This window comes from Gopherus evgoodei, chromosome 9, assembly GCF_007399415.2.
Source record: "Gopherus evgoodei ecotype Sinaloan lineage chromosome 9, rGopEvg1_v1.p, whole genome shotgun sequence".
NCBI classification, from domain to species: domain Eukaryota; kingdom Metazoa; phylum Chordata; order Testudines; family Testudinidae; genus Gopherus; species Gopherus evgoodei.
This window is the reverse complement of record NC_044330.1, coordinates 66,358,481-66,502,659: the sequence shown is the minus strand read 5'-3', so window position 1 is coordinate 66,502,659 and position 144,179 is coordinate 66,358,481. Positions and strand designations below refer to the sequence as shown.

The following is a 144,179-nucleotide window of genomic DNA, read 5'->3' as shown; positions in this document are numbered from 1 at the left end:
TTGGAGTCTTGCAGATTCATCATCCACAAAGCCACTAGTACTTCGATATACGGGTGTGGATCAGAGAAACCTGGCTGCCATGGATTCCACTGCCAGGGCTCATGGGACAAAACATGCATGCACAAACCGGAAACTCAGGACTTGTTCCAGCTCCCCTTGAGTCAAAGGGAACTTTCCAGTAGGCATTGGGTGTGTGTGGGGGCAATATGTCCTTCCACACAGGCAGGGCCCATTCGAGACACACCCAGGAATGTCTGCGTCTCTATAATGGAGAGTGAGTGTTGGGGAGAGTTTGGTAAAAGAGGGTGTGACGCTAGCAGACCAGGTGCCAGCCCCTGCCAAAGCTTTAGGCCTCAGCCGAGCACTGACAAATTCATTACTGGAAACCAGTCTGTGTCACCTGTGTGCTAGTGTGACTAAAATGGGTATTGGACTTATAACAACATGTTTACCATTTAGACTTTATGAATTGCTTGTAAGATGCTGCCTGCATTAATCTCCCTTATCATTTCTTTATCCCCTGCTATAAGGTAATATTTAAGAGGCTACATGCAAAAGTAGCTTGAATTCTCTAACAAGGAAATAGAAATAGCTGACAAGAAATTTTCTCATCTCTTTTGCTGTTTGGATTCTCACCGGGCCAGAGCTACGAAACAGAATCAGAGATCCCCAGGGTCAACCTGGCTTAGGCCTAAAGACATTCAGAGCTGACAGATTACTACAACTCTGTCACTTTTTAAAACCATACATAGACTGTAACTCATTTATGTACATATGTTTGCTTGCTTTAACCTTGTAATAACGCTCTCATTTCTTTTTCCTAGTTAATAAATCCTTAGCTAGTTTACTGCAGGATTGGCTACAAATGTTTTCTTTGGCGTGAGATCTAAGGTACAAATTGATCTGGGGTAAGTGACTGGTCCCTTGGGACTGGGAGCAACCTGAATATTTTGTGATCATTGGTATAAAGCAATCAACTCTCACTAAGTCCAGCTTGCCTGGATGGCAAAATAGACTGGCATGCCCAAGGGGACGGTCTGGGAGTCCATGGTAAGGCTGTTATAGTGCTTTAGGAGTTCACATTGTTAGTGGGTTGGTAAAATCTAATTATAGAACATACAGGCATTTGGGGGTCTCTGCCCTGCTTTGTGACAGTCTGCCCTGAGGTTGGCACTCATGGTCGTGAGTTGCTCTAAGACAGCATGACAAGGGTATTCTTCACTTCCCGTACAACTTTTCTGTGCAGTGTTGCTACGTTCCTTTCCTGAAGTGGCTGCATTTTAGAGATGGGCAAACTGATTCCTGTGTTCTGGGATCCTTCTGTTCAGAATGCATATGGGGAAAGGCAGGATGCAGTCTGAGGAAAAAGAGCATCCCCTGCTGGCACAGGGGCATTTCCTCCTTAGGAAGGGAACTGTACTGCAGCTCTCTCTGCTGTGAAAAAAATGCACAGCTGCTGGCATGGAGGAAGGAACTGAGTAAATGGGGAAAAAAATCCCATTTGACCATTTAAATCCACTGACAATCCGTCACAGAAGTATCATCAGGCACAGCCCCACAATGTAATTATCCCATGCCAGTAGATAACCCCATGCAACCCTCATCCCACTCTCTCCCTAAATGCCTGAGGGGAAAAGTAAAGTGAGCCTTGCCATGCATCTGGAAGGCTAACAAATCAAAAGTCTGGCAATCTAACAGGGAAAGTGCATTCCAGTGGCCAGGGGTCTTCCAGAGAGCAGCCTGTCAGCTGTGTGAAACCCACGTACTACACTGGAGATGCAGCCTGGGGCACGGGTCACTTGCAGGTTTAAACTAGTGTAAAGGGTGTTTTATTTGTAAACTGAAGACTTTAAATCATGATTTGAGGACTTCAGTAACTCAGCCAGAGGTTATGAGCCTATTACAGGAGTGGGTGGGTGAGGTTCTGTGGCCTGCGATGCACAGGAGATCAAACTAGATGATCATGATGGTCCCTTCTGGTCATAGGGCTTGGCTACACTGGAGAGTTGCAGCGCTGGTGGTGGCTTTACAGCGCTGCAACTTACTCACCGTCCACACTTGCAAGGCACATACAGCTCTGCATTTCCGTGGCTGCAGCGCTGGTTGTACTCCTGCTCTTTCTCAGGTATAAGGATTGCAGCGCTGGTGATGCAGTGCTGCTTTGCAAGTGTGGCCATCAAAAGTGCTCTAATTGGCCTCCGAGGTATTCGGAGGTATCCCAGAATGCCTGTTCAGCCACTCTGCTCATCAGTTCGCACTCTACTGCCCTGGCCTCAGGTGACTCGCCCTTTAAATGCCCCAGGAATTTTAAAAATCCCCTTCCTGTTTGCTCAGCCAGGTGTGGAGTGCAATCAATCTTTCCAGGTGACCATGCCTCCACGCGCCAAATGAGCCCCAGCATGGAGCAATGGCGAGTTGCTGGACCTCATCAGTGTTTGGGAGGAGGAAGCTGTGCAGTCCCAGCTGCGCTCCAGCCATAGGAATTACGATACCTATGGCCAGATCTCAAGGGCCATGCTGGAAAGGGGCCATGACCGGGACGTGGTGCAGTGCAGGGTTAAAGTGAAGGAGCTGCGGAGTGCCTATTGCAAAGCCCATGAGGGAAACCGCCACTCAGGTGCTGCCCCCATGACCTGCCATTTTTACAAGGAGCTGGACACGATACTTGGGGGTGATCCCACTGCCAATCCGATGACCACGATGGACACTTCAGAGCGGGGGGGAGGGAAAGGGAGGAGGAAACCAAGAGTGAGGGTACTGGGACACCCCGGAGTCCCAGGAGGCATGCAGTCAGGAGCTCTCCTCAAGCCAGGAGGAAGGTAGCCAGTCGCAGCAGTTGGAACTTGTTGGTAAAGGAGAAGAAGAGGAGCGGGTTCCCGGTAAGCAGCTTTTATTTTCAGGATGGAAATGTTTCGGGAGAGGAGGGGGGCGTTATGGCTGCATGCATGCATGCCTAGATGTGGAATAGCCCATTGATGTGGTCAATCATGTCGCGATAATCGGCCTGGTTAATCTCTTCAAAAGTTTCTGCCAGAGCGTTGGGCAATGCGCTTGCATAAGTTTATAGGGAGAGCCACTGTCGTCCTTGTCCTAGTCAGGCTAAAGCATCCGTGCCACTGTGCCGCGAGGGGTGGGGGGACCATTGCTGCACACAGGCAAGCTGCATAGGAGCCAGGGCAGAATCCGCATTGCTGTAGAAGACCCTCCCGCTCTTCCCAGGTGACCCACAGCAGCGAGATATCTTCCAGGATTAAGTCCTGTGGAAAATGTTGGGAGACTGTTCAGTGTTGGTGCCCCCTGCAGCATTTTGCTTTCCCCAATGCACAGAACCCCCTGCAGTGCCCTGAATAAATCATTCCCCCTTCCCAGGTGACCCGCAGCAGCGAGATATCTTCCAGGATTAATTAACTCCTGCAATCATTCCCCTTCACTCACCATTTCTTTGCTGCTGTGGGTTCTCTGTGCTCTGTTTGGTATGTGGAAAGTATGTTAAAGTGAGACCGTAAACTCCTTCACTGTGATTATACAAAATGCTGCCTCTGTTAAACGTTTCAATTTTTGTCTTTCTAATAACAGTGTCCTTGAATACTCGACTGGTCGTATCAGCGACTGCTCAGAGGTTACAAAACCTGAGGAAGAAGCCGCGAAAAAGCAAAGAAGACATGGTGAAAGCAGTTATGAATCAGTCTGCCAGAGAGAGTAAAAAACTGCAGGACTGGAGGGAAAAAATGCAGGACTGGAGGGAAAGAGAAAGCAGGAGAAAGGCAGAGGCTAAGAAGAAAAGCACAAAGCAGCTGATAAGCATCCTGGCACGCCAAACAGACTGTATCCAGTCACTCATAGCCATGCAGGCAGAGCACTACCGTGCCGCGCCCCCCCCCCCAGTCCCAAAGCTCTTTCCCTTGTGCCCCAATGTCAGCTTGTCATAACCTTAGTCCCAGATTTGGACCTTAGCGTCCAAAATATGGGGGTTAGCATGAAAACCTCCAAGCTTAGTTACCAGCTTGGACCTGGTACTTGCTGCCACCACCCAAAAAATTAGAGTGTTTTGGGGCACTCTGGTCCCCCTGAAAAACCTTCTCTGGGGACCCCAAGACCCAAATCCCTTGAGTCTCACAACAAAGGGAAATAATCCTTTTTCCCTTCCCCCCTCCAGGTGCTCCTGGAGAGATACACAGACACAAGCTCTGTGAATCCAAACAGAGTGACTCCACCTCTCCGTTCCCAGTCCTGGAAACCAAAAGCACTTTCCTATTCCCCCAGAGGGAATGCAAAATCAGGCTAGCAAATCCAACACACACACAGATCTCCCCCTGATTTCTTCCTCCCACCAATTCCCTGGTGAGTACAGACTCAATTTCCCTGAAGTAAAGAAAAACTCCAACAGGTCTGAAAAGAAAGCTTTATATAAAAAGAAAGAAAAAATACATACAAATGGTCTCTCTGTATTAAGGTGACAAAATACAGAGTCGCTGCTTAAAAGAATATTGAATAAACAGCCTTATTCAAAAAGAATACAAATCAAAGCCCTCCAGCACTTATATTCATGCAAATACCAAAGAAAAGAAACCATATAACTTACTATCTGATCTCTTTGTCCTTACACTTAGAAACAGAAGACTAGAAAGCAGAACTACTTCTCCAAAGCTCAGAGAAAGCAGGCAGACAGACAACAAAGACTCAGACACAAACTTCCCTCCACCCAAAGTTGAAAAAATCCGGTTTCCTGATTGGTCCTCTGGTCAGGTGCTTCAGGTGAAAGAGACATTAACCCTTAGCTATCTGTTTATGACACAGCTCAAAACCCCCTTCTCCACCATCCAGGTTCTTACCACCACCAGCTGCCCCCAACACCTGTATGTTCACCTACTAGCCCTGAGAACTACGACCCTTACCCTCTGCACTCAATCCCCATCACCATGCAGCATTTTCGTCCTGAAGTGCAGCAGTCATTGCACAGCACTCCAGACAGGACATATTCAAACCTCTGACTGTACAGTTCACCAACCCACCGCCCTGCCCTTTTAGGTTCCCAAAATGTTGTGTGTCTGTCAAGAAAGTTATTTTCTTTTCAATAAATGAATTCTTGGCTTTTAAAACAGTTTTTATTATTGCAGAAAGTGAAAGATACCATAGCCCAGGAAAAAAACAGGCACTGCAAATCATTGTAACCACTGCACTTCACTCCCGTGCAAGACGCCAAACATTACTGTTGGCTTTCAGCCTCAAATTCCTCCCTCAAGGCATCCCTAATCCTTGTAGTCCTGTGCTGGGCATCTCTAGTAGCCCTACTCTCTGGCTGTGCAAATTCAGCCTCCAGTCGTTGAACCTGACTGAATGTTTCACCCTTCCCTTCACAAATATTATGGAGGGTACAGCACATGGATATAACCGCAGGGATGCTGCTTTCCTCCAAGTCTAGATTCCCGTACAGAGATCTCCAGTGCCCCTTTAAACGGCCAAAAGCACACTCCACAGTCATTCGGCACCAGCTCAGCCTGTAGTTGAACCGGTCCTTGCTCCTGTCAAGCTTCCCTGTATACGGTTTCATGAGCCAAGGCATTAATGGGTAAGCAGGGTCTCCAAGGATCACAATGGGCATTTCAACATCCCCTACTGTGATCTTCCAGTCTGGGAAAAAAGTTCCGGCCTGCAGCTTCCTGAACAGGCCAGTGTTCCGAAAGATGCATGCATCATGCACCTTTCCAGGCCAGCCTGTGTAAATGTCAATGAAAAGCCCACGGTGATCCACAAGTGCCTGGAGAACCATAGAGAAATACCTCTTCCGATTAACATACTCGGATGCTAGGTGGGGTGCTGCCAGAACAGGAATATGTGTCCCATCTATCGCCCCTACACAGTTAGGGAAACCCATTTGTGCAAAGCCATCCACAATGCCCTGCACGTTCCCCAGAGTCACGGTTCTTCTTAGCAGGATGCGCTTAATGGCCCTGCAAACTTGCATCAACACGATTCCAACGGTCGACTTTCCCACTCCAAACTGGTTCGTGACCGATCGGTAGCCGTCTGGAGTTGCCAGCTTCCAGATTGCAATAACCACCCGCTTCTCCACTGGCAGGGCAGCTCTCAATCTTGTGTCCTTGCGCCACAGGGTGGGGGCGAACTCCTCACACAGTCCCATGAAAGTGCCTTTTCTCATCGGAAAGTTCTGCAGCCACCGCTTGTCATCCCAGACTTCCATGACGATGTGATCCCACCACTCAGTGCTTGTTTCCCAAGCTCAAAAGTGGCGTTCCATGGTGCTCAGCATTTCCGCTAATGCCAAAACCACTTTAGTGTCATACGCGTCAGGCAACTCGATCTCATCGTCGGACTCCTCACTGTCACTTTGGAGCTGAAGGAATAGCTCCACTGCCAAACGTAATGTGCTGGCAACACTCATCAGCAAAGTCCTCAGCAGCTCGGGCTCCATTTCCCACAGAAATCGCGCTGCACAGAAACCGTTGGAAGACACAATGGCGCCAAAAGTGGATGGAAAAACAGTGACTGCTGGGATCTGAAGTGATGCATCACGGGGCGTTGGGACAGGAAGCGGAATGACCCGCACCCTTCCGTCCCCTTCCCACAACCCACGGTGCCAAAATGGGACGAGGTGCTCTGAGGGATAGCTGCCCACAATGCACCATTCCCAACAGCACTGCAAATGCTGCAAATGTGGCCACACTGCAGCGCTGGTTGCTGTCAGTGTGGCCACACTGCAGTGCTTTCCCTATACAGCTGTACGAAGACAGCTGTAACTCCCAGCACTGCACAGCTGCAAGTGTAGCCATACCCTTAATGTCTGTGTGGTACCTGAGCAGAGCTGTGAGGGCGGCTCAGGACTGGAAGAACAAGAGGTGCTGCCCATTAGAACTGGGATGCATTGGCAGAGCTGTGTGGGAAGCCCAGGAATAGCTGGGGTGCTGCAAGTGGGGACTGAGGTGCATCAGCAGAGCACTATGGGAGACCAAGACTGGAAGGGCACGGGGCAGGGCCAGCGCTTCCATTTAGGCGACCTAGGCGGTCACCTAGGGCACCAGGATTTGGGAGGGAGGCATTTTGCCGCCCTCGGCAGCAATTCGGCTGCGGGGGGTCCTTCCGCGCTCTGGGTCGTTGGTGGCAATTCTGTGGCGGGTACTCCACTCGCTCTGGGACCCGCCGTCAAAGTGCCCCAAAGACCGGGAGCACGGAAGGACCCCCCCCGCCGCCGCAGAATTGCCGCCAACGACCGGGAGCACGGAAGGACCCTGTCTAGGGTGCCAAAAACCCTGGCGCCGCTCCTGGCAGTGGGTGCTATAGGACAGGACTGAGGTGCACTGGCAGAGTGGGTAGGGGTTGAGGACTGGAATAGCAGGGCAGGGAGGGAGGCAGGGGGCAGACCTGCAGGTCAGGCCTGAGATGCATCAGCAGACCCGGGGGGAACTTTTACTCTGCCCCAGCCTGCTTTATTCTTGTGGCTCAAGCCAGTGTTATTCAAAAACTGACGCTCATTGTTGTTGCACCAAGCATGTCAACCTCTGTTGCCAGGCTGCTGTTGCATCTCTATCAGCTCATGAACGATAAAACCCAGCCCCCATCTCCCCGGACCAGGGCTAAAGATGAATAATAGAATGCACTTTCATCTCCCATCGGTTGTCAGCTGAATTAGCCTCATTCTGTCCCCGAGAGCCTGTCTGCCTTAATCTTACTGAAAGTTCTTCCCTTTAAAATTCTTAGGCCAAACTCTGCTCCCAACTACAGTGGTGTAAACATGGAGAAACTCTATTAGCTTTGGGTGCAAACGAGAGTACAATATGCCACTCTGACCCCAATCATAATCATCAGCATCGTTACTAAATTTTGAACTGGGGAAATATGTCAATGACCCACAGTGAAAACCTCCATCCCAGGACTGGGCTTTCTCTATGCAACAAAAATATAATCTCCTGGGAGGAGGAAAATGATGGCGACCTGTGAGAAAGCAAAAAGGGATCTGGAGCCTCAGAAAAGGCAGCCCAGGAGTTAAGCAACTATAGAATAACCCAAATAAGCCACTTCCAGAATTGTATGTACTAAGAACACAATTGTATGTACTAAGAACACATCATCAGCCACAAACAGAGGGAAAGTCACCAGAGCCCCAAGAGAAGGACAGAATGGACCTTTTGGGGGATGTTTTGGGGGCAATGGTTTAAAAACAAATCCACTCTGTTCCATGACAATGTGGTCTACTGGTTGGCTGCAAAGAATCAGCATAGCTCCTTGAATTCTATTTCCAACTCTGTCTTGGGACAAGTGTGACACTCTGTACCTCAGGGGAATACCCTGCACCCCCATGTTCATCCTTATAATATGAGTGTGTGGTATCCAGCACAAAGTTTGTCATGTTGGGTGTCTTCAGAAGGCTCATGATGCACTGAACATTGTTGTTATAGGTTGTAATTTCATGTATATAGGTATGAAGCTGAAAATGTGTCCTCATGGCTTAAAACAAGCCCAGGCAAATCTCTCCAGGAAGAGAGGGGCAGTTCACACCTCATCAGGGCAGGTATGGGACAAACCCAGCCCAGCCTCACATGAACAAAAGAGACTAGCCTCGGCAACAACAAAGGATCTGTTGGACTCTTGAGTGAGTCACCCCACTTCCCTGGCCAGTCTGGGACTATGATGAGGTATTGTTCACCTGACCCTGAAGGAGGGGGCGCAAAGCCAAGAGGGAAGAAAGAACATGATAAAAGGGAGAGATGTTTGCCATGCTCCTCTCTCTTCCACCTCCACCTGCAGACATCACCACCAAGCGACTGAAGCACTGATCAAAGGGGAGAGCCTGGCTGAAGGGCAACCAGCCAGCCTGTGGTGAGAAGCATCTAAGTTTGTAAGGACACTGAAAGTGTTAAAATCAGCTTAGAAAGAGTTTTGCTTTTACTTCATTTGACCAAATCTGACTTCTTGTGCTTTGACTTATAATCACTTAAAATATATCTTTTGTGTTACTAAGTTTGTTTGTTTATTGTATCTGAAGCAGGCATTTGGTTTGAAGCATGTCAGATACTCTTCTTGGGATAACAAGCCTGGTACATATCAATTTCTTTGTTAAATTGACAAACTCATATAAGCTTGCAGCATCCTGCAGGTATAACTGAACACTGCAAGACAGAGGTTCCTAGGGTTGTGTCTGGGACCGAAGATATTGGCTAGTGTCTTTCGGTTGCACAATCCAAGAAGCTTACATGCCAGAGGCTATGCATGAACAGCCCAGGAGTGGGGATTCTCACAGCAGAGCAGGGTAAGGCTGGCTCCCAGAGTCAAGGATTGTAGTGATCTAGCAGATCACTACTCCAGATAACACCAGGGGAACATCACAACAAGCCACTTAGCCTCTCTCTGCCTCCTTCTCCCCATCTGTAAAATGGGAATAACAATGCTGACCGGCCATGCGGGAGAAGAGATACTTAGCAGTAAATATGTATATTCTGGTAGCACACAATAGCCTCATGTATTCCTATTATGATTTTCTGTAGTACCCATCACTGTGGTATCTGAGCACTACAGAGACCAGGCCCTTTGAGATCTTCAGGGAAGGTTAAAACTGTTCCACTCCTTTAAAAAAAAAAGGGGGGTTGAGTAAATGAAATACTTCCACAGAAAGGGTCTATTTCCTCGAGTTTTCCTTAATTTATCATTTGAAAACCTAAAACTATTTTTTCCCCAGTTTTTCAGCTGATTTTTTTTTGGGGGAGGGTTGCTAAAAACTGGGAGAAAAATGTTTTTTGGCCAAAAAGTTTAAATTTTCAGTGGAATATTCTTTCCCAGCCTTTTCTATTAATGAAGCAATTCTAACTTGTATTTTGGTGCCTTACCCTCTCCTACGTAGTGGCATTCCTTGTATAGTAGATGATATGCTATGTCACCATGGCTTCCAACTGACAATACGATCCAGTCAGCTTGTTCAAGAACCTAATGCAAAGTGGTATTAAATCCTCCTTGATCAGTGGGTGATCATTGCGACATTGTGACATATTGTGTTGCAATGACAGTCAAAGAGATAAATGTGACAACATTTTCTATCTGTAAGCTATCACCATTTAGTGTGATGCTCTGTCTTCCTCTAGCAGTCACTCGACCACACAGAGGGTGAAGAGCTTGATACAGCTGTGGCTAAAAGAACGGGATATTTTAACTCAGGCCTGGTCTACATTAAGAGTTTAAATCGATTTTAGCAGCGTTAAACCGAATTAACGCCACACTCGTCCACACTATGAGGCCCTTTATATCGATATAAAGGGTTCTTTACATTGGTTTCTGTACTCCTCCCCGACGAGAGGAGTAGCGCTAAAATCGGTATTACCATATCGGATTAGAGTTAGTGTGGCCGCAAATCGACGGTATTGGCCTCCGGGCAGTATCCCACAGTGCACCATTGTGACCGCTCTGGACAGCAATCTGAACTCGAATGCACTGGCCAGGTAGACAGGAAAAGCCCCGCGAACTTTTGAATTTCATTTCCTGTTTGGCCAGCATGGAGCTCTGATCAACACAGGTGACCATGCAGAGCTCATCAGCACAGGTAGCAATGCAGTCTCCTGAGAATAGAAAAAGAGCTCCAGCATGGACCGCACGGGAGGTACTGGATCTGATCGCTATATGGGGAGAGGATTCAGTGCTAACAGAACTCCGTTCCAAATGACGAAATGAAAAAATATTTGAAAACATTTCCAAGGCTATGATGGAAAAGGGCCACACCAGGGACTCAGTGCAGTGCAGAGTGAAAGTTAAGGAGCTCAGACAAGCCTACCAGAAAACCAAAGAAGCAAACAGAAGGTCTGAGTCAGGGCCGAAAACATGTCACTTCTACGCTGAGCTGCATGCAATTTTAGGGGGCCGCGCCACCACTACCCCACCCCTGATGGGGTGATCAGCAGTGATCTTCCATGATACCAGCCATGTGGTGGGGGAAGGGTAAAGCGATCATCCCACAGAATTGGGGGTGGGGTGGCTTCTGCTGCTGCATGTTAACAGGAAAGAAGCATCACTGAACGGGATTTGCTTGATTTTTGGGAAAGGAGGGCACTGTGTATATGAAGGCTGCAGAAGCCGAAAGACAATGGCTTACCATGGCCGCATGCAAGCTGAATTCTGATGCCCAGGCCTGCGTCTGTGAGATCTATAACACCAGAGCCGCAGGCACTCAATATTAAGATGCAAAATGAGACCTTGTAGTGAAATCACATGTGCTATGTAAGGTTAATAGTGTTGTTCACTGTGAAAGAGTATAACCATTGTTCTGTAAAATGTATCTTTTTAAATGCTTCTCTCCCTTTTTTTCCTCCCTCATGCAGCTGCACATTTTTCAAGTCTCCCTACTCCATCCCGAAGGCTATCTCAGATAAGGCGGAGGAAAAAGAAGTCGCGAGATGAAATGTTCTCGGAAATCAGGGAAGTGACCCTGAATGAAAGAGCTCATCTGAATGAGTGGAAGGACGTGGTATCAAGTTACACAAAAGATGCCAGTGAACGTGAGGACAGGAGGGACGCTCGAGATGAGAGGTGGCACCAGGAAGATCAGAGGTGTAGGCAGGAAGATATGCGGTGGCAGGATGCAACGCTGGGGCTGCTGCGTGATCAAACTGATATCCTCTGACGTATGGTGGAGCTTCAGGAAGAGCAGCGGGGTCACAGAGTGCCGCTGCAGCCCCTGTGCAACCACCCTCACCACTCACCATGTTCCATATCTTCCTCACCCAGACGTGTAAGAACGCGTGGGGGAAGGCTTCGTGCATCCGCCCACTCCACCCCCGTGGATAGCCCAACCAAAAGGCTGTCATTACATTGAAATGTTTTTAGTAGCCTTTTCCTTCCCTCCTATCCTCCTCCCACACCACACCACACCCAGGATACCTTGTCATTTCTCTCCTTCTTTTTATAATGACTTTTTAATAAAGAATACATGATTTTTAAACGATAGTGACTTTATTTCCTTAAGCAAGCTGTAATCGAAGGGGGAGGGTGGGTTGCTTACAGGGAATGAGTCAACCAAGGGGGGGGTTCCTCAAGGGAAAACAAACACAACAGTTACACCGTACCCTGGCCAGTGATGAAACTCGTTTTCGAAGCTTCTCTGATGCGCACTGCTTCCTGGTGTGCTCTTTTAATCACCCTGGTGTCTGGCTGCGCGTAATCAGCAGCCAGGTGATTTACCTCAACCTCCCACCCCGCCATAAAGGTCTTCCCCTTACTCTCACACAGATTGTGGAGCACACAGCAAGCAGCAATAACAAAGGGAATATTGGTTTGGCTGAGGTCTGAGCGAGTCAGTAATGTGCTCCAGCGAGCCTTTAAACGGCCAATGCACATTCTACCACCATCCTGCACTTGCTCAGCCTGTAGCTGAACAGCTCCTGACCACTGTCCAGGCTGCCTGTGTATGGTTTCATGAGCCATGGCATCAAGGGGTAGGCTGGGTCACCCAGGATAACTACAGGCATTTCAACATCCCCAACTGTTATTTTCTGATCTGGGAAGTAATTCCCTTGCTGCAGCCATTTAAACAGACTAGTGTTCCTGAAGACACGAGCGTCATAAACCCTTCCTGGCCATCCCACGTGGATGTTGGTGAAACATCCCTTGTGATCCACCAGTGCTTGCAGCACCATTGAAAAGTACCCCTTGCGGTTTATGTACTGGGTGCCCTGGTGCTCCAGTGCCAAGATAGGAATATGAGTTCCATCTATCGCCCCCCTACAGTTAGGGAATCCCATTGCAGCAAAGCCATCCACTATGACCTGCATGTTTCCCAGAGTCACAACCTTTCGTAGCAGCAGCTTAATGATTGCTTTGGCTACTTGCATCACAGCAGCCCCCACAGTAGATTTTCCCACTCCAAATTGATTCCCAACTGACCGGTAGCTGTCTGGCACTGTAAGCTTCCAGAGGGCTATTGCCACTCGCTTCTCCACTGTGAGGGCTGATCTCATCTTGGTATTATGGCATTTTAGGGCAGGGGAAAGCAAGTCACAAAGTTCCATGAAAGTGCCCTTACGCATGCGAAAGTTTCGCAGCCACTGGGAATTGTCCCACACCTGCAAAACTATACGGTCCCACCAGTCTGTGCTTGTTTCCCGGGCCCAAAATCGGCGTTCAATAGCTAGAACCTGTCCCATTACCAGCAGGATCTCCAAAGCGCAGGGGCCCGCGGTTTGAGATAATTCTGTGTCCATGTCCTCATCACTCTCGTCGCCGCGCTGCCGTAGCCGCCGCCTCCTCCTCACCTGGCTTTGCAGGTCCCGGTTCAGCATAGACTGCACGAGAAAGTGCAAGGTGTTTACAACGTCCACGATTGCAGTATTGATCTGAGCAGGGTCCATGCTTGCCATGGTATGGCATCTGCACAGTTCATCCAGGAAAAAAGGCACAAAATGGTTGTCTGTTGTTTTCTGGGAGGGAGGGGTGAGGTTGGACCCAGAACCACCCGTGACAATGATTTTTGCCCCATCAGGCACTGGGCTTTCAACCCAGAATTCCAAGGGGCGGGGGAGACTGCGGGAACTATGGGATAGCTACAGGATAGCTACCCACAGGGCAACGCTCCAGAAATCGACGCTAGCCTCGGACCATGGACACACACCGCTGAATTAATGTGCCTAGTGTGGCCGTGTGCACTCGACTTTATACAATCTGTTTTACAAAACCGGTTTGTTAAAATCGGAATAATCCCGTAGTGTAGACGTACCCTCAGGCAGTCGAGCTGCATGCATTAAGATCCAGATGTTGAAAGTCCTGCTGCTGATTTCTAACCCTGGAGGCATTGACATTAAATAGACATAAGAAGTAGCAATGTGTTGTGTGGAATATTTATATAAGGAAGTAACTGATGGTCCAATGGCAGTCTAGACCAGAGTGTCAAACGCATTTCATGGAGAGGTTAAAATTCCATTTTTAATTATAATTCATGGGCTGGGTGTCAATATAGGACTCTACTCCCCCTTAATCTACAGTACAGTTACAGTTGCTCACGGACAAGCTTTGGATGAAGATTGAAGATGGAATTTGGCCTTTACGTTGTAACCATTTAGTTATTAGCAATATTTGTTAAGTATCTTATTGTATCCAGCATGACTCAAAGGGGAAATCTGCTCCCCTTTAGGACTTCTGTTTCTCTTTCTCCCTCTCCTCACTTCACTGTCCTCCTTTCTTGCCTTTGCATGTCTTTCCTTCCAGCATCTCCCAGTCACCAGCTTTTCTCCCACTGTCCTCAGTATGATTAGCAATGAAGTAGTTAACGTTGACATTTAAAGTCCCATCATTACATTTCAGAGTTAACATTTCATTGAGATTACTGTGGGATGGGGGAGTTCTCACCTCTCAAAATTGCTATTAGACAGCCTGCAGACTCTGGATGACAATATCATAGTGAACGTATTGCTTGGTTATAGGCACTTGGGGGTCAAAATCCACTGCTGTCAATGACAACACCCTCCCCTCCCCACAACTGACTTCAATGAAGCCAGGCTTTCAATCTCATTCTCTGACATTGCACCTCCCAATGTACCCAGATAGGTAATATCCTGTAGCCCCACCTGTTGCTGGGTAGTGTCACATGCACAGACATTGCGGATGTGAAGTTATATAAAAGAAAGAAGTGTGTGTATTCAGTTTGTCTTTTGACTGGTAACATCTGCCTGCTCTTCTTCCATCCTTTTAAAGACATACTGTGGTCAAATGAGCAGCGTGGAACATTCAGCTTTTGTAAAAATGTAATTAACGCCTGGCAGCGTGGCTAGGAAGGTAGCTTTCCAGTCTATGGAAGCAGAAGGATGTTACCAGCCACATGCATTTGACCCAAGCCTGTGAGATCCCATTCTCTATCTTGCAGGCCTGGCACACTTTGTATAAATCTAGATGCTACCCAACGGCATGAAGCAATGGGTGTGCAGTTCAATTATTTATTTATATATTTAATCTTTCCCATTTTTAACATGCCTGCCAGTTATTCTGCCAGGTACTCAAACAGGTTAGAGCTATACAATCCTTACTACTACCCAAATATCCATTCTAGGACCTGGGTGATTTTGGACATTGAATCAGAAAAGGCTGCATCTAGTATATATTTTCCCAGCTTGTCACTCTGAAAGCTCAACTCTAACTTCATCAAACTGTGTCTGGAAAACAGCAACAGGCCGTAGCCACAAACTGAGTTCCAGATTTCAAATTCCTCTCTTCTATGTGCCCAGAGTTGGGAGGTTCTCCAGGCTATAGATTTTGCGTCAGTATCATCGCTAGAGTATTTCTGAAAGCCTTGCTCATTTTGCACCCATTCCAGTTTATTGAAACAGACATCATTAGTGACACCAGTGATTCTGGAAACCTTGCGTCACAGACCGAACATCAGTATCCATTGTGCGTCAATACTGGTTAACAGTAACAAGAACATGTGCAACTGCTGATCTCATGTCACCAGATGGTGTCGGGAACTGGATGGCCACTTTCTAAGTATTCTTTCCCTCTGGCAACATTATTGTATGACTTGTCTCTGATGTTCTCTTGATGCTGTGTCATCCCACTAGAACCTTGTGATGTGGGAACACAATGCTACTGTACCATGGCACCAAATGGCGTCACAACACAACCTGAGGGTGCAGCCATGTGGTATCACACTTGGAGATATTTCAGGGTGTGTTTAGTGTTCTCAGTCTGGTGCAGTGTTCAAGAGACAGCTGTGGCCTGGTCAAAATGGGAACAACTTGTGACAAACAACACAGTGGCAAGACAACACTAGCTTAAGGAGGTGGAATGCTACTGACGATTCATTCTCTTTCCTGTCTATCACCACCTTTGGTGAACAGCTGCACCTTACTGAAAACTCAAGCCCAAGTTTGGCCCATGGTAACACCTATGCAAAGCCCCAGACTTCAGAGCAGGTTGCATGGGTACAACTGTGGACAGACTTTAGTTCTCAGGTTGTAGCCATTGTCTCCTGGCTTACTGCAGTGTTCATCTCATTTTGGGAATCAATTGGCTCTGTAAAAACAAACACTCTGCCCAGGACATACTCCACAGTGAACTGGAAACAGACTGGGCCATAAAGTTACCTCTATTGCTTATATCTTCATACAGAGAGGATATCTGTAGAAGATGTAACACCACATCCATAGTTACGGCATGGAATAGGAAGACAATATAAAAATAAAAGACACTAAATATAAACACATGTCGAGAATAACCCTGGTTTTAATGAGAACCTCAATGAGCTGAAATCCAGATATACTCTGTCTCCTGGCACTGGGCCATCTGTTAAAGGCCATCTGGCTTGGCAAAACAGCCAGTTTGCCGAGTAATGGTTCCCATGCAAAGTGGATTAGAATTGTCAAGCCCAGTGAATGGCTTCTTTAAAGCTGACTGTTCTACAAAGCAGACTGGTACATTTTCCACCATGTTCCAGCCTTGGGGACTCTGGGTGGGGCATCTTCGCATGCCAGCCCCTCCATCATATGAGTCTTTACTAAAGGTTTGAGAGATCCCCCCCAAGGGACTATACAGTTCTTAATCTCTCTGATTTGAGATTCTCTACAGAAGCTCATGTGACATATCAAGAGAGTGAGGAGTGAGAAGGGTGGTGGAGTTCCCAGACAGAGACAGCTTCATACTGCAAGTAAAAGGCAACCAATCAAGGAGAGGAAATACCATGTGACTTAGGTGACCAATCACATGCCACAATAGCAAGACTTGATGCATCAGTTAGGGAGAGGCGTTCAGGGTTTCAACCAAAATTGGAGGGAAAAATCCTAATCCCCGCCCGCCCCCCCCATGACAAAGAATCATTTCTCTGTTACAACCAACTCTGCTAAACAGCAAAGTTTATTCTCTGACAATTCACAAACCAAGGAGCTGAATTCATGCAGGGCTTCAATTTCCAGTGCTCAATATCCACAAGCAAAGCCAGGTTTTCAAGAAACCTCAGTTCGATTTAGACACCTATACAAGAGCCTCATTTTCAAGACTTTCTAGTACAGAGCAGCTCCCATTGACTAATATCCAGAGGGGATGTCAGTATTCAGTGTGAACCCAGCCTGCTGAACTCTAGGAGTTCTGACTACTTGTAGATAAGATGATCACAATGGTCCTTTCTAACATACTATGATCACAATGGTCCCTTGTCTGTATATAAGAGCTGTGTTAGTGTAGTTAAAGGTGTGCTGCCCACTGCTGCAGATGCAATTGCACTGGGTATAGAGGAATGACTCACCGACCTCTACCCCTCATGGCTGGGCATGGCTTGCACTCTTCCCCTGGAGTCCCCTGCTGACAGAGACTGTGATCCAGTGGTGGTCTCATGACCCATCCCCTCTGGTAACAGAGACTCTCACAGAACAATAGTCCAGTGACCTTACAGCAGGTCTTCAGCCCAGCTCTGAGCTCAATGATCCTTGCATTGCTCATCTCAGGGGATTTCACCCCCACTTTCCTTCATGGCTTCAGGGGGAACCCAGACCTTCCCTCTACTCTAGGTTCCGGCCCAGGGACCCTGAAGCAAACAGCTAAGATCTGCTCCCTCAGACTGTTAATTGCCTCCCTTGACTACCTTGGCTAGGATCTAGGCCCTTTTCCCCTTTCCTGAGCTCACCTTTCTACAGGCTCTTCAACCCTTCCGAAGCCTTGCAGAGTTCTTTCCTGCTCTCATACCGATCAATGCTTCCCAGCGCTTTCTCCCTAGAGGTCAAGCTCTTGTCTGTCTCTTCCAGATTCTGTCTCTGTGTCTATGTCTCTTTCCTACAGAAACCCAACCCCTGATCCTACCTCCCTGGGCCTTGCCCTTTCATGCAGGTTCACCCCAGGAGTTTGCTCCACCCTTATGACTTCCCAGTGTCTCTCCTGGCCCATTGCTGGAGCTCTTTTCTCCAGAGAGGATCCCAATGCATACTAGCCTCCCACTTCCCCTCTACAGCCCTGAACTCCTTCCTTTATTAGTCACCACCGCCTGCTCTTCACAGCTAGACTTATTCTTAATTCAGATACCCCGCTCCTCCCCAGCTGAGCCTCATCCTCAGTTGGAGCTGGGCCACCTCCCAGGTGCATTCAGGTGCACTAATTGCTCTCAGGCTCTAATTATCTCTGCATCTGCCTGTGTGAGATATAGACCCCATCACGTATAACAACAATAGCTAGCTCTCATACAATACTTCTTATGCACAGAGCTCAAAGCACTTTACCAAGGGAGTCAGTATCATTACCTCTATTTGACAGTTAGGGAAACTGAGGCACAGAGAAGTGAAGCAACTTGCCCATGGTCACCTGAGGCCAGTGTCATAGAACCCTGTTTCCCAGTCCAATGCTCTAGCCACTAGGCTACACTGCTTTACAGCAATATAGCTGAAGGGGAATAAACGATACCAGTATAACGCACCGTTGTCCCAGTTTGACTGCATCTACATTGGGGATTATACCAGTACAACTATGTCAGTAAACAACAAATCACATCCCTAACAGGCATAGTTATAATGGTACAAAAACGGTGTGTGCTAAAAGCTCTGCTTCAGGTGCCACAGAAGGGATAGGGAATTACTGGATGGGGCTCTCTGGCCTGTGTTATGCAGGAAGTCAGATAAGATGAGCAAAATGGCCCCTTCTGACTGTGACCTCTATGACTTTAGGTGCCTAGGTAGGAGCTGACCCCTTTGGAGAATCTCGTCCCCTTCTGAAAATTCCAGCCTTAATAAATTATTTGCCTCAACTCTAACCCAAGCACTCAGTCCATCTGTACCAGAGAGAGCAAAGTCCCACCCTCTAAACAATCTGATCACTGGGTATGAATGCTCAGCAGCCTCCTACCCAGGGAATGTACCTTCAGAATCTTCTCCATGGGCCTGATCCTGCTACTCCTATTCAAGTCAATGGTAAAGCTCATTAACTTCAGTGGAGCAGGATCAAGTCCTGTGATTTGCTGCAGCTTACATTGTTAATTGCCAGCTGCAACGTATTACAATGCACTGTTTACATACACCTGGGCTCTGAAACCTTTGTGTGAATTCCAGCCCACCTCCTGGCGTTAAGGAAACTCAGCCATGTAATGTATATAACTCAGGGGGAGGGGGAAGGAGGGTGTCTTACCTACTCAAAAATATTATCAGGCCCTTTCAGGTTCCTGTTGTTTTGTCAGATCTCACTCATGTGCAGGGAGACCCCCTCACTGGGGATGCATATTAAGGGCTGTGTTTAAAGCCCTCCCCTTCTGATGAGGAAGGATTTCTGCAGTGTGTGCATTTCATTCAGACATTTGCAGTCTCCACCATACACATATTAATCTCACTTACTCCAGATGTCACAGGCAGAGCCCCTGTTGTGGTTTCCATGGGTCTCTCGGGCAATAGTTCATGATGGACTCATTCCGATTTCCATTCTGCTGCCATTGTCGCTTTACACTACGGCATGCAACGGTAGTGGAAATAGGGGAATATCCAGCACAACTCTCAAGTGAGGGACTCGCTCTCTTTCACTCTCACTCTAGTGATCTAATCTCTCTCAAATTAATTCTCAAATCTGATTGTTTATCTATCTAGCTAACTGATAGATTGGAGGGATAGGACCGAATAACAAGCTGTATGTATTAGATTGATAGATGATGATTATGATTCATTATTTAGATTACACTAGTGTCTACAGGTCCAAGTCCCACTGTTCTAGGCACTGTACAAAATACAGCAAAAAGAAAATTCTTGCCTCAAAGAGTTTTCAGGCAAGATTAGAGCTATTTGTCTTTCTACCGGACAGGGCTCCAATTACCTTAACCTGTCAGTGTGAAACCAAAATGAAACTAAACATGCAATTATTTGAAGTGGAGTCTATTCTCCATACCTAGGGGTTGGCCACTGTAGGATATAGGAATAGGGTAAAACCTGGTGAGCTTCTGCCAGTGCCCACTGTGTTCTGTGTCTAAGGTCTAGCCTGCACCTAAAACTTCAGTTGATATATGTCATTCAGGGGTGTGAAAAATGTAGACATAGTTAAGCCAACCTAAGCCCTAGTTTAGACGCCACTAGATTGATGGAAGAATTCTCGGGGGGCAGGGGGGAAATGTGGATTTACTGCAGCAAGGAAAAAACTCCTGTCACAGTAGCAAGTGTCTACACTATAGTAGCATAGCTGTAGCCCTTGCAGTGTAGATATAGCCTTAGAAGTAGGCAGAAACCATTCTGAGCAGCAGTGTGCATGTAGGTTGGCCTCGCACGTTTAATACACAAAGCTATGACTCTTTGCGGATAAGTCTGTGTCAAGTTAGGAATTTCATATCGTTTTCTGAAAACCCCATTTATGATTGTGACCTTTATTGTGGATTAGAGTAGCCATTCTGAGGCAGGGATGTTACACCTAATGTAAAGATTATGTCCAGGAAGCTGTGATAGAGCAATCGATGGCCAACAACATTGACTGTTTCTACTCTAAGGAACAAGAGGTTTGCAGCTGGTAGGGGCCATTGATTTGAACAACTTTCTACTCAGAACCCTGGGGAGGGGCTGGCACCTGGCAATTCCACAGTGAAAGCACATTGGCAAGAAAGAGGACAAGAGACTTTTTTAAAAGGAGGCTGCCTCTCTAAGCAAGAGGCCATCCCATGACTAGCAGCAAGATGGCCAGGCCAAGAAGGCCAGAAGGGTTGTCTGGTCGAAGGACTCAAGCCAAATTCAGAACTCATTGGGGTGGTGAGATCAGACCAGAGGATGCATTCAGGACTGTTCATTGTTTTCCATAGATCTCTATATCTCTTGTGCTGTTTAAGAGTAATGGGTTTGTGGTTAAGAAATCCCTTTGTTCGGTCTGTTTCCTTGCTTTCCTGTCATGTTGTCCCGGAAAGGTATAACTAGGAACCCAGAGCTCTCACAGCCAGGTGATCTTGGGGAGGAATGTGTCTAAGGAGGGCTAAGGCATTGATTTCAGGATTTAGGTGGCAGCACTACAGGGTCCCACTGCCCAAGAAGGAAGTGAAACACATGTCTCATCTGGAAGTGCACTTGAGAGACCCAACATTAGGGACAGTGACCAGTCTCCACCAGGACCCACAGGGCTTAACAGCATATGGGATTCAGCAGCTGGATCCTATCACAACAGACATTGTAAAAGAGTTTGTAGCATTGAACCTGAAGTGCTGAAATCAAGCTTCGGAATTAAAAAAAAAATCTATCGGACACAGATTTTAAACTGAATAAACATTGCCCACTCCAAACCCTGCAATTGTTTGGGCAGAAAATGAGGTTTGCAATCTCATTTGAAATACATTTTTAAATTATTTTTTGCAACTCCAAATTGAAAATGTTCAGCCCAAAACATCCAAAACCTAAACTTTTATTGTTTTGTTGTTATTGTTTGTTTTTGTTTTGTTTTCAGACAAAAACATTTTGGTTTAGGGGTTCCTTTTCTCTGATAAAAAACAAAGATCTTCAAGGAATGCAGGCACTTTCCACAAAAATGTTCATTTGGTCAAAAAACCTAATTTTTCATTGAAAAAGAAATTTTGATAGAAAATATTTGATCAGCCCTAGTGAACCAGGGTTGGAAAGTGAAATTGATTAGAAAATGGCTAGCTTATTTCCTTTATGCAAGCTGAGAGAAATACAAGGAGAATGAAAGGTCAATAGTAAAATTAGGATTTATATTTTTAATACTGTGGAGTTTGCAGAGATGAGGGCATTTGTTAGTCACAAATATGATGATGAGACATATCCTCAGCCAGCGTAAATCAGCACGACTCCATCTGAAGTCAATTTATAGCAGCTGACAATCTGGATCCATATTTTTAATATACTTAATGTTGTCTTTTTATGTCGCTCTCCCACGTCACAGCGCAAGTTAGAGTCAAGGCAAAAACAGGATCCCCAACTCCCATCTCCCACATTTTAGCTACTAGGCAGTGTGCACTCGGGCAGTCTATTGTGTTCAATTTCAGCACAGAAGATATAAACACACTTGTAGCACAGTAACAAATTCCAGTCTCCCCCATAGCCTGCCACAATGGTAACCTATTTATAGAACATCATTAAGGTCAACCCAAAGGACAAACTTAATGCTACATTTAAAACATAAATCCATCATAGTACAATTAGCCTAGTGCTGTGTGTATGAGGAGATTATGATATCAAGATCATGGCCAACTTCCAACAAGACTTGTTCCCAAAAGCAGCAAAGAATCCTGTGGCACCTTATAGACTAACAAATTTTGGAGCATGAGCTTTCATGGGTGAATACTCACTTCGTCGGATGCATGTAGTGGAAATTTCCAGGGGCAGGTATATATATGCAGGCAAGCTAGAGATAATGAGGTAGTTCAATCAAGGAGGATGAGGCCTTGTTCTAGCAGTTGAGGTGTGAAAACCAAGGGAGGAGAAACTGGTTTTGTAGTTGCCAACCATTCACAGTCTTTGTTTAATCCTGAGCTGATGGTGTCAAATTTGCAGATGAACTGAAGCTCAGCAGTTTCTCTTTGAAGTCTGGTCTTGAAGTTTTTTTGCTGCAGGATGGCCACCTTAAGGTCTGCTATAGTGTGGCCAGGGAGGTTGAAGTGTTCTCCTACAGGTTTTTGTATATTGCCATTCCTAGTATCTGATTTGTGTCCATTTATCCTTTTCCGTAGCAACTGTCCAGTTTGGCCAATGTACATAGCAGAGGGGCATTGCTGGCATATGATGGCATATATTATATTGGTGGATGTGCAGGTGAATGAACCGGTGATGGTGATGATGATGATTCCTGAAAATCTTACTTCATCATATAAGATCTGGTTAGGTCCTGTGGTGATGTCGCTGGTGTAGATATGTGGGCAGAGTTGGCATCGAGGTTTGTGGCATGGATTGGTTCCTGAGCTAGAGTTACTATGGTGCGGTGTGCAGTTACTGGTGAGAATATGTTTTAAGTTGGCAGGTTGTCTGTGGGTGAGGACTGGCCTGCCACCCAAGGCCTGTGAAAGTAGCACTCAGAGGTTTGCTATGTGAAAGGGGTCACCAGTATAAAAGTTTGAGAACCACTGAATTAACTCCTCTGGAACCTCAGGGAATGCAGGGGAGGGGGGTCTTCCTTGGTAGGGTTGGGAAGGATAGTGCTCTTCTCATGTGATCCCTCCCCCAATGGCTAATTTTAAATGAAGCTACCCTCCCCTGACATGAATCTCCCTATGGCACTGAAATTAAATATAGACTATAATTCGGCATTTGAGAAGTGAAAGGGATGGTAGCCTTAATGGAAAAGCTAACAGCCTGGCTCTTCTGCAAGCCTCAAACTGCTGAATGAGCTTTAGGGTAGGGAAGGCTGTGCAGCCTGGTCCTGTCCCCTATCCGACCCCCACCTACTTCCTGCTCCCCGACTGCCTGCCCCCCCTCAGAATCCCAGACCCATCCTGCTCCTTGTCTCCTCATCGTCCCTCAGAGACCCCCCCCACCCCTGCTCCCTGTGCCCTGACTGCCCCGACCCCTATCCACCCCCCCGCTGAATCTGACAGACCCCCCAGAATGCCCACAATCCAACCCCCCCCCCATTCCTTGTCCTCTGATTGCATCCCCAACCTCTGCCCCCTCCCTGTCCCCTGACTGTCCCTGGGACTTCCTGCCCTTTAGCCAACCCTGGCCCCGGCCCTAGCCCCTTTCATCAAACATCAGTTCCCACCTTCTCCTTGCTATGGGCCAGATTCTGCCATGCTTCCTAACACCAAGACAAACCCTGCTCTGTAATTGCATCCAACTGCTCATGGGAGTAAGGTACGAGTGAGTGCAAGTAACACTGGCAGAATCTGTCCCAGTGTTTCTAATGGAGTTGAAACTGACCTGACTCTTTCCACTTGCCTTTGTTGACCATCCATCAGCTTCCACCAAGCTTGGGGAAAATGTTTCTTCTGCTGCAGAACAAGCACGGGAGACTCACACTTTGGGTTTTTATAGGGGTCCTGCAAACATGGGTAGATGTTGAGAATGTAGAAAAAATTACTTCAGAGCCTACACATCCCCATAATAGCCTCAGCCACTTAATATGGACCCCTCATCATTTTATACAGCAGTCTACTGGTTTCCGCAAGGAGGGAATAAACTTCTTGGTACACACAGTGCTACAGGCTGCAGTTTTGCTTGAGCATACCTACTAAGCCAGGAGGTGCATGTACAGCCCGTGGGTGGCTGTGAACCCAGTCCCTGGTTCCCCATAACCTGGTTTATTATTCACAGTTGTTTGATAAAGCTTTTGTGGAGCCATAAAATATGAAGAGTGAGATTTGTTCTGCTATCAGCAGCATTCCAGGGAAGAGGTGCAGAGCTTCCTGCGATGGAGATCAATCAGGAGTGAATGGATGACAGAGAAAGCTTGGAAGGGATTGGAACCAAAGATTATTAAAGACATTGCAGATGGAGCCTGCTGGGATTTCCAAAGAAAGTTGTCCAGCACCCTCTAGTGGAAGCAGAGGGCTCAGTAGTTGTGCTTAGCATCTCTGAAGCAGAATAACTATTTAAGGCTAGATACTGCCCCCCTTATTCATGCTAATTAGTATCTTACTGTATGAGCCATCTCGCTGAAATCTGTATCAATTCACTTTGTAAAGTACTGGCCCTTAAGCAATAAGAACCTGGCACAGTCAGATGAGTGGTAAGGTGCTGAGCAGCAAGGAAGCACAGCTCAGTGGGCAGGCTGCTTGCTTGGGTGGTAAAAGAGCCAAGCTTTTCAACGGACTCCCCACGTGACCTCAAGCAAGTATTGTGGTTCCTGATTTTCAAAACAGGGATAACAGCCTCCTGAGGTGTTGTGAAGGTGAATGCAGTAATGATTGTGAGATGCCTCAGGTATTACAGTAACAGGTACCATAGGGCACTAGTTGCCTGAAGCAAAGCTGACTGCTTCTAACATCCACCTCCACTGCAGCAACCAACCTAGATTGTTACCTTTCACGCTGTTAATAGCGAACCATTTAATTAAGCCATTAACACTGGGTGATGAAGAGCCAGAGAAGTGACATTCCAGCAGGTTATATTTTTTTCCCCACCATCACTCACTTTAGATTCCATTTTTGCTCTGCTGGCAAGTCAAAAATGAGACTTTTCAAGCTTTGAGCTGCAGCCGGTAAGTGAGCCTCCAGCTGTGTGCTTGCTGCTTTGAAACATATATCATCCCCAACAACAAGGCACAGACCTGAGCCAGCACTAACATTCCAGGAGAGATAAAGGGAGTGCTCTGAGTGGCTGATGAGTGAACTGAGTGTCTGTGGTGGAAGTCATCACAGTCACTCTAAGCCTGATCCTCAGCTGATGTAAAGAGGATGGGCTTCACTGCCTTCTGGCTGGAAGCTAATGAGCCTTATACCATGGACCTGCACTTGTGGGTGGTTAAAGGCCGTTGGTGTTTGAGCCTCACATTTCACAACACACCTACAGCTGAGCAGGCATCCAGTATAACTGGGCCGCCTGCTTGTTGCTGGCATCTCCCGCTGAAACTTTAGCAACAAACAGGAGCACACATTGTCTCTTTCCTCAGCTTGGTTACTTTGTTTTGTCAGTACCCAGTGGCTCAATAAATTGAAAGAGTTTGGAGTGGGGGGGAGAGGAGAAGATAAGTGGTGCCCCAAAGAAGCACAAATGTTTTCTGAAAGGTACCAGAGCAAAGACAGGACAAATTTCTGCTCCCCACAGAGGGTGGGTCTCAGCCTTAATAGTCCGCTCTTGTTCTGTCTGTGGAATGCCCCCATGCAGGGATAGCCAGATACCAGACTAAAGACCCACCTGGGGGAACAGGGTTATGTCCTCAGAGCAGATGCCTGAGAAAGAAGTAGGAGCTCACTGGAGACAGTAGGGTGGGCTGGCTGAGCTCTAGAACGTACCAAACAGGAAATGGGCATAAGACAACAAGTTTGAATCCAGATTTGAATTTTCCCTGGAGATCAGGGGTGCTTAGGTCCCAGATTTAGGTTCCAATCAGCATAGAGATAAGATCCAACCATCACATTTGGATCTGAATCTCAACTTTCTCTAAATTTGGGAGTGTTCAGGGCTGGAGGTTTTGTTCACTATACAAAACACTTCAAGAAACTTCCAAATCACATCAAGCAATTGCAGATCCCCATGCATTTCTGCAGAAGTACAGAGAATACGGTAGATAAGGTGTAAATATCAGAGGAACATGAAGGACAGGTTCCAAAGACATCAAATGTGGCACTAAAAATGCAATCTCTTTGTGCTTCAATGCCCCACCTGTAAAACTGGGATAGCAATATTGCCTTTCTCCAACCTTCTGTCCGTCTTGTCTATTTAGATTGCAAGCTCTTTGGAGCATGGACTCTCTTTCATTAGGTGCATGTGCAGTGCCTAGTACAATGGGGCCTTGATCTCAGCTGAGGCCTCTAGATCCTACTATACTGCAAATATCATCTATATCTATCATCTGCTTATATTGCCCCCTCTCGTAGTGTGTAGAAACTCTGGGCTCAGATGCAAGGGATGGAGGGTTGACATATTACGACCATTCCTGTCTGAAGATTCTGTAGTAAAATCATTTAGCTCAAGCAATTCTATAAAGTAAAATGTTATGAAGGGTCTTGGACAAAAATACACAGCATAAGAATTTCCACTGCAGAACAGAGCACTGGTCCATTTAGCTCAGTTTCCCTTCTTCACCACTCTTTCCCAGAATGCCCAGATTTGGCAAGGCTGGAGCACTGTTTACACAGAAGAGGTACTGCAGAGTGGATGCTGTTCGTTAAGAGCCAGCCCCAGCTGTGAGGTGCTTACGGGCTAAGGCCCTGATCCTGCACTGAATGACTCGCATGCTTAACTTCAGACACTGTAAGTAATTCCACTGAGTTCAGTAAGTCCGGACACAGTGCACAGAGCTAAACACATGCACAAGTCTTTTCAGGATTTGGAAATGATTCCTTTACTGCTATATTATTCTTATAAATTCCTATACCTACTTTTGAAAGTTACTGAGCCATCTGTCCCAATAATAGTCTTAGGCAATGAGTTCCACAGGATAATTATATGATGTCTAAAACTAAGTTTTGTTTTCTGACTTCTAAATATTTTGCCTGTTCATTTAATTGAGTGCCCTTTTGTTCTTGTACAGCAGTTATGAGCACCACTGAAATGCCTATAAAGAAATAAGTTATAGAGACTTTATGTGATATATGGCAGCCTGAACGGCCTCCTCTAAGCCATTCTTTGTTTCATAAATCTCTGTGATATCTCTACTGCCATTCCTCCTTTCCAGCTAAGTAAAAACTGCCCTAAATTCAACTGAACAGCTCTCCTCTTTTAACCTCTTCTCCTGTGGAATTATGCCACATGAAGAATCACCATACGAAGGCATGGCACTCCTGCAGCGGTTCATAGTGAAACAGAAGGGTCATTCTTGACTACAATCACAGCTAGTGGCTGCTTGGGGGTCTGCCATTTTGAGGAGCCTGCTGCCCATTCAAGCTCTGCTACCCACAGGCCAGCCCCATCTCCCTCTCCAGCAGTGGGACCAGAAGAGATGGAGGGAGAAATCTTCATGCCAGACTCCCACTCCCTCAGGCAGCAGGACCTGAAGGGGAGGTAGTTCATTGCCTGGTTTCCCGCTCCAGTAGACTGCAGTCCCACAATTCCTTAGTGTGCTGCTATTGTGGCTACCACTGATATGGTTATATTCATGATGTTAACTCCTGATCCAAAGCCCACTAAAGTCAATGGAAAGAGTATTCACTGGGCTTTGGACCAGGTATTAAGCTCAGAAATATACCAGCATAAATGCTAACCATTGCCAGCTGCCCACTGAAGTCAATATGAGTGTTTCTGTTGATTTCAGTGTCTATGGATCAGTGTCAATGGGCTTAGGTCAAGATTTTACCCAAGAACTTTCAGCACAGTGGTTTACTCACCAGTGCCTGAGAATGTGGAGTTGATGGGGAACACATCCTGGCCTTTTACTTCCTTTATTCAGTCTTGTCCTAGAGAATGGAGATGTCATATTCATAGATCTTTAGATACAACTTATTCCAAGCCTCACATTATGGTGGGTTGCAGCAGTATTCAGGAGTATATATATTGGTCTTGTCTCAGCACAGGAAGTAGATTTATGTCTCTGTTTGAGAAAGCAAATAGAGCTAAAGACATATGTCTCCCTGATTTACCACAGAGATTAAGAGTATGTTAGCAGAGCAAAAAGGAGTCTTTATAAAAAATGAAAGAGCAGGAAAGAGGAAGGAGCAGGGAAGAGGACATTCAATGAGTTATCTAGGGCATGTAAGAGAATCATCAGCCCAGCAAAAATGTAAGGAGAAAGCAGGGGAGGTGAAAACAACCAAGACATTCTGTTTTATTAATAGTGATATTTTACCTTTAAATAGCACTTTCCATCCTAGAGCTCAGGAAGAGATGGATGGACACACACAGTGAACGGTACTCACTCAACACACCACCAGCCATCTCTGGGGTACAGGGCAGCAGACAAGTGGCACACAGTATGGATATTGGCCCAGATCCTTAAAGGTATGTAGGCCCCTAGCTCCCAGGAGTTATCAGTGGGAGTTAGGCATCTAAATATCTTTGAGGATCTGAGTGCCTATTTTTATTTGAATTACAGTAGCACCTAGAGGCAGCAGCTGAAATCATCCCTCTTTAGTGTGTTAGGTACTGTATGTGCACAGAATCAGACACAATCCCTGTCCTCAAGAGTTTACAATCTAAGCAGACAAGGCAGACAAAGGGAGGGGAGAGGAAGTAGAGGCATTGGCAGATGAAGTGACTTGCCCATGTTCATGCAGAAAATCCCTGGCAAAACTGGGAACAGAATCCAGCTCTCTTGCCTCCCAAGCCAGACCCTATTGCCTTTCTACATCATTGTGGCCAAGGAGCCTGAAGCAAGGCCTCCTTTGACAAAAAGTGCAGTGGAATCTTTCATTCATTAGTTTTATTCCATGCAACAAAACTAAATTAGAAGAATTTACTTACGTTGCTAAGTCATGCACTGAAAAGCCAGGAGATGCCAGATTTAAGATTGTCTGTGCAACCTTAATTCAGCCCCTTGTGCATATGCATTTTAATAAGGCCTTTGATTACATGATCACATACTATTTTTAGCCCCAGTCAACTGGCCTCATACAGGGCATGGGATGGATGGTGCTCAGGGAATATTCACAGTTTCCCTCATTGTTGATTGCTTAAACATCCAATCAGCGAACATGTTTTATATAGCCAGCCTATACAGTGAGAGCTGTGGATACTTGCAGCAAACATTCATGATCAAGCCAAAGACTGAAAATTTGCTGAAGAAATTAAAAATGTATATCAAGTGATGAATATGTTGGATACTTTTATGGTCTGTTTATGGCCAATCTGTGAAACACAAAAAAAAGGGGAAGTCATCAAATACATTATTCAGTCAGCTCTAGTCTTTCACTCAGCTTTAATCTGAAAGATCCCATGCTAGTACTTCATGCTACTCAGTGGTTCTATCTTGGGATGATGAACAGCTGAGTTAATCCTATTGGACATGAGGGAATCAAAATATTCCCTACCTGATTCTTAAACTGATAAGCAAGCATGTAGAGGGGTTGGGACTCACCACCATGGTGCCTCCTGCTGGTTGCTCCAGGAATTAGCTCAGTTCTTGGTGGGACGCCCGCCACTGGTGGTGTCTTATCCATCCTCTGCTCCTTTGTTGTTGTCTGGACTTGCTTCCCACTCAACGGTGTCCACTGCTCCAGTCTCACCCCCTTCTGGGGGTCTCTGCGCCCCAATCACTGTGGTCAACCACACCCCAAAGTCTAACCCCTAGTGTCAGGGGTCTGGTGCAGTCCACTATCACCACATCCACTGGCTGGGTGTTCGTGCAAGAGGGGGGCCCAGGCCTGCCTTGTACACTGGGTCCTGACCCAGGGACCCTTTGGTGACAGCCTTCCTGCCTTCCTCTCCCCTTGTGCGCCTCTCCCACGGGCCAGTTCCCACCCATTAGGCCCTTCCCTCAGGGCCTGCAGCCTGGCAGGTAGTGGGCTGGAGTTCCCTTCCTCTCCCCAGAGCCTGCCCAGCACTGCGCTGTCCCAGGTGCTGGTCTCTTCACTCAGGAGACAGACCTTCCCCTCTGAAGGTCTAGGAGAGACTGCCTGCTCCTCTCTTAGGCGTGGTCTACACTACGATTTTAGGTCGAATTTAGCAGCGTTACCTTGATTTAAGCCTGGACCCATCCGCACAATGAAGCCCTTTTTTTCGACTTAAAGGGCTCTTTAAATCAATTTCTTTACTCCACCTCCAATGAGGGGATTAGTGCTGAAATCGGCCTTGCCGGGTGGAATTTGGGGTAGTGTGGATGCGATTTGACGGTACTGGCCTCTGCGAGCTTCTCCCAGAGCAGTAGCATAGCTAGCGGGGTTCAGTGGAAGCAGCCACTTCTCCTCAGGGTGGCAGGCACAGATGCGGTGCCTGCCGGCCAGCACTGCCAACAGCACAGCCAGAGGAGCCATGGGGCAGCAGGCACGGAAGCGGCGCCTGCCAGCTGGCTCTGGCAGCAGCACGACTGGAGGAGCCATGCGGGGGAGACAGATGCAGATGGAAGAGCAATGGGGCCGGCTTCTCGGCTCAGAGCTCGGCAGCCAAGTGCTCCCCGGCCCCCCCCCCCGCCCCTTGTTAATGCGGTGGGCAGGGGGAGGTGAAAGGGCCCCTGTGCCTTTAAGGCCGCCTGGCTGGCGAGCCCCATGTGGAGCACGCCAAGCGCTGGGAGCAGGCCAGGGACAGGCGGCGGCGCAGGAGGGAAGGTGAGCGGGGGGAGGGGGTCCAGTCAGAGGGCGTGGCTAGAGGAGCCAAGGGGATGTGGCCAGAGGAGGAACCAAGGTAGGGTGCCTTTTTTATGTTTGCTCCCCCTACACTGAAAATCTGTCTACGCCACTGTCCCAGAGTGCTCCATTGTGACCGCTCTGGACAGCACTCTCAACTCAGATGCACTGTCCAGGTAGACAGGAAAAGGCCTGCAAACTTTTGAATTTTGTTTCCTGTTTGGACAGTGTGGCGAGGTGATCAGCACAGGTGACCATGCAGAGCTCATGCAGAGCTCATCAGCATGATGTGCACATTACTGGGTCAATTTCTTGTTTTGATCTACTCCATCTATCTTTTACATCTTAGGCTGGCAGCAGACGGCACAGCATGATTGCTAGCCATCATAATCTCCTGACTGCTCACCAGAAGACGGTGCAGTACAATTGCTAGCCATCGTCATCTCCTGGATGCTTAGCAGAAGATGGGAATGACCTGGCTGAGTCACTCCCAGGTCTGCCCAGGAGCCCTGATCAACCTCACCAAGGTCGGCTACAAGAGCACCCAGGAGTATGACGACGATGGCTACCAATCGTAATGCACCATCTGCTGCCAAAAGGCAATGAGTTGCTGCTGTGTAGCACTGCAGTCCCATGTCCGTCAGCACCCAGGAGACGTATAGTGATGGTGAGCTGAGCGGGCTCCATGCTTGTTGTGGTATGGTGTCTGCTCAGGTAACCCAGGAAAAAAAGTGCAAAACTATTGTCTGCTGTTGCTTTCATGGAGGGAGGGAGGGAGAGAGAGGCTTGACAACATGTACCCAGAACCACCCATGACACTGTTTTTGCCCCATCAGGCACTGGGATCTCAACCCAGAATGCCAGTGGGCGGCAGAGACTGCGGGAACTGTGAGATAGCTACCCACAGTGCAACGGTCTGGAAGTCGATGCTAGCCTTGGTACTGTGGACGCAGTCCACCGACTTAATGCACTTAGAGCATTTTGTGTGGGGACACACACAATCGACTGTATAAAAATGATTTCTAAAAAACCGACTTCTATAAATTTCACCTAATTTCATAGTGCAGACATACCCTTAGGCAGCCTTTATATAGAGCCTAGCCTAGCTCTGACTGGCTGTCTCTAATGTCAGCCTGACTGGCTCTCAGTAAGCCCTTTTCTAATTGGCTGCCCGCCTGCACAACTGCTCTGGCCTACTCTATCCTCCTCTCACATGGGGGTAGGTCAGTCACCCCACCACAAAGCAGTTGGGGAGAAAGCAAAGGGAGGTGGGTTGGGACTGAGAAGTCATGTTGCTGATGGACTATTGAAAACAGAACCATTAACTGAGGACATGAGACTAGCAGAGAAACTGAGTAAAGTTTTCTCAAAGGTATTCCCATGGGAATGAAGTGTTTGTGGCTACTGGTAACATAACTAAGACAACAGACAGAACCTGAGCTGGTGTAAACTAATTTCAGCAAGGGGGTGGACTTCAGTGGAGCTGTGGCAATTTACACCAGCTGAGTATCTGGCCCAATCATTATTAGCTGTGGGTCTGATTCACCACTTGACTCCAGTTTTATGACATTGATTTCAGTGGTGTTACACCACGCCAAAGCTGGAGCAATTTGGTTGTGCATTGGACCCAAACTAACAATGTGTCTCTAGATAAATGTGGTCCAGGGATTAGAAGCTGCATACTAGTTTAGCAAAGGGTGTCATGTAAGGTGTCTACTGAAAGGTTTACTGATCATTATAATCCTTGTGAAATGTGTGTATGGTTACTATGTGAGACATTATGTATCTATACTGAAAATTATATTCCTAAAGTCTGTGAGTTGGGGCCATCACCAAAAGGTAATAAACTGGTTTCTTTCATGTAGGAGATGCTTATCTACCTGTCCGGCTATATGTAGATTGAGTATTGTATTCTTAAAATTATAGTAATGTAGGACTGAAAGGGCTCTTCATAGGTCATCTACTCCAGTCCCCTGCACTGATGCAGGACTAAATTTTACCTAGACCATCCCTGAAAGGTGTTTGTGTAACCTGTTCCTAAACACAACCTCTCCAGGTAATTTGTTCCAGTGCTTAACTACTCTGACAGTTAGGAAATTTTTCCTAATGTCTAATCTGAGTCTTCCTTGCTGCAACTTAAGCCCATTGCTTCTTGTCCCATCCTCCGTGATTAAGGAGAACAATTTATCACCCTCCTTTTTTTAACAACCTTTTACTTACTTGAAGACTGTTATCATGCCCCCCCACTCAGTTTTTTCTTCTCCAGACTAAACAAATCCAATTTTTTCAATCTTTCCTCATAGGTCATGTTTTCTAGCCCCTTCATCAATTTTGTTGATCTCCGCTGGACTTTCCCCAATTTGTCCACCTCTTTCCTGAATTGCATTGCTCAGAACTGGACACAATACTCAGGTTGAACTTCACAATGAATATCTATTTACAGTCTGAGCAAAACACTAATCAAGTGATCACAACATCTACAGGGAAGATTCTAGACTGAAAAACCAAGCAGTTGGGAGTTACCCTGTTTACAAGTAAAGACAATGCATGATTGGTACTATATCTAGGGGTGCAGAAGTACACCCAGTTATCCTGCACTGAGGGGACAAGTTGCCAGCTGGTTTATCTTATGAATGGAGTATAACAGCCGGTCTGGGTGTTTGATACTTGGAGAGAACCTTTTGGTGAGCTAACCTTTTTTGAGACAAGGGAGTGGCTTGTCAGTTAAGTTTAGGCTCCAGAAAGTGCATTGTGATTTTATATGTAACCATGTGTTCTCATTCGTTCTACTTGCTTCTTCTCAAATCTCTGCTCTTTGTTAAATAAACTTCTGTTTTTTTATTATATTGAAGTGCTTTGTGTTAAGCAGAACTGTGATGTAAGGTGTAACTGGTAAGCTGGGATGCACTGCTCCTTTGGGAGCAAAGGATCTGCCAATTCTGTGAAGGTCCGTGCATCAGGGGCTGGACACTCCAGAGGGATGCTCAGAGGAAAGGGGGTTGGCATGTGCCTATTGCTAATCTATACAGAGAGAGCCGGGCCTGTGGAGGTCTGGAAGACAGTGCTTGTGTTGCCAGAGGCTGGTGGTTTTAAGGAGCTGATCCACAGCAGATACAGACAAGATTCCTTTGAGCTAAGGGCAGGTAGTAGTGAGGGGCTTCACAACCCTGTCACTGTGCCTGGACAATTCATCCTAGAATTCTAAGGAAGCTGATGGAGCATTTTCTCAACACCTGCTGAACCCTCTCACCTCACATAGGCATCAGTTGAAGATGGGAGCACTAAGAACCTTACAGGATTGGGCCCTGACACTAGTGTCTGGTTTGTGTGTCCCTGACTTTATGAAGAGAAAAAGGTGTGAGTCAGACACTATAAGCCAGCTATACTAACTTCAGTGCCAGGTAATATACTGGAGCCTCTCAGGGATAGATTGATGGAGTGGAATGAAGAAACAGCAGTGTTAAGCAGGAGCTAGGACAGCTGTACCAAAAATAAATCATGCTAATCCAGTCTATCCTAATCTCCTTTTGTGAGTGAAGGGGTCAAGGAGGCAATTGACAAGGAAATCCTCATGAGGAATCTAGACACTAGATCTTAGCAAAGCCTTTGGCAAGTCATCACATAACCACATGGGGCCAGACTCTGGCCCTGGCCACTTTTGCACTGCCCTCCATACTGCAGAACTTCTGAAGAGCTGCACTGAAAGGCAAATGGGAATTCCTCCTGAGAGAGGGGCATCTTTGCATGCAGTGGAGCCAGCATAGACAGCTATAAGCCACTGAGTGCCCCCATCTCCACCTAGGGGGCAGGGGAGGGCCAAGCCAGATTCTGAAAGCACAGTGTTCTCCTTATTCCTCAGGCTGTGCAGCAGGTCCTATGGGACCTCTACTGCTTGCATAATTCACAGCAGTCTTTAGGATGTTCTAAATTCTGCAGGGGGCCCGTTTTGGCCTCCACCCAACTCATGATCAGGAGACTGGAAAGGTAAACTCAATGCAGCTGAGGACCTGGCCCTTGAGTCCTAGACCAGCTAAGAAATTAGCTGCCAGGATAGAGACGTGAGGCAGGCAGCAGGCACCGTGAGAGCAGAGGCGAGAAGAAAGGGGATGCAACTCAACCCCAAAGGTGGGGAGGTGATGATGGCGGACCGAGGGGTTTCCTGAGGAGAAACCTCCCAAAGGTGATACACAGTTCAGAAAAGACCTTCAGCACAGAGCAAGGTGACTGCTTTACCCTTCCACAAGAGCAGTGATCCCTTCCTAGAAGTAAACAGACAAAATCCTAAGGAGGAGGAAGCCAAGGTAACTCTCCCTATCTGTGCCTTGCTTGTCATAACCTGTTGCTGTTACCCTTTCCTTGAGTCACTAGGAAAATCCAACTAAGCCATTTACCACTCCACACTGGGCAAGGACAAACTGCACATGTTATAGCCCCAGCCAGCAGTGGTGGTGGTCCAAAGTCTGACTGTGATGTGACTGGACCTGATTCTTTACCACCACATGCTGTATGGGGAGTGCAGAGTAGGTGAGCAAAGCTATTGGTGGGATGAGAGAGAGGGGAATTCCAAGCAGTTAGCATACTGCACTAACTTTGCACAGCCAGGAAGACCACCACAGGGTGCAAAGCAGAGGAGAACCAGGCCTCAGAGCCCCTCTTGGCTCACTCTGGCAGTTGTGAGTCACTTCTCTTCAGGGACAAACAGCAAAGTGCATCTGAAGCAGAAACGTAGGGGTTTGATTGCTACTGATGCTCCCAAGTGGATGTCCTGAGTGCTTCAGGGCCCTGAGTTCAAATCATGGCGCAGGGCCAAAATTTGATGATCTCATGCCAGTCGTCATTTGCCAACATCCCAACCCTCTCCCTCCTTGCCAAGCACACATTTCTGCACCACTGGCAGTCTCTGTGACTGGATCTGTGATGTCATAGGTCCTGAGAGGACTTTCCTAGAAAAATGCAAGGATTCATCTTTAACCAAGCCCAGCAACCAGGGCCTGGGGGGGTTCCAGTCTGGGTGAAGGACCTGCCAAGGCAAGTGAAGGATGAAGAGAAGGACAAAGGCTGGCTCAGGGCCAACAGACTGAGAATCCCATCTGGTGAGGGCAAGCGGAGGCAACCAGAATAACTCTGGCCCTCTCCTACTGCATCTTCCTGAGAACTTTTAGTAAAAGAGGAAGAAGAACAGGATAACAGCCATGCATTCTCTTTCCAGCATAATACTCTTATGACGAGAGGCAGGATGGCCCAATGGTTAGGATGCCGGCCTGAAAATTAGGAGACCAAGCTTCAATTCTTTCCTGTGCAAGAGACTTCCTGTGTGATTTCAGGCATATCACTTTTGCTTTGCCTGATTCCCCTCCTGTAAAATGGGGATAGCATTGCCCCTACCTCACAGAGGTGATGTAATGATAAATGCATCAAGATTGAGATGCTGAGATACTAGCAGGGTGGGGAATCTGCAAGTGCCTACAATAAGATTTGCCGCCAACTATTGACTATGGATGCCTGCAGAAAAACACTACACAGTTTAAATTCTCTGCTGGGACTTGTAGCAAAAAGATCTCTACATGATCCCTTTTGGGAAGGAAGGGGCGGAAACAGCACTACCGAATACTAGTCGTGTGTTGGGTACCCAAAACCAGTAGATGCTTTTGTAACTCTTGTCTTGAACATTTAGTTTGCAAAACTACTGTTGTGTACAGTATCAATATGGACACAAATAAATAAATAAATAATAATAATTCAGGGTACCGTTAAGACCATGTCTATGTCTTCCCTTTGTTTATTTGGTCATTTGCACAAGGACAGAGAGTGAATCAAGGGGCATCTGATAAAATATGGTCCACATTATAGGCCTGAATGGCTCCACAATGCCTATGGCATCCACGATTGATTTGAGAAAATCCACCAGATTTGCCATTGGGAATATACTAATCCTAAATGAGGTTGGGTACCAGGTTTCATTAGTCTGAAAAGATACAATGTTGCAGTTGCTGGGCCAATTGAAGTGAGACTTTTGAAAAATGGTCAACATTCGATGGAGCACACAATTCTACTATAATCTGGAGGAACCAATCATGTAAGCAGGATGGCACTCATCTCCCATCCACTCTTTAATAAATCACTCACACTATGGCACCCTATTTCTGATATGCCAGGTTGATGCATCATCATGGGCAGCTTTCCGTCATTGTAGCCTACACCCCTACCAAGGAAGCTAGACACTAATAAAAAATGAAGTCTATCAGCAGCTAGCAGTGATGCAATCTGTTCTGTCACAAGACAAACTTTATTATACTTGGAGATATGAACACAGCACCAAGTTGTTCCAGAAATGGCTTTGAGGCTGTTCTTGAGCCATTCTGCTCTGGAACAACAAATGACAACTCTGAAATTTCTCTCCTTTTGTGCTTCTCATAATGTTACCATCAGTGGCAGTAGGTTCAGGCACTTTGATATTTATTAGAAACCCTGGAAATTCAATGATGGCTGGATGAGGAAGGAACTGGATCATATATTGGTCTGGAATCGGAGTTTAGGAAGGTCACAACAGATCTGCAGAGGGGCAGATGACCCAATAAATACTGACTGTCATCTCCTCGTTGCTGAAATGACAGTTACGCCCCCCCGATTTCAACAGAAGTGTGCACCTGTTGTGACACATAAGGCATACTGCATCTGTGAAAATTCAGCACTTGCTAACACATTCTCTGTCACAATGCATAAAAAAAATCGACATAGAATCAGCTTGGATAGCCATAAGCACAGTTATCTGAGAAGCTACAGATGCCATTCCTAAACTAAAATGTTACAAGCAATGCCCGGGGTTATTTGGTGAGACATTTCACATTCTGCAGTTGAAATCTGAGACTAGACTGTGCCATGATGGCACCGAATGTAAATATTTACAAGATATTTTTTGGGCAAGAGCAAAAGTGGATTGTGACACTTATATTGAGAACTTGGCAGAAGATGGAATAAGATCTAATAAATTACAAGCTGCGCTCAAAGCTATTCAATCACTTTGATGCAAAACTAGACTTTGCATGGGGTTTATGCTGATAAACAAGGCTGATGGTAAAACATATTCAGCCTAAGAAGTCACCCTGCAAAGATGGAAAGAATATTGTGAGACTGCACTTAACCATCCTGAAGTGACTTCATGCCCAGATCTGGACACGTTAGTTGTAGTAGATGCAGTCCCTGACCCCAAAACTAGTGTAGATATACCTATGTTGGAAGAGATTCGATCTGCCATAAAGAAACTATGAAGCAGGCATGCTGCTGGACCCAACAGCATTGCACCTGAATTTCTCAGGGCTTAGATTGTTAGGAAGGTATGAATGGAGTGGAAAGAAGAGATCATCATCCTACTTTATAAGGGGAAAGGCCCATGCACTGAGTGCAGCAGCTACAGGCCAATAACTCTGTTATCTGTTCCCAGAAAAGTTTTTTCACTTGTCCTACTCGCCTGGCTTCAGCCTCTTCTCATGAAAAGCTGTCACCAAAAGCTATCAGTTTTCACTGCTGGGCAATCTAGAATGGGCACTCTACTTGATCTTCATCTTTCATCTGAGATCCATTGCAAATTCAGTCGTCCCTTGAGAGCAGCATATGTAGACCTAAAGGCAGCCTTTGATTCTGTCGATAGAGCTGCCTCTACAAGTCATTAGCGGTCCCAACATTCTCCTGAGGATAATAAGTCCGACATGTTTTACACAAGATACAGGGTGAAGCAGGGATGTGTCCTGGCCCCAACCCCATTCTCCACTCAGTGGATTGGCTCCTTGAACATATCTCCACAAATACCCGTATAACTGTTGGTTCAACCTCTTATACCAACCCGGATTATGTGGATGTTCTTGGCCTCATCAGTCAAAATGCAAACAATCTTAAAGATGCACTAGAGAGCTTCCAGCATGTGGCAGCTTCCCTTGGGCTAAGGATTTCTTGGGGGCATAAACAAAAATCCAGAGCTTTGCCACAAAAGTTGTGATACAAGACCTCTCTGCTGCCAAACAAACTGTGGACGTAGTGGATGATTTCATCTATCTAGCCTATAAATTGTCATCACATGAGCACAGCTAGCCAGATATCCTTAGGAGAATTGCTTTAGCAGCCTCAGCAATGAAGGATCTGCATAAGGTCTGGAGCCAAAAGAAGGTGAAATGATATACAAAAGTATGGATTTTCTATAACTTGTGTGCTTCTGATCCTCTTATATGAATCTGAAACACAGATTTTGCTCAAACAAGACATCAAGAGGCTGGAGGTGTTTCATATGCATTACCAGCAGTGACTACTAGGCATAGGATGGTTTGATGTTATCAGTAATAAGGATACATTATTGAGAACTGGCCTTGAGAGGACTGAAGTCATCATCCATCACCAGGTGATACTTTTTGGTCCTACAGTCTGCCTTAGAGATAAAGTCTCCACACATTGTGCCCTGAAGATCAGACTTGAGACCAGGGGGGGACATTGGCCAGCTATAGACTGGTGGTTGGCCACATGGTCATCTGCAAATAACCTAGCTGCACCAGATTAGTAATAACCCTGTGGAACTTTTAAATGCTGGAATAAAGCTGTATAACATGCCATGGGCATGCATTGCTACGGACCCTCACTGTCTAAGGTTGTTGTTGAGATACATTGGGTTGGTTTGTAACTCTCATACAGCTGTTTCCTTCCATCAGCAGACTCAGGCTGAAAAATGTGTATTGGTTATATTTGGCTGATTTTCTTCACAACAATAAGGGCTCAAATCTTACTCATGTATAAAAGACCAGCTTTGATTCTACAGAATCTACATGTGTCATGAGACCCAGATAAGTAGTCAAGGGGGGCAGATCTGGCTTTGGGTTCACGTTTGACTGCTCAGTGCTAAACAGAAGCTAGCTTTTAGCTCCTACAGAGAATGCCTGAATTAACCATAGTTGTCCATGCTGGCTACTTCTTTCTTACATTGTTCAGACTACATGTATTTTCCTTTTAATACCAGACAAGTTATAGGGCTTCAAAAAGCATCACCATCCCATTGGAGTCAGTGCTAGTGTTCTGGAATGCACCAGAGTGAGTTATCCTACCTAACTGTGTTTATACTAGGGGGGCCTATTCTCCCCTTTATGTGACTGTATATAACACTCATTCCTGTTAATGGAGTTGCAAGCAGGCAGACAGGGAAAGCAGAATGCTCTCCCTGAGACAGAAGATGTTAAGAAGCCCTGATTTACAGAAAAAAATATTAAATCATAAATAGAAGGCCCACTGTAGTATCCTTGCAATCTACCAGTAAATTACAGCATGTTAGTGGATTCTTGCACTGTGCAGCGCTAGCACGTTTTTTGCTATTATGGGTTGCCCCATCCAATTACACACCTCTGTGCTTGTCATGTCCTTTGTGCTATGAACTAAACAAGTTGTTTTTCCAAAGCACAAGGACAGCAATAATGTGGATTCTGCTTTCTCCAATCACAGACTGTATATTACCCAACAGACACTACACCAGTGGGTTAGTGCCCTGAAGCCTTGCACTCATGATCAACAGCCCACCATTCAGTTCTGATCACAGCCTAACATGGATGCAGGTGGGAAGACATGGTCTCAGCTCATGTGGCTTTTCAAGGGACCCGAGACCCTGATTCTGTTAGTATTTGGGAAATGAAATGGTTAACTAAACAGTCACCTCTTTCCAATGATCATTTATTTTCTTCCTGCCAGTTTAGATTTTCTGCGGGCGATCTGCCGAAGCCGCGGGACCAGCGGACCCTCCACAGGCAAGCCGCCAAAGACCCTCATGGCGACTGGCAGAGTGCCCCCAGTGACTTGCCATCCTAAGCACGCGCTTGGCGTGATGATGCCTGGAGCCGCCCCTGTGGATAGGCTTCTGCAGTGTATACAGAATTAGATCTGAAAGGCTCATCCGGGCTGGAATACAGTTTCCATCCTCAAAAGGCATCAGTGCATTTTCCTGTGACCTTCTGTGGGTCATCCATGGTGCAACTGCAACAGCAGGTCAGACCTTTCACAGATGAAAAAGTTACAGGCAGTAAATGTCCTGGAGCATCTATAGGCACCCTATTGCTGCTGGGTACTAGGAGCCTGCTCCTGCAGAGATCCACATGCACCTTTAACAGCTGTTGCCATCAATGGGAATTGACGGCGCTCAGTACAACTTTAGGAGGTAGCCAACACCAAAACTGTTCAAGGCTTTGTCGCAGTCGCAGCCTGGGACAGGATCTAGTGTGAAGTCTCCAGAATCCTGTTGGACTCCTCATTAAGCCTGGATGACCAGGTAGCATCAGTATCTAAAAACACCTTCTTTCACCTCCAGCTCTCAGAGACTTCCTCCCTTCCTCATGGACAAGGACCTGGCTACAGTGATCTATGCATTTGGTCACTTCCAGGATGGACTACTGTAATTTGTGGTCTCTGAAGCTAAATGTGCAGATGATTCATGGGCCCCATCTGGTACAGAACATGGCTGCCCGCCTTCTCCATGGCTTGGGTCACCACAAGAACATCAGTCTCAAGTCCCTCCACTGGCTCCCTCTCAGCGCTTGATGCCAGTTTAAGGCCTTGGTCCTAATCTCCAGGGAAATTAATGGCTCAAGCCCCAGCTACATCAAAGACCAAATTTCAATCTCTGAACCACTCTGACAGCTGCACTTCTCTGGGACAAAGCAGAGCCCAAAACACGTGAGAGCTCGTGTCATAAACAGATAGCTAAGGGTTAATGTCTCTTTCACCTGAAAAAAAAAGTAACCTGAAGCACCTGACCAGAGGACCAATCAGGAAACAGGATTTTTTCAATTCTGGGTGGAGGGAAGTTTGTGTGGGAGTCCTTTGTTCTTGGTTCTTCTGCCTGTACTTTCTTGGCTATGAGGAGTGAATTTTTCTATTTCCTTCTTTCTAATCTTCTGTTTCCAAGTTGTGAGTACAGAGATCATAAAACAGTAGGGGTTATTGTTTTTTCTTTTGTATTTACATGTCTATAGTTGCTGGAGTGCTTTGAATTGTATTCTTTTTGAATAAGGCTGTTTATTCAATATTCTTTTAAGCAATTGACCCTGTATGTGTCACCTTAATACAGAGAGACCATTTTATGTACTTTTCTTTCTTTTTATATAAAGCTTTCTTTTTAAGACCTGTTGGAGTTTTTCTGTAGTGGGGAACTCCGGGGAATTGAGTCTGTACTCACCAGGGAATTGGTGGGAGGAAGAAGTCAGGGGGAAATCTGTGTGTGTTAGATTTACTAGCCTGACTTTGCATTCCCTCTGGGTGAGGGGGGAAGAGAGATTAACTCTCGGTACTTCCGTTTTTCAAGGCTGGAAACGGGGAGGGTGGAGTCCCTCTGTTTAGATTCACGGAGTTTGCTTCTGTGTATCTCTCCAGGAACACCTGGAGGGGGGAAGGGAAAAGGTTTATTTCCCTTTGTTGTGAGACTCAAGGGATTTGGGTCCTGGGTTCCCCAGGGAAGGTTTGGGGGGACCAAAGTGCTCCAAAACACTCTAATTTTTTGGGTGGTGGCAGCTTTACCAGGTCCAAGCTGGTAACTAACCTTGGAGGTTTTCATGCTAACCCCCATATTTTGGACGCTAAGGTCCAAATCTGGGACTAGGTTACTGACAGCTGGAGCAAAGCATTCTCTGTTGAGGGGATCTTGCTGTGGAACAATCTTTCAGAAGAGATCAGGCCGATCCAGACTCTGACCAACTTTAGGAAATGCTGCAAAACCTTCCTCTTTGAAAAGGCCTTTCTGCCATGAGAAAAGTAAGGAGAAAAGCAATGTCCTGTTGGGAGCTGTTCACACCATACCTCTCTACCGTTCAGAACCTCAAACCTTTTCAGACAAAGAAAAGACAAGCCAATTTCACACCATTTTGCCTCCTGCCAGCAACTGATTTTATCTCTCTGGCTGCTTTGACACTTTGCTTATTCTAAGCCACACCTGTTTTGTGCTGCTCTCTGCTCTGGATGTTCGCATGAGCTATTTCCTGCCCCAACCTCAAGTCTGCTGCTTTCAGCACCATCACTCAGGTTCTTCAGACTTCCTGTTTTGTTCTTAAAGCTTTCATTTCACCAACATACCGTTTCCTGTTCTAAAGCTTCGTGCGAGTGAAATCCCACAATTTGTCCTCAACAAGATACTGCTGGTAAAGTCTCAATGATCTTCCTCTTTCTAATGTTTATCTTGCTGTTTGTACCCTTTCTGGATTGGTGATCTGGATTTTTGTGCAAATCCCTGGGGCGGGTTTCAACGAGATCCTTAAATATTACAGATTCTTTCTAGAAAACAAGGGGTTAAATAGCTCAGTTACAGATAGCTTTTTGGTTACATTCAGAGAAGATGTTGTGCTTTCTGTAACAAGTTAGAGAGGAGATGGTGGTCCCTATATTAGCTTGATTTTCAATCATTTCCCTTAAGGGGAAATGCTTAGGTCCTATTACAGATGTATTAATGAGTTCAAAATAGCAGGTGTATATGGTCTCGTCTCAAGGCTGCCATCAAGTGTCTCTTTGTAGGTGAATATCATTAGTGAGGCCTGAAATGGAGAGGATTGAAAAGCCCTCGAGAATGGGGAGGCAAAGAAAACCTAGTTAGAGGATTGCATTCAAAGAGATTCCACAGCAGCAGAATGATTGTAAAGATAAATCTCTTTCTTGCAGTCTGTGTAAATAAGCAGTTGAGCTGAAAGGTTAATCATGGTCTAAGTAAGATGTACATGAAGGGTTTAATTTATTTGATTTAGCTGCACAATCTCTATTTATATTAAGAAATTGCTGATGTCTTGTGGGAAACTTTAAAAATCATTATTTTAAAATCAATGCTGTTCCTTCAAAATAGTTTTGTTTTTACACTTTTTCTTTTCTGGTTCTTAATTACTAACACATTTGTATCAAACACAATCTCTGCTTCCTGGGTTCCTTGCAGTTTATTCCCAACTTGAAATTGATAGACTCTGTTTACAAAGTCACAATCGGCTGTTTCCGAAATGATGATAAAGTCACTGACTGGCATCCCCTCCCTTTTAATGTCAAACACTATTTATATTAGAAATACAGGACCAGGAACCTGTGGTTAGAGAGTACAGCTGGCTCAGGAATTTTCCAACAAAATATATTTTCAATAGAAAATGCAGTTTACCCATAAGTGCAATTTTCCAAGAGAGAATTTCATTTTTTTCCTGAAATTTTTCAATGTTCCATCAGGGAAATCTAAACAAAATATTTCCTTTCAAGTTGGGTCAACTCACATCAAAACATTCCAGTTTGTCAACCTGAATCAAAATGTTTGTTTCTGAATCAGTTTGATGTTAATCTGTGTCTGCCTGTGCTGCTGCCACGCCACTGTAGTCAGGTACCTCATGCACCCGTCTTCATCTGTGGGCTGGGCTAAGGTGATCAGATAGCCAGTGTGAAAAATCAGGACAGGGGCTGGGGGTTAATAGAAACCTATACAAGAAAAATCCCCAAATATCGGGATTGTCCCTACTCCCTATAAAATTGGGACATCTAGTCATCCTAGGCTGGCTAGCTGTCTGGACTACATCTGCCAGGACACACCACCTCCCGCATGATAGGAATTGTGATTTTCAACCAGCTCAATATCCTCAGTTAATACTAGGCATTCAAGTTCAAGGGATAATGATCCTGACATCCTTTGTAAAATACTTTGAGATCTAGTGATGGAAACAGCTATATAAGAGCTAAGTATTTTTTATTTTGAGACTTGATCACACATCATGTTCCACATTTAGGCCTTTGTGTGCTGAGAAGTATGTTCAGGTGCATAATCAACAATAGCTGATGAAAAATACAAATTTCTCTCTTTCAGCTAGACTAGTACAACTGAGGAAGTCAAAGGGGCATATAGCAATGTAATTGGGAGGAGAATTTAACCACCCCTACCCCTACCCTGTTTTCCTAATTACAAAGATCAAAGGAGGAGAAATACAGAAACAGGGAGGAATACTCATGATTCCATAGTTAAAGCTTCTACTTTTACTTGATTTTCTATTCCCTTGTTTTTACCCTTTCTAATTTCTGACTGGAGCAGCTGATTTGTTTGCATATTGGGATACTTAAAATAGTATCAGAGAAGAGATTTCTCACCCAGTTTGGAAAGTGCCCAGTTACAAGTGTTTATTTGCTAATCAATCAAAAATTGTGTGCATGTTAAACTCTCCTACCAGTGTCTCATGATTTTCAGCCCACTCAAACTCAGTGGCAGCCATTTTTCAGAGTCCCAGTGTACCCACCCAGGCTGGGTGCCTCACAGTTTCTGCACAGGGCATTGACTGTGTAAGATTCCCCCTAGAGGAGAGGGTCCTTCTGAACCCTTCCTCCAGTGGATTGGAGCCATACAGTGCTGGGAGGGAGACTAGAGAAGCCCATTCCCCTCTCTTGGCAAGTGCCCTGCCTGTTCTCTATGATTCTGGAAGACCTGAGATGTCTCCCAGGCTCAGATCATGAGGGAGAGTAATCCATTAATCCAGGGGTGGTGGTGACAGTGGTGGGGGGAACTGGAGGAAAGGAGCTGTTGTGGTGGCTGAGACTCTGTTGCTTCCTGCTCCTGCCAGCCAATCCCCTTCACCCAAACACCGACCCAGTGGAGCCTGTGGAGGGTGCTGAAGGGGAGAGCAGCCAGCAAGTGAGGGAAGGAGAAGTAGCCTCCGGCCCGCAGCAACAGGAGCTGCTGAGCAAGGAGCACTGCCCAGCTTGTGTGCAAGGGGCCTGGAGGGGTTATGGGTGGGGGGTGCAAACTGAGGGAAGGAGGGTTGGGAGGGCACTGGGGAGTGCTAGACTTCAGGGAGGGATAGCATTAATGGGGCGGAGCATTAGCACAGGGGAGAATGTGGCCTGTGGGGGAGACTGCTGTGTCTGGGGGACTGGGGGAGTATTTAACTGTGGGCACCTGCTCTGAGACTTCAGAATCGCTACATAATACCAATTGGATGCAGCTCTTTCAGAGGTGTTTTGCTAAGCCAGTGTAGGGTGGCTCTGGACAGAGCCAGTGTAGACAGGCCTAGGTGGGAGTGTTCAGGGCCGGTGCTTCCATTTAGGCGGCCTAGGCAATCGCCTAGGGCGCCAGGATTATTGGGAGGTGGCATTTTGCTGGTGGGGGGCGGCAGGCGGCTCTGGTGGACCTGCCACAGTCATGCCTGTGGAGGGTCCCCTGATCCTGTGGCTCCAGTGGAGCTGCCACAGGCATTCCTGCGGACGGTCCACGGGGCGGCGAAATGGCCGTGCACCTAGGGTGCTAAAAGCACTAGCGCCGGTCCTGGGAGTATTAGCTCCATTCCCCCACCCCTAAGGGCCTTGGAGGCCCAGCCAGTCCTCAGGAGCCTAGTTAGGCCCACTGAGGTAAAGCAGTCAGGTGGACAGCACAGGGAGGACCCCCAGAAGCCTGTAAAGCCTGGAGTAAGAGGAAAGCAGGGCCCTTCAGCTGTCCAAGTAGCCTCCACTGCCCAGTATGTGTTCCCTGTGCCCCTCTGTGCCTAATCAGTGTCCAGCCTGGAGACTCACTTTTTAGCTCAAACTGTAGAATCTCAAGGTCTTAGCTCTGGTGATCCCAGGGTCACTTCCTGGTAATGACCAAGATGACCAAGTCTTCACATTGCCCCATTGCTCCTCAGGGCCGTCCAGATGGGGGGCAAGTGGGGCAATTTGCCCCTGGCCTGGGGCCCCATAGTGCCCCACGAGCCACTCCGGGTTTTCGGCAGCACTTCGGCAGCAGGCCCTTCACTCGCTCCGGGTCTTCAGCAGCGGGTCCTTCAGTGCAGTACAAGACTCGGAGCAAGCGAAGGACCCACCGCTGAAGAGCTGCCAAAGCCTCGAAGTGCCGACTGGTGAGTACAAGCACCGCTAGCAGCATGCAACCCCCACCCAAAAAACAAACAAAAAAGCCGCGATCACCGGCACTTAGGTTGCTCTGCCGCCAGCACTTCATTCTTCAGCTGCATTTGGCAGCGGGTCCTTCCCTCCGAGAGGGACCAGCCGCTGAATTGCCGCCAAAGACCCGGCCCTCCCCCAGGCCGCCTGAATCCTCTGGACAGCCCTGTTGCTCCGAAGGCCTCCCAATATCTAGGACAACCCAGAGGCATGCTATCAGTCTACATCTCCCCCTGTACTCGGCCTCTGCTCACCCTCAGTACTCCTCTTCTTTCATTACGCTGCCACACCCTTTCCTAAGCATTTATTTACTACTTAAAAACACGTCCAGAGTATGCATGTGTGCAGATTCACAGTGCATTAAGGTTGAATTTGGGAATTCTACAGTTAACCTTAGCTGGTGATGTCCACAGTTGTTAATGTTTAAATGATGTGTGTAATGGTAAAAGTTCTTTATTACACCATTCATGAAAACTAATATTTTGTATTATGGTCACATATAAGAGTCCCAATCATGAACGAGGCTCTCTACAAAACAGACCAAATATTTTTGACTAAATATATATTTTTTTAATTAACATTTGGGCTTTTATTAAACTTTGGAAAATAATTTTTTACCAAGTCACTTTAATTTAAAAAACAAACAAAACAAACAAACAACCCTATCTTTTGGAAGGAAACTTGCCATGGAAAAAAAAAGTAGCCTGTTGGTTGTTCTGGGTCTTTGCATTTTGATTTTTCAAGGGTTCCCTCCCCCATACCGCTAGTTTTGATTGGCGAGCTAAGTCACATGTTGGGAATTTTCAAACTCAAAAAGTTTGTACCCTGAGTCCCCAAGCCTCTTGGTACAATGCCTGGGTTGGTGCAATTTATGCATCATCCCTTGCTTAGGGCTGTATTTAAGGACACTTTCTAGTCCTATATGACTTTATACACACTGGTGCTTGATTGTCATCACTGTTATGCAAGTTTTAAACTTATGTAACTCCACTGACATTGATGGATTTAATCCTGATTTATACCAGCAGGAGGGGAGACATGCTCACAGTTGAAGCAGTTTGATATTCCTGGGAACTGAAATTCCTGTATTAATATGAGATAGTCATTACAATGTTGTGTTAGTGAATCTGTTACTCCTTGCTCTGTATTTGAAATATATTGAGAACTGGGAAATATTTAAGATTCTTCTCAAATACTAGGCCTGACTCTCCAGTGCTTTGAATTTTTGGGTGTTATTTACACCAGGTCACAGTGAGTATGAAACATTAAGGGTTGCACTACACTGAAAACGTACATCAGCATCGCTACAGCTCTCAGGAATGTGATAACCCCTGAGACTTGTAGCTATGCCAACCTAACCCCTGCTGCAGACAGTGCTAGATCGGGGAGGTGGATTAACTACAGTGATGGGAGAACCCTCCCATGCTGGAGTGCATGTGTACACTGAACTGCTACATCGCTGCAGCTCTGCCATTTAAGTGTAGCCATAGCCTAACACTCTGATCTGGACGTCTCTCGAAAAGACAATCAGGAGTTATGGGCTGATACAGGAATCACTGTGTTGTGCAGGAGGTCTGACTACATGACCATAATTGTCCCTGTTGGCTCTAAAAAAATCTATGACAACCTACTCTGCGCTCACTTTGAACACAAGGTACAAGGCACTGAAGACTCAGAGCCATAGAATTACAGTGTCTGCGTAATAATGCATATTTATCAAAGTGCATCAAACAGACAGGCACTTCTCTATTTCCATACCCTGGGAGTGGAGGGCCAAGGGGACCGTCACCCAGGTTCTGATGACAGACAAGTGTAAGGGGAAAGAGCACAATAATTGTTGCTTGCTGTCTCTTGCACAGCTCGCCATGGCCTCTCCCTGGATCTTACTGGAGAAGGATGTGTTTAACCCCCAGAATGAGAGACTGCTGGAAATCATCCATGTCTGGAAAACAGGAAAGAAGAGGAAGAACTCCATCCTCTGTGTAGTTGGTGAGTGCCCTGGTAGTACAGGGAGGATAGTTGGTTAGTGCCCTGGTGGAACAGAGAAAATGGCATGGAAAAGGCTGCTGTGGTGTGGTAAGGTATTTTGGAAGCACTGTTGATTTCATCTCTGATGGGTAATTTCCTGGCTTTGGAGAAGGTACTTGTCATTTTTACATGATACTTTTAATATTAAAATCAAAAGGTACCTGGATCTTAGTGTGGGAAATTGTGTTTATCACAACATTTCACATCATAGCATGTTGAGAGCTAGAGATGAAGGAGGCAGGGGTTTGCTTTGGCTGCATAAAGATCTCCAACAGCCTATAGAAAGGCTAATAATTTACAGGGCTGCTCCCTACATTAGGAATTATTATTCCCATTAATGTCTCGTGACTCTTTGGGGTTCAGCCCAGATCAGTCAGGGGTTGTGTCATCACCTGCCTTGCAACCCTGGAAGCCTTAAATGCTGGGCTACTGGCCTGACTATGCCTGCCAACATACAAGCATGCAGGCCACACCCTGGCTTCCACGGCCCAGTTACTCGTTTCAGGGTGACCCCAACTCCCTCCCAGTCCCAAATTTCCCCCAAACCATCTGCCAATATGACAATCAGCTGAGGTTCCCAGAATTGTGAGTTACTATGTTACCCCTCTCAGCCTCAGCAAATGAGAATTTTGCTACTCCTAGGCTGTGTGACAACTCCCTGACACACCAACTTGTCTGCCATGCCAGCCAACTCTTCAGAATTCTGTCTGATCAAATCTTGCCTAGCAGGTAGCAAACAGTGAATCCCAACTCCCGAGTTCCTCAGATACATCTCTCTGCAGCAGCCAAACTCTCTGCTGGAATACTCTTAAAAGTTAAGTTCATTGCTCCTTTAAAGAGACCACAGCAGCTTTTTAATTTAACTGGGGTTTGACAAGCTCTTACTTCAATCACCGCACTGAACTGGTTCATAGTAAAAGACAGACAAGTTTATTAAACAACATCACAGGTTTAAGTGACACCAAGAACAAGGAGTAAAGACAGAAATGGTGACGAACAGAAGTAAGAATACTCTAATACTTAATTTCAACAAGTTACAATCTTTGCCTAAGCAGGTTCTCACCTATATTCAATTCCCAGAGACTTCAATCTTCTTGGTTGATGGCCCCAACATTCTGAGATTTCAAGAGCGCTGGCCCAGTGATGGATACCAAAATGGCTTTCTGTTTTGGCTTCCATTGTTTGGCTTCCATAATGCTTAATTTACATTCAAGATGGATAGATTGTGGCCTTCCTGTAAGTCAGTGTTTCCCAAACTTGGGACACCACTTGTGTAGGGAAAGCCCCTGGTGGGCTAGACTGCTTTGATTAACTGCCCCATCTGCAGGTCTGGCTGATCGCGGCTCCCACTGGCCGTGGTTCGCTGCTCCAGGCCAATGGGAGCTGCAGAAAGCAGCGCGGACCAAGGGATGTACTGACCGCCACTTCCAGCAGCTCCCATTGGCCTGGAGCAGCGAACTACAGCCAGTGGGAGGCACGATCGGCTGAGCCTACAGACGCGGCAGGTAAACAAACCGGCCTGGCCCACCAGGGGCTTTCCATACACAAACGGCGTCCCAAGTTTGGGAAACACTGTTGTAAGGGAAAAAACCTGTTTCTGCCCGTGCTTGGTCAGACTGTAAAGTATAATACATAATTCCTCATGTAGTATTAATATAGATATTTCACAGTTATATTGATCACTAATGTGCCAAAGACTTACATAAAAGACATTACCCAATACCCATTTATAATACAGTAACATTATATACATTCGGTTGCTTATCATTTGAGGTTCAAACCCTCTCTCCCCCTACTCATCAGTTTGCTAGCTTTATTTACCTTTTATGTAAATATACCTTCATTGTCTCTGCCAGATGACCAGGAGGATCAGACAAGCAAATACACATTTCTATATCTAGGGTAGACTGGGCTTATGCATTACTTGCCAAACATACTGTATATACTCGCAAGATGGATAAGTAAATATGGAAAAATTTTATGACCTGTTCTTAAGCCAACCCTATAATTCAGGGGATCAGCAAATGTTGGTTCCCAAGCCATCAGGATAAGCCGCTGGTGAGCCGAGATGATTTGTTTACCTTGAGCATCCGCAGGCACGGAGGTAAACCTAAGTAAACAAAGTGTCCCGGTGTACCAGCTGCTTACCCTGACGGGCTGGGACAGCAACTGGTGGGGAATTTTTTGGGGGGGGAGAAGCTGGGAGTTAGGGGAGTAACCCCTGTGACCACCTCCCACGTGACCCCACCCATAGCCCGGGACCCCCGCACTCTCCCCAGCCCATCCCTTCCCACCTTATCTGGGGAGGGCCAGAGAGGATGTCTCTGATCTGGCTGGAGCTGCTCCAGCAGGCTGGGCAGCATGGCCGCAGCCTGCTCCCCGGCATGCCAGACTGGGCAGCACAGCTGCAGCATTTCCAGCGGGCTGGGCTGGGTGGCACAGCTGCAATGTGCTCCGGCAGGCCGGGCGGCGTGGCCACAGCCTGCTCTGCGGGGTGGGGCCGGGCAGCACGGCTCCAGCCTGCCAGCCCTGGAGCTGCAGCTGCTTTGGAGGCTGGGGGGAGAGCAGCATGGCCAGAAGTGGAGAGACTCTGGCCCGACCTCTTCCCTTGTGGCTGTGCTGCCACTCCTTGCTCCCTCTGTTGGGGGGAGGGGCTGTGTCCACCTCTCCCTCTCTATACCCATTCATAAGTCAACCCCCTTCTTTGGTGCTTCCCTTTTTTTACTAAAAAAATTCGGCTTATGAACGAGAATATATGGTACATAATTCTTGCACATATTTAACTCTTTGTACACATCCTGTACATACATAACTCAATATTAATGATCAGTGAGTTATTAGTTTTCCAGAGGTATTTTACATGCCACCTTTTTGGTAAAGATCATGACAACATGTAACTTAATTTAAAGATCCGTCTGGAGCAAACAACTTATAACAGGTGCAGTATCAAAGAACAACATAATTCTGTCTATTACTCGACAGAGAGTTTCAGCAGCATCTAATTGATTTAGGAGCTTCAGTCAGATTGAGTTTCCATAAGATTTGGTCTCCTGGGTGACTCATTACTGACCATTTTAGGCTGGTCAGCAAACAAGAATTCCATTTTGTGAAAAACAGGCATAGAACACTATACCTTTCGAAAAATCGGTGTGAAGAAACATAAGAGAGAGACCCGACTCTCACACATCCCCCAGAATAGCCAATAGCCCAGTGGCTGGGGGACTGATATGGGAGATGTGAGTTCAAGTCCCTGTTATGGAGCAGGGACTTGAACCTGGGTTTCATACATCTGAAGAGAGTGCCCTAACTGCCAGTCTAGGGAGCCTCCATGGCCTAATGAATATTTAATTATTTATACAAAAATTGAACAGCACCAACACGAGTTGTTGCAAGAACCTAACCAATTCAACAGCCTGATGGTTAGTCACTCACCTAGAGTGGGGGAAACCTAGGTTCTGAATCAGGAAATTCATTCATGTAGTTCTAAGAGAGCAAATCCCATGTGGTAGCATTCACTGAAAAGCAATGTCAATGCAGTGTTTGTAACCCTACATATCAGCCAGTCAGATACATACTTGTGCACTTTGAATGTGTGTCTCAGGCCAGCAGTAACATCAGTTTTTTCCTCCTCCTCCCATCCAGTGGCTGCTTGTAGGCCAATGCAGTTGTTCCTAGAGAAGGTAAAGAAGGCAGATCGAGGTGATCAGTACAAGATGACTGACAGGTGGCCCTTAAAGGATCTGAAGCTGGTAGATGGGAAGAATATCAATCAGGTACTGTTAACCCCTGCTTCCTATCAGGGTAAAGGGCATGAGAGAATATGTGATGGTGAACAGAAAGAGGAATGGATGGGCAGAGGATGTGAAGCCAGAGGTACTTAGCCCTGGTCCTAGTTTTCAGTAAGAAGCATGTATGTATAGGCAGTGGATGAGGATGAGAGAATGGACCCAAATTGCTTTTAATCCACAATGAAACAAGGTGGAACAACCTTGAGCTCAATAAAATCTTGTGAGAAGAAAATCACTGCAGGAAACATGCCAGTCTTTTCCTTTCCTTGGGCAGGTTTTGCCCCGGGTTTGCCCATTCCTGGAGAATGCACCAACCCTACCGGAGTGCTTTGGACTTTTCTTTTCTCATTTCTCTTTTGGGCTGGGGGTAGGGCTGTTTAGGAGGTGCGGGGGGGTAGCGAGCAGGGAAATGCTCCTCCTTCATTGACACAAAGAAGTAGTGGGACGAGAGCAGCACTGATAGGTTGAATAGAACTCAGAGTGGGTTGAGCAATGAGAGAATGTTGCATTGGCATAGCCTGGTCCAGCTCCCACCGGAGCCAAAAGGAGCATCCAATGATTTAAATGGGAGTTGAATCAGGTTCTGTCGGTGCAACAGTCACTCATTATAGTCATACATAGTCTGCACCCTCCTGACAAATGAGAGCCTCCAAGCACTTTTTCTTGTGGTCCTCATACAGACTTTGGAGATGGACTGTGTCCTCAACTCTGTAAAGCTCTCCACTTGAGAGATCACCCACTGTTTGCAGAACCCATCGCAAGACCCGTTTGCCCACGTTGATACGGGTTATTTACAGGCATCTGTCTCAGCTATTTAATACTTAAGCAGAGGGTATTTATTGAAGGGATGTTTCTTGGAAAGTGGGGGTGCTGAACTGCTGTCAGTTTGTACTTCAGCGGTGACATTATGGCAGTTGGCAGTGAGCTTTTGGAAAGAAGTATTTTATTTCTGCTGCCTGTTGCTGGCAGCACGTTAAATTTGTTATAATTAGTTTTTTATTAATGGGACTGTGCCAGGGGCCTTGGCAATGAGCCCATATTTGTACAAACATAGAAATAAATGAAAGGAAGTCATCTAAATAGTTTTCCATTCTGTCTCAGACATGCCTGTAGGCACCAAAAAGGTGAGAAACAGCCTGCTCATTAGGACTTGCTTAGAAAATAATACTTCCAACTTTGCAGGGAGGTTTTGATCAAAGGTTGTAAGCTGAACTGGTATTTCATTTTGTTATGTTTTGCCGTGCACAGACAGCACACAGATACTTTCCACCAGCCTGATCTTTAATTTAGATGACAGCCCAGATTCTACTCCCCATTAAATCAGTGGGAGTCTTTCCAGGCCCAGTCAGGTCTTAAGAGAACACAAAACAAAAATAAACAAAAAGTAGAGGCTCCACAAGCATGTAGTGTTTCTCCTTTGTAACTGTCTGCACTGACCTGGACAAAAAAGTGGCTGCCTATCTTGGCAGACAGCCCAGTGTTTGGAGATTTAAGAGGGACAGTACACAGAAAACAAAGGCATAATAGTTTCATACTAGTAGCAAACTAGACCATGCTTTTCTGTGATGACAGTCTTAAGGAAAGAGTCAAAATAGAAATTTAAAACATTTTGCGCCATAGCAGCAGATGTTGTGGCAAATGGGCAACAGAGTACCACATGTTGCATCCCAGAAACGTAGACATTGCCTATCATTTGAATTTATTATGCAGGGTGTAATAATCTCACGAGAAGGCTGCACTGGTGTGCTGGGATATGTCTACATCATGATGTTACCTCAGCTAGAGACAAACTTTCATCCTTATGAATGCACCATGCTAACGTCACTGTACAAAGTCACACCACCACCAGGCTGCAGTTCCCATAGATGCGCCCCCTCTTGGCTGGGTGATATAGTGGGCTCTCCTCACCTCGCACCCTATGCCAACAGCTGCTTCAGCCCTGTTGATCTGCCTCTTCTCATTATTCAGCCCTCCAGCCAGGTCACTTTAAAGTCTCTCCCCTCAAGGGGTAATAAAGGCCAACAAACAGGAGTATGTATCCATCCATCTCGGCTTCAGCTCTCAACTCTACGCCCAGAGTCCCTATTCCCCTTTGCTCAAGGCTCGCAGTTGTCGTCTTCTTGTCAGGGCACGCCCATCTTCTTCCCTGGGACATGCATCACCTTTCCCAGGCCCTTGTACCAGCAACCAAGGTCAGCTCTATTAGACTCCTCACTGCTGCATCCTGGACTTCTTCCTACTAAAGACTTTTTGCTGGTCTTCTCATAGCCTTGCTAGGTTCACCCTTCTCTCAGGGCCAGAACTTACAGGACTCTCCCCTGGAATCCCCACCCATAAAATTCTAAACCAACAGTACAAACTTAACCCACTTCTGCCCTCCTGGACCTTGTTCTTTCATGTCTCTTACATTTCCCCTGCTCAGCTGAACATCTCCCAGAGCTCTCTCCTTGGAAGTCCAGATCCTGCTCTACTTTACAAAACCATCACCAGAGCCTGCTCCACATCTCTCTTGGCCTCTCACTAGACCTCACCACTCAGGAGAAATTCCAAGGACCAGCTTTCCCCCAGAGCCTCTTCCCTGACCATGTCAATATCCTTTAGTATCCTTTAGTACCCACAGACAAACTGCAGAGTTCCTTCCCTTTCTCCCTGCAGCCTCCTTGTGCACCACACTTCCTCTCTTCATAGCACAAACCAGCTCCTCCCCAGCTGGGTTTCATGTATAACTAAGCTTGGCCCAACCTCAACGTGCAACCAGGTGGGTTAATTGGCCTCTCACACCTACACTAACCCTTTCATCACCTCTGCAGGGTAGACACCCCATCATAAGTCCATTCAGGACACTTGACTTGTCCCATGAGGGCAGCTTGTAGGATGCAGAGACAGGCTTGTGAGAATCAGAATGGATGACCTCTCTGCTTATATGGGCTGGGTACTGCACCTTCAGCTCTACCAGTCAAAGTTTTGTTATCAGGTCTGCTGATAGGCCAACCTTCCAGAAAGAAAATACTGCAAGTCCACCCCCTCATGTCCCTAGGAAGGACACTCTATTTCCCAGGAGGCTGCAATTCCACCCTTCCCTGGAGAAAAGCCCAAGTCCCCAAAAATGATCCCTCCATCACCTGTTGTGAATCAACCACTAGAAACACAGAGACCATCCCCTCCACTTCAGAACAAACTCAGAGAGCCACCTCCCCCACTCCACCACCACCACCTACAAAAATTGGCAAGAGTCCAGCAGAGGGCAACAAAAATGATTAGGGGACTGGAGCACAGGATATATGAGGAGAGGCTGAGGGAATTGGGATTATTTAGTCTGCAGAAGAGAAGAATGAGGGGGAATTTGATAGCGGCTTTCAACTACCTGAAAGGAGGTTCCGAAGAGGATGGATCTAGACTGTTCTCAGTGATAGCAGATGACAGAACAAGAAGTAATGGTCTCAAGTTGCAGTGGGGGAGTTTTAGGTTGGATATTAGGAAAAAGGTTTTCACTAAGAGGGTGGCGAAGCACTGGAATGGGTTACCTCGGGAGGTGGTAGTTCTCCATTCTTAGAGGTTTTTAAGGTCAGGCTTGACAAAGTTGATTTAGTTGGTTTTGGCCCTGATTTGAGCAGGGAATTGGACTAGATGACCTCCTGAGGTCCCTTCCAACCCTGATATTCTATGATTCTATGATACATACACACAACTTGTGGAAACCACTGAGAATGAATTACTGAGCATGAGCAACACTGGGACATTTTAACTAATGCAACTCTGGGAAAACCTCCCTTTGCTTCAAAATGAAAGTGAATGGTCAAAACCAGGCAGGCTGCAAGTACTTTTCACAGTTTATGCTTCATCCAACGAGCCCCTGCATCTCACAGCCTGCTCCTGTATACCGAGCTTGTGTTTCATGAGGAACCTGCCCTTCCCTGGTGCTGTCAGAGCCCTGACATTGCAGATTCTTCTGCGCCTTAAGTTATAGCTCCCTTGACAAAAACTGTATTAATATTTATGGAACGATTCCTGGATAGCCCCCTGCTTTAATAGCACCTTATAAGGCGTGCTATAAACCAGGCCGGCTGTAAATTCCCTGCAGACGGCACTGCTACAAGCTGTTCCAGAGACTGCTAGTGAGCCTATAAAGCAGTGTGGGAGTGTGATGTATCACTTTCAGGTGTTTAGAAAAAACCCTGGAAAGTGTCATAAGACTAAATAAATCATCATAAAGTCTGCGCCTATTATTATTATTATTAGGATCAATAATAATAAATGCTGCCTCCAAACTTCCCAGAAGCTGGGACAGCACAGTGCTAATGAGCTGGCAGAGGAAGACGCCGGGCTGAGTGGAATATTCCATGCTGATCACTCTGTATCCCCTTACACCATTATGCCCCAGAAGCAGTCAGCCTTGGGCCCTATAATGGAGCTGGCCAAGTCCAGGCCTGGGACTTCAGGAGACCCCAGATGGTGACAGTAGGTAGCACAGGCTGTGTTAGCCTGGGAGCTAGAAATAACCATAGGGTCTGTCAGTGTGCAACAGCCTCAGTGAAGCATCCCTTTCATGTTGATTACAGAGCAGTCCTGTTGCATCTATACCACAAGGAGGGCTTCAGTCATAGTCAGGGACAGGAGCCAGAGGTACCCCGGTCTTGGCAGTTCCTCTGCTCTTCTTTTTAATTGTCATTGAAAGGCTAAAAAGGGGTGTAACAGGGCTGGGCACCACCCAAGCACCTCCTTGTGTCCTCTGCTTTCCCCTTCTTCAGGGCTCCTCAAACGCACTCAACAGGAAATTAAAACATTTCCGTACCTGGGGTCCACTTTAATGTCCTCAGATATATACTGGGCTTCCAGGCTCCAACCTCAGTTCAGTGTCCCATTAGTTTGGGGGTTTCTAGCCCTCCTTCAGTAATCAGGTTTGGCTAGCCCCAGGCCCTCCAGACATTAAGGGGCAAGCCACCCCATTACAAGGGGGAACTGACATATTTTTCTCTGGTACCCAGGGCTTCCCCTTTTCAGCTTGCTAACCAGTGAAGCTGGGGTAAACTGCAGAGTTTGTTTTTTAAAAACTGCCTTTGGAGCTTTCCCCTGCTTTGGACTAGAGGAAGGGGACAGTATATACAAGAATCAGAGCAAATAAAGATCATATTGCACTATTTGCTTCTCTTTCAGTACTATGGCACAAGTTCAAGCCAAATTAAATGCCCATAATGGAGATGCTGGCTTGCTCCTCACCCTTTCAGGGAATGTCAGGAATGTTCCAGGATGCTCCACAGAATTGTACATGCTGCAGCATCATGACAGAGAGAGTTAAGCACAGGGATGGGGCAAACCATTTTTGGAACTTTTTGCCAATGATCTGAACTGCTGGGGAAATAAAGGGTTCAGATTTCAGGCCTGGGTCAGGACCAATAAGGGTATTTCCTCAGTGGATAGGGACATTCTGTGTTCACTCTGAGGGCTTTGCCCCAAGTCTAGTTTTAAAATCACAACTCTCCAAAAATATCCCCGTATCTGCCACACTCTCACCCTCTGCATGTTGCTTATAATTATTCACAAAGCCGTGTGGCTCTGCCTGTTAGATCCCATCTAGTGCCCTCTGATGGGAAATTAAGTTCTATAAAAGGGGGAACTCTCCCAACAAAAGGGTTCCTCAAGGAAAAATTGCATCAGTGACTACCATCCAGAAACTGTATGAACACATGACAAGAGCTGGCTTGAGTCTCTCAAGGAGCATGAAATATACCAGAGGGCTGATCTGCCAGCAAGATATTAAGACTCTGGCTAACTTCGTCCCACAGATATGCCTCTGCAGCTCCATCAATGCTCATAGAACATTGACAACACATCAAGTAGTGGGTAACAAACAGTAGGGGAGGTAGCAAGATGAATATGAAAATCTGGTTCCTAATAATGCTTAGCTCTTCTCATCTGTAGAGCTTAAAACACTTTATGTTATCCCCATTTTACAGATGGGGAAAATTAGATACAAAGAACTGAATTGACTTGCCCACGATCACTCACTGTCTGGGGATTGGTCCTGCTTTGAGCAGGGGATTGGACTAGATGACATCCTGAGGTCCCTTCCAACCCTAATATTCTATGACTCAATACCCAAGCAGGGAACAGAACGCAGCTCCTTCAAGTCCTAAGCTACAGGACTATCTACTAGGCTGCACTACCACTCCACAAACTATCAGGATCTTGGCTTCAATGGGCAGCACCTGCCCTACCTGCAAGCTGAATCACCAAGACCTACAGCAGCATCTGAATTTTCCTTAGAGAGCACTCCTCTATTTGTTAGCCATGCCCAACACATCTTGGATTATGAGAGCAGACACAATCAGCGCCCAAGGTGGCATGGATGCAGACATGATTCATTGCTATTGAACTGTTAAAATCAAGTCACTCTCTGTATCAGTGAACTCAATTCAGATTAACTCCATGTCAGACTCTTCATTTGCAATATGACCTTGTGGTAGCATTAAAAATCCTAATCTCAGAGCTACAGCCCTCCAAAATTGCTCATCCCATGCTCCGTTAGCTTAGCAATTAATTTGACACTGGAGCCTGTTGCATTAGCTACATAGGATGTCTTCTCTCATACAGTGTTCAGCACATTTGTTAAATTGTATCACATAGCATACAGTAAATGCCTTATAGCCAGCAATGGAATTAATTGCAGCTCTTGTAATTGGTGTCTAGGAATGTCTGGAGTTTGAGTTGCAGTTTGATAAGGTTTACAAGTGGACAGCTGTCAGTGCTGATGAGAAGAATGCCTTTATCAGATGCTTGTGGAAGCTGAACCGCAGATACCTCTCCAGCAGCATTGCATTTGTTAGCATCCCCTCCTGCATGCTGGAAGGTAATTATGGCTTCTTGTCACACACGTGCGGAGTGGCTTTCTCTGCCTTGATCCCTGTAAGCTTCAGTCCCTTATTCCTGTCATGCTTTGTGGGACGCTAGCATTTTTTGTGCCCCTCCTGACTGGAGTCAGTATTGGGGGTTGGGAGGGAAGGAGGGGATTTTTTAACCGATTGCCTCAACTATGCTCCAGAACAGGTACTATTTTTTCCCATGCATCCGACGAAGTGGGTATTCACCCACGAAAGCTCATGCTCCAAAACGTCTGTTAGTCTATAAGGTGCCACAGGATTCTTTGCTGCTTTTACAGATCCAGACTAACACGGCTCCCCTCTGATACATTTTTTCCCAGATTGTCAAAAGGCTGCCTTTCCTTGAAGGGCATACCCAATGACTTCACCTTAAAGCAATCTAAGGTATGCATGGTGTAATGAAAAGATCAGAGGAAGTGTAAGGGTCCAGAAAGGGCAGTCACAAGCTGCATCAAACCTGAGGCTTAGAGTAGCAGAGGAGTTTGTAGTCAATTTCCAGGCCAGGGTTGATGCCAAGGATCTGGATCAACCTCCGAGTCACATTTTAGACAAGGTCTGAATCAAGCCAAGGTCAAAGACAGGAGTTCAAGGGCAGGAATAGAAAAGGTAGCTACAGGAGAGTCACACTGCTGCCTGGATACTTCCTGGAATGCCCCATGGGTTTATACAGGGTGGGGAGGCAATCAGGAGCTATTAGGCTGCTGCCTACCAGGCTGCTGCTTCAGTTGAGACTTCCTGAGGTCTATGTTGGCAGCAGGTTGTAGGCAGTGGAGTACAAGTTAGTTTCAGCTCCTACTGGACAGTAGCAAAGCGGTGTTTGCTATCTGCCAGTTCTGCTGTCCTGGGTTCACAAGCCGACAGGCCTTACCCAGAGAAATCAGATTCAGACCACAGAAACAGTCTGTGTAACAGAGCTAGTCTTGGCCAGCAAGAGTGAAGCTAAGCAGGACCTTTAGTTACAATAATTTGACCATGTGCTCTCTTCTTTCCTCCCCTCTGACTCTTGCACAGCAGCCCTGGCTGCCAGAGACACACATCTCCTTTATGGCTGTCTTTAAGTTAATGAGGGTTGTTGGTTGGTCAGAGGTCAGATAAATGTGCCTCTACTGGATATACTGTGGCTGCTAAGCCACTGCTTTGCAATTGTATAGGTGTGGATAGTTAGTGGGACCTCCTTCTTCCCCTCGGTGTCACCTTGTTAGTTTGGTGGAAAGGTCAGATTGGGACAAAGCTCATTTTATTCCCAGTGACAGCAGGGAAGAGGGGCCCTATGCAGGGAGAGGGAAGGGGAGGCTGAGGGCCTGCTGCATGAAATGTGAGAGACAGTCACAGACAGAGAGAGAAGGAATCACTCATCTAGGGAGTTCAGGCTTAAGAGAGTATTTACAGAGCAGGCTAATTTCTTCCCATGACTGTTGCCAAATGGAGACAGGGCTGGGTTGGGATGAAAAATGGACAGTTTATCTTGCCTCTAATGGCTGTATCTGGGCTGGACAAAGTGTGGTGGTTGGGAAACAGCATCAACTTAAAAAAAGGCAAACACTACCAATCAGTGTGTCTATTGAGATGCATAGGGGTGAATCTTTCTCCTGGATATGTCTGTCAGTGTATCTGAGGATACTGGGATGGTGGGGACATCTCTGGGATCCTGCAGATGCCCTCTAGATACCTCATCAGCATGTGGGCTTTCCCTTGCTTCAGATGGGAGCAGGCAGAGGCACAACCAGACTCCAGTTTAGGCTTGCTCTGCCCACATGCCTTAGGCCTCACCTGCAACAGTGTCCTGCTAGCCCAGCTCTGAGCCTTTCCTCTCCAGAGACAGATGGTAGTGGGACATGCCATAATTTTCTTCCAGTATAAATAAATATCACCTGGGAAGTAGGCTAAGAGTGTTGTACATATGTCACTTGTGAGTGATTGGAACTGATTCGACTCTGCAGAAAGGAAAGGTATATACAATGAAGTAACTAGAATTCTGTGGTCATCCATGCATCTCCCCCATGAACACAGGGAAACAGAGTCTACAAGAGGTTGGAAACGCCAGCGCAGAGGCTGGGGACCAGGCGGAGCACAGTGCCTACCAGGAGATGACACCAAAGGAAACGGCTGACATGCTGAAGCTAATGGAGGAGTATGAGCCAATAGTGAATAATTCCATGGCCTTTGCAGAGAAGTTGAGCAAAGACCTCCAGGTGCTGGATGAGGTGAGGGACAAGATGGCTGAGGCTTTCTGATATTCATCTTGGGTATTTGCTTAAGCCCTGGGACAACTCCACCTAAGTCAAGGAAAAGAATCTCATTGACTTAACTGGAAATTGGATGAGGCCCATTGAGAGTTCTGGCTTTTTTATCTGAGCTAAGAAGCCAATTATTAGGACACACAGCAATTTAGGGCCAAAAGCTTGTCCCACTGAAGTCAGTGGGAATGTTGCCCCTGCCTTTAATTGAACAGTGCTTTGCACTGCACCAAGGCTCTCTTTCACTGGGTGGGAGAACAGGTAAATAGCCCCCGTTGGAAGCTGCCCTCAAAGTAATAGAGTATGTCTATACTGCAAAAAAAAAAAGTGTGCTCTTAACTCAGATCAGCTAACCTGTGCTTGCTAACTTGGGTTAAAATAGCAGTGAAGATAGGGCAACTCAGAGTTCACATATAGGCTTGAACTCAAGCGGCTAACCTGAGTTGAAAGCTGAGTTGCTGTGTTTGCACTGCTACCCCAGCACAAGTTAACTAACCTGAACTAAGAACACCTTTTTTCTGCAGTGTTGACACACCCTTAGTCTGCAGCAGAGATCAGCTGTCAGAGGGTGTTGCTGCAGTAAATACCTCTCCCCTTCCTCTAAAGTGTTCAAAGACATTGATTCTCCAGCACATGACGGAGCTGCCAGGAGAATGGGTTGTATTTCCAGGTAACAGTTAAATGATTTGGGACAAGTTATAAAGGGTTAATACATGGCAGGGATCAGCACCCACCAGCTTGTTACATTCATCACCATGATGTCTTATGAAAACCATGGCTATTTCCCAGGCCCATAAAGACAGCTCATGTATACAGGTCCTTTGGTTTGTTTGGAGTACCTGGAAGAGAGGCAACCAGACTTCCGCCAGTGGTGCTAGGGTTGCTCCTGAAAGCAAGGTCTCCCTGTCCATTGGGCTCCCAGTGCCATGAGGGAGGAGAGCGAAGTGGAAGAGCTCGCATGGCTGCAGGTAGATAGCACAAGGAGGACAGAAAGACAAGGGACCCACTCCGCACACTCAAGGGCATCAGCAGCCCCTATGCAGGGGGGATGAGGCAAAGGAAGAGGAGGAAATAGGCATTCAACAGCAGCAGCCCAGCAAATGGAGAAGGGAGGAGAGAAACTATGAGAGTGGGGTTACAATGTCAGAGGGGGAGAGGAGATGGGTAAAACTGAAGAGTGGAGCATAGGAGAGCCGGAGTTCTTTGGGACAAGAGAGGGAAGGAGGTGGGGACTCCAAGGGCTTGTTTTCACTGCTCAAAAAGGTGTCTTTTACACCTTGGGGTGCTAGCATGTGTGAACATTCCTGAGATAAGAACCCAGTGAGGACAAGGCCTGAGAGACATGGAGAGTGGGAAGGCTGGGAGGAGAGGACCAGGAAAGAATGGAATTGGGGGGAGGTGAGGGGATGAGGTAGCATGTGAAAGAGCAAGGGAATGATTGACAGGTGAGAGGCTCATAATAGGAGACACTGCATGTGGAAAAGAAAAAGCTAGTGTGTTTTAGTCCATTTATTTATGTTCCTGTATTTCCCTGGAAGACATCCTATGTCCCTAAGTACTGGAGGGAACGTGATGAGATGCCTGTTTAGAGCACTTACACTACAACAATATTTCTGGCTCCACTGGATTTTATAGTTAAATAACTTTAAAAAAAACAATAGAAGAAATAATGTCAAATTTATCAGAATCCACAAAATCCTAAATCCATTTTGCTTTGTGTTCCTTTATGTTTGCTCTATTCTGCACTTTTGTTTCTATGTCACTTCATACCAGCGTGTCTTCTTTGTGCTTTAGTGTGTAGTCCTTAGGTCTGAGAAGCAGAACTCCTGAGGTCTGTTTCTAACAGCAACAAACATCATTGTGCTCCTGGGCAAGTCACATAACTGCTCTGTGCCTCAATATCCCCATCAGTAAATTAGGGACAGCAATACTTATCTTCCAAGGATACATAATAAATATTGGTTAAGTTCTTGGAAATGAAAGGTGCTGCAGAGTGCATTATTTTAAAGGACCATTAATTGATAAATAAATTATTAACACTTATTCTTTTGATAAATATAAATATGGCATTTATCTGTAATTAATAATATTATTGTGTACAACGGAGTCATGCATATGCTCATATACTTACTAAAGCATAACAACAATAAACACTTTATTCTTCTAGAGCACCTTTCCTCTAGGGATCTCAAAGCACTTTGCAAACATTAACAAAATGTTGCTAAAATTTTGTGGTGAGTGAGATGGTGGCCATTGTATTTGTGAGGCCTGGAGCTCCAGTTCATACCTTGATACCCTAGTTCACTTGCTGATTTCCAGGGCATTCTTAAATCCACATGTGTTTCTGAAACTCTGAGACGTCTCATGCAGTAGAGTTATTATCATTACCTGAGCAATATTTCTCCAGAGAGCTGTCCCTTCCAGCCAGTTTGATTGGTGCCGTTTTGCTAAAGGCAAAGCCCCAAGGCTCTGAAAAGCCCTAATAAGAAAATCAGAAGGGACAGCAGTGACAGGCTTGCTGGAGGTTTATGGCTATAATTTAGTAGCACTTAATAAAAAACAAAATGTCAGTTGGAACCTTGTAGAGCATAGCCTGGAGCCACTGCAGTGAAGCTGGAAATCTGAGACTCAAAGGCAGCTGAGCAGCAATGGGGAAATTACACTGGTTTGTTACCTGGCAATTTCCAAGAAATTTCAGAGTGGGAGGAAAAGTTGCCTGCCTTAGTTTTTGTGGGTCTTTGAGATAAGAACCAGCATGGAGCCACACACAAAGCCCCAAATGCTACTCAGTTCCTTCCCAGTGTTGGAGGGTGAGGGGGTGTTGAGCAAGCAGAAGCTCAGTGGTTTCTGTCATCACTCCCATCAGGTGCCTGGGGAAAAGCTTGCCCTCTTTTCTCTTCATACATGGCTTTATTAGAGTTCAAGGAGTGAGTGGCAGGCTATTTGCCCACATTTCATGTCTTTGTTTTCTTTAGGGCTGCACTGAATCTTCCCTGTTCCATTGTGGGTCTTTTTGTCTATGGCTGAGACCAAGCCCACTAGCTTCAAGCCATGCCTCTCCTTAAATGGCACCATGTGTGGGACAGACAGGTATGCCCAGTGCCTCTATGGAAGTGGTGGGCAACCTGCAGCCCATCAGGGTAATCTGAAGGTATCATAACCTAGTCCCAGATTTGGACCTTAGCGTCCAAAATATGGGGGTTAGCATGAAAACCTCCAAGCTTAGTTACCAGCATGGACCTGGTAAAGCTGCCACCACCCAAAAAATTAGAGTGTTTTGGGGCACTCTGGTCCCCCCAAAAACCTTCCCTGGGGACCCCAAGACCCAAATCCCTTGAGTCTCACAACAAAGGGAATTAAACCTTTTCCCTTCCCCCCTCCAGGTGTTCCTGGAGAGATACACAGAAGCAAACTCCATGAATCTAAACAGAGGGAGTCCACCCTCTCTATTTCCAGTCCTGGAAACACAAGCACTTCCCTCTTCACCCAGAGGGAATGCAAAGTCAGACTAGTAAATCTAACACACACAGATTTCCCCCTGACTTCTTCCTCCCACCAATTCCCTGGTGAGTACAGACTCAATTCCCTGGAGTTCCCCCCTAAAGAAAAACTCCAACAGGTCTTAAAAAGAAAGCTTTATATAAAAAGAAAGAAAAATACATAAAAATGGTCTCTCTGTATTAAGGTGACAAATACAGGGTCATTTGCTTAAAAGAATATTGAATAAACAGCCTTATTCAAAAAGAATACAATTCAAAGCACTCCAGCAACTATAGACATGTAAATACAAAAGAAAAAAAACAATAACCCTTATTGTTTTTATGAACTCTGTACTCACAACTTGGAAATAGAAGATTAGAAAGCAGGAAATAGAAATCCTCTCATAGCTGAGAGAGCATACAGGCAGAAGACCAAGAACAAAGGACTCACACACAAATTTCCCTCCACCCAGATTTGAAAAAATCCTGTTTCCTGATTGGTCCTCTGGTCAGGTGCTTCAGATACTTCTTTCCAGGTGAAAGAGACGTTAACCCTTAGCTATCTGTTTATGACACGCCCCCCAAATTGCAGACATTGGGGAAGCTCACTGGCGGCGATTTCCTCCTAGAACTTTAAAATAAACAGATTAATACAACACATGCACCTTTACATATACCACTAAGTATATAACTAACAGACTTTTACATTTTAAGAACACTTTTTAACTACTGGATTCTGGGAAACTCTCACGGCAGAGTGCATCCGCTACTTTGTTAGAAGCTCCTGAGATGTGCTGAATTTCAAAATCAAAATCTTGGAGAGCTAAACTCCAATGAAGAAGTTTCTTCTTGTTCCCCTTGGCAGTATGAAGCCACTTTAGCGCAGCATGGTCAGTTTGTAGTTGGAACCGCCGTCCCCAAACATATGGGCGTAGCTTTTCCAGGGCGTACACAATGGCGTAGCATTCCTTTTCACTGACTGACCAGTGACTTTCCCTCTCAGACAGTTTCTTGCTGAGAAACACGACAGGATGGAAGTTGTGATCCGTTGCTTCCTGCATGAGAACTGCTCCTATACCACGCTCAGATGCATCCGTGGTTACTAGGAATGGCTTGTCAAAATCCGGGGCCCTGAGCACAGGGTCAGACATGAGCGTTGCCTTAAGTTGGGTAAAGGCCTTTTGACACTCATCAGTCCACTTAACTGCATTTGGCTGGGTCTTTTTGGTCAGGTCTGTCAGTGGGGCAGCGATTTGGCTGTAGTGTGGTACAAATTGCCTGTAGTACCCGGCAAAGCCTAAGAAGGATTGGACCTGTTTCTTTGACCTTGGGACAGGCCACTTTTGGATAGCATCCACCTTGGCCTGTAGGGGGTTTATGGTTCCTCGACCCACCTGGTGCCCCAGGTAAGTCACTCTGTTTTGGCCTATTTGACACTTTTTGGCCTTAACAGTTAGTCCTGCCTGCCTGATGCGCTCAAAGACCTTTTCCAGGTGTAGTAGGTGTTCGGGCCAGGAGTCTGAAAAAATGGCCACATCATCGAGGTAGGCAACTGCATATTCTCCCAGTCCTGCTAGTAGACCATCTACCAGCCTCTGGAAGGTGGCGGGTGCATTTCGAAGCCCGAAAGGAAGAACATTAAATTCATACACCCCCGCATGGGTGACGAATGCTGACCTTTCCTTGGCAGGTTCATCTAGCGGTACTTGCCAGTACTCCTTGGTTAAGTCTATTGTAGAGATGAACTGGGCACGTCCCAACTTCTCCAATAGCTCATCGGTGCGTGGCATTGGATAGTTGTCCGGACAAGTTACCGCATTTAGCTTATGGTAGTCCACACAAAAGCGTATTTCCCCATCTGGTTTGGGTACCAGAACCACTGGAGATGCCCATGCACTGGTAGATGAGCGGATTATACCCATCTGTAGCATGTTCTGGATCTCCCATTCTATAGCAGCTTGGGCATGAGGAGACACCCAGTAGGGTGGGGTTCTAATGGGGTGAGCATTACCTGTGTCAATGGAGTGGTATGCCCGTTCAGTCCATCCTGGGGTGGCTGAGAACAATGGGGCAAAGCTAGTGCACAGCTCCTTGATTTGTCGCCGCTGCAGACGTTCCAGGGTGGTTGAGAGGTTCACCTCTTCCACGCCACCGTTTTTTTTCCCGTCATAGTAGACACCTTCAGGCCAGTCAGCATCATCTCCCTGGACTGTAAACTGACAAACCTGTAAGTCTCTGGAATAGAAAGGCTTGAGAGAATTAACATGGTACACTCTGGGCTTTAATGAGGAATTGGGAAATGCTATGAGGTAGTTCACAGTTCCCAGGCGCTCTTGGACCATGAATGGCCCTTCCCATGATGCTTCCATCTTATGGGCCTGTTGCGCCTTCAAGACCATAACCTGGTCTCCTACCTTGAAGGAACGTTCTCTGGCATGTCTGTCATACCAGGCCTTTTGCTCTTCCTGAGCATCCTTTAGGTTTTCTCTAGCAAGGGCTAAAGAGTGTCGGAGGGTGCTTTGTAGGTTGCTTACAAAGTCCAGAAAGTTAGTTCCTGGAGAAGGCGTAAACCCCTCCCATTGCTGCTTCACCAACTGTAATGGTCCCTTAACCTCGTGACCATACACAAGTTCAAACGGTGAAAACCCTAAACTGGGATGTGGTACAGCCCTGTAGGCAAACAGCAACTGCTGCAACACTAGGTCCCAATTATTGGAGTATTCGTTGACGAATTTACGTATCATGGCCCCCAAAGTTCCAATAAACCTTTTCACCAGGCCATTGGTTTGATGGTGGTACGGGGTGGCAACCAAGTGATTCACCCCATGAGTTTCCCACAGTTTTTGCATGGTCCCTGCCAGGAAATTAGATCCTGAATCAGTAAGGATGTCGGAGGGCCAACAGACCCTGGCAAAAATGTCTGTTAGGGCCAGGCACACAGTGTTAGCCCAGGTGTTGCCTAGAGCAGAGCTTCCGGCCATCGGGTAGCAAAGTCCACGAAAGTCAGTACGTACTGCTTTCCTCTGGGCGTCTTTTTTGGGAAAGGACCCAGAATATCCACAGCTACTCGCTGAAATGGGACCTCAATTATGGGGAGTGGCTGGAGAGGGGCCTTGACCTTGTCTTGAGGCTTTCCCACTCTTTGGCATACCTCACAAGACAGGACATACTTGGCAACGTCCTTGCCCATCCCCTCCCAGTGGAAGGACTTCCCTAACCGGTCCTTGGTTCTGTTCACCCCAGCATGGCCACTGGGATGATCATGGGCTAAGCTTAAGAGCTTCCCTCGGTACTTAGTTGGAACCACCGACTGTTTTTGCGGCTGCCATTCTTCCCGGTGTCCACCAGAAAGAATCTCCTTGTATAAAAGTCCTTGGTCTATAACAAACCGGGATCGATTAGAAGAGCTGAGAGGCAGTGGGGTGCGGTGCCGCCGCCCAAGCTTTCTGAAGGCTGTCATCTGCTTCCTGCTCAATCTGGAACTGTTCCCTTGAGGCTGGGGTCACCAGTTCTTCCTCAGACTGTGGACTTGGGCTTGGTCCCTCTGGAAGTGATGTAGGTGATGGGGTTGTTTCCGTTGCTGGTGAACCGCTCTCCGCTGAGGGTATTTCAGGCTGAGGGTATTTCAGGCTGTAGCTGAGCCTTTCGGATATGGCTGTCTGTTGCTTCTGCCAGTTTTGGCTCACTGGCGCCCTCTGGCGTTGAGTTTGAAGATGTGGTTGCACTTGCTGGTGCTGGTTGCTGTTCCAGTTCCGGGCCTGGGACTGGAGGTGCTGTGGCTGCTTCAGTGGTTGGCATGGAATCCGGGTCCACTACCTCTGTCTGGGTCTCTGGTAACACAGACGGGACGTCTGTGGACGGCTCAGGAACAGGAATGGGTCTGGAAGCTTGCCTGGTTTGGCTACGTGTAACCATTCCCACTCGCTTGGCCCGCTTCACCTGGTTGGCCAAGTCTTCCCCCAGTAGCATGGGGATAGGATAATTGTCATAGACTGCAAAAGTCCACATTCCTGACCAGCCTTTGTACTGGACAGGCAGTTGAGCTGTAGGCAAGTCTACAGCTTGTGACATAAAGGGGTAAATTGTCGCTTGGGCCTTTGGGTTGATGAATTTGGGGTCTACGAAGGATTGGTGGATAGCTGACACCTGTGCCCCCGTGTCTCTCCACGCAGTAACCTTCTTTCCACCCACTCTCAAATTTTCCCTTCGCTCCAAGGGTATTTGAGAGGCATCTGGGCCTGGGGATCTTGTGGGTGATGGTGGTGTAATGAATTGCACTTGGATGGCGTTCTTTGGACAGTTGGCCTTGATATGTCCCAGTTCATTACACTTAAAGCATCTTCCATCTGATGGGTCACTGGGTCGAGGTGAGTTACTGGAGACTGGTGAGGTGGAAGAATAGGGCGTCTGTGGCTTGACTTGGGTTGTATGTGGAGTCTTTCGCTGTCCTCGGTTGTAGGGTTTATGGTCGGTGTGCCCCCTGGGGTATTCGTTCCCCTGGATAGTAGCTTTCTTGCTTTCTGCCACTTCCATCCATATGGCTCCAATCTCTCCCGCCTCGGTGAGATTTTTGGGTTTTCCATCTTGTATGTACCGTGTTATGTCCTCAGGAACACCATACAAGAACTGCTCCATTTGTATGAGGAGGTGCAGTTCTTCCAAGGATTTAACATTGTGTCCTGATATCCAGGCCTCATAATTTTTCCCAACGTAGTAGGCGTGTTTGGGAAATGATACATCTGGTTTCCACTTTTGGGTTCTGAAACGCTGACGGGCATGATCCGGGGTTATCCCCATTCTGTATCTGGCCTTGGTTTGAAAAAGTTTATAGTCGTTCACGTTCTCCTTAGGCATTTCAGCTGCCACCTCTTTTTGTCTTTTTTCCAGTTGTCGCCTGTGTTCAGCTTCTTTGATTTGTTCTTCAACCTCCATTTTTGTATTGGAAGGCATGGTTCCTGTTTTCTTGTGTTGGGGTGCCCTCCGGTGTTTATTGTGTGAACTGTAGGCTCTGTTGCCTCCTGGGGTCTGCCTAGAAACAGTGCCTTTTTCCCTTTATTCCTCTAGCTAATGTTTTCAATGTAAAGTAAACCAGAAAAACCACTTTATTTGCATGTATATAGTGCTGGTATTTGACTCCTAATGGGAGTGCTATTGTGTGACAAAAGACTCGTAACAGCTCCTTAATGGTTTCTTGCTTAATATGCAAGCCACAACTGCCAGACAGAGCAGAAAAAAATTTCTCTCTGGTTCCCTTTTAAAGCCAAACTGTTTCTCTCTGCTAAAAAGCCCCTAGCAGAGAAAAGAAAAATATAATATTCCTACTGGCTTCTGGATTGTATCTTTCCCACAACGCTGCACACCATATCATAAACCTAGTCCCAGATTTGAACCTTAGCGTCCAAAATATGGGGGTTAGCATGAAAACCTCCAAGCTTAGTTACCCGCTTGGACCTGGTAAAGCTGCCACCACCCAAAAAATTAGAGTGTTTTGGGGCATTCTGGTCCCCCTGAAAAACCTTCCCTGGGGACCCCAAGACCCAAATCCCTTGAGTCTCACAACAAAGGGAATTAAACCTTTTCCCTTCCCCCCTCCAGGTGTTCCTGGAGAGATACACAGAAGCAAACTCCGTGAATCTAAACAGAGGGAGTCCACCCTCTCTATTTCCAGTCCTGGAAACACAAGCACTTCCCTCTTCACCCAGAGGGAATGCAAAGTCAGGCTAGTAAATCTAACACACACAGATTTCCCCCTGACTTCTTCCTCCCACCAATTCCCTGGTGAGTACAGACTCAATTCCCTGGAGTTCCCCCCTAAAGAAAAACTCCAACAGGTCTTAAAAAGAAAGCTTTATATAAAAAGAAAGAAAAATACATAAAAATGGTCTCTCTGTATTAAGGTGACAAATACAGGTTCATTTGCTTAAAAGAATATTGAATAAACAGCCTTATTCAAAAAGAATACAATTCAAAGCACTCCAGCAACTATAGACATGTAAATACAAAAGAAAAAAAACAATAACCCTTATTGTTTTTATGAACTCTGTACTCACAACTTGGAAATAGAAGATTAGAAAGCAGGAAATAGAAATCCTCTCATAGCTGAGAGAGCATACAGGCAGAAGACCAAGAACAAAGGACTCACACACAAACTTCCCTCCACCCAGAGTTGAAAAAATCCTGTTTCCTGATTGGTCCTCTGGTCAGGTGCTTCAGATACTTCTTTCCAGGTGAAAGAGACGTTAACCCTTAGCTATCTGTTTATGACAGAAGGCCACAAGACATTCTGCTGACATTGACCGTCTGCAGGTATGGCCCCAGGCAAGTCCCAGTGGCCATGATTCGCCATTCCCAGCCAAAAGGAGCTGCAGGAAGTGGCAGCCTTGCTCCCTTCAGGGGAGCAGAAATGAGATCTGCCTTCAGTGAGGCTCTGTAGACTGACTTTCTTTGGGTCTAGGGCAGCTTGTGACAGAATTCCCTCACCAGAATGGCACCTCCTGCCCACCATCACACAGATTAGCTTTTTCATTTAGCATGCCCTCTCCTGGTAATGCCGCTCCCAGCGCTTTCTCCTCCTACAGACTTGCCTCAGTCCAGGAACGGCAATGTCCTCTTCATGACTCAACCCTCCAGCCATGTCACCATCCGTGTTTCTGTGTGGGGGGAGCATCTCCCAGTTCTATTGTCCACCTACTCACCCAGTGAAGAGGGGACCTGGGCCCACCCACTACTCCACGCACAGCCCAGGGACCCTGGCTATAGAAGACTCCTGCTGCCTCTCTTCAACTTTTCCAGCAGAGCTGCTTCAGTTCCCTTGTCCACTTCCCCACAGGCCCCAGAACCTTCTTTGTACTCTTCTTAGGGCCTCCAATCCACAAGTCCCAGCAGCCAGCCAGCAACTGCTCTGTCCAAGGTGCTACCTTTCTGCAGGCTGTTAGGAACACAGTTCTCTCTCCTTAGGCTCCCTACAGCAACTGACCTTGGTCTGCCCAGCAGCTCACTTTTATGTGAGCCTGCTTGGTCCTGACTGGCTGCTCTGTGCAGCCACTCTCCGATTGGCTGCTCCCTGCACTGCCTCCCTAGGCTGCTTTTAATCCCTTCCTTTCCAACTTGGGGTGAATACCCCATCACACAACCCCTTCTAACTTCTCTAGGAAGCCAGGCCTCTTGTTGATTTACAGAACCTCTGTCTCCTTTCCTTTGTGGTCTTCATGGTTGCAAAGCACTGTCTGTGTTTACTGTGGGGGCACAGATGCTTCTGTTGATGTTGCTTTTTATTTAATTAAAAACTCATCACCTAATTTTAATATTAACAAAGACAAACTCATTTAAAAGACAGAAAACAACAGACCAGAAACTTCAATCCTCCCAGGCCTATGTGTATCGATTATCTTATTTGATACCCAACATGGTGCTTCAACCAGTGGCTACAATTCAATTACCATTTCAAAACCAGTTAATCTCTAATAGATCTTATCAGTGAAGATTAACAAGCAATTATAGCTCCATGGCCTGTCAAAGCAAATGTCTAAGACCTCCTGAGGCTAATAGTGCCTCCCATTTTCTTATATATATGTACATGTCATGCATGATTTAACTGTTCATTAATTTCACCTTCAAAATAGTTCAGCGGGGTAACATATAGGAAACCATGTGTGTAGTGGCTATTGGCTCAGAATTTGCATGCCTCCTCATGATGGCCTGGGTCAGACACTTCTGTGGGAATGCAGAGAACTATGCCCATAGGGAGATCTGGTTATAGGGTCACATAGCGCCCCGGAGTCCACACTCATCCTTGGCAAGTGGAGGGGGGCAAGAGCTCCAGCACAGCAATGAGCCAGTCATTGCTGCTGCCCCCAGTGTGTCCCCCCACAAGGAGCAGGAAGTAGCAGTGCACCCAGGGCCCTGTAGGAAAACTATGTGCCATTACCAGCCCTACAGCATCCTTCTTTCTTCTGCTCTTTGTGGAGTCTACTCGAGGAGGTAGCTGTGGCGGTTCCAGCTACTCTGCTGAAGTTGCTATTTCCTTTAGCCTCCTTGGGCCGGTATGGGGCTCTTACAGGGCCTCCTGCTTTCCATCATCTCTCTGGTGTAGCAGCCAGCTCAGGGGCTATGGGGCACTCTGCAGCAGCTGCCTGGAATCTGAGGGCCCAGGGAGCTGCATTGAGGAGCAGAAGCGTGGAAGGCTGGAGAGAAAGCAGCATAGAGCCTTCCTTTGTGGGTTTTGGGGTGAGTGAGGCTGAGAGCACATGTGCGGGTGATGGACATGGCCTTAAACTGGATATGCAGAAGTAGAATCTCTCCCCTGCCTGAGGAGGAAGGTCTGTTCACTTCCTCTCTTAATCCAATGGATCTCTCCAGTGGAAGACCTAGCTATGCAGGCTGTGCTGTTGGAACAGCACAGGACCCTTAGACAATGTGTCAGATTGAAATTATTATGGGAGTGGACCTACTTTGTGATACTTCATATCCCTGGATGGCATGGGTCCCCTGAAATCTCACAGCACATAAATTGAGACAGCCCCACACATGAACTGCCATCTTGGATTCCCTCCAGCAGCCCCACTTAAGGCGGCAGAAGAATTCCTCAGAGCGGGAAGGAAGATGGATACTACAATATGCCATGGAGCTTGTCTTCCTATCTGAATACAAAAGCAATGTGCTCCACACATGCCCAGCGTGCGACATTTCCCTGGCATAATATCACTTCAAGACCTTCAAAGGCTGTATCTAGGGAAGGGTCTTGTGTTTGCATGAGTGGTTCAGAAACTGCCATGCACTTGGCATTATATTCTGAGCTGGTGCTGTGCACATGTTGGACTCTCAGAACCTTGCAGGGCACACATCAGAACCCCATGGCATGGCATGGCCTCCAGAAACCTCTGCTGCTATGGCACTAATCCAAAGGCATTTTATCTTAGCTGAATATAAATAGGATACACTGACTCTGTGTGTGTGTGTGTGTTTGTGTGAGAGAGAGAGAGAGAGAGAGAGAGAGAGAGAGAGAGTAGTAGTAGTGGACCCCAGTCATCTTAACAAACTGTTGCACATTGCCACCGAACTGGCAGAGGCCTGGTGGCTTTCTTGCAGAAGTCCCTGTCTTTGATCCTACCTAATGATCAAAGTATCTGTGTGTATGTGAATATAAGCCAACTACAGCACCCATCACTGCACTAGCATTGTGCTGTACCAGAGAGCTCTGCTTCTCTTGTTCACAGGCCAATCTCCAGGCCATCATCTCTTCCGAGAAGCAGGTGACATTGTTGATGGGTTCCATTGATGAGGCCCTGGCAGAAGTTGCCAAAGTGGAGGAGACCTTGCAAGTTTATGATGAGCTGCTGGGGAGTGTGAAGCAGCAGATGGATCACATCCAGCAGGGGAACTCCTTGCTACACCAGATAGACTCCAACCATGAGAAGCTCATGAGCGAGATTCTCTTCCTCACGGTAGGTGAAGTCACAAAGGGAATGAGTCATGGCCCATTGAAGTCAGGGGACAGACTCCCACTGGGCTTAGGGACCCTGAGCTAGACCTGCCTCCACAGGGCTCCCAGCCTGTCTGGCTTAGGACTGAGAGAGCCGAGCAGTTCTTTGAGGCCTAGATAATATGGTGATGGGCACACTGCTCAGATTTAAAATGAGGGGGTGTGGCCCAGGTGCAGCAGAGGTGACGTGGCTGGAATCAGAGTCTCTTGGAACACAGACAGCTTGATGTGTCATGTTGCTAGCTGACCAGGCAACAGAAAGGAGCACAGAATGGCCCATGAGTTCACAACAAAGACCAGTGCTTTATCAGCAATGACACAGATCTTCAGCATCACTCCTGGGCATAGCGAGAGCTAAATCATTAACTCTTTAATTGCTTTGCAACACAGGATGCAGCTACTATCAACAAGGGTCATGTTTCTGGTTGGGGAAAGGAGAGAAATGTATGATTTTTCTGGACCATGTTTACCTGAAATTCTTCTTATCTCCTCACCAGCCATCAGCTTCCAGGATTGTGCTGCCTCTCCTGTTATAAGTATGTCACTATGTCTCCTTCCCATATAACTATGTCACATAGGAACGAGAACAGTGGCATGAGGTTTTCGCACTGCTGCTGAGGCAGCAATCTGATGCTAAAATAGTTGCCCCTGGCTGCATGGACTTCAATAATCCTCTAACTTGTAATCTCCTGGGGGCAGGGACTGTCTGTGTGTTATGTGTTTGTATAGCCCCTAGCAGCCTGGAGCCCTGCTCTGTGATTTGGATCCCTAGGCTCTCCCTTGCCATGATCCCATTTGGGAGCTCTGCTGTTTTTATGGTGCACTATTATTTTGGAAGGAGAAATGGCTGCATGATGCATTTGACTGGGAATGCAGCCTGGCAGTTTAATGTAGCACGGTGCCACTTAAAACAGTGAGAGTGCCTATCCTTCATGTGTGCACACAGGGTATAAGACATCAAACTCGGATGCTGGTGAGGGGAGGAGGGATAGAGAGACAGGATGGATTAAATTAGTTCTCTTGGGTTTTTAATTAGAGTAACCTGGACCTTAGTGAGAAGCACCGCCAGGTTCTGAGCCGAGGCGACCTCTCTAGACCCAGCAAAGTGAAGGCCTGCATTGCAGCAGCAGAAGCTCTTTCCAGCTGCATGAATGTTCAGATACAACCCGGTGAGTAGGAGTAGAAGCTAACTGCCGCCTTATCAGCACCACTGGCTTACAGTCATGTGAGCTGTCCACAGAGCACAGCACTGTATTGTCCAACCTTCGCATAGGCTCACTGAGTCACCGGGCCATGATGTCCTCCTCTGAACCATGGCTTTCTGGATTTCCAGGAACTGCCCCAAACCCTTCACCTGCAGGTTGACTGAGGCAAAGATCCAAAACAGAAGGAAGCCCTGAATTCTAGCACTCAACTGGAGCAATATCCTGGAAGCACACTCTGGTGTTGCCTGTCATCCTGGACTTGCTGTTTTCACAGACAGGGAAAAGGTTGGGATTGCCAGGCCAGCCCCATCAGTGCATATTTGTGATGAAAGGAATCAGAAGGAAAGGGTTCTACTCCTCCAGGTTATAGAATTAGTCAGCCCACTCTCTGTCTATATATGTTATGGGGTAGGGGAAAGCATTGCTAGAGCAAGCTTAAGTTAAGCTTTGGCACCCTTTCCCCTAAATACATTAGAGCAATGTGCAGCCAGGAGCCATCTATATGCTGACTGCTTATCTGGTCTTATATTTAGGAAAGGGGCTAACAGAAGCCTGTTTTTAACGAAGAACCAAAAGGCAGCCCAGTTGTACAGTATTTATATGAGTGTTGGGGAATTATTTTTTCCTTTAGAATAATACACCATGGGTCTGATTTCAAAACCCCATGGGTGCAGTGATATGCTTCATTTGTGCATGAAAGGGCAGTGATCACATCATACAGAAACTGGATTTTTGCACATGAAGATGGACAGCTAGCAGTGTACTTTGCATGCATATTTTTTTTAACTCAGGCGCTGCCTTTGTTATTTTAGTGCTGCAGTGAATATTTCACTGCTTTGGGTTTGGATTAGAGTATTTCTTCAAAATTGCACGTCTCTGAGACCTGTCATATTTGTCACTTGCACAACTGATGTGTCTTTGGGCACAACACTGCATGTGCAGTCTCTCATTATGTCAGCCTTCTCCTTAACTCAAGGTTACCGGAAGCTGCAGGCCATAGCAGAACAGTTGATCATGTTTGAAACGCTGAAGCAGAACTTTGAAAACAGTTTCATCAGCCATATTACAAGCATCTTTGAACTACAGGTAGGTTAACCCCAAACTTGCCGTGGCATATGCTAAACACTGAAAGGAATCAATATTTTGGCAATGCAATGTTAGAGGTATAGAAGTGCTACGTTAAAAACTGGCACAGAAAGGGTTAAAAGACACCCGTGCTTTCCCCAGACCTTCATTAGACACACCTAAACAAACCTTCCTTGGATTGACTCTTACAGGGGGGTAGTGTTGCACATATTTACTGATCTGGAGAACAGTCCTCCCATGCCACTGTCTTGCCACAGTCAAATTCAAAAAAGGCTTAGCCTGAACGACATTTTTTTAAAGAAATGATCCTCCCCTCCCCATCCTGATTTCCTATATACATTAGAAACTTAGGTCCCAATTAGCTTGTAGGACTCTACGTTTACTGGAAACTAATGAAATGATAACATCACAAGAGGGAAGAGACTGAAAGTTGCGGCCAGGGGTATGCGCAGGACTTTAAATGTGACTCCTTTTGGAGAGTCACATTTTGTGCCCACGCCCATCCCCTGCCCCCGAGTAGCTCGCTGGCCCCTACCACCCCGGCCCCGGCAGGAGCTTGCTGGGGCCAGAGAAGTTCTGTGCCCTCGGCTGATTACTGAGGGTGGGGCATGCCTCTGCTTGCCCCTCCTTGTGTGTGCCCCTGGTTGTGGTAATTGAGAAAGCACTTTGCTAGTGCTTTTTATGTAGCCTGTTGTAAAACTAGGCAAACATCTAGATGAGTTGATGTACCCCCAGAAGACCTCTGTGTACTCCCAAGGGTGCACGTACCCCTGTTTGAGAACCACTGCTCTACTGTGCTGTTGGAAATAGCTATATTAACTATGGCTCACTGCTAAATGGCCCATATCTAGTTTTCTAGATTCTGAGTGTGACTAATCACACACACAATGCAAGGATTTATGCTTGGAGTCAACACTAAGGGTTATTTTATTGAATGATGTCTTGCTTCGCCAACGCTCTATTTTGTCCGCTCCATTTTAAACTTCCCTTTGAAAATGGTGAGGGCCAGATGTTGTAATTGCCCCTCAACCTCTCCTCCTCAACATGTCTCCCTAGAAGCCCAAGAGAATGCCTTGCAGTAGCCTGCACTATGCTATCCTGGGCCTGCAGTCAGGTCCACTTGTCCAGATCCTTCCACCTGCGCAGATCTGATTGCCCAATGTGGGTCCTCATAAGTAGAGGCTGAATTGAAGATGAACAGACTTTGCTGCTTCTCCTGCTAATGGGGCTTCTCTGTTTAGTTTCCCACTGCAGCTTGACCAGGCATTACCAGCTTATCACTTTGTTCAGCCCTGTTTCCCTACAACTGGATGCAACACAGGTCACATCTGCACTACAGACTTATAGACTCATAGACTCATAGACTCTAGGACTGGAAGGGACCTCGAGAGGTCATCGAGTCCAGTCCCCTGCCCTCATGGCAGGACCAAATACTGTCTAGACCATCCCTAAAAGACATTTATCTAACCTACTCTTAAATATCTCCAGAGATGGAGATTCCACATCTTCCCTAGGCAATCTATTCCAGTGCTTAACTACCCTGACAGTTAGGAACTTTTTCCTAATGTCCAACCTAAATCTCCCTTGCTGCAGTTTAAGCCCATTGCTTCTTGTTCTATCATTGGAGGCTAAGGTGAACAAGTTTTCTCCCTCCTCCTGATGACACCCTTTTAGATACCTGAAAACTGCTATCATGTCCCCTCTCAGTCTTCTCTTTTCCAAACTAAACAAATCCAATTCCTTCAGCCTTCCTTCATAGGTCATGTTCTCAAGACCTTTAATCATTCTTGTTGCTCTTCTCTGGACCCTCTCCAATTTCTCCACATCTTTCTTGAAATGCGGTGCCCAGAACTGGACACAATACTCCAGTTGAGGCCTAACCAGCACAGAGTAAAGCGGAAGAATGACTTCTCGTGTCTTGTTTACAACACACCTGTTAATGCATCCCAGAATCATGTTTGCTTTTTTTGCAACAGTATCACACTGTTGACTCATATTAAGCTTGTGGTCCACTATGACCCCTAGATCTCTTTCTGCCATACTCCTTCCTAGACAGTCTCTTCCCATTCTGTATGTGTGAAACTGATTGTTCCTTCCTAAGTGGAGCACTTTGCATTTATCTTTATTGAACTTCATCCTGTTTACCTCAGACCATTTCTCCAATTTGTCCAGATCATTTTGAATTTTGACCCTGTCCTCCAAAGCAGTTGCAATCCCTCCCAGTTTGGTATCGTCCGCAAACTTAATAAGCGTACTTTCTATGTCAACATCTAAATCGTTGATGAAGATATTGAACAGAACCGGTCCCAAAACAGACCCCTGCGGAACCCCACTTGTTATACCTTTCCAGCAGGATTGGGAGCCATTAACAACTACTCTCTGAGTACGGTTATCCAGCCAGTTATGCACCCACCTTATAGTAGCCCCATCTAAATTGTACTTTCCTAGCTTATCTATAAGAATATCATGCGAGACTGTATCAAATGCCTTACTAAAGTCTAGGTATATCACATCCACCACTTCTCCCTTATCCACAAGGCTCGTTATCCTATCAAAGAACGCTATCAGATTAGTTTGACACGATTTGTTCTTTACAAATCCATGCTGGCTATTCCCTATCACCTTACCACCTTCCAAGTGTTTGCAGATGATTTCTTTGATTACCTGCTCCATTATCTTCCCTGGCACAGAAGTTAAACTAACTGGTCTGTAGTTTCCTGGGTTGTTTTAATTTCCCTTTTTATAGATGGGCACTATATTTGCCCCCTTCCAGTCTTCTGGAATCTCCCCCGTCTCCCATGATTTCCCAAAGATAATAGCTAGAGGCTCAGATACCTCTTCCATTAACTCCTTGAGTATTCTAGGATGCATTTCATCAGGCCCTGGTGACTTGCAGGCATCTAACTTTTCTAAGTGATTTTTTACTTGCTCTTTCCTTATTTTCTCTTCTAAACCTACCCTCTTCCCGTAAGCATTCACTATACTAGACATTCCTTCAGACTTCTCAGTGAAGACTGAAACAAAGAAGTCATTAAGCATCTCTGCCATTTCCAAGTCTCCCGTTACTGTTACCCCCTCCTCATTGAGCAGTGGGCCTACCCTGTCCTTAGTCTTCCTCTTGCTTCTAATGTATTGATAAAAAGTCTTCTTGTTTCCCTTTATTCCCATAGCTAGTTTGAGTTCATTTTGTGCCTTTGCTTTTCTAATCTTGCCTCTGCATTCCTGTGTTATTTGCCTATATTCATCCTTCGTGATCTGACCTAGTTTCCATTTTTTATATGACTTCTACCAACATAGCTACGTCGGTCAGTGGCATAAAGAGATGTGATCCCTCACCAATATAACTATGCCAACAAAGGCCTCTAGTGTAGATGCAGCTATATTTGCTATATCAGAATAGCTTATTTCCTTGAGAAGTGGTAGTGATGAAATAAGCTATCCTAGTAATAGCCCAGCTTTGCACCAATAAGCTGCATCCACTCTGCTGGCATAGTATTGCTACACTGGTGAAGCAGTAAGTATAGACACAAGGCCATAGTGGTTTTTAACATTGCTCTCCCAAGTAATTTATGGCTTCTCAAATGTTTTCAGAACCATAGATGCTGGAAGCTGGGGCACGGGAGGTACTGATGCACCTCCTGGCTTGAAGCAGTTTCCATTATATTCAGGGTTTACAGCTTAATTCAATGGCTCTCAGCACCCCCACTATACAAATTGTTCCAGCGTCCCTGTCCAGAACTGGAGCTTCCCATGCAATCCAGGAGAGATTTATTTAAATTTGCCAAGTGCTGCATATGAATGATTTTGTTGAGCTAGGATTTGTTCTTTCTATTGTTTCAGGGAAATGGTCAAGTTCCTTCGCGAATGCAGCAGGCTAGTGAGCTAATTTCATCCACTCATGTTCCCTACCATGCCAACCTGCTACCTTACACTCCACTTATGGCCTGGCTGAAGAATGCCAACCCGATCCTGTTCCATGACCTCCCAAAGGTATGGCCTCACAGCTGAACTATCCAGTACAACATCAACCATGGTGGGATAACAATAAATAATCCTATATTATTGCACTTAAGTGGGATGTTTTTAATTGGGTTGGCATTCTATGCTGTGGTATTTTAATATAGATATGTCCATATAAAGATGAAATGATGAAATCACCATGGAAATGTCACTTTTATTCACAACAGTATTGTATGTAAAGTTTTTTGGGCTTTGGCTTAAAGCTATGCCCTGTTTTCTGAATGAGGACACTACTCAAGAATAGTCATCGTTATCTGAATTTCCCCAGCTGAGATCAGAGCCCCATGATGCCAGGCCATGGGCACATTCGTAGTTACAGACAATCTCTGCTTAGAGACGCTCACAACCTAAGTAGACAAGACAGGCTAAAGTAGCATTATCCCCATTTTACAGTGAGCTACCCAAATTTGCATAGGCATCCATGTTAGAGCCAGGGAATGAACCCAGATCGGAGTCCCAGCTCTGTAGCATAGCCACCATCAGAGTGGGATAATAGAATGCCCGATGGGGTTTGATCTCTGAGAATATCAAACATACAATGGGCCCCTCAGTATTCAATGAAGGCCAGTATCTACATCTGATCAGAAAGACAGCACCCCCTTGTACCACGCCGGGGCATTCCTCCATTGCTCAGACGAAGAGAACAGTAGCACCTGCTAAATCACTAGCACTGCTCCCTGCCCCTCCCCTTTAGAGCAGTGATCCTCAGACTGAGGCTCAGGAGCTCCAAGTGGCTCTTCAATGTGTCTCCTGTGGTTCTTTGCAGCACATGGTATTAAAACACAGCATGATTTCATTCTTAACCAATCAGATGCTTTTACTGTGTTATTAATCAATTGTAGAATGCTTGGTCAGTCATTTTGCTGTGAGAAGCATATATATAGGAATGAGTTTATTTTATTTATATTAAATGAAACAATGAATTCACACTACAGTGGCTCTTTTGGGTAATGTTGATCACTGATTTGGCTCCTGATTCACTGAGGTCTGAGTATTACTGCTTCCGAAGTTTCCCATCGAAGTACTGATCACCTCTGAGGCTACTTGGCTTGTGAAAGCCAAGTGTGCAGTTGGAAGGCAGATAGCCCTTCAGTGACAAGTGTGCTCCTTACTGTGGGGCTGTCCCGTTTGCTGAAAACAAGAGCCAGGAAGGATGCTGGAAGCTGTGTTTTCATGTTAGGGGTAAAGCTCACCCTCATGGAAGACAAAGTCCAAGCCGATGTTATTGTCCACGGCACGGTGTGCTTGCTGTGGCATAGTCTGGGTGCCAGAGTCTTCATGGTTCAACAACCCTGCTCGCTGAAGCCAGCGAACGGCACGACTTTAGAACGGGCTTCAATGCTGAGCAGCTGGATTCTTCCCTTCCTAGGTTTTATGATCAGTTCCACAGCTCTCCCAAAGGCATGATCCAAAGCCCATCAGGGTCAACAGGAATGTTTCCACTGACTGCAATAGGCTTTGTATCATGAACAGTAGAGAGACAGCTGAGAATGGCTCAGTGGTGGTTGAGATAGGGAGCAGGAGACAGGAGAGAGACCCACTGACATTTCAGCCCATTCCTTCCCCTTCCAGGTCTATGCCTGGAATCTTAGCAGACTCTATGAGAGGGAAATCAAAGCTTTTTTCGAGCTGGCCAGAATGCTGCTGCTGGGAAGAACAAAGGCATGTAAGTGATTCAGTGCTGTGGGACAGGGATTGATTTGTAAGTCGGGTACACAGAGGAATTCTATCCCCACCCCCTTCCCCAAACTATCAGTTCCTTGGGTGGAGTTTTCCCTCTCATCTGTGGGCCAAGTCCTCAGCTGGTGCAAACTGGCAAAGTTCCATTGCCTATCGAGGAGTTATGCTGATTTACACCAGGTGGACATTGTATGACCATTTGCTGCAGGTTTTATTCAGTACTGCTTATTTGCTTTTGAGCTTTGGGGTCTTTGTGGCTTCCCCTGGAGGAATTCACAGATAAATCTCTGCTGTGGAGAGGCATAGGCATTGCTGCAGGCATCAGAGAGCCGGAGATGCAACGTTGTCTGTTTGTATGGTAGTGCACGTGAAGCCCAGAACAATTCTTTGATACGAGTTTTTCCCTGAAGTGTGCTAACATTTGCCAACCCTTCAAACACAAACGTATGCATAACTTTACTTAGGTGAACAGTGCATTGACTTTAATACACGGCTGATCAAAAAGCTACAGCTTCCGTAAGGCATGGGAGAGCTCAGCCAGATGCAGAGATCAATATCAAAATGACCCCAAAACAAAGTGTTTCATTTAGATTTTCACAACAGAAAATAGAAAAAAAAAGAAAATAATCCAAGTCCACAATGTGCGGGGAGCAGTGAGGAGGAGCGTTGGGTGAATCCAAGAGTGCTGTGTCATGAATTGCTCCCTGCAATGGGAGGAAGTTGTTTGCACAGTGCTTCATATCGGTCTGATGGTTTCAATGACTGCTAAGCCATGCTGTTTCCCATTGCTGTCAGTGGCATGAATAGTAAGTAGTAATCTTCTGTGGTGGAGCTAAAGTGGAACGAAAGGCACTTCCCATGGCTGTCAGACCTGCTGGTCTACATATATTTTACAACATGCATTGAGGCATTAGGAAACACATTGCTCCCACAGCATGGTCTGAGGGTGGAAGAATAATTCATACCTGAGGGGCTCATTCATGAGCCCCAGTCCAGGTCCTTTGCACTGTTCCCACAGTGATAGGCCAAAAAGCATCCCCTCTTGGGCTGGCAAAGAACAGGTGTGGCTCCTTCTCATTCTGCAGCCCCTCGTGTAAAGGTAATTCCCCCAGGGCAAAAATAGGGGGGTTGGAATGCACTGCATCCCAGCAATCCCTACAGACCATAGCCAGCTGGGCTAGGAATGCTCTAAATTACACCAGGAGGTAAACTGCTCTAGGATCAGGTCACTGCAATAGTTTTAAACTCCTCAGCTGTTCCTAGGGTCCTCTCCATTAACATCACTGATACTGACCATGGCGGGGTGATCGTCTTCCCAATCATCATTTCCTCTCTATCCCGTGGTCTGTGATGGAGTTTGTAGGGGTCAAGCAGCAATAGTGACTGTCCGTTTATGTAACAGCACACTACCAAACATGTGAACCAGTGCTTCCTCCTTGATTTTCTCTAGCTCTTGCTGTAAAATATTCCACCTGTGTCCTTTTGCTCCTTATTGGTCACTGTTGTATTCTTTGGATAGGATCATTAGTGTAGTCATGCTCTGGTTTGGCCATCATCACCCAGAGAACAGTGGCTAAAAGTGACACTGGAACCACCAACACAATGGCTCTGCTATTGGAATTCCCACTGGATCAGCCTGCTGGACATCAGCCTTCCCACATATACCTTTGCTGCTCTCCTGTGGTGTGAGATCCCTACCCCCGGTTCTCTTGGGTGGGCAAATATCCCATCATCCCTTCTGAATGCAAGTGTGCTCCTGCTTTCCTCTCTATACATCCTTGGCTCCTGAGTCACGCTGGGGTTTTGGTTTTCTTCCCCAAAGCATCACTTTCAACTAACCCCCACTTCCCTTCTGCTTCAGTCACCGTCTCCTTTCCATATTTCCATTCCCTTTACACAGCATCCATTTGACATTGGACTCATTTGGGAAGACTTGGCAGAACTACATTGTTCTTGGCTTTATTAGATCATTCCCACCCCCTTGATACCCTGCCACTAGTCCCAGCTGCAGGCAGCAACCCTCTACCATCTTCTGAATCTGTGTCCATGGTGCCTTCAGTCTACAAAACGTAACTGCCTGCACCTTTGCCAGGTCTGTCTTGAATTGCAGGAATCTTTCCAGGCATTTCCCAGCAATACCTGGCTTCAGTTATTTCACCTGCCATGGCTGCCTCAGATTGTTTCTCCAAAGCTGAATGAACGCTCCTCGTTTCATGCTCAGCTGAAGAACTGTGTTTTGATCCCAAAGGCTTTGGCGAAGTTGTCCCTGCCTGCAGGTATATGGGATCTTGGGGAGCAATTACCACACAGGTGGGGTGCCAATTAATTTCTTTATTAAAGGAAAAAGGATGTGATGGGAATTTAACAATGAAATACGATGGGATGGGGTGTATAGGGTGTTTACAATAGACAGTGATGGGGGGGTTCTTATTGAACAGTGTAGGGAGTTCTAACAGTGGGGTACAGTAAGTGGGGTTCAGTACAATGGGATACAGTACAGTCAATAAGCGTATCAAAAAGAAATGCAAAATAAAATGGTAGCTTCTATATAAAATGGTCAACAATCTTAGATAGAATGTATTAAGTGGTTAGTGGCCTTATACACAATGGTATCAATGCAAATACAAAGTATATCAGAAAAGTGGAAGCAACCAATGGGGTGTTATAATTACAAATAAAATGTGAATCACAGTGCAATAATACAATATGGGTGATAAGTGAAATTATGCACTGTAACGGTATAAAAGAAAATTAATGACTTAATTTGTGAGGCTAGGATAGCAGATAATCTGCAAGAGTGTACCTAAAGGCTGGGTCAAGGAACTGGGGGGGAGGGGGTGTGAATGATTAGTGGCAACTGATGAGAGGAGAGTGCGGCTGGAAGCAGCGAGAGACTCTGAAGCCCTGCAGGGTAAGGACAATGGAGCAGCGTGATGGTGATCTTCGGTAGGGGAGGGGCAGCGGAGAAGTGTAGAGAAGGGCTAGAGAGAGGTTTAAGCAACAAGCGGACACCAAAAACAAAGTAAAAAAAGCAGCAAAGGATTTGAGAAGTTTCACAGGGGGAGAAGCAGCAAGGGGTTTGGGAAGTTCGGAGGGTGATGCAGACGCGGGGTGGAGGCAGCAAGGAGTTATAACAGGGAGACACGGAGGAGCACACAGAGTGGGAGATTGGAGCGGGGGAAAAACAGACACGGGAAAGTTCAGGGAGAGATCGGGACAGCGGGAAGATGAATTTAAGCAGCAAAAACCTTATCTATCTTAACCAACGACTAGGCAAAACAACAAATATCACAATTCTAAGCAAAACTATAACAAGCAACTATACGGAGCAACAAATCAGTAAACTATAACAAGGCAGGTGAACTTACAAGCTCTACAATCTTAACAAACTATGACTTATTAAACTAAAAAAACCAAAACCTATGGTGCACCTTATGCTATGGGGAAGTCACAGAGGGCAGAGTGGTATATGCCCAGGATCCAGCTCCCAAGGAAGCCAAGGGATGGTGGCTGAAAGTAGAGTGCCCCGAGGCAAAGCCCACAGGAGCAGAGCTTAGCAGCGGCACAAACTTATTTTTAGCGGCAAAGCGCCACGGACTTTAAGAGAGGTTTTAAGACACAGACCAAGGTTTAGCTTGAGTCTGTGTCCTGGGGAAACAGAGCCAGCAGCTAAAATAATAAAATAAAAGTAGGGAAAGTTTCACAGAGGGATTCTTACCAGTCCCCGAGGCAGCAGCAAAGGCAGAAGCAGCAGCAACATCAGAAGAAGCAAGGAGGGCTCGGTACAGTCTCAATAATCAGGAGATCTCTCAGGTAGCAATTCGTTCTTTGTGGGGGGGGGGGTTAAAAAACCAGGGGTACGCTCAAAAATAAAATGAGAGCAGAGAAAGGACCCCCCAAAACCCCTGACTGATCAGACCAGGCAACAGTGCAGGAACCTTTCTGATGTTTGTTTCAAAAATGTCTGTTTTTAAAGGCAAACTCAGGCAGTTTCCCACCAGTAATCCTGATAGGCTCCCTCTGTCACAGGGGAGGAGGCACAGGGAAAAACTGCAGGTGAGCACAGAAACATGTCTGGGCAGAGTCCTGTGCAATAGGTGACTCAAAAGCACATGAGGCCTGTGACTCATGCCCAGGATCTTAAAAACACAATAGGTCTTGCAGCTCTGGACATTGCCTGCCCTACACTGAGCCCAGGTTCAACGAGGTGATAACAGGACTAATCCTTTGAACAGGGCAGTGGTCCCATTTAGCACGCAGCCCAAGTGACCATCCCTTTGAGAAGGGCAATGGCTCTTGTTAAACAAATTAAGGGGCCCTCCCTTTGAGAAGGGCAGTGGCCCTGGTAAACAACTTAACAGCCAGGGAAGGGCGGTCACAGGAGGAGAACAAAAACAAAATGGAGTATGGGGACAGCTGTAAGAAACAAAATGGAATAGGGGGATAGCTGTAACAGACAGAAGTGATTATGAAAAGCACTCCTCTCTCCTTGTGGTTGCTGTTCTCTGTTAGCTCGCAAGCTCCTCGGTGGTGCTTCTCCCCCCATTGCTGGAGAGCTGTACTCGATATTCTACTGCACACCAGTGACTTGTCTCTAGTGGGGAGATCCTCACCCTGCCCCAATCCCAGAGTGGTGCTTGGTGCATCACAGCCCCATAACCAGCAGAGGGCAGATTCTGGCACAGGCATTGTGGAAGACTGCCATAAGGCTGCTTTCCTAGGACACTCTCTCCAGTCCCACCATAGAGAGTGTGCCCACGGTGCAGCTACATCACACAACACACAGGAGCTTCTGGGCAGCTCTGTAACCCATAAGGCACCCTTGGGGAGTTGCTGTAAATTAGCCCCCTGGGGTTGTTTAAATTATTCCCAGGATCCTGCAGCCCCTGGAGGAACCCAGGATTAGCAAAGCTCAAAGGTGGCTTTAAGCCATTTAGCCCCCTCTCCTCAGGCTGCAAGTTCTGTGCTGTGCCTCCGCGAGGAGCAGCACAGCGTCTCACCCCAGTTCCCCATAGTCTCTTAGCCTCCGCTCTCCCATGTAACACACAAGATGTGTACAAACTCTGCCAGATGATCTAACAAGGATTGGAGATATTTCATGTGATCAGCAAAACTGGAAGGGGAAGTTGAGATTAGTTGAGAATTGGTCCTGCTTTGAGCAGGGGGTTGGACTAGATGGCCTCCTGAGGTCCCTTCCAAACCTGATATTTGATTCTATGATTATAGAGAGTTACTTGCTAAACTCAATATAGCTGTTTAAATTTATTTTCAGGATTACATCAGTACAGCATGTTAGGCCTTATAAAATGATTTCTTTAACAATCTGACTAGAACTAATGTTTATAAACAGTCCAGTGTTGTTAGAGCACACTAGAGCACTGCCTTGCTGAATATACCCAGGTGAAAGACACTGCAGAAATAGCTAAGATACCGGATCTGGGTATAATGGGACCCCATGCAGACTTAAGGGGCCATACAGACAGGGATCCTTCTGTAGAATGGGGGTCTATGAAATCATGAAGTGTAGCATTGTAAGTTTACACATAAAGCTGCCTTGAAAAAAGGTATGTTAAATGAAATATTTAGATATTTTGAAATTTTTTGTTTTTGATGAAAAATTCATAATTTGTATTGGTTTATTTTGTTATGATGAGGAAGACATCTCTTTTTCCTTATTTTTAATGTTTAACAAGGGGAAGTAAAAAAGGAAGCAGAAGTCCTTCTGTCCCTTCCCCTTGTCTTTCAGTTTTAATCCCCCGCCCCCTCATTTTTGGGAATGAACGAGTAAGAAGAGGGAGTGGGATTTCTAAATGAAATTTGTTCAGGTGTTTTGTTTCAGAATAGTGTTAGAAAGTGAAAACATTTCAATCACTGGGAAATGTTCCTGAGAAAAAATGTCTTTGCCCTTGAAAAGCCATTTTTCAATGAAAAAGCTGTCAAAAAAATGTCAACCAAGTCTATTACATGGAACGTTGAGGGGGGGGTGATGCTCCCCAACAGGACCAAGAATTGAGAGACACCTCACCACTACCTGCCATTAGCCTGAAGGCATGTTTGCCGTGGATCAGCTCCCTGAAACCACCAGCTTATAGCAGCACAAGTGCTGTCTTCCAGGCCCCTGCAGACTTTGCTCTCTCTGTGCAGGTTAGCGGTAGGCACACACCAACCCCAAGTACTTGGTGTGTTCCATGCACCATCCAGCACCTTATTCACTGAACAAACAGACTTATCAGACTGGCTATTCCCAAAGGAACAGTACTCACCAGGATTCAACTCAAGACCAGCTCTTTGCTTGACACCACAGCACTTAACTGTATTTATAGTGAAAACAAGAATGAGTTTATCAAAATAACAGAAAGTAAGAATATTGGAAACAAGTAGTTACAGGTAAAACAAAATTATAAATACACTTTTCAGAGACTAAACTTAACTAGCAGGGTAACCTCCTGGCTAAAGAAGTTTTATCGCACCCAATGTTCTTGTTAGCATTTTTTTCAAGCAAATCTGGTTGAGACCCCACTTTCATGAATGAAAGGTGCTATCCCTTTTCTTCCTCAATGAAGGAGGCCAGACTGTCTTCTTTGTCTTCTAGAAATACCCACAGAGTTTGTTGTCTTTACCTATGGGCAGGTTAACACCCCCTTCTCCCATGGCTTGTTTGTTCTTGTATCTTCCTTTCCTGTTTACATACGAAGTCAAACATTAATGGGCATCCATTGTGTTAACTTACAATGCTTAATTTACTTCCTGGACAAAGAGAGAAATGTTTCTTGCCTCCTGTCTGCAGGAACCGGTCTAAGGCATATCTGGTGACCTGCTTTTCGATTACATGCTTAAGAACATAATTTTCTGTACTTGATACGTAACTCCTTACATAGCACCTGCACATACTTTTCACAATGATATTGATGACTAGTGAGACAACGGCTTTCAATTGAGACCTCACATGACACTGTTTGATGAGCCAGCATGTACAATCCAGAATCCAGAATCAAGAGATTCCTGTAACCTATCTGCATCCTCTTGTCAGTTGATATTAAGGGGTTCTTGGGTCACAGGGGGTGAGCGTGCTAGACATGGAACAGAAACACCTGCCTACAACCACTCACAGATATTTAATGAGACAGGATAGAGGTATATAAAATAACAAAAAAAAAGTCAGGTGCTCCTCTCTCATAATACAAGAGCAAGGTGGCATTCAATACAATTGAAAGGCAACTCATTTAGAAATCAGAACAGGAAATTCATTTCAGACATGATGCAGTTATCTGCGGATCTCATTGCCTCAAGACATTATGGAGGCCAAGAAGTAAACAGGATTCAAGAAAGGCAGTGCTACTTATATGCAATATCTGTAGTTACACTAGGAAGGATAAAAAATCATAAGGGATTGTATCAGGGCTGCCCCTTCCTGGGGTGCCCTCCTACAGCCGGCTGCATCATGACTAGTGTGCCTGCCTCAGTTTCCCCTTCATTCACCCATAGAAAGGAATATAGTCTTTCAGTGTCCAGTGCAAAGACCCACCTCTAGGCATAATTTATTTATGTACAGTAAACTGAAGAACCCTCATGATAAAACCATTCTCCCCAACCCCCAAAATACAACATGTACAATCACAGCAAACTTACATCCCCTCCCCCTGGGACATCATTTCCAGACGACTTACCCAAGAGTCAGTTTCAAGTCTGTTCCCAGTTCTTTCACCCCTATTCCAGGCTCCCATTCTCCAGGCCTTCCACCTGAGGATTACCCAAGTTGCTTCTTTCCCATGACTTTGCTCACCCAGGTCAGGTCTCCTGCAAGACAGCTCCCCACCGTGTTGCACTCCCCCAAGCCACTCTGCCTGTGAGTCCTACCCTTGCCCAGGGAATATCCCCTTAGAGTCAACCCTCTTATTTCTGGGTGCAGCTTCCCACAGCCCTCCACACAGGCCTGCAGCAAGGGGGCTTCCTAGCCTCTTCCCTCTTAAAGAGGGGTCAATGACAGGAATATAAAGAGACTCACACAGTAATGTACCCAGAGGTGGGGAAAGTGTCCATCATGAAGGTTTCAGACCTTCCTCTGAAGCATTTGATACTGACTACTATCAGAGATACACTGTTGGATTAGCTATACTGTTAGTTTGATCTGGTGTGATAATTCTCATGTTCCTTAGGGATCAGCATTGCCATGAGCTGGGTATCTGGAGGCACTTTTTGGTCAAAACAGACACTGATGTGTAGGTGGTAGTGAGCTATAGTTTATTGACACAAGATTGGTATGAGCACATTACTGAGGATCACTAGAGCAATCGATGAGGTGCACAAGTCTCTCTGGACTGGAACCACAATAATATAGCATAGCACTAGTTGGTTTCTGCTGCATTGTGGCATGGATCAAAAGCTCTACCCAGTCTCCACTCACCTGCTCTGGGAATGGGTTGGGCAAACATAACACACTCATACACAAAATAGAACCTGTATATTCCATATGCCTCTTACCTCCCCACTGGGCCATCTGGGCTGCTGCAGAATGTTTTTGATTGTGAAGGGGAAAACCTCAGTGGATGTTATCCCAAGACAGTCAGCAAAGCCGCTGTGGCTTTCAGTGCAATCCCCCTTTTGCAATTCCATGTGCTGTGTACGAGCCAGCCATTGGTATACTATCGTCATCCAAATGCCTGGAGTTACTATACATCCAAATTGACCTGTGCCACATTTGAAACCTTCATGATTTGTTTTCCAGTAGCATCCACAGGCTCTCCCAAGTGAAATCAAGGCCCCATTGCACTAGGGTTATGCATACACATAATAAGAGATGGTTCTTGCCCTACATAGGCAAGGAGGACAATGGGTATCGTATCAGAGTGGCCTCACCATTGGCATATGCCCTCGTGGCTGGGCTGTCCTCATCTAGCACCCACTGCAGAGCATTGCTCCGGCCCTGTGGAGTCTCCTCTTCTCGTGTCTCAGCCCTCTAGTCATAGCCTCACCTCTTCCAGAGTATCAGCATCCCCAACCAACAGTGTTCAGCACAAACCTAGTCACTCATAGGAGCCTTCCTCCCCTCCTAGGCTTCAATCTCACTCTCCTGAGAACTTGCTACCCTGAAAGGCTTGTCCTTAGCCCACCATGGGCTTATGCTTTCAGTCTCTCTGGGTTCAGGCCAGCTCTCACTTCCTCTTTGGGAACACTGGCCCACAGCACTGCTTCCCCTAGAGCCTTGCCCCTGTTTGAGGGCCCACCACAGGACTAGCTCCCTCCGTAGAGTCCCCTGGTGCCCTTTTCCCAGCTAGGGTGACCAGATGTCCTAATTTTATAGAGATAGTCCTGATTTTTGGGTCTTTTTCTTATATAGGCTCCTAGTACTCCCCACCCCATCCCGATTTTTCACATTTGCTGTCTGGTCACCCTATTCCCAGCGAAGAAGTATTCTAGGCCCCATCTCTTCTGTATATCTTCTCTAAGCCTGGAGCCTCAGTTTCAGTTTACCTCCATGGTCATTTACCTGTGGGTTGGCCGTCTTTTAGGCTCCCTCCAGGGATTGTTTTTACCCCCTGCTACCCTCTACATCAGGATGCAAACTTCCTCCTGAACGTAGGGTTCCTCCTGTTACCTAGGGCACTCACTCAGCCTTTTGTGCAAACCCTCTTTCAGCTGGGTCCCATCATTACTCAAGGCCACCTGATCCCACATCAATTAAGATCAGCTGGGAGGGTAGCTGGTCTTCACAGGCAGGGCTAAGCCTGGCTCCTCTTAAAGAGCCAGCCAGTCCATGATAGGCCTGGATTTCTCCCCATTTTACAGATGAGCTAGGGCAGCATCTCTGGCAGAAGTGGGAATTGAATTCGGGTCTCCTAAATGCCAGCGTGAAGCCTAAGTCACCAGAGCATCCTTCTTTTTACTTAATCTTGAGTATCTCAGTGATAGCTGGAGGAAGAGGTTCATGGCTCTGAGTGTCAATGAGGGCCTGCCTAGCCGAACACTAAGGGTATTGTGACTGAGTGCACCCCTACAGTCACACCCTGCACAGTACTGCAATAATCTTTGTACAAAATATATCTTGTGAGGTATCATTTGAAAAGTAGTAATTCCCTGGCCAATAATATCTTGGTGAAATGTACATAGCAACGTTATATGTAAAGTTATGAATTCCCCCTGTATGATGTTAGCACATGTTAAAACCCACCTAAACCTAGCTATGTAGAAGTTGTTAAACAACTCTGTGCTAACCAAAGAAATGTGTGTTTACCTCAATTTACATATTACATAGTAAACAGGGTGCTTGGGCAGCCAGAGGGGATAAACCTGTTAATGACAAAGGACAAGCTGATACCTCTGGCCAGGTGTAATAAAAGTTGATTGGCAGTCACTTTTAATGCAATGTATATTCAGATAGATGGATCATAGTTTCATGATTTTTTTTCAGTCTATCCAATACAAACCGAGCTGAAAGCATTTAGCTAATTTACTCTTTGGGTTTTAGGTCTTTTGGAAAATCTGGCCCCAGTGTGACTTTGCCTGCAGCAGATGTGGGAATAGAAGCCAAAGTCCTGATGCACTTTTAGCCATGCCCCTTACCCAGGGACCCAGGAACCACCCCTTTGTTACATTATCTGAACTATATAGTTAAAAGAGAGAGAGACCTTGCCTCTTAGTTACTCTGATGCACAGTCACAGCATTTCCTGAGGAAACTTTGCCCATTTTCTCATACAAAGAAGAAATCCTGCAAAGAAGTGATGAACATTCTGGCAGAGAGCCATGAGAATTAGCAATGGGGACAACAAACAGCGCGAGCCGAGGTTTACCAGATGCTGTGGTCAGATTCGGTTTCCTGAAGAAAGGCAAACACAGTTATTTAAGTATCAGAGGGGTAGCCATGTTAGTCTGGATCTGTAAAAGCAGCAAAGAGTCCTGTGGCACCTTATAGACTAACAGACGTATTGGAGCATGAGCTTTCGTGGGTGAATTCTCATCTTCATCGGATGACTCTTTGCTGCTTTTACACTTATTTAAATAAAAAGATTAGCAAAACCAGTACAGAGGCAAAGAGACCACCATTTCCATTCAGCATAATAACTGATGGGTTCCAAGCAAGTGTTTTTAATGCTGTGGGGTAATAGAAAGCAAAGCTTGTCTTTGCCAGCAGCACTACGGCTATTAAAAATGGAGAGACCTGTTGGGTGGGGAGTTAGCTTTATTATTTGAGAAGCCCTTTATGAAAAGAGACTCATTAAAAATAATAAAGGATGGTATCGGTTATGAGTTACAGCAGGGCTGTATAATCCTGGTTTTGTAATTTATATCAGTGATTTCCTTTTAGCGGTTCACCGATCTTTTTTCAATGGCTGTATACATGTAATAAAAAGCTAGTAATTAAAGTAATGACAGGAAACAAAGTCTCTGAGAAACCAATTGTGGTTACAGCAGGAGTCTTTGAGGGCTTTGTACCTGGCATGAGGCTGCAGGGAATCATCCACAGGTACATAGTTCATCGTGAGGCAAGATGACCTCATTGCTAAGGCACTGGCCTGAGAATCTGTGTTCCGTTCCAGCTCCGCCAGAGACCTTCACTGTGAACATGGGCAAGTCTACAGGCTGAAAGTGGCTGCTGATTGGGGTGCACAGTAGGATGCTCCAGTTGTTGTTGGAATAATTGCTGTAGCACATGAGTGTTGTTCAGTCTCTCCTGTCTCCAGGCATATATTGCTAAAGTCCTGGCTGCACGAGGGGACATTTAAAAAAAAAAATCTGCGCTCACTGGTGCAATGCTTAAAATGGCAGTAAGAACTGGCAGCCCATCTACTGCAGGGCTCTCGGCATTGCTGGAACTGAACTCATGTTAATGATGGTGGGAATTTTTAGAAAAAAAGGCTAACTTGGCTTCCAGGTCTTTGCCTGTTGTATCCATCTGCTTCTGAAGAGGGCACATCTCGTACCCCACCCTCTGTTGCTATCTACACAGATTTATCCAGGATATCTTGGAAACGCTGCAGGAGCAAAAAGGAAGAAAAAAATGAGGGGGACTGTGTCTCATGCAAGCTCATGCTCCCATATCATTGCTTACAGAGCTCAGAAACGACTCCCAGTATCTGCATCTCTAGATTACTAACCTGTGCTTGGCTCAGAAAATCAGGAACATACTGCCTCAAATAGTGGCTGACAATAACGGATACCATAGGAGAAGTCAACCAACCTCATCACTAGAGCTGTCAGGACAATACTGATGGAACTTTTTTTTTTTTCTGGAATACGGTGAAATTGATCTGTTTTGCAGAGAGGGTTCGATTTTGACAAATTTCTGATGAAACCCAGGTAGCATTCCATTGGAATCCTGCCTGGCTTCCTGCTAGCTTGCCTGTCTGGCTCTTTGGTAGCCCATCTCATGGGTTAATGGGGAGCCGGAAGCCTGGAAGCCTTTGGAATCCCGACTCCAAGGCTTGTGGCTTCTCAGTAGCATGGGACCCCAGGTATTCACACAGAAAATTTCAGTGAAAACAAACAATTTTATGGTTGGTTTTTTGTTAACATTTTCAGCAGAAAATTTTAATTTTTGTCCCAAAACTGCCAAAACAATGTAAATTTTGGGCCAAAAACTGAAAAGATGTTCAGTTTTCAGATGAATATTTTCAGTTTTACATCAATCAAAAAAAAACTGAGGAAAATGGTAACTTTCCATGAAAATTGTTATTTGATCTAAAACCCTATTCTCCATCAAAATAAGTTCTGATGGAAAATTTTCAACAGCTTTTACTGATTTATACCAACTGGAGGATCCATAGCATCCAAGATTTCTCATTCCCAGATTTTCCTACATTTGTACTACTACTAAGTAGCAAGGGGACAAGCGGCACTGGAAGGAGAGCAGCATATGAGAAGGAGAGAGAGAAGAGAAGAGTGATAACAGGAGAGAGAGAGAGAAATGAGAACACCATAGGACATCCATTGGAATCTGTGTCTCATGTCAATCAGCCAGTAAGAGCTGGTTTCCATAAAGCCAACTGGGCCATATGGAAACAGCAGGTGTAACAGAAAAGGGCTGAATCACCTGACCATAATGTCAGAGAACAAGTGAGGTCTATGAGAGCTGAGAGTTAAACTTATGACCATAGGTGAAAGCCTTGTGCAGAATAGGTGGGAGATCCCTTCTTCGACGTTTTACTCTCTTGTTTACATCCCTTTCAAAGTAGCAGTAAGACTTACACATTCTCACTCCTGGTCCCCCCTGACTATTCTAATATGGCTGTCCCACTGCCTAGAGTACTCTGATTGAATTCAGCTAACACCCAGATCCTCCCATCATGTATGCCTGGTTGGCTGAGTGAGTGGATGATCATCTCTATGGTTGACATGTTGATTATCCATGGCTCCTGTGCCACCGCTTGGAGAGGGAGAGAAGCAAAGAGACACAGGTAAATACAAAAGCCTGCAGAAGTTATGTCTGTTCCAGGTTTTCAAGAAGGTCTAGACAAGCAGGTGGCCTGTGGGAGCAGACAGCACCCTCGGTTCTGTCTCGCTGACAGCAGAGAAGAGGAAGAGGATGAACTGGACAGAGGAAATGTTGTCAAAGTAAGGAAATGAGAGTTAATAGAAGAAGCTGGGACTTATGTTTTAGAAAGGTGGCTATGGAATATGCAGAAGTCCAGTACTGATTCCTCTCCGCCCTTCTGTCCATGAATTAATGTAGAGAGTTGTTCTCTACCTGTAACAGGCACAGATTGCCTAAGCACATCTTCAGGCACTTGTCTCCTAGGCAATACACGGAGTCTACTTCAAGGGGACACAAATCAAATGTAGGGGTTTTTGTTGTTGTTGTTGTGTAGGGGTTTTTTTTTAACTGAACAAAGAGAATGAGGCAACCTGCTTCTTTTCCGACCCTAGCTCGGTGTTTGTGAGAGAGCTCTCTGATTGTGACACCCACAAGTAGATTCCAGGCAGGGGTTTCCCCAACATAGGTGTGTGGAATGATGGAGTCAGGGCTCTGGGCTGAACTCCTGCATGATGGCATATACATGTCTGGGGACAGCACAGAGGAGGATTAATCGAGAGCACCTCCTAGTTACTATCAAAACATACAGTGAATGAGGCATCTTAAAGATGGACAAAGGCATGATCAGGTCACCTAACATAGAGTCACTTGAGAATAGAGCTGGGCAGAAATTTTCAGCCAAAAAGCGCAGATTTGATGGCACCAAAACATTTTGTCAATTTCATGCTAGTTTCACCCAATTGTTTGTCAGAAAGAAAAAAAAAGTCAGAATGAAACATTTCAATATTTTGGTTCAAAAGGACTTTTCGTTTCCAAGTTTCCTTTAATTTATTCTTTTAATTAAAAAATCTTTAAAAATGGAAACATTTCATTCAACCCCATTTTTTCCAATTTACCAAAAATTCAGAAAAAAAACCTGTTTTCAGTTCAACCTAAAACAATCTTTTATGATTTTTCAGAATTACCAGCAAACCGAAAAAATCCATTATTCACCCCCCTCTCTCTATGAGAAGCACAGTTCCAGACTGGAGATGTGAAATGGGGGCAGGCCCTCAGTCACACAGACTCCTGGAGAACTTGCTGCACTTTTAGCCTCCAAACCTTTGCCGGTGGTTTTTCCTGAATCCCCTCCTTGGCCTGCAGCAGGCCACAGTGCCATTTATTCCATGCTGCTGAGCAGGGGCGGCTCTAGGCATTTTGCCGCCCCAAGCACGGCAGGCAGGCTGCCTTCGGCGGCTTGCCTGCGGCGGGTCCGCTGGTCCAGTGCCTGTGGAAGGTCCTCCGAAGCCGTGGAACCAGTGGACCCTACGCAGGCAAGCCACCGAAGGCAGCCTGCCTGCCACCCTCGCGGCATCAGCAGAGCGCTCCCCGCGGCTTGCCGCCCCAAGCACGCACTTGGCGTGCGGGGGCCTGGAGCCACCCCTGCTGCTGAGATCAAACTGGGTGCCACACTGGCCATGTTTACAGATCTAGCCGGGGTAAAGTTTGGTCCAGATTTAAAGGCTTCATGTACAGCAGATCTGGGCTGGCAGTGTGCAATTAGCACAGCAATACTCTAAATGCTCCTGCTGTTGCCTGGTAGTAGTGACCCTGAAACTCTGGGGACAGGAGGAAAGACTGAGGCATGCAAGGTGGGAGATACTATTTAACAGTGTGTGTAATGTGTCTGTTTCTAAGCAGATGCTGGAGCAGGTGTTGAGAGAGCTGCAACCCCTGTGCATCGCGGAGCAGAGGTTTATTGAGCAATTCTTTATGCTGAGCCAGGATGCTGCAGCCCAAGAGGGGCTGGGGGTAAGTCAGCTAAGTGACCCATTGATCCTACCATGAGAGAGTTAACCTTTGGGAGCAAGGAGCTGAAATTAACCTGATGCTTGAGCAATTTTGTATCTAATTTAGCATCTCTATGACTGTGTCCCTAAGCTTGGATATGGAGTTGTAGTGTAAGGTACTACTACTTCTGTTGAGATGACACACAAAATTTATCTTCTACCCTCCAAGTGAGAGAATGGAAGTCTCTCAAGAGGAATGGTACTCTCCCTCCCTCCCATTCTTTCTTTCAGCTACCTGCCGCAAGCAAGGGAGGAAAGGATGTGGCGTTTCCTGAGAAGTCTCATTGGCCCAAGACTAAGACCGAGTATGTGGATAATAAGTGATCTGTCGTGCCTGGAATCCCTAGGAGTTTGTGTCTGAGGAATTGGCTGCACATGACAAGGGGGTTTTGTCTCATGGCTGTGGTGATTTCATACCTCTCCACCCTTCATCAGGCATTTCAGGGGACACACCTCAACAGCATGCATTTGTGCAACACCTAGAACAACAGTTTCCTGGTCCATGAAAAAATGTATGGAGGGGATGGTATGATGAGATTGCCTACAATAGCATATGATCCATCCATGACTGCTATTAGCATATATCGCCAATGGCTACTTATGGGACACTATATGGTGTTCATTCCCAGGTGTCTGGCTGGTGGGTCTTGCCCGCATGCTCAGGATATAACCAAGCACCATATTTGGATCAGGAAGGAATTTTCCCCCAGGTCAGAGTGGCAGAGACCCTAGGATTTTTCACCTTGCTCTGCAGCATGGGGCATGGGTCACTTGCAGGTTTGAACTAGAGTAAATGGTGGATTCTCTGTAACTTGAGGTCTTTAAATCAAGATTTGAGGACTTCGGTAACTCAGAGTTTATTTGACTATTACAGCAAATGGTCAATGAGGTTTTGTGGTCTATAATATGCAGGAGGACAGACTAGAGATGGTCATGGTGGAGCTTTCTGGCCTTAAAGTCTGTGAGATTAGTGCTCCTAAGCACTACTGTAATACAAATAACAGACAGACAGCCTGCATTTTAGTGGAGTATTTGGACATGCAAAGTAGGTCTATCATTTTTGTCCCCTATGTGACAGTGACCTGGGAGCAGAGCTGGTTAGAAAATGGAATTTCCGTTCCATGGGAAAGTGACACTTTGAAATTTGCTTTCATTCTGAATCCAAACGAAAGCTGAAATTTACCACACAAATTCCAAAAAAAATTGTATTTGGAATGATCAAATGTTTCATTCCAATGATGTCAAAACATTTTAAGAAAAGAAGAGCTCGGTGTAGCTCAAAAGCGTGTCTCTTTCACCAACAGAAGTTAGACCAATAAAATATATCACCTTGTCTCTCTTGGATACAAATACACATAATATTAAATATAATCCAGTACACTCCCTCTTATCCAAATGCCCTTTATCCAAAAATCCTAATTATCTGAATCCACAGTGTCTCCCATGTAGCCCTAGAGTTAATCATCCACTCACAACTTCTCAATTAGCCTCTTAGCACCTTTTAGTGCTAATCAACGACTTTGTATAGCAGCTCCCTGCAGTTACTGAGATCTAATCCTGTTTCAGCAACAACAGCAGCTTGGCAGGAAAGTTATGACTAATTCAGAATTGAATTACAACCACAGTGCTTTTAATACAACTTTGGTGTTTTAATAAACTCAGTAAAGTTTGTAATTTATTAAAGAGTAAAAAACCAAGGACAGTATTAAGCCATCGGCATTATTCCCTTTGTTCTACATATTTCCACATCAGTGATGCTGCAGCTCAACAGCACTTCCAGTTATCCAAAAGTTTTGGCTGTCTTCCAGGGCAGTCAGATAACTGGGTGTGGGCTGTATATCAGTAAAATATCAATAGTTCATATCATATAAGAGTCAAAATAAAATGAATCAAAACACTAAAGTGGAAACAAACTGTTTTATGTTATCAAAACAAAGGAAATTTACTTTCTCCCATCAACATAATCCCATGTTTTGACAAAACTGCATTTTCTAACCAGAGTCAGAAGATCTGCCTAGTGCAGTGTGGACACCTCAGCACAGCGGCAAGACCCTGGTCCAGCAATTGTAGGGTTACTATGCAGTGTGGACTCTTAAGTGCAGATTTGAAAACACCAAGTCCATAAGCCTGGGTCCCACAGACCCGGCTAACCTTGCAGTATGGACACACCCACTGTGTCATTCAAAGGCATGTACTGACCAGTGCCCACCAAGAGAGGAAGGATGCTCTAATGGCAGGGCTCTGGCTTGGAACTCAGGAGACATGGGCAAGGCAATGTTCTGCCACAGACTTGCTGTGTGATCTTGGGCAAATCACTTAGCCTCTTTGTGCCCAGTTCCTGGTTATAAAGTTGGGATAGTGGCACTGCCCTACTGCACAGGAGTGTGTTCAGGATAACTACCTTGAAGATTGTGAAGTGCTCAGATGCTATGGTACAGCGGACTTATAACTACGTTGGACAGATAAATAGGGGACTGTTTCTAACTAATATCTCAAGAAGACAGCTGGGTAAGATTTGGCCCTCAGGCAATCCAGTACTTGAAGCCAGTTGGACAATGAATGAATGAAGTTAATGGGAAAAAAAATGTTGGCTTATATTCAAATCACATTTACACTGGTGAAAATCAGGAGTCATGCCCATGGCTTGCATCCGCATAAATGAATGTGGAACAGGACAAAATTTGGGTCAAATTACCTGAAATGTCATATGGGTGCTTAGTCTGCCAGCGTCACAGGGCTCAGGGCAGTGCTGGTTAGGACCAAGTGTTTACTCAGCAAAGTGGTTGTGTGAAAGGGTTCTTTATTACTGCTTCTAGTCTGCTCACACAGGGAAACAAAGCACAGAAATAGGAGCAAATATATTATCAAGGTAACTGCAAGAATTCTGATAGTATTGTATCTTGGGACAGGATAGGACACTGGACTGGAGGCCAAAAGTGTGCCCAGAGTTATTCATTTCACTGGGAACTGGGCATCCAAACCTTGACCATTGCAGTGTTATTGTTATGTCACTGATCACGGCAAGGCTATCACTTTAGACAAATCACTATTACCATGGTGTAGAGCTATAGTACATGACTTGCCAATGGTCATTGGCCCAAATCATTAAAAGGTGTTTAGGCTCCTAACTCCCTTTGGAATCAAGAGGAGTTAGACACCTCAGTACCTGTGAGATCTGGGCCTTTGTATGTATCTGGTGTCTGCACTCTTAGCTCCTGGTTTGTGAGGCCGAAGAGCCTGTGTTTGAGCTTTACCTGCCTGTATCTTTTTGTCACCCTGTCCATACATCTCTGGCTGGTCCACTGCCTGAGCAGCTCTGTCCCAACCCCCTTTCTGTTTGTGACACTTATTCTAGACTAGAAGAGCAGCCCACCCAACTGCTGTCTGAGATCTTCAGTTCCCTGGAGCCAGAGCTGAGAGGATTTATAGATACCTGCAATAAAGTCCAACAGTTTAGCTGCCTGCAGGTCCTGGTCACCCTGAATGACTACATGTTTGAGATGCAGGGCTCTTCTGCAGCCACCTCCTCCTCCTTCCTCAATGTGGTCCTCAGCAACATCCTGCTCCTGGCCAAGAACAACTTCAACAAGTGCATTGTGAGTCTTCATCCATAAGCAGAGATGAGCCTCGGAGTGCTGGAGCCCCAAGCCAGCATTTACCCTTTGTGCGAATGAATGGAGCTTCTGGGCCTGATGCTTAGCTGGAATAAACCGGCATGGCTCCATTGAAGTCAGCCCCCTTCCCCACAGTGAAGCCAATGCCTGTGTGGATTTGGCTCTAAATTCTTGTGAGAATTAAAATCTCCCTATATCATCAATTACTCGTGCATACGCGAGGATGTCCCCACTTGTATGGGCATGCTGCGTAGGCCATAGTTTCAGACAGGGCTGGGAGGCCAAGGGATTTCAAACAGCACATTCCTAAAAGCAGTGGCTGAAAATGCATCACTAGGAACTTTCTTGTCATGGTGCTTTTAGCAGTGGCTGAAAGCGAGCTGCAAGTTATTGCCTACTGGTCATTGTTCAGCCATCTGCGTGGAGCTGTACACGGCTTTCACACTAGCTGCTAGTAGATAGGTGCTCATATCTAGAGTGACCAGACAGCAAGTGTGAAAAATCGGGAGGGGGGGTGATAGGAGCCTATATAAGAAAAAGACCCAAAAATCAGGACTGTCCCTGTAAAATTGGGACATCTGGTCATCCTACTCATATCACAAAAGCACCACAGCTGGAACTCATGCTTGCCCTTCGTGGCTGCCTCAGCTCAGGCTGAGTGCTAGATAAACATTATTTTAGCGTTATCCCAGAGACCAAAGATTGAATCATCCCTGGAGACTGAACTCCCCTCGCTTCTTTAGAAGTGGTCCTTCAGTGGCACAATGCTGGGACATTGGAGGGGAAGCTTGCCCTGCCAATGCCTATGTTTGTACTAGTTCTGAGGTAAGTGGACTCAAGGACTGTCATTCTGGGCTGGAGGAAGGCAATGCTAGTGAAGTTTGCTGATATATACCACATAGCAGGTCAGACTAGATGATCCCCATGGTCACGTCTGACCTTAAAATCTGCCAGCGTATGAATGAGAGCACTGAAATTGACCATTTTATCATTCCTGATTCATTGCTGTCGGTTACGAGTACAGGGCTCAGCTGTCTCTGATGCTGGCATGCAGGCCTTAGTGGGGCTTGCTTGCTGACAGGCTTTTTGGCATGTTCACCCCAGAGCCAGGGACTGGCCAAGTCTGAGAGTGTTCTGTTTTATTCTATTGCTCCCAGTGTGTCCTGTGCAAAGAAATCGAGGAAGCGAAGGTACCTAGCAGGGCTAAGGGCGGGATCCTGCCTTTTGTCAGCCGCTTTGAGGAGTTCGTGAATTTCTAGGAGGATGTGTTCAGATGGGCTCAGCAGAGAGGCGAGCTGGACAAAGCTCACACCAAACTGGTGGGCAGCGTCTTCAGCAGCAGTGAGTACAAAGAGCCATTGGTGGAGTAAGCTTAGACCTGAATCACAACAGTCAGATCTGGAGCAGTATTACAAACCCTCTTTTTTAAAGCCCAAGGTGTTTGGATCTGGATTCTGGTTCTGTTAGAGGCACAGATTGGCCAGCATGAAATTTGGATCCTGATCCAAGTTGGAACACTGAAATCCCTCACATACACCCACACACATATATGCAGCCACCCACGTGTACGCACTATGCACAGAAAAACACACCACATGCAAGGGCTTGTTTGGGGTCCCAGAGGGATGGCATAGAGTCACTCTTCCTTCCTTCCCGAGCTGCCCCAAGTGAAAACCCAGTACAGCTGAGGGCTGAGAATGCATTTCCTAGCTATAGATACACCGAAGCAGAGAAAATACAAGAGCAATATTAAGAAGTCTCAGGCGGTGCAGAGTCACTGGAATAAGTGGTTAGAAAGAAGGTCTCCCGCCAAAAGCACTGCTGTACATTGGCCAAGAGAAAGAGAGGGAGGTTGGTAGTTGCAGGTCGCACTCTGCGTTGCCATGCAAAAAATCCTAACGTGGGTCTCAAAACTGGTCTCTTGCTTCCGAGCCTGGCAGGGGCTCAGGGTACTGTGGAAATGATGCCCCTTCCACACACCAGAAGGCTGAGCTGTAGATCACTCAGAGATGCCCAGACTTTGCAAGCTGGAAAGCTACATTAGCACCTTTCCGTGATGCAGAGGGCGGAGCCTTCTTTGCATATTATCCTGGATGAGCTGCCTCACTAATGCAATCAGTACCAGGCCTGTCAGGGCACCAGCTGCATTTATTATAAAGCTTCTGAGATAGGAAATAAAAATAAATTACATAAATCATTATTTACATTACGATGTTATTCTCCCTCCGGTATTGGAACCAGCCAGCCATTCAGATGGGACAGGCTAAGAGCCATTAGCTCCAAAGCATAAGCTGAAGGCAAGACTCTAGGGCTAGGAAGGTTACGTCAGTCTGTGGACTGGACTGATAGGACTTGCCTAGACTCTCTGGAAGACCCTTCAGGATTTGTGCATGGTGGGCTTAACTCATCCTGTCTTTTCACCTTGTATCTCCCCTCCATTCCTCCCCATCTTGATTATCAAAAGGTCCCTCTAGGCCTATGTGCTTTCTTCCGTTCTTTTTAGTCAACGGTCTGGCCTCAGCAAACCTGAAGGTCAATACGGACATGGTCATGATGGAAAACTTCCACCACATCCACTGCTTTCTGTACCAAAAGAAGATCCAGTGCTTGGAAAGCAAGAGAAGGGAAGCCAAGCAAAGATACCATGAGCACCTGGAGAGATATGTCACCAAGTATCTGGGACAGCCACTGGAGAAACTCAACGTAAGTACATTGCAAGCCACAACCTCCTCTGTCTATAGTATGTATATGTCACTCCTTACTAGCCTACCTGATAGTCTTTAATGGATTTATCCTCACACCATGCCTAAGTCCTTTTTACAGATAGGGAACCAAGATGCAGAAAGGCTGAGTGACTTGCCTAAGGTGGAACCAGGTCTACCATGTGCTTGGCTAGTGCCCTAACCACTGGACCATTCTACCTCTCCAGCAGGCACTACCCAGGAAGTTCCCAGGCTAATCTGAAGCACCCTTTTGACCAGAGCCGGCTCCAGGCACCAGCAAAGGAAGCAGGTGCTTGGGGCAGCCAGTGGAAAGGGGCAGCATGTCTGGGTCTTCGGCAGCGGGCCCCTCAGTCCCTCTTGGAGCGAAGGACCCACCGCCGAATTATGAAGAGGCGCAGTAGAGCTGCCGCCAAAGTGCCGACTGTCACGGCTTTATCTTTTTTTTTTCCCCCACTTCGCCGCTTGGGGTGGCAAGAAAACTGGAGCTGTCCCTACTTTTGACACTGCAAAAAGAAAAAAAAGTATTTTAACCCACGCTGGCTCTCTCTGGTTAAAATAGCAGTAAAGACATAGCAACTCAGGTCAGCCACCTGAGTTCAGCCCCAGGCTGTCCTATAGGCTTGAACCTGAGTTGCCCTGTCTTCAACATGATCTTAATCTGAGTTAGCTAACCAGAGTTGAGAATGCAGCTTTTGTCGCTGTGTAGACAAGGCCTTACTTTGCTCTCACCTCCTTTATCCCCTACAATACTAGGCAGCCCTTGCTATCTAATATCCATTAGCACAGATCTCATGCTTTATATGTCAAAAGTGCTTCTCAGACATTGGCTGAATGAGGTCCTTTTTCCCTATGGGGGATAATTCAATTTATGCCCTAGAGCAGGAGAACTTCTGACCTCTAGAAATGAATACAGCCCTTCCCCAAATGCTGAGGATACAAACTCTGCTACTAAACCCTCTACTGGATTCACACACCCCATCCAAGAGATAGTTGGAGGACAGGACAGGAAGGGGTTGCCCTGTTTGTGAGATCAAAGCTAGAATTACTCCAGTGAGACTAACACTCAACATGTCTGTGCACTGCTGCCCTCTTTGGCTGGCATCGGTGGGTATCACGGCCTCACTATTGTATGTGAGCGAGCAGAAATGCTTGTGCAGCTCACCTGAATTGGCTTTGAATTGAAGGGGTAGATTTCTATCACTGCTTTCTCTTTTGGCTGCATGTCTGTGGCTGGCTGATGCTGGTTCTTTCTGGATGGCTGCTAGTGCAGAGCCTCCTAACATAATTTCAGGGTTCCCAGGTGATTGATATGTTAACTTAGCTAAAAGCATGGCTTCACTCAAGCGGACATTCGGCCCTTTCCCATAGTTCCTTGCCACTCCACTAACCCCTTGCCATTCTGATTAATGCTCACCCACCTGCTCATTGGCCTATAACTTCTAATAAAAGCTAGACCCAGCTGGATATAATTGAAATGCCTGTTGGTTTTGATTTGCTTCTGGACTTTGCTGTCAGACTCCTCCTGCCCCTGGAAGATATGCTCAGCTATGACACCACCCAGAGCTTCAATCATCTCGCTGCCTGTGCTAATTGTTTTGTCTTCCATTGATGAGGGCTGAGTGGAATTTCATTGTTGGTGGCAAGGCAAAGTGACTATATTTCTGGTATCCATTAGCAGGGCTCTGCTCAGAGAGAGGAACCCTGAGCAGGGTCTTTGCTGCCCACAGCTGCTCCCCATGTGACTCTTCAGTTATGAGCTGCTTAATTTACTGACATGGGGTAACATTTTCAAAAGTGACCAGCTGATTTAAGAACTTAAGTCCACTTTTCACTTAGGAGGTGTAAGGGCTTGTCTATGCAAGCGCTTTGTTCACAGCAGGCTGGGGTGCTGGGCACTAACTGTCCATTGGACCCTGCCGTACATGAACAGCTCCCTCGTGTATGGTCGCTTGGCGTGCTGCAGGCTAGTGTGGGTTAGATTTACACCCCAGCTTCCCACCAAGTAAGTGTTTGTGTGAACAAGCTCCAAGTGTCACTGAAAGTCTGGGAGACATAGGAGCTCACATCACTGTTGACAACGGGACAGCAGGGGAGTCATTCAGCGGCTGGTGCACCCCTCAGGACCGGGCATGGTGTACCAACCTCTTCTACTCTTGCACTCCCTGTCAATGGTCACTCCAGTCCTGGGGTGATTTGCCCCTTTTAATGGGTCTGCTCTCTGCCCAACTTGCTTCTAGTCCCACCCCATCCAGGGGGAGAACAAGGCCAATCAAGCAGAAGCCTAATGACCCTGTCCCACACCTTCAGCCCCACCATGGTCTCAATAGTCCTTGTCCCCGTTTTTGTCAGGACTTTTGCCTCCCCTTCTTTGAGTGTTAGTGGGGAACCCAGGCCCCCCATCTCCAATCCAGGGACCTTGCATTAAGCAGCCAGGGTCTGCTCCCTGCTGTTTCCCTGGGCCATTTTTTTCAGGCTGATGCCGAGTCGCCCCAGATTTTCTGGCAGCATGCAGCCACCCACAGGCTGGGCCTCCTCCTTCTCCAGGCACCTGGGACATCTCTCTCTAGGTGCCTCCTTCTAGGAGCTCCATTCCTCCAGTCTCCCTCCCCAGAAGGCTTCTCTTTCTAGGAGAAGCCTTTTAACTCAGCTGTGGTTGGTCAGCCACTTAATCACAGCTGGGGAAGTAACTGTGCTGCCTATTAACCCCCTGTGTGGCTGCTATGGGGGAGGGAGAGAGAAGGGTGGAGAAGTGTATGCACCCCATCATAGAGATGAACACCAGGAGCTAGTTTTTCCTACTGCCAACACTGTGGAGCCAGTATCCTAGTGAGGCAAATAGAAAGGAGCATAAACACTGCCAAATTAAGTGCAAGAGTATAATAAGAAAAGCCAAAGAGGAGTTTGAAGAACGGCTAGCCAAAAACTCCAAAGGTAATAACAAAATGTTTTTAAGTACATCTGTCATAAACAGATAGTTAAGGGTTAATGTCTCTTTTACCTGTAAAGGGTTAACAAACAGGGAACCAAACACCTGACCAGGGGACCAATCAGGAGACAAGATATTTTCGAATCTCGGGGGAAGGAAGCCTTTGTTTGTGTTTTCTGGGTTTGACTTTGTTCTCTCTGGGATCTGAGAGTGACTGAATGTACTACAGGCTCTAATTTTCTATTCAAGTAGTAAGTGCAAGTAGAAAGGCGGTTTAGTCTTTTTTATTGGTTTTCTTTATTTGCAAATGTGTATCTGGCTGGTAGAGGTCTAATGTGTATTTGGCTGGAAGTATTTTAAATTGTATTTCTGCTGGAGGAGGCTTTTTCTCCAGCTTCTAGAAGCTGACAGACCCTGTAATATTCCATCTTGAATTTACAGTGATTTTCTTTATTCTTTTTTTCTTTTATTAAAAGTTTTGCTTTTAAGACCTGTCTGATTTTTTTCCCTTATTGAGGCTCAAGGGAATTGAGTCTGTACTTAACAGGGAGGGACAAGGGTGGAATCCCTTTGTTTTAGATTCACGGAGCTTAAATCTATATATCTCTCCAGGAGCCCAGGGAGGGAACACCTGGAGGGGAGGAGAAGGGGAGGGAAATAATTTGTTCCCCTGTGTTGTAAGACTCAAGGAATTTGGGTCTTGGGGTCCCAGGGAAGCTTTTGGGGGGACCAGAGTGTATCAGGCACTGGAATTCCTGGTTGATGCAGCTTATCAGATCTAAGCAGGTAATTAAGCTTAGAGGAATTCATGCTAGTACCTCAACTTCTGGACTCTAAGGTTCATATTGGGGAAAGATACTATGACAACATTAGAAGCAGGAAGCCTGCTAAACAACCAGTGGGGCCCCTTGATGATCGAGATACAAAAGGAGCACTTAAAGATGATAAAGTCATTGCGGAGAAACTAAAAGGATTCTTTGCTTCAGTCTTCATGGCTGAGGATGTTAGGGAGATTCCCAAACCTGCTCTGGCTTTTGTAGGTGACAAATCTGAGGAACTGTCACAGATTAAAGTGTCACTAGAGGAGGTTTTGGAATTAATTGATAAACTCAACATTAACAAGTCACCAGGACCACATGAAATTCACCCAAGAGTTCTGAAAGAACTCAAATGTGAAGTTCCGGAACTATTAACTAAGGTTTGAAACCTGTCCTTTAAATCAGCTTTGGCACCCAATGACTGGAAGTTAGCTAATATAACACCAATATTTTAAAAGGGCTCTAGAGGTGATCTCGGCAATTACAGACTGGTAAGTCTAACGTCAGTACTGGGCAAATTAGTCAAAACAATAGTTAAGAATAAAATTGTCAGACACAGAAAAACATAAACTGTTGAGCAATAGTCAACATGGTTTCTGTAAAGGGAAATCATGTCTTACTAATCTATTAGAGTTGTTTGAAGGGGTCAACAAACATGTGGACAAGGGGGATCCAGTGGACATAGTGCACTTAGATTTCCAGAAAGTCTTTGACAAGGTCCCTCACCAAATGCTGTTACATAAATTAAGCTGTCATGGGATAAAAGGGAAGGTCCTTTCATGGATTGAGAACTGGTTAAAAGACAGGGAACAAAGGGTAGGAATTAATGGTAAATTCTCAGAATGGAGAGGGGTAACTAGTGGTGTTTCCCAAGAGTCAGTCCTAGGACCAATCCCATTCAATTTATTCATAAATGATCTGGAGAAAGGGGTAAACAGTGAGATGGCAAAGTTTGCAGATGCTACTAAACTGCTCAAGATAGTTAAGACCAAAGCAGACTGTGAAGATCTTCAAAAAGATCTCACAAAACTAAGTGATTGGGCAACAAAATGGCAAATTAAATTTAATGTGGATAAATGTAAAGTAATGAACATTGGAAAAAATAACCCCAACTATATATACAATATGATGGGGGGCTAATTTAGCTACAATGAGTCAAGAAGAAGATCTTGGAGTCATCGTGGATAGTTCTCTGAAGATGTCCACACAGTGTGCAGAGGTGGTCAAAAAAGCAAACAGGATGTTAGGAATCATTAAAAAGGGGATAGAGAGTAAGACTGAGAATATATTATTGCCCTTATATAAATCCATTGTATGCCCACATCTCAAATACTGCATACAGATGTGGTCTCCTCACCTCAAAAAAGATATACTGGCACTAGAAAAGGTTCAGAAAAGGGCAACTAAAATGATTAGGGGTTTGGAGAGGGTCCCATATGAGGAAAGATTAAAGAGGCTAGGATTCTTCAGCTTGGAAAAGAGGAGACTTAGGGGGGATATGATAGAGGTATATAAAATCATGAGTGATGTGGAGAAAGTCGATAAGGAAAAGTTATTTACTTATTCCCATAATACAAGAACTAGGGGTCACCAAATGAAATTAATAGGCAGCAGGTTTAAAACAAATAAAAGGAAGTTCTTCTTCATGCAGCGCACAGTCAATTTGTGGAACTCCTTACCTGAGGAGGTTGTGAAGGCTAGGGCTATAACAGCGTTTAAAAGAGAACTGGATAAATTCATGGTGGTGAAGTCCATAAATGGCTGTTAGCCAGGATGGGTAAGGTATGGTGTCCCTAGCCTCTGTTTGTCAGAGAATGGAGATGGATGGCAGGAGAGAGATCACTTGATCATTACCTGTTAGGTTCTCGCCCTCTGGGGCACCTGGCATTGGCCACTGTTGGTAGACAGGATACTGGGCTTGATGGACCTTTGGTCTGACCCAGTATAGCCGTTCTTATGTTCTTATGTTCTTATCCTGGATCAGCAGAAGAGAAACCTGTGTTCTGTTCTGTTTTATGCAGCCCGTATAAAACCACCAGCTATATTTGGATGCCAGAACCTTTATAGTTGATGAGGTATGTGGAGCAAAAAGAATCACAGGATGCTTTTCAAATATCAGGTAACATCAGTGTTGCTAAAGGCATCCCCCTCTGCAGAACATAAAGACTCTGGCTCTGCATGAATGGTCAGATCTGCTCAGTCAAAGCCCAGCGAGAGGCCTGAGAAAAGGCTTCCGGAGTCAGCCGAAAAAGAGCTCAGTAGAGCCACACTGTGTAACAGCTGGTGCATGATTTGTCTCCTTTGCCTTCCCAGCATTTCTTCGAGGGGGTGAAAGCCCGCGTGGCTCAGGGAGTGAAAGAAGACGAAGTGAGTTTCCAGCTGGCGTACAGCAAGCAGGAGCTGCGGAAGGTGATAGAAAAGTATCCTGGCAAGGAGGTGAAGAGAGCTCTGGATACTCTCTACAGGAAGATTCACAAGTATCTCTCCCCTGAGGAAAACCTCCTGCCGGTAGATATGGCCTGGGCACCGCTCACAGGGTGCAGTGCAGTGGTGGCTTCATGTGTTTTGGGGGCCAAGCTTGCCAGGCAACAATAAATGGCAGAGGGAAGGGGACCTCCTAGCTTTGCCTCTCTGACCATCACTCCCACTGTGTTGATTTCCTCTTCGTGCCCATTGTTTCATCTCCTCAAACCACCCTCTGTTATTTCTATCCTCCCTCTTCCCAGTGACTTGTCTCTGCTCCCTGCTTCTCTTAGTATCTTTAGTTACACATGAAGTCTGAAAAATAGTGGGAATTCCTCCATCTCTGCTCCCTTAGGGGGAACTCTCACTAGGCTAGTTTTGGGGCCTAGGGCCCAGATCCTCAAAGGTATTTAAACACCCAATCTCCATGAATTTCAATGGGAATTGGGTTCCTAAGTGCCTTTGAGCATGTGGGCCTAGAAGCTCCAAGGTCAGCCCTCTGCATGTCCCTTCCTCTCGGGCTGGCAGTTGCACTCATGCAGCAGGCAGTGAAAAACGTGCCTCTTCGGGTGAGGATGGTTATGTAGTGTTGCAGCAAACCCCGGAGGGAAGCAGGTTAGGATGCTCCCAGTAAGAGAGGTTATTGACTTCAAGTGTTTTACCTACAGGTGGTCTGGCGAGCCATGGAACAGGAGTTCATACAACAGTATCAAGAGTTCGAGAACCTTATCCAGCGCTGCTACCCAGGATCAGGGATCACAATGGACTTCACCGTGGAGGACTTGCTGAACTATTTTATCTCCATCACTCAGTCCAGCATGTGAAAGCAATCCCTGCTGGCTAGGCGTGTGGTGAGAACAGCTCTCGCTGGTGCCAAAAAAGCTCCATCACCAGCCAAGGAGCCAAAATGACCATGTGAAAATTTACTCTGGACTGACATTTGGCACAAGAGTTCTTAGCCTAAGTTTAATCCAATATGGGGATCTACTGAATTAAAGGGGAACTTTCACAGTCGTCAGCCTAAAAATTGACCTTCCCTGAGAGTGGAAGCTTTGGGATTCCTCTTCCCCCAGCAGATCCATGCACAGCCAAAAATAAGCCCAAACTGCTGGGTTTCTGTGACTTTCCTACAGCACTGCTTTGTAACATCCTGTCAGAGTGCATGGCCATAGAAATCTCCTGTCGGAGCATCCCATGCTCATTAGACCCTTTCTAGGCAAGCACATCAGCTTCTTTATGCCAAGTCGCACAGCACTGATCAGATAGGGGAAGGAGGCGAGACATATTTGCAACTCTGAACTTATGGATTTATAGTAGGGTCCAAACGGGGATGTAATTTTTGGCCACTTTGACTATTTCCAGTTAATCTCTCTTCCGCGTTCAACATACCCGGTTTTATATAAAACTAGAGATGGATCCATGGTTAACAATTTGGATCTGGATTTCAAATGCCCCAAAATTCCAGGGAGTCCGGATCTAGGGGATTGGTGCAGCCCGTTGTAAAACTAAGGATCATTTGTAAAATCTGGATATGGGTTTGGAATTCCAACACCCCTAATGTTTATGGTTGTTTGGGTTCGAGGTTTTGGTTTAGGTCTGTCTATACAAAGCACAAAGTTTGTTTCCTTTCCATAGCCCAGAGTCTCCCACAATTCTGGTATGAATGGGCTATTCTCCTCCTGTCTGCAGTTTCAACAGGTGGTTCAAAGCTGCAGCAGAGCCTGTGCTATTCATGTCCCTTTCTCCTGCTTGCTGCCAGTTCTTCAGTTTCCACAGAAGCAGGCAAATGGTGGTTTGCTTCTCTCCTGTCCCTTTCTTTTAGATGTATTTGTAGCCATTTTGGTGGCAGTTATAGTATTCGTGTTTATTTTCAAGTCTCCTCACCTCCTCCCAGTCAGTATCTAAGCAGCTCCAGGGTCAGAGACACCCGGATCGGCCTCAGAGTCCAAAACCAGAGCAGCCCGTTCTCTCTTTGATATGGCTGAAATGAGCCATCTCTCTGCTTGCCAAGAACATTTCCACAGGCTTGCCCAATAGCAGCTGGACATGCCATAAGGGGTAGTTCTTGTTTTTTCCTTTGGCTGCATTAAAGCAAATGGATCCATGCTTATGAATGACGCACTGCAACATAAAGGGCTTTCCATCACACATGTGTGCATGCTGTTAGCCATCTCAAATGTTGCTTAATCTATCAACGCTGCTGTACAAAGAGTTTAAAAATAAGAATTATTTTTGTGACATTGTTATGAATGTTTCATTTCCTAGGATGGGACAAAAACTCTTATGCAACCTGGAGCAATTTCCCAGGGATCTTCCCACTCTTATCTAATTTAGCTTGTCTGCCCATTGACAGTATCACAAGATAATAAAATCCTTTCTGTGTTGGCCTTATTGCCTTGACCTGGTCTTGTATCCCAATGTGGTCACCTCATATTGTACGGGATGTCTACTCAGGCAGCCTTCCCTCATGGCACTGGAGTGAATTTGAAGCTCTTGGCTCAATACAAAGTAAAATCTTTTTTAAAAACCCTACCAAATTTTGTATGAATTTGGTGATAGAAAAAGACCTGATCTTTCCCCATTGATGGGCATGGGGGCTCTGCCATTGACTTCAGAGGGATCAGGACAGCTGTAGATGGAAGAGGACAGCTGTAGAGCCTGGCATATCATGGGCAGGGGTTATGCTAGTTTCCTCCCAACAGCTATGTCAATACACCTCATCCAGGCATGTAGCACTCTCCTTTCTATTCCAAGCCTGAGCTTCTGATAAGCTGAGGCTTCCTCTTGGGACAAACTGCGAGGTGGTGTTGTGAGAGGAACCAGTATCCACACAGCTCTAAAATGCTAACACAACCATACACATGATCATTCTCCACCTTCACCTAGATTTCAGTCCTGATCCAACGGAGTCCAGATTTCCTGAGCTCCAGGGCTCATTGCCAGGCCAAGCTGTTTTCCCAGGCTGTCCTTGGGTTGTTGGGATATGAGTGTGTGGAAGGAGGGGTCTTTGTTGGAGGTAGGAAGTTCATCCTGGATAGTGGTGTATCTGAATGTTGTGCTTTTCAGAAGGTGCTTAGCTGTTTGGACAGGCTCCTCCAAAGCATTTGGTTGTTATACATGTGTGCTAGGCACTCTACAGTCAAAGGAAAAGGCAAGGTCTAGGCTGTTCACCATTTCCCTCAGTTTAAAAGTTCTCTTTCCCAGTCATAAGAGTATCATCTACGCGGTATTAATGAGCAAGTCCTAAATCATATATAGGGATGTAGCAGCTCATAATGTCATTCTCTGCTGGTTTTACAAAACATCTTTCACATGCAGCAGGTGCTGAAGAACCGAACTATCAAAGAAGATGACAAGTGCAGGACATGAGACCAGCAGTAACTGGGTAGAAGTGCAGGGCTTTAAGTCTGACATTTAAAAGGCTAATAGAGTCAGTGGTGTGAAGGTGAAACGGAAGCATGTTCTGCCAACTTCGGGTAAGTGAGGGGTAGCCCAGAGAACTGACGGGCTGAGAAGTTGAGAATAGGACCTCAGGCATGGCACACAAGTTTGTTGCTCCAGTTTTAGGCAGGGGTAGCTCCACTGACATCATTGGCATGGAGCTGGAGTTACACCATGATGAACCATGAGCTCAGAGGACAGGTAGAGCAGCATGGATCAAATCACACAGATAAGGTAGAGCCAGAGAGTGGAAAATCTTGAACAAAGTGGAGGAAAGTCTACAGGTTCTCCTCAGGTTAATCGGTCGCCAGTGTGGCTGCTTGGAGAGGGATCCTGAGGTCCAGGGGACATGGATGCCACACCCAGAGACTCTAAACTCAGTAGTATTCACACAGGCCTTGTCAAAGCCCTTTTAACGCCACCACTAGGAGCAACATGGGGAGCTCTACAGTGGACAGGACATCACAGTATACCACCATGAACCTGCTTGACTGTATATAATTGCAGGGATGAGCAATTCCTTCCCACATCATTGATGCTGTAGTGTCCCCAGGGGCACTGAGTGTGCGCACAAACTGATGGGGCAATATGGCCTTTGCCTGTCTCAGAGGCACAGAGCGCCCCCTGAAGGCAGGGAAGGAGTGGGATGCACCTGGTGATTCCCAGGCAGGCATATCCTGCACAGCTGGGGTAAGCCCAAGAACTACAGCCGTGTGCCCCAGTTTCTGTCTTCCAGGAGCGCCCTGTAGCCTGTGTTATTGCACAGGGAGCCCCTATTCTCTATTTTAGAAGCAACAAAGCTGGGGAAAATGCCTGAGATCTTTGGCCCCAACCTGGTCAGCTGCTTTGTACAAACAGAATCCAAGGTCTCCATGAAGGGGAGGGAGCAACATTCAGGAGTCAGGCTGTTATTTATACTCGCGCAATCTCTTTTCCTTGGGAACTCTGCTGCCAGCACAGCTCAGCTCTGGGGACCAGGAAGTGGTTAGCTGAAGAGGACAGCGTTCTTTCAGGCTCTTTTGCTGAGCTTGCCTGTCTTCACTGCATGCAGGTACTGGGCTTTTATTTTTTCCTACCAACGTTGCACTCATGTTCGTTCCCTGAGATCAGACACTTAAATATTAAATCTAGAGGCGCAGACAGTGACTGCAAATGGTTCTGAGGCTGGGGTGGGGGGGAGGGATTGCAAAGTGACAGGCTGTGTCTTCAGACAGCAAACATCCTGAGTGCTTGCTTGACTGAAAATCAGCTCTTGCAAACACCAGAAAGCAAAGCCAATGTATCAGGATTCTGGGTGCAACATACGCAGGCCCACAGGCATGTGTGGGACTTTGCAGAGACTGCATGCAATCTAAAGGGTGTTTGGTTCAGCATTTTTAAATGCTAGCTCAAGAAAGTGCCAGTGAATTTTTAATGGCAGCGTCACACTGCTTTTCACTGTAATTGGTGCAAATAGCAGGAGTGCCACAGATCTGGATAATTCTGAAGTCTTGCATATGTTATTTGTGAAATACTTTCTGCCTTTGTAACTCTGGTGGCCTCAGGATATCGCCTCCAGATCCCAGACTGTGACTTTGACATGAACAAGGAGAAGACTTGCCCAGATTTGCCCTCTGGGAATCTGGGCCAGGTTTTACAGTGAGCTCCTGCCAGGCTGGGCAGGACTTGGAAACCTTATCTATACTAGCATTTTTTTCAAATTCACTCACTGCTGGAGCTGCACCAGTGGGAGGGCTAGCATGGATGGGCTACCAGGGCTTTTACTATGGTGCAGGCTAACCTTGAGAAATGTCAGTGTCCTTATAATATAGGAGTTCAGTGAGTGCGTATAAAGAGTCACACAGTGCAGAAATGATCAATATAGTTCATATGGCAATCTTCCCTGGTGGCAGATGGTACAGTACAAAATGTCTGATAGCCATCCTCATCATTATCCTGTGAGTGCTCCTGGCTGGCCTCAGTGAGGCTGGCCGGGGGCACCTGGGTAAAAATGGGAATGACTCCCTGTCATTCCTGGCAGACGGTACAAAATGCTGGGTAACTGTCCTCATCATAGCAGCTGGAGCCTGAGCTCCATCAGCCTCCCTCCACCTTTTGTGTCTAAAGAAAAGATTCTGTACTCCCTGGACGATCACAGCAGCGGGAGGCTGCGTTCCTCTCCCCCACACTCTTTAATGTCCTGCCTGGACTATCATAGCAGCTGGAGGCTGCCTCCCCCTCATTTTATCTCACTAAAGTCAGTGTTTCTTATTCCTGCATTCTTTATTACTTCATCACACAAATGGGGGGACACTGCATGGTAGCCCAGGAGAGGTATGGGAGGAGGGAAGCAACGGGTGGGGTTGTTGCAGGGGCACCCCCTAGAATGGCATGCAGCTCATCATTTCTGCAGGATCTCTAGGGCTCTGACACAGAGCAGCTGTGCTCTCTGATTCTCTAGTAGACTTGCTCCATATTCTAGACAGGACTGACTCTATTTTTAGATAAAACATAAAGAAGGGAATGACCCGGGGAGTCATTCCCATTTTTGTCCATGCGCCCCCGTCCGACCTCAGTGAGGCCAGCCAGGAGCACCCATGATAGCAGCAGACGGTACAAAATGCTTGATAACTGTCATCACCAATTTCCAATTGCAAACAGTACAAAATGATTGAAAACTGTCATCTCATCACCAATTTACAATGGCAGACGGTGCAATAGGGACGGTAACCATCTCTGCTACCTTGCAAAGGCAAATGAATGCTGCTTTGTAGCACTGCAGTACCGCCTCTGTCAGCAGCATCCAGTACACATACGGTGACAGTGACAAAAGGCAAAACGGGCTCCATGGTTGCCATGCTATGGCGTCTGCCAGGGCAATCCAGGGAAAAAGGGCACTAAATGATTGTCTGCCGTTGCTTTCACGGAGGAAGGATTGGGTGACGACATTTAACCAGAATCACCCGCGACATTGTTTTTGCCCCATCATGCATTGGGATCTCAACCCAGAATTCCAATGGGCGGGGGAGACTGCGGGAACTATGGGATAGCTACCCACAGTGCAACACTCCAGAAATCGATGCTAGCCTCGGTACATGGACGCACACCGCCGAATTAATGTGCTTAGTGTGGCCATGTGCACTCGACTTTATACAATCTATTTTACAAAACCGGTTTATGTAAAATCGGAATAATCCCGCAGTGTAGACATACCCCCAGATCCCACCCCATTTAACATCCAATCACAGGCCTTTGGGCATATTTACCGCAAATAGTCAAAGATCAATTAATTGCCAAAATTAAGCTATCCCATCATACAATCCCCTCCATAAACTTATCAAACTAGTCTTGAAACCAGATATGTCTTTGCCCTCACTGCTCCCCTTGGAAGGCTGTTCCAGAACTTCACTCCTCTGATGGTTAGAAACCTTTATCTAATTTCAAGTCAAAATTTTGTGATAGCCAGTTTATATCCATTTGTTCTTGTGTCCACATTGGTATGGAGCTTAAATAATTCCTCTCCCTCCCTGGTATTTATTCCTCTGATATATTTATAGAGAGCAATCATATCTCCCCTCAGTCTTCTTTTGGCTAGGCTAAACAAGCCAAGCTCTTTGAGTCTCCTTTCATAAGACAAGTTTTCCATTCCTCGGTTCACCCTACTAGCCCTTCTCTGTACCTGTTCCAATTTGAATTCATCCTTGTTAAACATGGGAGACCAGTACTGCACACAGTATTCCAGATGAGGTCTCACCAGTGCCTTGTATAATGGTACTAACACCTCCTTATCTTTACTGGAAAAACCTCACCTGATACATCCCAAGACCGCATAAGCTTATTTCACGGCCATATCACATTGGCAGCTCATAGTTATCCTGTGATCAATCAATACTCTGAGGTCCTTCTCCTCCTCTGTTACTTCCAGCTGATGTATTCCCCAGCTTATAACAAAAATTCTTGTTATTAATCTCTAAATGCATGATCTTGCATTTTTCACTAGTAATTTCATCCTATTACTATTACTCCAGTTTACAAGATCATCCAGATCTTCCTGTATGATATCCTGGTCCTCCTCTGTATTCACAATACCTCCGAGCTTTGTGTCATCCACAAACTTCATTAGCACATTCCCACTTTTTGTGCCAAGGTCAGTGATAAAAAGATTAAATAAGATTGGTCCCAAAACCGATCCCTGAGGAACTCCACTAGTAACCTCCTTCCGGCCTGACAGTTCACCTTTCAGTATGACCTGTTGTAGTCTCCCCTTTAACCAGTTCCTTATCCACCTTTCAATTTTCATATTGATCCCTATCTTTTCCAATTTGACTAATAATTCCCCATGTGGAACCATATCAAATGCCTTACTGAAATCGAGGTAAATTAGATCCACTGCGTTTCCTTTGTCTAAAAAATCTATTACCTTCTCAAAGAAGGTGATCAGGTTGGTTTGGCACGATCTGCCTTTTGTAAGACTATGTTGTATTTTGTCCCAATTACCATTGACCTCAATGTCCTTAACTACTTTCTCCTTCAAATTTTTTTCCAAGACCTTGCATGCTACAGATGTCAAACTAACAGGCCTGTAGTTATCCAGATCACACTTTTCCCCTTTCTTAAAAATAAGAACTATGTTAGCAATTCTCCAGTCATACGGTTCAACCCCTGAGTTTACAGATTCATTAAAAATTCTTGCTAATGGGCTTGCAATTTCATGTGCCAGTTCCTTTAATATTCTTGGATGAAGATTATCTGGACCCCTTGATTTCGTTCCATTAAGCTGTTCAAGTTTGGCTTCTACCTCGGATGTGGTAATATCTACCTCCATATCCTCATTCCCATTTGTCATCCTACCATTATCCCTAAGCTCCTCATTAGCCTCATTAAAGACTGAGGCAAAGTATTTGTTTAGATATTGGGCCATGCCTAGATTATCCGTAATCTCCACTCCATCCTCAGTGTTTAGCAATCCCACTTCTTCTTTGTTTTCTTCTTATTTATATGGCTATAGAACCTTTTACTATTGGTTTTAATTCCCTTTGCAAGGTCCAACTCTACATGGCTTTTGGCCTTTCTCACTTTATCCCTACATGTTCTGACCTCAATAAGGTAGCTTTCCTTGCTGATCACTCCCATCTTCCACTCCTTGTAGACTTTCTGCTTTTTCTTAATCAGCTTTCTGAGATGCTTGCTCATCCAGCTTGGTCTAAAATTCCTGCCTATGAATTTTTTCCCCTTTCTTGGGATGCAGGCTTCTGATAGTGTCTGCAATTTTGACTTGAAGTAATTACAGGCCTCCTCCTCCTTTAGATCCACAAGTTCTTTAGTCCAATCCACTCCCCTAACTAATTTCCTTAATTCTTTAAAGTTAGCCCTTTTGAAATCAAAATCCCTAGTCCCAGATCTATTTTGTTTATCCTTCCATTTAGTTTAAACTGAATTAGCTCATGATCGCTCAAACCAAAGTTGTCCCCTACAACCATTTCTTCGATGAGGTCCTCACTACTCACCAAAACCAAATCTAAAATGGCATCCCCTCTTGTTGGTTCAGCAACTACTTGGTGAAGGAATCCATCAGCTATTGCATCGAGGAAAATCTGAGCCTTATTATTACTAGCACTTGTTCTCCAGTCTATATCTGGGAAGTTAAAATCTCCCATGATCACACAATTCCCATTAGTGTTTACTTCATTAAAAACATTAAAGAGGTCTCTATCCATATCCAAATCAGATCTTGGTGGTCTGTAGCACACCCCAAGCACTATCTCAGGGGAGGCTCTAGTAGCTTTCTTCCCCAATGTGATTTTTGCCCAGACAGACTCTGTCTTATCCATTCTATCCCTTCTTATTTCTTTACAGTGAACCTCATCATTGATATATAATGCTACTCCACCACCTTTGCTTTTATGTCTGTCTTTCCTAAACAGCACATACCCTTCAATACCTGTACTCCAGTCATGACTACTATTCCACCATGTTTCTGTTATCCCTATAATATCTGGTTTCACTTCTTGCACCACTAACTCTAGTTCCTACATTTCGTTACCTAGGCTCCTCGCACTGGTGTACAAACATCTTAATTCTTGCTGTTTGGCTTCACTGACATTCTTTACCCAATTAGGCACAGATATTCTACCACCAGTATCACCTATTAGACTGGTATCTACACTACCCTTCCTCCTTATGTCCATTCTCCTACCCACAGCTGTATCCTTTCTTACTTCATTTTCTTCCCTCTCAATGTTAAAATCCAGCGTGGAGATTACCTGGACATCTCTCAACCATCTCCCCCCAATTCCTAGTTTAAAGCTCTCTTAATCAGTTGTGCCAGCTTCCATCCTAGAACTCTATTTTCCTCTCTACTCAGATGAAGTCCATCCCGAGATAACAGTCCTCTGTCCATGAATGCCTCCCAGTTGCCATATATCCCCAAACCCTCCTTATAGCACCGCTGCCTGAGCCATCTGTTGATCGTCATAATCTTGTCACACTTTTGTTGCCCTTCTCTAGGAACAGACAGAATCCCAGTGAAGATCACCTAAGCCTTGATTTCCTTAAGCATCTTCCCCAGCTTGGCACAGTCTCCCTTGATACGTTCCAGTGAGAATCTAGCCGTATCATTCGTTCCCACATGAAGGATGATTCTTTCCCACTCCCATTAGGATCCTCTTCAGCCTCAGGTCCACATCCCGTATCTTAGCACCCGGCAGATAACACACCCTTCTGTTCTCTGGATCAGTTCTGGTTACAGGTCTGTCTATTCCTCTTAGTAAGGAGTCCCCAATCACATAGACCTGCCTTTTCCTGGTGGTGGTGCGATTCTCCGGTCTATCCCGTTTCCTCTGGCTGCAAATTCTTTCGATTCCTATTCATCCTTGCAATCCTCCACAACCCATCTCGTATCCTCCTGGGCCTCATATTTGGTGTTGTTATCTCCACTGACTCTTCCCCTCTTCCTATAGTGCTAGCTGCTCTTCTCTTTTTCCTTGCCCTCTCACCTTCAGCAACCACCTCCTGTGCCCCTTCATTTTCCAACTCTAACCTTTGATTTGTTTATGTCATGGCTGGCCCCAAATAAAAGGTTATGGGGTTGTTGGTGGTATTTTTGTCACTCGATAATGGAAAGGACTGAGAGGGTTTACTTTCCCCCATTGTTATTGTTTTTTCAACCTTAGAAAAATCAGGACCCTCAAGTCTACTGTGTGTTGGTTTGGGTGGGAGACTAGTTGAGGGCCTCAGAAAAGAGGATTATGACTTATGTCAGAACTTAATTCAAGTGTTGGACCTTTAACAAAGAGAACTCTTTTCCCAACTGTTAATTGAGTGTTTGAGTTAAACAGATATAAACATAGACTTTAGCATTCTGAATTAAAACTATTTCCTTTTTTGATTAAAGAGATTTTGCTTACATGTTATTGATGATGGCATAATCTTCCTGATTCTTCAGTGGCACACAGTCTTCCATGCTAGACAAGACCTGAATATCTCTTGTAAAATCAATCAGAAAAAGAAATGAAAACCTCTCAAATAGTGCTATTTTCCCTATGCAGGTTGATTCAAAAGCATCCCCAGTCACTGGAGAAACAAACAGTTTGCATTACTGAGTCAAGTAACTTCAATCTGCTGGTAATCTGTGTTTCTCTAAGTGTAATAGGGAGCCCTGTGCTGTAGGGCAGTGATTTACAACCTTTTTGGGCTCAGACCCCATTCGTAAATGGCCTGTCTCTGGTGTGCTAGTGCGCCTTTGTCTCTGAGAAAATGGTTAGTGAGTGCTACCCAGAACTACAACATATTCAGTAACAATCATATAGCAAATCTCATAATTTTACATGCAGTGATTTTACACACATTTCAATGGGATGATAATATTCAGCAGATTATGAGTTTGCAAATGATACCTCACAAGGCATACTTCGTACAAAATAAATCATAACCTTACAAAAGTGGTGAACAGGGAGTACAGGGGGTCATATGGGTTACAGGGTGTCACCAGGGGTTCCCAGTAGGAAGAGCAAGGTTTCAGTCCAGTTGGAAAGGCCGAGGTGGCAGATGGGCAGAAGAAGACAGATAGAGAATCCAGGCATGGTTCAAGGTGATGAGGGTTGTTACCAGATTTGCCTGCTACTTTGGGGTACACTTATTTGTTAGGGTTACTCTTCTGGGAGGTGTGTACTGTAATTCTATCAATGTAATGCTTGTGTCACTTGTGTTTTCATATGGAGCTCTACTTCTCCCTTCTGTAAGTCCCCTCCCAATGGAGCTATTCTGCAGGACCTAGGTTCCCCAGGGCTGGGTTCCTCCAGCCCCAGAATCAAACAAACATACACACACACACACATTAACAGAGCATATCTGAGCAGACTGGGTGAATCAGCACTCCCGAGCTGATCCCTTATATGTCCCTGGACTCGGCAGGCTGGGTCAAGGGGCACTTCCAAACTGCTACCCCCGTATGCCACATGCACCGCACTGGAATAGAGCACGCCTGAGCAGCTGGGTCAAGCAGCACTTCCAAGCTGCCATCCTCATATGTCCAAGGTTCAGCATGTCCCAATCCCCACTTTCACGTTACAATTGTTCTGGTAGTAACCCACTGGATGAGCAAAACCCACAGGATTTTTGGGCGCTACAGGGATCTTTATCTTAAGTAAGAAAAGAGTTGCTGCAGAGTGAATGAGGAAGCCAAAAACACAAAAGAGAGAGAGAGGGAGAGACAGGGAAGCAATCAGCTGAACCATAAAAGTTATTTATTGCCAGGTAATAACCATACAAGGAGAGGCAAACAAACAAAACAGTTACAATATTAAATCTAACTTAAATTTTATTACAAAAGTTGTGGAATGCAAGGCACTGGTTCACCTTGCTCTGCACCCAGGGACCCTGGTGTCTGGCCAGTAAAAACTAGTAGTCCCTACCCAGAAGTGCTCAGCAGCAGGTCCAGCTCATAGGCAGGGGGGGCCATGGGATTCCATGCGCTGCCCCTGCCCCGAGCACCAGCTCCATACTCACATTGGCTGGTTCCTGGCCAATGGGAGCTTGGGAGGAAGGTGCCTGTGGGCAAGAGACGCGCAGAGCTGCTTGCACATCTCTGCCTAGGAGCTGGACCTGCTGGTCACTTCCGGGGTGCAGCGCAGTTCACGGTGCCAGGACAAGTGGGAAGCCTGCCTCTGCACCCCAGCTGCACCGCTGACCAGGAGCTGCCAGAGATAAGCCCCAAGAATACAGAGCTAACAGGTAACAAGGATGGTATGTGAGGCAAGGGAAGAGACATCTTGAACTTCCATGACTGCTTGCACTGGGGTGAGAAATGGATTATGTGGTTCAGATTTGTGTTATGTACTGCATTGCACAAAGGCTTTTATAACAAACTAACCCAAAGGCCGGTATTACAGTGTCAAGAGAGCCTGAAGTGAAGTTATTGGGTTAGCTGAGAGGGAAAACTGAGGTTGGCACAGTTGTAGTACCACAGCCTGCCTCAGGAGGGTGCTCCAGTCAGGATTGCCTCATGACTGTATCATACGTTGATAGGGTAACTGTCAGTCATCCCATCTGCCCTTGCTCCTAGCCATCACTCATTGGCTGATTCTTCTGGGGCTGACACAAAGTCCATTGACGTTAACGGAAAATCTCTCATTAATTTCAGTGGGCTTTGAATCGGGCATCACAAGACAGATGAGTCTTGAGGAAGCATTTCAAGGAGAACATATTTTTCATGTGTCAACCACAGGCTGAAAGAAAACCAAACTTTGGCTTCTGCTTGCATTTAATTAGCCCCATGTCTCCAGCCAGCCCAGCTAGGAAATGACCTGGTAGCTTGTCCTTGCAACTCACTAACCTTATTTGTACTTGGTTTTAGTCTCTGGTTCCTGGCTTTTAGATGATGTCCTGGCAAGAGAAGCATGAGGGCCCCCATCCATGTCTTATCCGTCAACTGGATCACCTGGTGCTGACTGTGAAGAGCATTGAGGACACCATAGGCTTTTATTCCAAAGTCCTGGGTATGGAAGTGGTCACTTTCAAGGTAATCTGAGGGGCAAGATAGAGCTGGGATATTCTGAGTTCTAGTCCTGATTCTGCCATTGACTTATTGTGTCACTGTGAGCAAGGCATCTCTATTTTCCCATCTGTAGAGTGAGGATTGTAGGAACTGTCAGCCCATGGCCCATCTGACTGAGTGTCCTGTCTCTGACATAAGTCAGTAGCAGCTTAGTCAGAGGCAGGTCCAGAAGACCCTACAGCAGGAAATAATGGAAGAACCTGCCTCTAGAGCAGAGGTTCTCAAACTTTTCATATTGCATACCCCCTTCCAGATCTACCAGCTGCCCACGTACCCCTACCCTTCTTCTCACTGATACTTTGAGTGCTCTTCTTTAACACTACCTGTCTTTAGCCATCTCTCTATACTGGACTGTTACATATAGATATAGTTATAGTGCAATGTATGCAACTGAAAAAAAACCCACTAAGTTCTGAGCTCAGTTAGACTGGACAGTTGCTGGGCAACGGAACCCACGCTGTACAGTGATTGGAGGTGAGGGCTCTGTACATCAGCTTCTCTGTGTATCTGTGTTCTTATTGGTACATCTTGAAGTAGATTAACAACAGTATTTTACATAACAAATTCCCAAAGAGTTTTAAAGTTTCATCTGAGTAGCCTATTATGAGAATGCAATAAATAACATAATGAATAAATAAAATCCATCATTACACAATTTCTCCCGCGTATCCCCCCACCCCCGAGATGTTTTGCATGCCCCCAGGAGGGTGCATACCACAGTTTGGGAAGCCCTGTTCTAAAGGAAGTTTCCTCCTGACTCCCAATAGCCAGAGTTCAGGGCCTATGCCTTGAAGCAGGATAGCTTATACCCCAGAGGCCCCTAAGTCCTTTACTTCTTGAGTTGCTTGACATTTTTGGAATTTTGACAGGCACACAGGGGAACAAAGAAACTGATATTTTCACAATTGCCCCCTGCCCATTTCCTAGTTCTAGGGCAGCTTGCAGTGCTTTGAAGTTAGACATTTCAGCAAAGTTTCAAATTTGGACCAAAAAACAGAAATCCATTTTTGTTTGTTTGGTTGGTTAAATTCACTTTTTTTAAAAACCAGCGTCACCTCATAGAGCCACTGGGAGGCCTGCTTAGTTCCTAGGTGACATTTCCAAAGACATGTGTAGCAGCAGTTAGGCACCAAACTGTCATTTGGGTCTTTGAAATTCTCCCTCTCCTCCCATGTCTGTAAAACTATAGCAGTGCTAAGACCTCACTCCTGTGTCCCTTGTTGTGCTATGGAACAGAAGTTCCACCTGCTTTCCACAAGGGGGTGACATTGAGTACAGAAATGGAACACTTCCTACTTGTCAAAGGCGACTTCTTCTGTTCTCTCAGAGCAGTATTGCTGGTGCTATGAACAGGTGGCTCACTCCCCAGCCCAGTGTTTTCCTTGCAATCCTGGCGTTCAGCACAGCAGGTCTCTGTTTGACAGTGCATTGATCCTTTCCTTCCCTTGGTGACAGGGCAACCGGAAAGCGCTACGTTTCGGGAACCAAAAGTTTAACCTCCATGAGGCTGGGAAGGAGTTTGAACCCAAGGCTCGCAGACCAGTTCCTGGTTCCACAGACGTCTGCCTGATCACAGACACCTCGCTAGACCAGCTAGTGGGACACCTGAAGGTTGGGAAAACTGTGTTTCTCCCAAGTAGCCACATGTTTCATGGGATGCTACCATAGGCCTGATGTGAATGAATAAACCCAGGGGTATGATAGAGTAACGGGGCTAACAAACTTCCCTGTCATCTTGGAGACCTGGTGCCCAATTCAGCTTGTGTTTACAACAGTGTAAATCAGGAGTAATTCCACTCAGGTCAATGGGGTTGTAAGGAAGCAGAGAACCAGACACCAGGAGTTCAGTGTGTGAACATGAATCTCCTGGCTTTGTACTGCTCTATATCACAAAACCTCATCCTTTGCGATACATTTGAAAATCTCTGGATAACAGGTTCAGTGCTGGAGTAGCAGGGAGTTTGGGGACAGGGCAGGGTCTAGGGGGCTAGATTGAGGGGCATCGTCATAACTGTGCGTGGGAACCCCAGGACTGGAATAGCAGATGGGGCTGCAGGTCAGCAGCAGAGACATGCCTGGGGAACATGGACTGGAATAGCTGGGGGAGCTGTGAGACAGGATTGAAGGGCATCTGCAGAGCTGTGGTGAAGGGAGACTAAGGGCAGGACTGGAAAGTAGTGCATATTTCAGAGCAGGGATGAGGTAAGGAGGCAGAGGCATACAGAACCCCAGTCCTGGGACAGCAGGACCCAGTACCTGCCAAAATATTACTCACCAGTGTTGTTTATCTCTTGCCTTCAGAACACAAAACCCATCACCTACTAGTCTATGTAATTGGCCCTTCCTTCTGTCCATACACCATATGTCCAGCCCCATCCATCCACAATACCTTGCAGTCCAACCTAGCTCAGTTGTGTGTCTCTTTATCTTCTCTGCTAGACAGCACAAGGAACTTATAAGGAACAAGGAGCCGCACCAGCTGTTCTGTGCTGTATGGATCACTGTCAGGGACAATTGACGGCCTAGCTGGTTGCGCAGGTCTGCAGAGCATTTGCCACTGAACTCAAGAGATTCTCTTCATTAAGTCCATGGAAGTCACTCAGAGCAGAAAGCACATCAGTGTTCATTGAGATGAATTTAGATCAGGGGTCGGCAACCTTTCAGAAGTGGTGTGCCGAGTCTTCATTTATTCACTCTAATTTAAGGTTTCACTTGCCAGTAATACATTTTAATGTTTTTAGAAGGTCTCTTTCTATAAGTCTATAATATATAAGTAAACTATTGTTGTATGTAAAGTAAATAAGGTTTTTAAAATGTTTAAAAGGCTTCATTTAAAATTAAATTAAAATGCAGAGCCCCCTGGACTGGTGGCCAGGACCCAGGCAGTGTGAGTGCCACTGAAAATCAGCTCGCGTGCTGCCTTTGGCACTCAAGCCATAGGTTGCCCACCCCTGATTTAGATGTTCTCAAGGAAGACACCATATAGAACTGGAGATTGGGAGATTTCAGATTTTCTTACTATTCAGCATGAGATCTGTCACCCAGCCATCTGCCTGGGAAATCCAACTCTAAGCACTATGGGGCTCATGAGGCTGGGCAGTTAGACCTGTGTCTTCTTGAAGGTCCATTTCATTACCTGGGTGACTCTCTGCTTCCTACACCCACACCCCCTGCCCATGGACAGATAAACCCAGGGAAGTCTATGATTCTATGTGGCAGATTAAGGGGTTAATGCAATAATAGCCTTAGCTCTGGAGACTTGTATTCAAAGCCTGGCTTAGCTCACCAGTGAACATGAATCTATTGGTTGTGTCCGGTTCCCCTTTCTAGTGCTGAATGCTGAACAGCTTTTCTGCCAGGACGTGCAGCCATCGAGTGCCACAGGCTGGCACCACAGGGTTCGAGAGCAGCTAGCACCCTGCTTGGCGACACCTAGTGCTTTTCTAGGTCCTCTTCACCATCTGCCCCTCTCCTGGGAAAAGGCATGGCAACACTGCTAAATTAGAACAGCCATTGCCAGAGAGCTGCTTGGACAATGGCTCCACCGTCTGCCGGAGGGGGGAACTATTGTTAATGCTGAAAACCAAACATACCTTCCCTCTCCTTGCAGGCCTGTGGTGTGACTATTGAAGAAGGCCCAGTGCCCAGAACTGGTGCCATTGGTCCAATCACATCCATCTACTTCCGAGACCCAGATGAAAACCTGATTGAGGTTTCCACCTACAGTACTGATTTGGCTATTGACGGAGTGAAGCATTAGCCACAATCCTCCTTTCACACACACACCCCAACCTTCTCAACACTAGAAGCAAGCAAAAGAGGCTGTGATTTTTCTTTGTTCATTTGCAGTGCATTGTAGGATGGGGTTTGAGAAGACATCAGTTTGTGTCCATGTCCATTCTGCCAGGCTCCTGATATAGCGGGACATATCAGGCGTCATCCACAAAGGAAACCTGCGCAACACATTCAAAAAATGAGCCAGGGCTGGGAGCTTAAATTCATAAGTCTTCTAGACACTAAAAATCAGGGACTGAACAGAGACACTGGATTTATGACTTATTACAACAATCTGCTACCCACTAACTCCCCCCACTTTTTGTCCTATGACTGCAGAGGTGTTAACTCTACCTTGAAAAGTCCCGTGCAATATGTGCTAACTACTTATGCTAAACAATCTGTTCCACCTTTCATTTGCAGTGATGCTGGGAGCACCTTTCCCAGCCCTGAAGAAGAGCTCTGTGTGGCTCACAGCCTAGCTTTCCCACCAACAGACGTTTTCCTAGATGGTAAATTCCCTGGGGCAGGGACTATCTTTTTGTTCTGTGTTTGTACGGCACCTAGTGCAGCGGGGTCCTGATCCATGAATGGTGCTTTGAGGCGCTAATGGAATGCACCTTCTAAAGCAATACTAAGTAGGGCCCTACCAAATTCACGGTCCAGCAGCAACACAGAAGTAAGGATGGCCTGGTATGGTATTGCCACCCATACTTCTGCTCAGCTGCCTGCAGAGCTGGGCCCTCAGTCAGCAGCCCCCACTCTCCAGCCGCCCAGCTCTGAAGGCAGCAGTGCAGAAGGATGACCTGGTATGGTATTGCCATCCCCACCTTCAGAAATGGGCACCCTGCCAACAGGCACCACTCTCCAGCCATCCAGCTCTGAAGGCAGCGCAGAAGTAAGGGTGGCAGTATCATGACCCCACCCCCACCTCAGAATAACTTTGTGACTCCCCTGCAATTCCCTTTTGGGTCAGGACAGCCAATTTGAGAAATGTTGGTCTCCCCTGTGAAATCTGTACAGTATAGGGTAAAAGCACACAAAAGAGCAGATTTCACAGTAGGAGATTTCATGGTCCGTGATACAGTTTTCATGGCCATGAATTTAGTAGGGTCCTAATAATAAGGGCCAGTGTGTAGGAGAATCAAGTATGAATCAACCACTAGATGGCAGCATTGCTTAATGTCGTCTCTGAAAGTGACAGTAGCTGCTGAGCTAGCTGGAGACCAGAATCAGCCCATCAAAGGAAATTATATAGGGCCAGATCCTCTGCTGGTGTAATTTGGTGTAGCTCCAAAGCAGGATCTGGCCTATTAACTGGTCTGCAGGGCTCGGGACATGGGCTGGATGGGCCTGGGATATGGAGCTTTTCATCATAGTCACTTGTTCACTTCATCCCGTTATTGAATGGTGCTTGGTCGTATATGTCAAACGCTTTGGTGGATCTCTGATCTGATCCCTGCAGATGGGAGAGACTGCACAGAAAGTGTTTCTGAGACCTCAGACTCTTGCTTCCTGCTCCTCAAATCCCCACAAGGCAAGAGAATCCCTGCCCGAAGGAGATTACAGTGGCACATGGCAGTACAGAGATTGCATGCCAGACAGCCCGGTTTCAAGGGCTAAGTAAGTGGCTGAGTTGGTTGATATGTAGAGGCATAAAGGAGAAGGGGGAGGGGAAGGATAGGTGAAGCATGGAAAGGAGTGTGTTTGCTCCAAGCAGAGCAGGCTCTATTAAAATTAAAAGGCGTGGCGTTGGTAGCAGAGAAAGGAAGGCCTGAGGATTGGGAAGAGCACAGAGAATGAAAGCAGGGGGAGGAGGATATAAACAAGGCCTCCAAGGACTGGCTGTGCCTGGACTTTTGCTGACTGGGAGTGAGACACTGGTAGAAAGTGCTCAGATCTCCCTGGTTGGATAAGAGCAGGGGCCTCGAACAAGTGTGTGCTTAGTGACAGCCACTGCCACATGCAAAATCTGAGCCCCCAAGGTGAGATTTCAGGTTCAGAGGGAATCATCAACCTTGTCAGGCTGACCGGAAACTGCTAAAATTCTCAAATTCCCACCAAAAACAGTTATGCCCAACTTGACCTGTTCATTAGTCTCTGATCGAGACAGACTTAGTGCTGGGATAGCAGCAAGTGCCCTAGGCCAGGACTGAGGTGCATGGCAGCTTTGTGGGGCAGCACTTCAATGGTCAGGATGGAGGTGCACTGACAGAGCTGTGTGGGTGGAACCCAGGGCTGGCAGAGCAGAGGGTGCTGCAGATTACAGCTGTGTGGGAAGTTTGCATGTCCCCTCGCCAACCTCTGCCTGACTCTAGCCAGCACTAATGGTCCTTGTGTATGAGCATTAACTTCAGAGATAAGATGAGCAAAGAAATACCTTTGATTGGACTCTGCTTCTGTTGGCGAAAGACACAAGCTTTCGAGCTCCACAGCGCTCTTCTGCCTGCCTGGGAAAGGTAATCAGAGGGCATGTCTACATTACAATGTTCAGTCCATGTAAGGGAGCTCAGTGCATACACATTACACTTTTCCTCCTGCCACTGTAACTTACCCGCTACGTTGACCTAGTGAAGCCCCCTCAGCGAGAGGCATAAGGCTTAGGTGGACATAGCTCAGGCGATGCAGTGTCTGTAAGGACACTGTGTTCCTTGCATCGCCTGTTAGCTGTCAGGTTTTGAAAGTGCGGGGAAGAGGGCATTCCAGCTGTGAGCCCTAGCAGTGTGGACAGCTGGAACCTCACTGCCTCTCACTGATAACCCAGGCTGAAGGCTCCCCACAGAGCTCCCAGAGGGAGCCCGTCTGCCAAATACACAAATGTGTCACAGCTAAATACAACGTTAAGCATAAGGAGTTACCACGTTGCAAGAGACCATTCAAAATGAAGCTAGCAGTTAGCACCTCTGCACTTATAGGACAAGGAGTTAGTGGGTCACCAACTGTAATGCGAGATATGTGTCTCTACTGAGTCTGAGACATGTGTCTCTACTGAGGCCCTGCTTGGTGTCTAGCGGAGTTAAGAATTTGATGGTTATTATTCCACACTGTAAACATTAACGTCACACATATTCAGGAAACTGATCTAACATCATACATGTGCTGGTGTCGCACTGTAAGCCACCACTCACCATTCATCTGGGTTGCTAAGCGAATGCACATGGATGTGTAATTCTAGCTTTGAATGCAAGCTGATGACAGAAAACGTTGATGTCGCTTCTTATTTTCTGGAGTTTTGCATATGGGAGCAGTTCTTGAGTTCGCCAGAAGAGGGCAACTTTGTCACCAACAAGGGCGCAAGTAAAAAGTACTTGGAGGTTGGAAAGACTTGGGAGACAGATGCAGTTAAAAATCAGCTCTAAAACCCAACCAAAAAGGTAAAATGCTCAGATTGTTTGTTTTTCTTTCCTGCTGCTATTTATAATGTATGATGGTTGTGAAGAGACCCAGTTTTAGTGAAATCAGAGTTTCAGTTAAACCAATGTCTGCTATTGATACAGAGTCATAGATTTTAAGTTCAGAAGGAACCATTATGATAAGCTGCTCCAACCTCCTGAATAGCACATGCCACAGAATCTCAGCCAGTAATTTCTGCATCCAGCCCATAACTCCTGTTTGAGTTACAGAAGACGTCCAATCTTGATTTAAAGACTGAAGTGATGGAAAACTCGCTATATCTCTAGGTCAGATGGTCCAATAACTCATAGAATCATAGATATCACCCATTAAATCACCCTCACTGTTGAAAATTTGCACCTTTTTTCTTGTCTGAATTTGTCTAGCTTCAGCTTCCAGCCTTGGATATTGTTATGCCTTTGTCTGCTAACTTAAAGAGCCATCCAACAAATCTCTTCCCTGCGTAGGTATAATTTTATTATACACACAGTTCTCCAGCTAACCCAGCACCCATCATTATATGTGAGATTCCTTTGTGGTTACAACCCAGGAGGGCAGGTGCCATCCACGTGCGTAGGATAAACATCAAGATGAAGTTTTATATGAAAAGAACATTTAAAAAAAAACGAACTATACTGATTGTAAACTGTCTTTACAAGCAAAGCTCCTTCTGATGTGTTCAATGAGCCTTGCAAAGACTCCCATTGTAAAACACTTTGAGATCGACTGATAAAAGCACTCTATAAGAGCTGGTTATTATTAATCCACAGTGCAGATTTGCTGGCGTTTATCAACTTTTGTTCAAGCATCTCACAGGCAGACCGAAACACAGTCTATGGACTGCAAACATTCATGAAAACCAATTCAAGAGCTACCTTGCAAGACAAGGGACTGGGTTTCATTTTCAACCATATTTGTGTATATCTGGAATTTGAACCATTGATTTACTCTTGATTTGCACCAGTGTAACTAAGAGCACAATTTATCCTAAGGCACCTTGGTTGCGCTAACACGGGAATAGGCTCCATGCAACATTGGGGCTTGTGCACAAACATAGCCCTGGTGCATGACATTCCCATTTTGCATGTTAGTGTGTGCTTTGGCGGTGAAGGGTAGGCTTAGACTAGAATTTTCAGAAGGGCTCAGCCCTTATAATTGGGACCATATTTTCATAAGACCTGAGCATCCAACTTGCACCCCTGGACACTTTGGAGAATCTGGGTCTAAGTGTCACAATGGGATCTGAACATGTCTGAAAATCTGATCCTTAATCAGGTGCCTAAATGGGAGCCAAGCTGAAAATCTGACCCCACATTTTCAAAATGTGGTGCAAAGGTTCTGACATTGGATGATAGAATGAGGAAATGCCTGGTAAAGGCATCTATCTCTACCTTGTAGCTAGACACGTGGATCCCCCAATCTATGTTCTTGTTGCTCATTCTTAGACCTAGCAGGAGATCAGCTCTGAATATCTTTGCAATTTGCTCTTTATTTACAAGGGCAATGGGCTGGTGTTCTGACATCTTGCTTCGTTACAGAGCTTGTCATTGCCATCAGATGGTCAATAAATGTTGCTCACCTGTAAAACTACACGGGACAGCTTAACCTTTCTGTGTATTCTGCTAGGGAGTGACTCACATAAGAGTATACTAGCTGGGAGTGACTCACATAAGTGGCAATTTGTTATGACTTCAGGGTTTTAGGAAATTTCCCCATTACATAGTTTCACTGTTATTCTTTGAAATGAGTCTCCTAGAGGAGCAGCACAAAACCCGCAACTCCTTATTTATGGCGCATCGGGAATCTTAGGTTTATGATCCTTGCCCAAGTCAGGCAAGTTAAAGAGGCAGGTAAACCCCTGACTGTCATACAGTGACTGCATGGGAGAGCCCAAGGGTGGAGACTCCAAGAAGGAAATGGAATTGTTTAGAGCTGTGGTTCTCAATCTTAGCCTGAAACACTGCTCCCATCTAGCTGGAATCCTTGCTCCCACTTAGCAATGTGGGAAGGGCAGAGTGGGCACCAAGAGATCTGGATGAAATTTGTTGCCCAAAAATTTGTGCTTTTTTGGCAAAAAGTGCAGATGTGAAGACACCAAAACAGTTTGCAAATGTATGTCAATTTTGCCATATTGTTTTGGTTAAAAAAAAAAGTTTAAAAATAATTCAGATAAAAATCAAAATGTTTCAAATTGACATTTTTAAATCAAGTTTTGATTAGCCATGACTTTGTTTCAAAATTTTCTTTAATTTTATTTTTTAATTAAAAAAAACCTTTACAAATGGTTAGAATCTAAATGCTACATTTCATTGTGGGTCGTGTGAATCTTTCACTCTACCCAAATGGAAACTATTTTCAGTTCACTAAAAATTTTAGTTTCAGGTTGACCCAAATTGAGGGGTTCCTTTTTTGTCATGGTTTTCAGACCTGCCAGCAAGCTGAAATGGCCATTATTCACCCTGCTCCAGTCACATGCTCTAGGCTCCCGGCTTGACTGAGATCTAGCAGTGTGGAATTGGCGAGTGCCCCACCCCTGGGCTCACTTAAAACTGGACTTGGTGTATCCCCCCAGGGAGCAATCCCACTCTGCTCCCCAGCAGATGGACACAGAGCAACCTAAGAGAATTTTCCCCATCTCTAGTTCTAAGGGATTAATATTTTCCTGGTGTGGCCTTGGGGGTTTGCGCAGCCAGAAGAATGGGCAGCCCCAGAGCCCTGATTCCGGGTGTGCTGTTAGTCTAGCTGGTACTGGACATCAGGAAACATGGGTGGCACTTTTCCAAGGCACTAGGTGCACTGTATTCATACACCTAATCTGCTCCAGCCACAAGGTAGACAGTGTCCTCATGGCCTCAGGTCACTCATCCTCACCAAAGATGCCTGCACTTGCAGTCTCACCTCAGGCATCCTGACTTCAAAGTTAAAACAAACTCCCCATGCCCAAGCTTCTGGAGGACTTGAGTGGAGATGGATTTCACCCTTTGTGCCTCCTCACTGTAATAAGTGAGGCCTGCCATTTTGTCGCTCAGCGCTCAGGCAGGTTGCTAACTCACAGTGTACTCTTTGGGAAGCTTCTGCTTCTATGCAGCTTTTCTCTGATAAGGATCCCAGCATGCACTGCAAACTTTTACCAATGACATACTCTATAGCAATCACTTTGGCCACCCCTGAAATGCACCCACCTCTGGCATGCGACACAACCATATTTAACAACGAGCAGCATCAATACAGACAAGGGAGTGAAAGGGAAAGTGGTTCACATCCAATCAAAATCTCCAGAGGGAATGTTTGCTGGGCACAGCATAATTAGCCACCTGGCTGCAAGCCATTGGGACTAACGCTCCTATGACTACGAGATTTTTAATGGCCACAAGGGAGCCAGACTTCCAAAGGGTGTCTTTTCCAGCTGCCCAGAGCCCTGCTATGCTGTGTCATTCCTTTACTGCTTAGAAAGAATAATGCCCCCCTACTGAATTGGCAATATCACTTCCTGCATGTGGCAGCACCACCAGCCACCAGCCTGCATCTCACTTCATTGCTGACTCACAAAGACTATTGCTCTCCCAGCCACAATTTTAAATAAGCAACATCACAACTACTTCCTGCCACACTTGGCTTTTCCTTTGAGGTCCCCTAGCCACGTACTGACCAGCACCAACCCTGGTTTTCTGGTGAGCTCCCAGCAAATCTGTAGTTTGGCTGCAGGGGTGGGACTATCTTGTTTACTAGCCCTTAGCAGACTGGGATTAGAGCACTGATGTTCTCTGGAAACTCGGCAGAAATGTCTTTAGGCTCAGATGGCCAAGAGGGGTTAGGTGCCTAGGGCCTAGTTTCAGCACCACTGCGATGCACAAACACTCTGCCAACCCTGCAGCGGCCTAAACTTACTTGGTGCCTAGGTTTTTGCCAGAAACATTCCCTGGGAGCCTATGTTTCTATCTCTGGCCAGGCACATGGCTGCCTCCCTCTAGGCGCCCGGACACCCATCTCCGGCCTAACCCCACGAGGGATTCTCAAATGGGTGCAGGTAGGTGATAGGCCACCTAAGGCCTGGTCTACACTACGCATTTAAACCGATTTTAGCAGCATTAAACCGATTTAAGACCGCACCCACCCACACTACGAGGCCCTTTATATTGATATAAAGGGCTCTTTACATCAGTTTCGGTACTCTTCCCCGACGAGAAGAGTAGCGCTAAAATCAGTATTACCATATCGGATTAGGGTTAGTGTGGCCACAAATCGACGGTATTGGCCTCCGGGCGGTATCCCACAGTGCACCACTGTGACCGCTCTGGACAGCAATCTGAACTCGGATGCACTGGCCAGGTAGACAGGAAAAGCCCCGCGAACTTTTGAATTTCATTTCCTGTTTGGCCAGCGTGGAGCTCTGATCAGCACAGGTGACCACATAGAGCTTATCAGCACAGGTAGCAATGCAGTCTCCTGAGAATAGAAAAAGAGCTCCAGCATGGACCGCACGCGAGGTACTGGATCTGATCGCTATATGGGGAGAGGATTCAGTGCTAACAGAACTCCGTTCCAAAAGACGAAATGAAAAAATATTTGAAAACATTTCCAAGGCTATGATGGACAAAGGCCACACCAGGGACTCAGTGCAGTGCAGAGTGAAAGTTAAGGAGCTCAGACAAGCCTACCAGAAAACCAAAGAAGCAAACGGAAGGTCCAGGTCAGGGCCGAAAACATGCCACTTCTACGCTGAGCTGCATGCAATTTTAGGGGGCTGAGCCACCACTACCCCCCCTTGTCCATGGATTCCAAGGTGGAGGTTGTAATCTCAACCATGGCTGAGGATTCTGCAGAGGGGGAAGAGGAGGAGGAGGAAGAGGAGGATGAGCTTGCAGCGAGCACACAGCACTCCATTCTCCCCAACAGCCAGGAGCTTTTTGTGACCCAGATGGAATTACCCTCCCAGCCCTCCCAAGCCAGTAGCCCAGACAGTAAAGCCATGGAAGCGACCTCTGGTGAGTGTACCTTTGTAAATATAAAACATGGTTTAAAAGCAAGCGTTTTTTAATGATTGATTTGCCATGAGGGCTTGGGATGCATTCGTGGCCAGTAATGTTACTGGAAAAGTTTGTTAACATGTCTGGGGATGGAGCGGAAATCCTCCAGGGACATCTCCATGAAGCGCTCCTGGAGGTACTCCAAAAGCCTTTGCAGAAGGTTTCTGGGCAAGGCAGCCTTGTTCCATCCACCATGGTAGGACACTTTACCACGCCATGCATGTAGCAAGTAATCGGATATCATTGCATGACAAAGCATAGCGGCGTATGGTCCCAGTGATTGCTGGCATTGAAGAAACATCCATTCTTTATCTTGCTCTGTTATCCTCAGCAGAGTGATATCGTTCATGGTAACCTGGTTGAAATTCAGGAATTTAATTAAGGGGACAGAGATGGCCATTTTCCTACTGGGCTGTTGCTTAAAAGAAATCCTTCCTTGCACGTAGCCAAGCGGGGGGAGGGGAGGAAAGATAGCGCTGAGCTTTTTTGCATTTGGCTAGCAGGAATTTTTCCAGCTACCAGCCACGCGGTGGGGAGTGGAGGGGGTGATTAGCAGTGATCATCCATGATACCAGCCATGCAGTGGGGGGAGGGGTAAAGCAATCATCCTAGAGAATTCGATGGGGGGGGTTGGCTTCTGCTGCTACATGTTAACAGGAAAGAAGCATCAGAGGGCACTGTGTATATGAAGGCTGGAGAAGCCGAAAGACAATGGCTTACCATGGCCGCATGCAAGCTGAATTCTGATGCCCGGACCTGCGTCTGTGAGATCTGTAACACCACAGCCACAGGCACTCAATATTAAGATGCAAAATGAGACCTTGTAGTGAAATCACATGTGCTATGTAAGGTGAATAGTGTTGTTCACTGTGAAAGAGTATAACCATTGTTCTGGAAAATGTATCTTTTTAAATACTTCTCTCCCTTTTCTCCCTCCCTCATGCAGCTGCACATTTTTCAAGCCTCCCTACTCCATCCCAAAGGCTGTCTCAGATAAGGCGGAGAAAAAAGGAGACGCGAGACGAAATGTTCTTGGAAATCATGGAAGTAACCCACAATGAAAGAGCTCATCTGAATGAGTGGAAGGATGTGGTAGCAAAGTACAGGAAAGATGCCAGTGAACGTGAGGACAGGAGGGACCAACGTGAGGATAGGAGGGATGAACGTGAGGATAGGAGAGACGCTCGAGATGAGAGGTGGCAGCAGGAAGATCAGAGGTGTAGGCAGGAAGATCAGCGGTGGCGGGATGCAATGCTGGAGCTGCTGCGTGATCAAACTGATATCCTCTGACGTCTGGTGGATCTTCAGGAAGAGCAGCGGGGTCACAGAGTGCCGCTGCAGCCCCTGTGTAACCACCCTCACCACTCACCATGTTCCATATCTTCCTCACCCAGATGTGTAAGAACGCGTGGGGGAAGGCTTCGTGCATTCGCCCACTCCACCCCCAGAGACAGTCCAACCAAAAGGCTGTCATTACATTGAAATGTGTTTAATGGCCTTTTCCTTCCCTCCTACCAAACCACACCCAGAATACCTTGTCAATTCTCTGCCTCTTTTTATAATTACTTTTTAATAATGAATACATGATTTTTAAACGATAGTGACTTTATTTCCTTAAGCAAGCTGTAATCGAAGGGGGAGGGTGGGTTGCTTACAGGGAAGGAGTCAATAAAGGGGGGGGCGGTTCATGAAGGGGAAACAAACACAGCAGTCACACCGTACCCTGGCCCGTGATGAAACTCGTTTTCAAATCTTCTCTGATGCGTACCGCTTCCTGGTGAGCTCTTCTAATCGCCCTGGTGTCTGGCTGCGCGTAATCAGCGGCCAGGTGATTTGCCTCAACCTCCCACCCTGCCATAAAGGTCTCCCCCTTACTCTTACAGAGATTGTGGAGCACACAGCAAGCAGCAATAACAAAGGGGACATTGGTTTGGCTGAGGTCTGAGCGAGTGAGTAATGTTCTCCAGCGAGCCTTTAAACGGCCAAGTGCACATTCTACCACCATCCTGCACTTGCTCAGCCTGTAGCTGAACAGCTCCTGACCGCTGTCCAGGCTGCCTGTGTATGGCTTCATGAGCCATGGCATCAAGGGGTAGGCTGGGTCACCCAGGATAACTATAGGCATTTCAACATCCCCAACTGTTATTTTCTGGTCTGGGAAGTAATTCCCTTGCTGCAGCCGTTTAAACAGAACAGTGCTTCTGAAGACGCGAGCGTCATAAACCCTTCCTGGCCATCCCACGTGGATGTTGGTGAAACGTCCCTTGTGATCCACCAGTGCTTGCAGCACCATTGAAAAGTACCCCTTGCGGTTTATGTACTGGGTGCCCTGGTGCTCCGGTGCCAAGATAGGGATATGGGTTCCATCTATCGCCCCCCCCCCACAGTTAGGGAATCCCATTGCAGCAAAGCCATCCACTATGACCTGCACGTTTCCCAGAGTCACAACCTTTCGTAGCAGCAGCTTAATGATTGCTTTGGCTACTTGCATCACAGCAGCACCCACAGTAGATTTTCCCACTCCAAATTGATTCCCGACTGACCGGTAGCTGTCTGGCGTTGCAAGCTTCCAGAGGGCTATTGCCACTCGCTTTTCCACTATGAGGGCTGCTCTCATCTTGGTATTCTGGCGTTTCAGGGCAGGGCAAAGCAAGTCACAAAGTTCCATGAAAGTGCCCTTATGCATGCGAAAGTTTTGCAGTCACTGCGAATCGTCCCACACCTGCAACACTATGCGGTCCCACCAGTCTGTGCTTGTTTCCCGGGCCCAAAATCGGCGTTCAATGGCTAGAACCTGCCCCATTACCAGCAGGATCTCCAAAGCGCAGGGGCCCGCGGTTTGAGATAATTCTATGTCCATGTCCTCATCACTCTCGTCACTGCGCTGCTGTAGCCGCCGCCTCCTCCTCACCTGGCTTTGCAGGTCCCGGTTCAGCATAGACTGCATGAGAATGCGCGAGGTGTTTACAACATCCACAATTGCAGTATTGATCTGAGCAGGGTCCATGCTTGCTGTGCTATGGCGTTTGCACAGTTCACCCAGGAAAAAAGGCGTGAAATGGTTGTCTGCTGCTTTCACGAAGGGAGGGGTGAGGTTGTACCCAGAACCACCCGCGACAATGATTTTTGCCCCATCAGGCACTGGGCTCTCAACCCAGAATTCCAAGGGGCGGGGGAGACTGTGGGAACTATGGGATAGCTATGGGATAGCTACCCAAAGTGCAACGCTCCAGAAATCGACGCTAGCCTCGGACCATGGATGCACACCATCGAATTAATGTGCTTAGTGTGGCCACGTGCACTCGACTTTATACAATCTGTTTTACAAAACCGGTTTATGTAAAATCTGAATAATCCCATAGTGTAGATGTACCCTGGGTCACATGCAGGGGCCAGACTGATAGGCAAGCTCGGATGCTACCTAACTCCACATAAAATGACTACAGAAGGAGGCGGAAGTTCCCACCATATAATTTTGAGCCCAGTGGTTAGACCCCTCATCTGGAATGTTGGGGAGTGGGGTTAAATTCCCCTCTCACTGTCAGAGCAGGAGTCTACCACCTCCCACATACATGCTCTAACCACTGGGCTGAAGATTATAAAGATGGGCACCTCACCACCAGTTCCTTGCTATAATGGCATCAGGCACCTCACTCTAAAGAGGGTCCCTGACTTCACAGCTAGGTTCCTCCCTGCAGCCTGGCCTCAGGTGCCAAGGTCTGAGAGAGGGGTGAGATTTAGCATCTCCCACTGGCTATCTCCACGCCTAGTGGTCTTGCTTTTGTGAACTGCACTCTGATGCACCTGTCTGTCCCCATTCATTGGATAAGAGCTGAGGCGACTAATTCAGGCCTTGAGAATCACAGCCCTTTTTCCAGGCACCTAAGGTTAGGCATTGTGATCCTGAGCTTCACCCTGCCTAACTCCTTCTAAGCATTCAGCACTTAATAATCTATAACCAAACCAACCAGATAGGGACAACTCAATGGGGGGAGGGCTAGCTCAGTGATTTGAGCATTAGCCTGCTAAACCCAGAGTCATGAGTTCAATCCTTGAGGGGGGCCATTGGGGATTGGTCCTGCTTTGAGCAGGGGGTTGGACTAGATGCTCTCCTGAGGTCCCTAATAATCTATGATTCTATTTCCTCCCTGGGGCCCTTTTGTTGTGGTTCTGGAATCACTCTTTCTTTTCTCAACTCCTTATCCCATTTCTGTGAGGTCAGAGAGGCTTAGGATTCTTCACTGCTCCTTCCAGTCCATAGCACATGTTCATAGGTTGTGGAGTGGCCTTTTCTCACCAACTTTCTCTTGATGGATCTTTGCAGCATATCCTCAGTCTTCCACATCCTGTCTTGCTGTTCCTCTTCCTCCTCTGCTTTCCGGGCTGGTTGTTCCTCTCCCATTCTTCTCACTTGTCCAGCACACCTCAAACATGCACTTTCCAGCCTATCTAGCACTGAGCGCCCCAACTTCATCTTTCCCCTAATTCTTTCCATTCACACTGACTACCCTCCGCTCACCTGCCATTCTCCTCAGTATATTTTCTACTAGTATCTTCTTTTTGCCATCTCTGCGAGATGCACTGTTTCCAAACTACAGAACAGGCAAGGACAAACACACACAGCATATACTTTTCTTTTGGGTTTGGTACTTAATTGCCAGTCCCACAGTACTCCTGCTGCCTTTGATGTGGTTCTGGAATAACAATAATTATTAGTAATATCTAGGGGCACCTAGACTAGGACCCCATTGTGCTGGGTGTTGTACAGACCCAGGAAAAGAAAGTCAGATTGTAAACTCCTTGGGGGTAGGGACTAAGACAGGAGAACAGATGGCTATAGACTGGCAGGGGAGTACAAGGAAAGTGTAAGACAACATTGGTCAGCATGATGGGCCCTGGCCTCTGTACACCAATAGTCTAACAGTTGTCACATATTTTGCAAGCATCACAGCAAAGGAGAGCTTTAAGGAGAACAGTGATGAGGTTTTGCAGCTGTTTCCAAGGAGCACTTCCTAAACGTGAGGGCAGCATGGAAGAAAGCACAAAAAGTATTTACGAAATGACACTCTGACCCCAATTTGCTGTTGTTCTCTACCATATTTCAGCCCTTACCTCTGATGCAGAAAGAGAGTAAAGTGCTGGTATTAGCTAGAATTGAATGGATGTGATTGTCATGAGATGTTGACATGCAGCATTCTATTCAGCCATGCAGCATTCTATTCTGTGCTCAAAGGGGCCAGTGATTAGCTAGAATTGAATGGATGTGATTGTCATGATATGTTGACATGCAGCATTCTATTCAGACATGCAGCATTGTATTCTGTGCTCAAAGGGGCCAGTGATTGGTCCACAAGGGTGACAAAGGCGGAAGTCAATTTGCCTAAATGCCTGTTTGTAGCAGTTTTCTGAAATAAACATCTCCTATTTAAGGACTATGAATGCACATAGCATGACACAGACAGAACTCCTCCTGCAGCTTTCAAGCTCTTTTCACCCATCCATCTCAAGGCATGTCTAAGTACAACAGAGAAGAAAATAACTGGAATTATGCAACATCTGAGTTTTGTCTCAGACCGTAACTCTTCTGCAATGTGTCATCCTTTCAGGCTGTGCTCCCCTGGAGGCCTAAGGAGCATTCCAAAAATAGCCAAGAAGAATACACTCTTGGGGCTTTGAAGACAGAGCCACTCACAACAAACCTCACCTTTGAATGAACCCCACTGTGTTATGGAAGGGAAAGGAAATATTATTCAGCTGGCAAAAATCTGCTCCAGAAAACTTAACACAAACCCACTATTGGCACCTGAGGATGTGTCTACACTGCAATTAAACACCCGTGGTTGACTCGTGTCAGCTGACTTGGGCTTACAGGGCTGGCACTAAGGGGCTGTTTCATTGGTGTGGAGACATTATGATTCGGGCTGGAGCCCAGGCTCAGAGCTCCCATGATGGGGGTATATTGTTGCACTGCTCCAGGAGGACTGTGATTCAGAACTCCTTCCCTGCTCCCTGTTTGCTCTGCAAGTGAAAACATTTACTGCAGCCCTCCGCAAGGTACTATTTAACCCACTGTCTGTTGTACAGGGAAGGATGGAATCAAGACAGCCCACTCCTGGCTTTGCCAGGCAGGGGTGTGTGGGAAGGGCTTACTCCAGTGGCTAGCCCTAGGAACCAAGCCATTGGTGCCTACAGTACATTTTTTACTGCTTTCTATTCCTGTCAGCCCTGCAGAGACAGTACAGTGGTGGAGCTGGGTTCTGTGCCATATTCTGCACCACCCTCAGAACGGTTTGCAGGAGGCAGTAGGTTTGCACAGGTGTCCCTGAGGGGATCATCTGAAGCCAGTGGGTTTGCTCAAACTGGAGTACCTCATGCACTCCCATTCTCAGCCATTGCATGGTCAAGAACACCCAATGGAATAAAGCATTAGCAACTCATCGCAGCTTGGGTTCAGTCACTGGAATATGAACCATTGGATCTGGGTGCAACGGGGTGTCATTCACCTAACTGCCTTTGCTCACTTACACCAGGGAGGGATCAGGCCAGGTTTGATCTTTTTAATGTGGTGGAAATCATTACCCTCATCTTGGGTTACCAAAAGAAGATGAATTTACAGGAAAACTCAGAAACATTCACATCCTGAGTGGGTAATGCTGGATTCCCTTACCTCATCCCCATGGCCCATGCAAAGACAGAGCCAGAGAAGATGAGTGGCCTTTTGGCTTGCTTTTCCCCCTACTGGTACTAGGCAGTCATTTCTCTCTTAGTAACACAGGTGCACTGTATGCTATTGCGGATACACTACCTTGCTCTCCAGTGAAGAGGGGCAATGAATAAATTCATCCTGGCTTTTCTGTACTTTTTACCCATTATAACTAGATACACATGGGTGGTGGATTCTGCTGTAGCTGTAATCATGGGACAAAGGGAGACAGATAGGGGGTCCTCCCTCCTCGCTCCCCATGTGGAGATGGCAGGAGGAGGAAGAACTTATTTGTGGGGTCTTCTCTTGGTAGAGATGGCCTCTCTTTGCACTTCCACCATGAGAAATCTACCCAAGCCCCATCTGGAATCCCTTTGTGAGGAGACCTCTTCTTCCCTGGGCTCCTGCCTGAGTGCTGGCTGTGTAAGGAATGGTCTGGGGGCTGGAAGTTCTGGTGCTCCTTGACTACCCTGATCTCAGTTCATATTTTTAGGAAATAACTCACCATGGACATTTGCTTAGCTGAATACTGTTTCAGATGAAGTGTTCCTGAGAGTATGTCTCTATAGCCTTGAGGCCTGCTCTGGAATTGAAAATGGGCATCAATGCACAGCAGTCAACTACTGGATCAGGGCCATGGCTTGAAATCTCTACCCCATTGAAATCCTTAACACACCTATAGGCTCTTGGCATTTCCAGACCAGATATCCAATGCCACTACCTAGCATTTGAAACTCCATCTGCTAATGCCAGGAGACATGTTTGTAAAGCACGTGGTAACTAACAAGGGACTACAGAGGCTGTGCTCAGGTCTAAACCTGGCTTGGGGTTACTCTAGGGTTTGGATTTGGGACAAAGGCTGGGGGTCACAAGCAGAACTAAACAGGAGATCAATCAATGTACCACAATCAGAAAGAAAGAGCAGAACTCACTCAGACCAGAAATATCAGGCTGCCTGATCCCCCAGTATTGATCTGTTGAGTGGAATAGCCTTCCATGGATGACTGGGGAGAAGGAGACAGAGGCAACAGAAGAAATCAGAGCTGGGAATGGTAATTCAAATAGTGAGGTAATACCTTACTGCCTCCCTTTCCTGACATGTCCCATTGCCTGACACAGTGTTTGCTGGAAATCAACAAAACAATAATCACAACATGTAACAAAGCAGAAAAGTCCACAAGACATTATCCATTAGGCATGGAGTTATCAAAAGATGGTTGGGCGTTGAATGAAGGAAGCAGTGATTTCGATACCCTGGTGTGACACGGATTTTTTTTTTTTTTTAAAAAGGCTGTCGAAGGAAACTAGTTAGGATTAACCAAGGAGGGCTTACTGGAATTTGGGTCGTACCCCTTTCAGCCTTATGTAAATGTTATTTTATGGCATTTTGTAATGAAGCACAGGGTGTCAGAGCACTGGATGGCTTTTATCTTTATAGTTTCGGTAAGCAAATTGCA

The 144,179-nt window shown here is 46.3% G+C and overlaps 2 protein-coding genes across 4 annotated transcripts; both read left to right on the top strand.

Annotated features, from left to right (window-relative positions):
- Positions 1 to 42,835: 42,835 nt before the first annotated feature.
- LOC115657867 (exocyst complex component 1-like) lies at positions 42,836 to 112,591 on the top strand. The gene is given in 18 exon segments (XM_030576175.1): positions 42,836 to 42,888; positions 48,487 to 48,616; positions 52,298 to 52,428; positions 59,131 to 59,290; positions 61,332 to 61,525; positions 74,253 to 74,480; positions 75,555 to 75,687; positions 76,700 to 76,809; positions 80,650 to 80,799; positions 82,402 to 82,495; positions 95,940 to 96,058; positions 97,659 to 97,769; positions 98,039 to 98,112; positions 101,163 to 101,403; positions 102,579 to 102,762; positions 103,925 to 104,124; positions 110,202 to 110,396; positions 111,020 to 112,591. Coding segments are annotated over 17 exon segments (2,604 nt in total). The 5' UTR covers positions 42,836 to 42,888; positions 48,487 to 48,492; the 3' UTR covers positions 111,176 to 112,591.
- A 2,152-nt stretch (positions 112,592 to 114,743) lies between these two features.
- GLOD5 (glyoxalase domain containing 5) lies at positions 114,744 to 128,308 on the top strand. 3 transcript variants are annotated; one of them, XM_030576177.1, is made up of 4 exons: positions 114,744 to 114,840; positions 123,623 to 123,789; positions 125,281 to 125,436; positions 127,436 to 128,308. In XM_030576177.1, the coding sequence occupies exons 2-4, from the start codon at positions 123,646 to 123,648 to the stop codon at positions 127,583 to 127,585; spliced, it is 450 nt and encodes a 149-aa protein (XP_030432037.1). In that variant the 5' UTR covers positions 114,744 to 114,840; positions 123,623 to 123,645; the 3' UTR covers positions 127,586 to 128,308. The 3 variants fall into 3 exon arrangements, with proteins under 3 accessions (XP_030432037.1, XP_030432036.1, XP_030432038.1); XM_030576176.1 differs by having other exon boundaries at positions 114,744 to 114,843; positions 123,625 to 123,789; XM_030576178.1 differs by lacking the exon at positions 127,436 to 128,308 and adding an exon at positions 126,265 to 126,471 and having other exon boundaries at positions 114,744 to 114,843; positions 123,625 to 123,789.
- The last annotated feature ends 15,871 nt before the right edge of the window (positions 128,309 to 144,179 follow it).

Coding starts and splice junctions, on each gene's coding strand:
- GLOD5 (XM_030576177.1), top strand. CDS start 123,646: ATGATGTCCTGGCAAGAGAAGCATGAGGGCCCCCATCCATGTCTTATC. Junction 123,790..125,280: donor TGGAAGTGGTCACTTTCAAG/GTAATCTGAGGG, acceptor CCTTGGTGACAG/GGCAACCGGAAAGCGCTACG. Junction 125,437..127,435: donor AGCTAGTGGGACACCTGAAG/GTTGGGAAAACT, acceptor CTCTCCTTGCAG/GCCTGTGGTGTGACTATTGA.